This window comes from Mus musculus, chromosome 11 (assembly GCF_000001635.26).
Source record: "Mus musculus strain C57BL/6J chromosome 11, GRCm38.p6 C57BL/6J".
Taxonomy (NCBI): Eukaryota; Metazoa; Chordata; class Mammalia; order Rodentia; family Muridae; genus Mus; species Mus musculus.
In genome coordinates this window covers 14,530,336-14,674,514 of record NC_000077.6, presented here as the reverse complement: position 1 = coordinate 14,674,514, position 144,179 = coordinate 14,530,336, and the positions used below count along the sequence as shown (strand labels likewise).

Genomic DNA, 144,179 nt, shown 5'->3' with positions numbered 1-144,179 from the left:
GATCATCCACTGCCATGGTCAATATTGCCTAATAAAGTCGAATGACCCATCTTAGATGGAGGTAGCTTCAATCTTTTTGCTAAGTCCTTGCTGAATAAAAAGCAAAAACAAACTGAGAACAACTATTTCTTGCTTGCTGCTTCTTGACTATAGATACAAAGGAGAATAGAGCTATACATTCCTGTTCTTTCAAGCAGAATATAAGTACATCCTACCATCCTTAAGATACTTTCTCACAGTGTTTTGACACAGCATCAAAAAACAGTAGCTAATACATATACTATTTCTAATTTCAATTTTAACTTCATGCACTATTAAGAGATATTCTTTTTCAAAAGATCACAGTATATCTCCTATAAGAACATGGATGTATGTTATTTTAATGAAGAAATCAGTAAATTAATGTATATAACAAAGTAAATTAATCTATGCATGCTGAGAAATATAACAACCAAGATACAACATGAAGAAATTGAACTAAATAAAGCAATATGATCACAGAAAGACAATCAGGATCCTGATACAAATATAAATTTAGAGTGATGGTTGAAAATTATTTTTAACACACACACACACATGTAAACACACTTTGAAACATTTGTGGTCCAACCAGAAGATAGAACCAAACAGGACTGGAAAGAATTCAAATATATAATTAGTAATGATATTCTGCTGTACTCATAGGTTGTTGCCTAGCCAAATTGTCATCAGAGAGATGTCATCCAAAAACTGATGGGACAATATACCAAGACCCAAAGTCAAATACAACACAGAAACTTGCAGAAGAGTGGGAAGGACTGTAGGAGCAAGAGTAGATAAGTGAGAACATGGTCAACAAAATCAACTAAGCAAGGTTCATAGGGACTCACAGACACTGAAGTGACAACCATGGATCCGGTATGAATTTGAACTAAGTCTTCTGCATATAACTTATGGTTATAGAGCTGGGTATTGTTGTGGGACTCAACATTGTAAGGGGGGGCATATTTATGTTTCTGACTCTGTCGCCTGCTCTTGGGACACTTTTCCTCCTAATGATTTGCATTATCCAATCTAGATATGAATGTTTTTGTCTAGTCTTATTATAACTTGCTATGTCATGTTTGATTGATCTCCCTGAGAGGTTTATTCATTTCTGAAGGGAAATGGAGGAGGAGGACATCTAAGGAGAGCAGAGGTCAGGGAAGGACTCTGAGGAGTGTAGAAACGGAAAACTGTGACCACGATGTAACATAGGGAAGAATAATAAGAATAAAAATATGTCCCCATAAGATCAGGCTGTAGGCAACTCTATAAGGCATTTTATTTATTAATGATTGATGGAGGAGGGTGCAGCCAATTGTGAGTGTTGCCATCCCTGGACTAATGATTCTTTGTTCTATAAGAAAGCAGGTTAGGCAAGCCAGGAGGAGAGGAGAAAACCAGTATCATCCCTCCTTGATTTTGCACCAATTCCTGCCTCTAGCTTCCTGCCCTGTTTGAGTCCCTGTCCTGACTTTCTTTGACTATGAAATGTGGAGTGGAAGTATAAGCCTGATATGCCTCAGGAAAAAAAAAATTAGCTTGATTACTTTTGTGGTACTACTTTACAATCAGGTAACTGAACAGCTCTACTGAGTCAAGTATGATCACTCTACTTAAAGGTGAGAAAGTAGATGCTATAGGTTTGTGATCTTGTAAGAACCTCCAGCAACTCCCCAGCATGCTTTCCGCTCTATGTAAACAATGATGTAATTTTCCCCAAATATAGGTGCTTGATATGCTAGCACAGCTTGAACTCCACACCAGCACACTCGTGGCATGGTGCCATGGGCAACTTCTGCCCTCCAAACCCAGGTGCTGCTGTTGTGTCAATGAGCACTGAGACCCCAAAAACGACCCATTCAGGCCATAAGGGCCTCTGTTGTGAATATATTCTGCTCCCTAAGGGCTTTTTTATGGAGCTTAGTTTTCTTGGGCTCTAAAATTGTGTATATCAAATATTTTTTGATAGTGTTTGATTTTAAAGAAGGTAAGAAGTTTAAAGAGAGTGGTGCACAGACCAAATGGAAGTAAGACACAATGTGTTTCTGTCACCCATTTCTGTTTTGGGCCTACCACCCAAAACACATTTTTCCCTGCCTAAATGACAGGACAATTAAACTACCACCTGTCAGCTGTTCTATCGAAGCAGCACAAGATGTACTAATGAATTGGCTTAGTTTTGTTTTTGACATTTCAGTCGTGTGAAGGTATGTGTGATGGTTTTCAGAGACTAAAAGAAAAGGGCCTTCACTATCATACATAGAGCTGGTCTCATTAGGGCATACTAAGTAATTTCCGCAAGTCTAGGGAGAGCTAATTTAAAAAGCAACCCCTTGACTCTTTCACACATCAACAGAATCTAATATTGAGTAACAAACTATCCAGGCAACCTTAATATTCCTGTAAGAAACTTTAGAACGTTAAAATGTTTCTATTATTTTTATTAAAAATTTATTCAACTAAGCTTCAGAAATTATTCCTGGTAATAATTTTCCTTTAATATCTGTAACTTTTTGAGGTTTTTTTTTAATTTATAGACCTCAATCTTCCCTCCCATCTTGATACACTTCCTTTCAGTCTCTCATTAGAAAAGAACAGGGTTCACTAACAAACATAACAGAATAAAATATAATAGATAAAACAAAAACCAACATATCAAAGTTGGACAAAGCAACTCAACAAGAGAAAAAGAGTCCCAAGAGCAGGCACAAGCATCGAAGGCCCACTAATTCAAACTCAGGAGACCCATAAAAATAATAAACTGAAAGCAATGCTATATGAATAGAGGACCTGGTACAGACCATTGCAAAACCTGTTTTTGCTGCTTTAGTCTCTGAGATGTCATGAGCTTTGCTTAACTGGTTTAGAGGACCTTGTTTTTCTTGTTTCCTTCATTCCCTCTGGCTCTTATACTCCTTCTGCCTTCTCTTCCATGGGATTTCCTGAGCTCTGAGAAAGGGCATTTGTTGGAGGTTCCCCTTTTAGAGTTGTGTATTCCAAGGTCCCATATGATCTCACTTCAGGGCCACCTGAAAGTCTGAAGGCCACTGACTCTTTAATACTGGTCACTTAAAAAAAGACAAGTAGAGATGCTACTTATAGAATACATGGCAACATAGATCTTTAAGCAAAGAAAGCCTAGTTTATAGCTTTCCATGTATGCCAAATGTTGTGATGAGAATTGGGGGAAACTAAAGGAACTAGAACTGAAGAGAATTTGAGTGATGGAATGAAAACTGAATTCAGTGGAAAGTTTCTAAAATATATGAAGGCAATCCCAATAAGTCTCCAACTAGTGAATGAGAGTGAGAACCAACTGTTCATCACTTGTCACCATATGAAGATTTCAGTACCAGGAGTGAGTTACATCAAGTTGAGTTTTTGCCAAAGGGAATTCCATGGAAACCCCCCCCCCCAAAAAAAAAAAAAAGAAGGCTATTGCCAGGAAAATAGATTGGTCTCCCAAAACAGACATTAAGCTGCCAATGCTGAATAAAACATGAACACAACTCATTGATCATAGAGAAGTTATGTTGGTAACTCCAGCGGCCTTCAGATTTAACCTTGCCCTTGAAGTAATTTTCTGATCCTGTTAAACCTATAGCCCACAAAAAGTATAGCATGTTGCAAAGAGAACTCTCTATTATAACTCATTACCACCAACACAGGGAATCTTAGAAGGAAATTTTCACCTCTGGACATTAGTGTGAATCTGATCTCATTTAAAAAAATCACTTTCGTTTGTAAATCAAGATGCACTAAAGCCATTGTGTCACATTTATTTTAAGGGAGAGGCTTTCTCATTTATTCAGAAATAAAGCTATTTCATTAACATTAAAAAATGAAATAAACATACTAATATTTTCTCTCTCTACTGAATTCAGATGTGTGTAATTAATTCTTATTCCACTGGGCCTTGAGTTAATAAGGCATTAGGGAAAAAATGCTGGAAATTGTGATTCCGTACTTTGTTACCACGTGTGGGTAAGTATTGGGAAACTGCCAGACTTGGCCTATATAGCTCATAGTTCTGAAGCATCCTTGCTAATATACTTTTGTCTACCAAGTTAGCAACAATGGGCCATCACTTCAAAACACATATTTTATCTATATCTCTTACTTAGCAGCATATACTAGAATATATCAATATCTTATTAGAAGTAAAATATAAAATCTTTGTGCCCATGCAAGGACATTTTGGGAAATTTCAGCAAAATTCATATCAAAAATTCTATGACTGTTGTGACCAGCAGCCATACCTCACTGTCACTACATGATTTTGGATAGGAGTCAGCAAGGAATCAGAGGTGTGTGCATCCTGATGACAGGTTTGAATCAGTGTGACAATGAATATTTTAAAATATTCAAGGGAAGCAGAAGAACTGGATAGACATCTGTGGGACAGTTTTTGTCAGTCTTGTCTTCAAAACATTTCCTAATAAAGACAGAGATGAAGAACTTACAGTAAATGTAAAATTCAAATAAACAAGCAAAATAGAATCAGAAATTATTAACTGTCCATGCTAATAATGTTTGTTAGCACATACAATTCTTTCTCTTTAGCTTGTCTAAATGGAAAAAATGTGAAAAGTCTCATTCCACTCATGTGCTTTTAAATTTTATAGTAATAACAGTTTAAAAAGAATGGTAAGGACACCAACCCACCCACAAAACATTTGAACTAAAATTTGTCCAAGAAATTTGATCTAAGAAATGCAGGGATAAAGATGGAGCAGAGACTGAGGGAATGGCCAACTAATAACTGGCTCAACTTGAGGCCCATTCCATGAGAAATCAGCAATCACTGACATTACTAATGATAGTTTGTTATGCTTTTAGACAGGAGCCTAACATGGAGGTCCACTCCAGCAGCTGAATGAAATGGATGTAGATACTAGCATGCAAACATTGGACTGGAGTAGGGGCATCTTATTGTGTAGATGGAGGAAGGATTGAGGTCCCCTATGGAGATAAGAACTATACAGGAAGATATCCCATCTCGCAGGACTCAGTTATTTGTGGGTGTGAGGGGGACCGCAAAACTGGGAGAAAATGGGATGGAAGAGAAAGAAGAGCCGAAGACCAAGCAAAGAGTTGTCAAGGTCTCTGTTTATTTTGCCGGGTTTTAAAGCATACATGGAGGGGAATAGGGAGGGGCCGAGGGGGAATTTAACAAAGAACAAAGAAGTGGGCATCTGCTGACATGAGGGCCAAAGTGAGGATCCATGGGGCGGGCACTCTGCTTCTTATCTCCAGAACATAGATCCTCCATAACAGCCTTGGAGTGTCAGACTGGCTCAGCGCTTAACTCATGTCCTTGGATGTCATGGGAGTTAAGGAAGAGATAAGGAAGGAGACTATAATTCAGCTTTTACAGCCTCAGGTGCCAGGAAGGGAACAGGGAGAAGGGAGTGACAACTGACTCCTAGCACAAGGCTATTTGGCCTGTCAGGTTGGGAGATTGTGAAGAGCTCTCTTTCTCAAGGTATGGTCTCTGACAGGAAGACTAACAGAGTCAACTAACCTGGACCCTGAGTGGTTCTCAGTGACTTTACCACCAGCCAAAGAGCATACACAGGCTAGACCTAGGACTCTGGCCCGTATGCAGCACATGTGTATCTCTGTCTTCATGTGTGTACCCTAAGAACTGGAGCAAGGATGTATTTAAAGCTGTTGCCTTTCTGTGGATTCTAATTGGACTGCCCTCTTTGGCTCTTCCTCAGTAGAAAAGGAGGCACCAAGGTAGGGGGACAGAGAAGGATAGAAGGGATGACAGAGGGACTGTGTGTTGGGGGAACAGAGAGGAAGGGATAGTGGTCAGCTTGTAAAGTGAATAAGTGAATAAATAAATTAAAGGAAAACATTTTAATAAATTTAATGTTATTCCCTAATAGCAACATTTGATTTCATCATTGTTAAATCATGACTTCCTCAAAAATTGAAAAAGTTTTCATCACAGAGTGTACAAGTATTAATAAGTACTTTTGAGTGTGAAATATAAGCTTTGTGTTGCTTAAAACTCAGTGTTTGTCCTTTGTTGTGACTCGCATCTGAAAAGTCTGGTTTTTGTACTTACATGTGAAGATTTTACTTGCTCTAGAATATGTGTGTAGTATTTTAGTGCACTTTTCTACGTAGCATGTTTATGACATTTTGAAAATATTATCAGAATATAAGTTTTCTTTTACTTCTTATACTTATGTGAATGTAGAGGAATAAACATATAATTTAATCATATAAAAAATAAAGTTAATTTTTTTAAGCCTTTTAAGATTCTACCCTATTCTGTTAAGAAGTCCAGATAAATTTTATATTATATACTACATAATTATAAAAAGGAGATTTACATATAGAATTTATATCATATATACATAATTGATTATTATTAACTTACTTATTATCTTATACTTAAAAGAATTAAAATGAAAATTAAACTCATTCATATAGTACACATAGTGCAAAGATTCACTCTACTTACTTCTTTAAGGTACACAGCCCAAAGTTGCCATGACCCTCGCACACTTTCTTTTTTCTCAGTTATTTTTCCTTAAATGAAGAAAAAATTGAGAAAGGTATCATCAATAAATCTGAGAAAAGTAAACATAAAAAAATGGTACATGAGAAAACCATGGCAAAAAGGAAAAAAAAATTATATACTTTACACTAGAAAAACCATATATCACCCAAATTTGGCAAAATTGCAAGCTTCAAATAATTTTGAACAATTTTCAAATGGAAGAAAATATGCCTTTATACATCTGCATGTACTGAGACACTCATAATAGCTCTCAGACCAGATAGCTATATGCTGCCCACCCTCTACACATGTCCATGACTTGCATACATACAGGAAAGCCAATTTTTTGAAGAAGAGAAGATGGCATGATATCATCAGCTAAATGCACCAAACATGATTGAGGCCCTAGCAAGTGCCCATTGCAGTTACCACTGGCACTAACAGGAAAAAGAAATCATATCTGGAATACAAATCCACATAGAACCTGGATGGTCAGCAAACCTCAAATGTACCTAATACTCTCTCACTAGACACCACCTTTCAAAGGTTGCACATGGATTCTTAAAAGTGTCTTTTCCTAATATCTCCCAAAGGAAATTAAGCACCACATGCAAATATTTATCACCCATGTCAATGTGACTATAAATTGTGGTGATGAGGGTAGTCTAGATGTGCATTTTTAATTGCTATTTGTTTTTGCTAATACTTCACATTCACCTTTTTCTATTCCAATGTCCTTGGTTGTGAGAGTATGCCTTGTACAGAGTTGTGAGACTCTCAGGTCTCACTCCATTTTCTCATGCCTTGTTTCTCAAGACCCATGTCCTCTGCTCGCTTCACTAAAGATGCATAAGATTCTTCAAAGGTAAAAAAAGCCACTGGGAAAATGATACCATTTATGTATTAGACTGGTATTTCAGTTAATAGCTAATGAGGCTTCCTAAATACCTCTCAAAAACCTAAAGAGCATATTAGAGAATATACTTTGGTGGCACATGGTGAGAGGAGGTTTATGTAGTAGAAAGAAAAGGCACATGTTGCAAAAGCCCTGTTGTCCTTGTCATAATTCACTTGGGGCTGCAGCAAAAATTGCTTAATATTCCTGGCTAGAGAGGTTGGGTTGCTTCTAGTGCTTCGGTTCATTTGCACATTAAGCTCAGTAATAGCTTTTCTCAGTAAATCCTAGAAATAATGTGAAAATTAAGGAAGAAAAACACTTCAGGAAGCATATTGCCTATCTGTAAAGTCTTCCATGGAGGAATATATTTCTCCGTCTCTCTCTCAGTCTCTTTCTCTGTCTCTCTGTCTCTGTCTCTCTGTCTCTGTCTCTGTCTCTGTCTCTGTCTCTGTCTCTGTCTCTCTCTCTCTCTCTCTCTCTCTCTCTCTCTCTCTGTGTGTGTGTGTGTGTGTGTGTGTGTGTGTGTGTGTGCGTGTGTGTGTGTCTTTGTGTGTGTGTATTTCCTCTCTTTTAAGTTGGGTTTTGGTTTCATTGGCAACACAAAATCTGTCCCACATCAGACAGCCCTTTCTAGAACAAGAATTGATTTAAAAAAAATAAGGTTGATTATCATCTTATAGAAAAAGCTGGTACGGGGTTTCCTGCTGAAGTTTGCTCACAGCCTGTCTACTACGAGCAGCATATGTTTTTGGGAAATTACATTGCCATGAAAACTGTCCTCAAAGCAATGACAATAACACGGTTACTAAACTATAATAATTTAGCTTAGTGTTTTTTCAAAGCAAAACTATCTATAAAATATGTCTTCATAAAACTTCACTAGTGAAGATTAATTTTTTCTCAATTGAACTTTAATTGGACCACGGAGATTACTTAAGTGTTTCCTTTGATTATGTGTTAAGTACCAAGACTTGTTGCCCTGTAGAAACAGAGGAATTGACATTCACTTCCTCTATATTTCTTCAAGCCTTCAGATAACAATAATTTCACTAATTTCTATCTAAAGGATACTTCAGACCTTGGCTCTAGGGTTGTGGAAGTTGTTTTTAATCTATTCATATAGACATATTAAATTATTCACAAATTAAATTATCCACATATTAAATTAATCACAAATTAAATTAATACTTAGGAAAACAATATAAAATCAACACTTTTGACTAGAAAATAATAAATCTCATCGTTTCAATTTAAAAGATTAACATTAAATGTAAAAGAAACTGAAAGTAAGCAAACAACAACATCAAAAATAACAACAAATATCTATAACTAATGGGAGAAAAATAAGCCCTTGCCAACACTGGATACTTTAAGCACTTAGATTGTAGAGTGTATGCTACCTTTTATATTTTGATATTTGTTTCATTATCTGTGTAGTCACTTATTAAATTTTCAGCTCATAAATTAGCTGTTGCACAGTAAAACATCTTGAAGTTCTAGTAATCTTCTAAAATTATCAAACAAAGCAAGTCATATATAATGAGGCTAACATGCTATTGTGCATTAACTGATGAATAATAAAAGGTCTGAAAGCTACCTGTCAAGTTATTCAATCACATTAAACCAAGAAAAGTACTTCCCTGGAATTTGTGACTCCTAAGGGAAAGGTATAAAACTATTGGGTAGGTTTTGTTAGAATCTGACTTAACACTGAATCAGTAACCATTTAATCAATAGACCTCTCTGGGTTGATGTTCATCTTAGAATTTTTGACTGATAGAATTTTAAATATAAAACCTATGTTAAAAACTAAATATATATACACTTGGAAAATATAATCATTATTTTAAGGTTCCAGAAAAACTGACCTTCTTCAGAAATTGTAAGCACATGCTAAATAGAAATTTTTGAGACATATTAATCAGAAGCCATCATAACACATGGGTCATTTGGTTGGGTTCTGGTTTTCAAGTGATTGCAATTCCTTCATTCATTTTCCCTGGAGAAAGACTACGTCCTTTTTTGAGCCTTTGGTTACATTTTCCTTTTACTTGGAAAAATTTATCCTAGATTTTATGGGTGAAATTTTCATGACCTAGCATGTTAGCATATTACCCCTTGATTCAGAAAACTTCGCATGGGGTTGGAGGACAGGGCAAAGGTAAATGCAGTGCTGCCCATGTCACCTGTAGCAGCCTTAGGAATCTTTTCTGGATAAATTTGTGTGGATTCTGAAACTTCACTTGGAAAGGAATGTCCAGATGAGTCAATATGAAAGAGAGTTGGAGTTACTAAAAGAATTTTGAAAGTGGATTTTAAACATGGGAAGCTAACAGAGACCGTTAAACAAAGGGGGAGATGGCTACAGAATTTTTATATAAAATTGGATATTTAAGCTGTTATCTTTAAAGGCTTGTTAAGAATTATAAATGTGATTATTGGTGGTTCCTAAGGTGTGCTTCATAGTTGGATCACATTGAATCAGAAAAGTCCAGACCACAGGGAAGAGTAACTAAGAATATTGTCACTGTAAACAAAAGTTTCCAGTTTAATTCAGAGACTCCCAGAAAATAGCACAGAGAGGAAGGAAAATCTTTCCTTATAAACTTAGTTCTAGAGTTTGGTCTACTGCTGTCTTACAGTTTGTGTTTGAAAATTCTATATAAAACAAAGGTTGCCATTCTGATATCAACCTTTGCAGCAAAAGATAATTGTGCTGGGGTCCTGTTTCATGTGGTAAGAAGTTCTGGAGGACTATTCAGTAAGAAGTTTCTTTTCTTTCAACACCCATTTTCCCAAACCCACTTTCTCCTACCTTACTCACAGAATAACATTTGTTATCTTCCCTTCCATGCTTTAGTTTCAATGACAGCAGGACAGATGTAGCTCTCTCTTGATATCTCCACATTTTTTAACCTAGATTCACTTTTATACACAGTTTTCACAAATAGTGATTTGTCTAAGTGAAGTAGAAGATTTGGGAGAGTCTTTCAAGTACTGTAGCTACTAAGTAAATAATCAAAGAATGAATGAATGAATGAATGAATGAATGAATAGATTTGAAACCAGCACCTGTCAACTAATTGAAAGCACTTCTAAGAGTGACTTACTTCTACATTTTGCTCAAGCCATGATCCCTCATAGAATGGAGCAATAAAATGTCATGGGTTTGATCCTGGGGTGTTTCTAGGACTTGAATAAGGTGGCATAAATGGCTAGTATGAAATTAATAAAAAATTACCATTCTCCCAACTAATGAATTTTTATGTGGATAGGGGATTGCTGCTTCCTCTGAGTTGAAACATTGTTAGCTGGATGGATGAAGAAGAATCCAAAGACTCAGTTAGCTGATGTTGAACTCATAGACCTGAGGAGAGAAACTCAATATTCATTACATCTCTTCATAAAGTTATAAAATTATAGTTAGGGAGAGAAAAACAGCCCATGGAGCTCATACTAAGTTATTCTGAAGCTAGAAGGAATCTGTTATGCACTATGTAGAAGCATTGCCTGTCAATAAAAGTATGACGGCCTATTAGCTAAGGTAGGAAATAAGAGGTGGGAGTTCTGGGAAAAAGAGTGGAGATTCACCCCAATTCTGAGGAAATTGGATTCATGAAACTGAGGAAAGCTAACCAATGATGTGACAGACATAGACTAGAATAAACAGGTTACATAAGTTATGTGCTATTCAGTGAGAGAGCCAAAGTTTATAGCCTAGGCATTATTATTCATCAATAATTAAGTCTCAGACTTGTTATTCTTGGAACAAAGAGGACAGGTAGAAAAGATTGCAGTTATACTAAAGAGCTTTAGGGATATAGTTTTCAGTCTATGAGTCAGCCCCCATGTTATATAATCTCTCTGATGATAAACCTTTCTTTGTGTCACCTATGTCCCTTGCCCATACTACTGTAAGTATCCTCAATAACCTCCCTGGTTCATGATGCTAGACTTTTAAATTTTTTATTGGTAACTGTGGTGGACTGTGGCAGTTAGAATATTCTTAGATCAAAGGAAATGACACTATTAGGAGGTGTGGCTTTGTTGGAGTATGCAGAGGCTTATTGGAGATAGTGAGTCACTGTTGGAGTAGGCTTTAAGGTTCTATTTTCAAAATCTGTCCATTACAGAAGAAAGAGCCTCCCTTTGGCTGCCTTTGGATCAAGATGTAGAACTCTCAGTTCTTCCAGTACTGTGTCTACCTGGATGTTGCCATGCTTTCCACCACGATGATAATGGACTGAACCTCTGAAACTGCAAGCTAGCCCTAATTAAATATGTTCTAAACAGTTGCACTGGTCATGGCATCTCCTCTCAGCAATGAAATCCTGTGGAGGGCCTTTTGGGCACCACTTGTCAGGAGTCTGACATTGGTCAAGGACAAAAAAATGGGCTTCAGGCAGAAGTCTGACATTGGCCATGACAAGGAAGTAAGATCAGGCAAGAATCTGACATTAGGGCATGATAAGGAAGTAAGTTTCAGCAAGAATCTAACTTTACTCTATAATAGAGAAGTAGGGTAAAGCAGGAATTTTAATCTTAGGATGCAACAAAAGAAGTAGGCTTTAGGCAAGATTTGGGCCTTGGACAAGGAAGTGGGCTTAAGTATTTTGGTCATTATGACAAACCCTTTTAAACAACTGTCATGGGAATAACCACGGGACTTTGCTTTCTGCCTTGTTATTCCCTTATTGTACTGCTCACCCTTAATACTTGCATGTAATTAAAATGGTATAAAAAATGGATTGGGACAATTAAACTTGCCTTCAGTCTCAGAATTGACTGCGGTCATGCTACAATGTTGTCTAACTGTCCTTTTTTTCTTTTTAATCCTCACTCCCGTGCTAGAGAACCTGTTGACTGACTTAGCAGGCTTGGTCAAAAACCTTAACTCAGGCACAACCTACCAAGGGTAAATAGTGATTTATTCACATCTCCTCAGTAAGTTGCACAACAAAAGGCCTTAGAAATACATAGACTACATTCTAAGATAGATATAAGCAACCTTAAACCTTTGCATTAATCATGCAAGTTTCCAAAACTCTAAAAGAAACAAATACCCATTTTTCTACGAGATCAGTATATAGGCAAATCTATAGGGCATTTTTTCTTACTTATTGATTGATGGGGGAGGGGGTTATAGCCCATTGTGGGTAATGCCACTCCAAGTCCTGAGTTCTATTTTTAAAAAAACGTAGGCTGAGCTAACCAGTAAGCATTAGCCTTCCATGGCCTCTGCATTTGCTCCTACCTCTAGGTTCCTACCATGTTTTAATTCCTGTTCTGACTTCCTTCAATGATTAACTGTTATATGGAAACAGAAGCCAAGTACACTCTTTTCTCCCTAATTTGCTTTAGTCATGCTGTTTCATTGAAGTAACAGAAAGCATAACTTTATCTGGTTCAATACAGCTAGATATAAATGATACTGAAGTAGTTTTCTTTCTAACATTCCATTCAAACATGGATAATAGATAAGTCCTAGAAAGGAAACATAAGAAGAATGGAAGTATGAAGAGAAAGATGAGGTAATGAAAGAATAAGGATATAAGAGTAAAGGAGAGGGAAGGAAACAATAAGAATAGGTGAGTGACAGAGAAACACTTCTGCCAGGCTTGCAATTGAGAGGAATGTATTGTTTCTTGTTACAGCCAAGAACAACATCTGGCCTAACTATGTTTGGGGTATAGTTGAAGCTTCCTTTCTGTGGCACATAAAGATATCTATAGAGATAGCACTCTACTTGTTAATCCCTAAGGATCTGGTGAGCCCCGTCTTGGCAGAGTTCTTAGTGTTATATCTAAGCACGTGCTTAATTTGCCTCTGAAATGTTTCTTGTTCCAACACAGATCCATGCCAAATTTAGGTTGGCCAGGATCCTTCACATAGGTATATTTTTGTATGTTCCACAACATAGGTGAATTATTTTATGTTCGACAAATATCTTTCAATGTAATTGCTATCGCTCAGTGTCTAGGGATATGGCACAGGGCAAATGCCCTCTTCTCTTGGAATTTGAATCCTCATTGATACACATGTTTTGCACAGATTTTGCCAAAGTTTTTGTGCAGTAGAAGTTGATCAATGTCTGAAATGCTGCCTGAATCATCAAATTTATATTAGACACTAGGTGCAATCTTGAGTTTAGAAAGTAAATCAATATTTTATTCGTAGATTTTTTTTTCCAGCATCTAATGCTAATCCCTTTATAACCTAAGTTATTTAAAACTCAGAGGTACTATTCATTACCTTTCTCATTTTGTACTTAAAGAGATTGATTTTGAGCAGTTCAGAAACTAACTAGAGTTTAAGAACAAGCTTGTGCTTACCCCTCAGTGAGCTATTGATGAAGGAACTGTGAGTCATTCTCCTTTGGTCATTTACTCTCTTATAATTTCTTTTTTTGTCAATCCTTACCTGTATTTGTTGTTGCTGCTTTTAAATAAGTATTTAAATTTTTGTCTTTTCAAATTATTTCTCTAATTGTATTAATTCAAGTAGACATGTTGGATTAGTAGGGCTTCCTAAAAGAAGAGCCAAGAGTCTTTAGGCTAATTCTTAGCTTTTTATTGAGTCTGGGTTCTGGTACCTACATTCTCATTTTCACAGTGTTTCCTTACAAAGATTGGATGGGCTTGGAGATGAGTCCCTGAGAAGAGTGGGTCATCTTCACAGAAATATTTTTAAAAGAATATTTCTGGTTTGGTAATATCTGAAATAATTTTATCAAAGGTGTTACCTGTTGAAAGGCATTTATGAGGTTTTTTCCAGATCATTTAACCAAGTTTATCCCACTCTTTTACACCTCCCAAATAACATAGTTGGAAACACAGACTGTAATGATGCCTATGTTGGGAACAATTGAAATATCATTTTTTCAGGGTATTATTTAAAAGTTTTTTACTTGTAATTTTTTTCATTACTGGAATATTTAACCAATCTAGAACTAATTTTCAATTGACTATAGAGGTTTGACAGAGAAAATACTTTATATAAAAAATTGAGTCCTAGTCCACCAACATGGGACTTTCTTTCTTCAGAGACTTGAAGTTCTTGTAGTATAGATCTTTCACTTGTTTGGTTAGAGTCATACCAGGGTATTTTATATTGTTTGTGATTATAGATAAACTCCTCAAATCTAGTATATCCTAAAGTCAAGTGTCCCCAAAATATTTCTTATTTCAAATAGCTGCTGTTATAAATTGAGTTCTACTGTAAAAATATTCTGATAACCTTAAAAACCATAAAGTCCATTTTATTCTTATTCCAAAAGCTAATATGTATAGGCAGTTAGCTTGCTGAACTCAACAATACCAACCAATCCTTCATTTTCTAATTTTATAGTACATTCCATTGGAGCTCAGCTTTTCCAACTTGCTTGTTCATGTGTGCTAAGCAAGGAGAGCTGTCAGTAAAAAGTTTGATACTTATATCAAATAATTAAATGTAATTTTTAATTCTGCCCTTTTCCCAGTAATTTTTCATGAGTGAATTTTGAAAGTCAGACTCAGGACTTGGGAATAAACTGTAGTACATACTTCTTTATTTAAAGATTTTCATAGAAACCAAAGTATCATGGAAAATAATTCTGAAAATATGAATTCTTACATTTAGTCCATAATGAGAAATTTTGTGATGATTTAGAATTACTGGTAGTTTATTTCAAAGCAAAGATAGAACAACTGAACTTAAAGATATTGTCTTCAGAACAGTTTTTAAAAGTATAATAGAAAACTTATTTTTCTACAAATTTAAATTGCTATATAGATGAATACATTTTTGAAAACACTTAAAAATTGCAAAACTTTTGCCATTGAATGTATTAAAAATGCATCTTCATTTTATAAAGAGATTTGCCTTTTATGCAATTTTGTACATTTCCTTTAAAAGAAATACTGCTTTGATTCAAATAAATTAAAATTCTTGTATAATAATATTCTGTACATAAATAAATAGTATCTGTGTTGAAGGAAATTTTTCATAATTGGAATTTGGGTGATTTTTTTTTTGTGAGGTATCTTTTAGGAAGAATTAAGCTTATCCCTGCTTCTGTACAAAGGGTTGTACAAAGCACTCTCATAGTTTCATGCAGAAAGAGAAGCTTGTACTGAGTGAGCATGTGCTGTATACTACATTGTTGGTCTTGCTTTTGAAAACGGTACACATTGAAATGTTTTGAAAATCTAGTTTTGTAGGTTTATTTATTTATTTAATTTGTGAATTTGAGTGTTTTACTTGGATTATGTCTGTATACCATGTGTGCTCACAGCCTGAGTCAGGAAGAAGAGAGCACTGAATTCCCTAATCTGAAGCAACAGAAAGTTGTGAGCTTCCATGTGTATACTGGGAATTGAGTCCAGTTTATTTGTAGAACAATAAACACTCTTCTGTCCCATGCCCCAGCACCTAAAGATGGTAATGTAATAGGACTCAAAAGAAAACAAAGTAAACAGAAGAAAATAAATGTAGAGTTTTTCTAGAGTTCTGTCTCCAAATCTAGTTCACTATTTAGGACTTACCTTTTAAAAACTCTTCTATTTTTCTTTTATTGGATATTTTCTTTATTTATATTTCAAATGTTTTCCCTTTTCTAGGTCTACCCTTCAGAAACGCCCTATCCCATTCCCCTCCACCTGTCTAAATGAGGATGTTTCCCAACCCACCCACCCATTCCAGCCTTCCAACCCTGGCATTCCACTACACTGGGACATCTAACCCTCTAAGGACTAAGGATCGCTCCTCCCACTGATGTCCAACAAGGCCATCCTATGCCTCCTAGGCAGCCAGAGCCATGGGTTCCTCCATGTGTACTCTTTGGTTGGTGGTCCAGACCCTGGGAGCTCCAGGGAGTTTGACCTGTTGACTCTGTTGCTGAAAATCCGCTCAGCTCCTTCAGTCCCTTCTCCAACTACTCCATCAGCGACTAGGTGCAATTTCAGAATCTGGCTGTGAGCATTCACCTCTGTATTTGTCAGGCTCTAGAAGAGTCTCTCAGGAAACAGTCATATCAGGCCCCATGTCAACAATCACTTCCCATCATCCACAATAATGTCTAGGTTTGGTGACTGTATATGGAATGAAGCCCTAGGTGGGCCTTTCTCTAGATGGCCTTTCCTTCAGTCTCTGCTCCATACTTTGTCTCAATATTTCCCCCTGTGAGTATTTTAGTCTCCCTTCTAAGAAGCACTGAAGCATCCACAATTTGATCTTCCTTTTTCTTGAGCTTCTTATGGTCTGTGAATTTGGACTACTATCCACTTATCAGTGAGTACATACTATGTGTGTTCTTTGGTGACTGTTATCTCTCTCAGGATGATGTTTTCAAGTTCAATCCATTTGTCTAAAAATTTAATGAAGTCTCTGTTTTTTAATAGCTGAGTAGTATTACATTGTGTCAATGTACCACAATATCTGTATCCATTTCTCTGTTGAGGGACATCTGGGTGGTTTCCAGCTTCAGACTATTATAAATATGACTGTTATGAACATAGTGGAGTATATGTTCTTATTACATGTTGGAGCAACTCCTGGGTATATGCCCAGTAGTGGTACAGCTGGGTCCTCAGGTATTACTATGTCCAATTTTCTGTGGATCCACCAGAATGATTTCCAGAGTAGTTGCACCAGCTTGGAATCCCACCAAAAATGGTCAAGTGTCCTTTTTCTCCACATCCTGATCAGCATCTGTTTTCACCAGAGATTTTTGTCTTAGCCATTCTGACAGGTATGAAGTGGAATCTCATGGTTGTTTTCATTTGCCTTTTCCTGATGACAAAGAATGTTGAACATTTCTTTAGGTACTTCTCGGCCATTCAAGATTCCTTAGTTGAGAGTTCTCATTTTAGCTCTGTTCCCCATTTTTAATAGGGTTGTTTGGTTCTCTGTAATCTAACTTCTCCAGTTCTTTGTATATATCAGATTTTAGCCCTTTATCAGAGGGAGGATTGGTAAAGATCTTTTCCCTATCTGTTGGTCACCTCTTTGTCCTATTGACAGTGTTCTTTGCTTTACAGAAACTTTGAAATTTTAGGAGGTCCTATTTGTCAATCTTTATCTTAGAACATAAGCTATTGGTGTTGTGTTCAATAAACCTTCCCCTGTGCCCATATTTTCGAGCATTTCCCCCACTTTTTCTTCTATTAGATTCAGTGTATGTGGTGTCATGTGGAGGTCCTTGATCCACTTGGACTTGAGTTTTGTACAGGTAGATAAGAATGGATCGATTCGCACTCTTCTACATGTTGATCACCAGTTGAACCAGCACCATTTGTTGAAAATACTGTCTTTTTTCCACTGGATGGTGTTAGCTCCTGTGTCAAAATCAAGTGACCATAGGTGTGTGAGTTTATTTCTGGGTCTTCAATTCTATTCCATTGATCTACCTGCTGTCAGTGTACAAATACCATGCTGGTTTGTTTTTGTTTTTTGTTTTTTGTTTTCCACTATTCCTCTGCAGTATAGCTTGAATTGAGGGATGGCGATTTCCCCAGAAATTCTTTTATTGTTGAAAATAGTTTTAGCTATCCAGGGATTTTGGTTATTCTAATTGAATTAGAGAATTGCTCTTTTTAACTCTATCAAGAGTTGATTTTGAATTTTTATGAGGGTTTTCTTGAATCTTTAGATTGCTTTTGGCAAGATGGCCATTTTTAGTATATCAATCATGCCAATCAATGAGCATGGGAGATCTTTTCATATTCTGAGATCCTCCATTTCTTCACAGATTTGAAGTTCTTGCCACACAGACCTTTCACTTTTTGATTAGAGTCACACCAAGGTAATTTATATTATTTTTGACTATTATGAAGGGTGTCGTTTTCTTATTTCTTTCTCAGACTGGTTATCCTTTGAGTATAGGAAGGCTACTGATTTGTTTCAGTTAATTTTATATCAAGCCTCTTTGCTGTAGTTGTTTATCAGGTTTAGGTTTCTCTGGTGACATTTTTGGGGTCACTTAGATATACTATCCTATCTTGTGAAAATAATGATACTTTGACTTCTTTCTTTTCAATTTTTATCCCTTTGACCTCCTTTTGTTGTCTAATTGATCTCACTAGAAGTTCAAGACTATATTGGGTAGATAGAGAGGGAGTGGGCATCCTTGTTTACACCTTTATTTTAGTGGGATTGCTTCAAATTTCTCTCCATTTAGTTTGATGTTGACTACTGGTGTGCTGTATATTGTTTTTTCTATGTTTATGTATGCACCCTGAATTCCTGATCTCTCTAATTCTTTTAACATGAATGTGTGTTGCACTGTAAAATTAGAGAATGAAGGATTCCTTGGAATTGTTGGATTCAGCAAGCTAAAGGCCTACACACATTAGCATTTGGAATAAGAATAAAACGGATTTTTTGGCTTTTAAGGTTTTTATCATAATATTTTTACAGTTACCTTAATTTTAAAAAAAAGCAAATTTGAAATAACAAATGTTTTGGGAATACTTGACTTCAGAATGCACTAGATTTGAGAAGTGTATCTACCTGGCTGGAGTGTTGAGTTCTTTGCCTGCATATCTAAACCCTCAGCTTGCTATTCACTTTCAAGTCTCCTTCTGTTTCTAAAGATGAAAGTGGAGGTATTTACACTGAGCTTATTCCCCAGGTGCTTTCTCTACTTTCTATAAGTGCCAAAAGCACATGAGGACACACACAAACACAAAACCAAAGAAAGCCTAACATAAAGAAACCAATGAAGATCTCAGAAAATTGAGAGATCTCCCAGGCTCATGGATTGGCAAAATTACCATAGCAAAAATGTTCACCCTACCAAAGGCAATCTACAGACTCAATGCAACCTCCATTAAAATCCCCACACATTTCTTCAAAGACATGGAAAGAGCAATTCTCAAATTCATCTAGGATGGCAAAAAAAAAATGTAGAATAGCAAAAACAATACTTAACAGTAGAAGAATGGTTGGGGGAATCACCATCCCTGACCTCAAGCTTTACTACAGAGCAATAGTGACTAAAAACTGCATGGTATTGGTATAGAGATAGACATGTTGATCAATGGAAGAGAACTGAAGACCCAGAAATAAAACCAGACACATAAAGGCACTTGATCTTTGACAAAGAAACCAAAAATATACATTGTAAAACAAGAAAGCATCTTCAAAAGATGGTACTGGACAAACTGGCTGTCTGGATTTAGAAAAATGAAAATAGACCCACATTTGTCACGTAGCACAAAGCTCAAGTCCAAGTGAATCAAGGACCTTAACATAAATCCAGATACTCTGACTCTATTAGAAGAGAAAGTGGGAAAGAGACTTGAACTCATTGGCACAGGGAAAAATTTCCTAAACAAAACTTCAATGGCTCATGCTGTAAGATCAATAATCAATAAATGGGACCTCATGAAAGTTGAAAGCTTCTGTAAGGCAAAAGATATAGCCAATAAAACAAATTGTTAACCTATAGTTTGGGGAAAATCTTTACTAACCCTGCATCCAATAGAGGGCTAATATCCAAAATATATAAGGAACTAAAGAAACTAACCACCAAAAGAAAAACAAACAAACAAACAAACAAACAACAACAACAAAAATACAACCCAATAAAAAAATGGGGTATAGAACTAAACTGAGAATTCACATCAGAGAAATCTTGAATGGTTGAGAAACACCTAAAGAAATGGTAAAAGTCCTTAGTGATCAAAGAAATGCAAATCAAAACGACCCTGGGACTTTACATTATGCCAATCAGAAAGGTCAAGGTAAAAAGCCCAGGTGACAGCACATGTTGGCAAAGGTGTGGAGAAAGAGGAACACTCCTCCATTGAAGGTGGGACTGCAGTCTTGGACAACCATTCTGGAATTCAAATCTGGAGTTTCCTCCGAAAATTGGAATTAGATCTACCTGAAGATCTGCAAGACTCTTGGGGATATATGTAAAAGATCCTCAGCCGTGCCACAGGAGCACATGTTTCACTGTGTTCATAGTGACCTTATTTGTGATAGCCAGAATCTGGGAACAACCTAGATGTTCCACTACAGAAGAATAGATACAGAAAACGTGGTTCGTTTACACAATGAAATACTACTCTGCTATTAGGAATGAGGACATTCTGAGTTTTGTAAGCAAATAGATGGAACTAGAAAATATCATCCTGAATGGGATAACTCAGATCCAAAAGAACATGCATGGTATATACACACTAATAAGTGGATATTAGCCAAAAAAGAAAAAAAAAGTGGTAAATACCCACAGAACTCAAAAAAACGTCAACAAGCTGAAGGGCCAAAGTGAGGTTGCCTCAGTACCACTTGGGAGGGAGAAAAAAGCAACCACAAAGCAGGAAGGAGGGACCTGGAAGGGAAAGGGGATGGAGGGGGAGGGGCACATGATAGGGTATTGGGTGGGGGGAAAAGGACTGAAATCCCTGAGGACCAGCAGAAAGAATGGAAACTTTCAACCTCAGGAGGTAGGGGGTTGGGGGGATCCTCCAGAATGTACCAGAGAAATGGAAGGTTAGATATTCTCAGGACTCAAAAGAGGGACCTTAGATGAAATGCCCTACATTGGGGAGAGGGAAATTGTAGAGTCTACATCCAGCAGAAAGACAGGGCACGAACTGAAGAATGGGGTTGTCATTCCACAGTCAAAATTCTGACACATAATTGTTCCTGTCTGAAAGAAATGCAGGAATGAAAATGGATAAAAGCCGGGGGAAATGAAGGTCAAGTGACAGGCCCAAAGTGGGATCCAGCTCAAGGGGAGTCCCCAAGACCTGACACTATTACTAAAGCTATGGAGCACTCACAAAAAGGGACCAATTATGACTGCCCTCTGAAAGATCCTCCCAGCAGCTGAAAGAGTCAGATGCAGATATTTTACCCAACAAATGGACAGCATCTTCTGACCCCTGTGGTTGAATTAGGGGAAAGCTGGAAGAAGCTGAGTAGGAGGGCAACCCTGGAGGAGGACTAGCAGTCTCCATTGGCAATGGATTAGAGATCCAAGATCTCTCAGATTCTGGAACACCAACCAGGCAGCATATACCATCTGATATGAGGCCCCCAACATATATACAGCAGAGGACTAATGGGTCTGGGTTTAATCAGAGAAGATGAACCTAACTGTCAAGAAACTGGAGGCCCCAGGGACTTTAGAGGTCTGGTGAGGTGGTGGGGGTGGGTGGGGACATCCTCGTGGAGACAGAGGAGTGGGGAGGAGGTATGAGATGTGAATCAGTTGGAGGGTAGACCAGGAGGGGAATAAAATCTGGTAGTTCAAAAGAAAGAAAGAGAGAAAGAAAGAAAGAAAGAAAAAAGAAAGGAAGGAAGGGAAGGAGGGAGGGAGGGAGGGAGGAAGGAAGGAAGGAAGGAAGGAAGGAAGGAAGGAAGGAAGGAAGGAAGGAAGGAAGGAAGGAAGGAAGGAAGGAAGGAAGGATATATTATTTAACAAAGACACCAAACTTCTCAATGAAATTCACATAAACCAAATTGAAGTACACGTTAAGAAGACTATGTGCTATGACCAAATTTATTTTATCTTAGGGATCCAAGATTAGTTCAATATAAACAAATTAGCAAATATAATGCAGCATATGAATAGAGTTAAGAAAATAAATTATATCATGAGTATAAATGATACAGAAAACGCCTGTGATAAATGTCAACATCTCTTTCTAATAAAATCTCTGAATAATCTAGGAGTACAAGTAGACCTCAGGATAAAGGGCTGTAAATGGCAACTTGTAGACAATGTTTACAAAATGTGGGAAAGATGAGGACAGTTTTTAAGTAAAATTTAGATAGCTATACCTGCTTCTCTCCATTCTAATCCAATTTAATGTCTGAAGACTTAGCTAGAAAGATCGTTATTCCTAATTGTATGTCATGATACTGTATTTAAATGACATAAATACTCCAACAGAAAAATTTTAGAACTGACAAACATTTTAAGCAAAATAACATGATTCAAAATCAGATTATAGAGTCAATAGTATTTCTCTGTGCTACTAATATACTTGCTTACAAAATAACCCCTCTTATGATACTATCAAAAAGTATCTATAGATAAACATAACCAAGAAAACAACGTTAGTGTGGAATGAAACTTTAGTATACTGAAGAAATAATTCAAAGAAGACACTAGACAATAAAAAAGTCCCCATCATACATACTTTGGATAGGCAGAACTCGTGTTGCAAATATTGGCTATTACCAAGATTTTCATTCTGATTTAAAATAGGATAAAAATTCCCATTGATGTCCTTTACTGAACTAAAATAAAATAATTCAAAAATTCATGTGCAAATGAAAAACGACACATATATCTAAATTTTTGCTAAGCAGAAAGAGTAATGGTATAGATATCTAAATAATTGGTTTCAATTATATTACAAGACCATTGAAACAAATATATCAAGAAATTGTCACAAAAATAGATGTGTTGACCAGTGGAATAGAATAGAGGACCTAGAAATTAGCTTACACAGTTATAAACATCTACATTTTGGCAAAACAGTCAAAACACATAGTAAAAAAGCTAACCTCTTAAAGAAATGGAACTGGAAAATTGGGGTTGCATTATGTAGAAGAGTGAAACTAGACCTTTATCTCTCACTTTGCAGAAAATAACATTGCACATGAGTTTAGACCTTTATGTAACATCAGAAATTTAGAATTTGTACAGGAAATCCTAGGAGATATGTGCAAGACCAAGAACATTTTATAAAGTCTTCAATGGAAATAAAATCAAAATCTCATGAATGGTATTACATAAAATTAAAAAAAAAATCTGATCAGCAAAGGAAAGAATAACTACTATATAAATATCATAGATAATAGAAAACATTATTGCTAATTAGGTCTGCAGGATTAATATCCTGGATAAATGAAGAACTGCAAAAATTACACACCAAAAAGAAATATAAATGACTAACAATTTAATGAAAATTTGTTCAGTATTTTAAGCCATCAGTAAATGAAAACATTTGGTATTTCATTTTACTTGGGTTAGCATGTCTATTATCAATTTAAAAATGAAAATAAATGTGTGAAATTATGTGAGAAAAGATGCTCAATTATATACAGTTGCTGAGAGTAAGACTGGTGAAGTCACTATTGATTTATATAAGCTTAGGGTTACTCTAGGTTGCTTTCTATTGAATGGTAAGTGTCATGCCAAAAAGATCTTTAGGTAGAAATGATTTTTATCTCTTTTTTTTGTTTGTTTTTTCTTGAATGTCAAAAGATTGTGAAGGGAAATCAGTGTAGAAAAGCAAGGCAGGACCCTGTCAGTAGGAACTGAAACATAGGCCATGGAGGAATGTTTCACAGTGGCTTGTTATCCGGAGGTTTGCTACTGTTATCTGGTACCAGAGGACTCCAACTCAATATATAATGTGTTCAAAGACAGAAGAGAAAACCAGCCTGTTGCATGATAATCTAAAGAACATATGGTAGATATTCACAATGTAATTTTATTCAGCTACAAAGAAAAATATAGTTAGGGATTTTTAAAGAACAGTGTATAGAATAAACAATAATGTCAAATTAAGAATCATAGGTATTTTTTCATTTTTTTATCTTTTTATTGGTTATTTTATTTATTTACATTTCAAATGTTATCTCACTTCCCAATTTCCTCTCCACAAACCCCCTATCACCTTTTCCATTCCCCTGCCTCTATGAGGGTACTCTCCAACCCACCCACCCACTCCTGCCTCAGCAGTCTAGCATTGCCCTATCCTGGGTCATCCAGCCTTCACAGGAAAAAAGGGCTACCAGATATTGCATATATTCTTTTATATGAGCACCCAGATTTGAAATGTATGTGACCATATGTATGTGTATGTGTTTTCATCTCTTTGGGTGTCTGTGTGTATGCATGCCTGTATTTTTCTTTGCATGCTTGTATATGTGATTTAAAAAAAGGATTGTGAGGGAAGAAGAAAATGAAAAAGAAAGATGAAAAATAAGTTAATGGAATATATGTGTTAAGAAAATGGAGGATGATGGGGAAAAAAATAGACCAGCTACAGGGGAGGGCATTGAGTAGTAATACAATATAAGGATATGCCATCATGAAGACATAACTCTATATTGTAAACAAAATCAGTAACAAGGTAAATAATTACCTGGTAATTTAGAAACAATTTGAAGCAATGTGGCATAGCCATGCCATTCTAAATATGTCCTCAATTTCTATATGTAGTTCTGTCTGGTTCTGTAGTTCCCAATATAATTGACTGTGTTTATGTCATTTTTCACGAAATAACCCTTTGGCTCATTGTTTTTCTGGTATACTCAAGCCCTTAGGCATAGTTTCAAAGACTGACTCCTTGTGCACAATCTCTTACAATAATAATTGGCACACGTTTCTGTATAAACACTATGCTTAAGCCTTCGGTTTATAATTTTGATTCTCTCTCTCTCTCTCTCTGTCTCTCTGTCTCTGTCTCTCTCTCTCTCTCTCTCTCTCTCTCTTTCTCTCTCTGTGTGTGTGTGTGTGTGTCTTTGTCTCTATCTTTCTTTGCTATGATTTTTCAGATCACCAGAGATAATCCAGAACAATTTCCATCTCTCAGACTCTCAGATCTTTAACTATATCCAGCCAAGAAAATGCCATTAACTTACATAGTTATATGTGAGCAGATTTGGAGAAATCAGAGTCTTACTCGTTGAAAAAGGAGAAGTATTTGTGTTACCCTGGGGCATACAATGGCTGAAAAATCTTACATAAGTTTTATTTATTTTTATTAGCTATTTTCTTCGTATACATTTCAAATGCTATCCTGAAAGAACATATACTATCAACCCATCATGCTCCCCAGCTCACCCACTCCAACTTCTGGTCTTGGCATTTCCCTATTCTGGGGCATATAATCGTCACGAGACCAAGGACCTATCCTCCCAATGATGGCCTACTAGGCCATCTTCTGCTACATATGCAGCTAGAGACATGAGCTCTGAGGGTACTGGTTAGTTCATATTGTTCCACTTATAGGGTTGCAGACCCCTTCAGCTATATGGATACTTTCTCTAGCTCCTCCATTAGGGACTCTGTGTTCCATGTAATAGATGACTGGAAGCATCTACTTCTCTATTTGCCAGGCACTGTTTAAGCCTCACAAGAGACAGTAATACCAGGGTCCTGTCAGCAAAATATGGCTGGCACATACAATAGTGTGGTTGTATATGGAATGGATCCCTGGGTGAGGCAGTCTCTGGATGGTCCTTCCTTCCATTGTAGCTCCAAACTTTGTCTCTGTAATTCACTCCATGGGTGTTTTGTTCCCCATTCTAAGAAGGAACAAAGTATCCACACTTTGGTCTTCCTTCTTGAGTTTCAAGTATTTTGCAAATTGTATACTGGGTTTTCTGAGTTTCTGGGCTAATATCTACTTATCAGTGAGTGCATATCATGTGTGTTCTTTTTTGATTGGGTTACCTCACTCAGGGTGATATCCTCCAGATACATCCATTTGTCTAAGAATTTCACAAATTTAATTTTTTTTGGTCTCCTATTGTTGTCTAATTGTTCTGGCTACTACATCAAGTACTATATTGAATAGGTGGGGAGAAAGTGGGCAGCCTTTTCTAGTCCCTGATTTTAGCAGCATTACTTCAAGTTTCTATCAAGTTTTTCTTTTCAAGTTCTTAGTTTTATGTTGACTACTGGTTTGCTGTATATTGTTTTTATTATGTTGATAGATTTCCATATATTAAACCATCCTTGCATCCCTGGAATGAAGTTTACTTGATTACAATGGATGATTGTTTTGATGTGTTCATAGATTTGGTTTGCGAAAACTTTATTGAATATATTTGCACCAATATACATAATGGAAATTGGTCTGAAGTTCTATTTCTTTGTGGGTCTTTATGTGGTTTAGGTTTCAGAGTAATTGTGGCTTCATAGTATGAGTTGGGTAGAGTACCTTCTGTTTCTATTTTGTAGAATAGTTTGAGAAGAATTGGAATTGGGTCTACTTTAGAGATATCATAGAACTCTGCGCTAAACCCATCTGTTCCTGGGCTTTTTTTGGTTGCGAGATGATTAATGACCACTTCTACTTCTTTAGGGGAAATGGGACTGTTTAGATCATTAATCTGATCCTAATTTAACTTTGTTACTTGATATCTGTCTAGAAAATTGTCCATTTCACCCAGGTTTTCTTTCTTTCTTTTTTTTTTTTTTTTTGTGTGTGCTTTAGTTTTTTTTTCTCCAATTTTTTTATTAGGTATTTAGCTCATTTACATTTCCAATGCTATACCAAAAGTCCCCCATACCCCCCAATCCCCTACCCACCCATTCACTCCCCTTTTTTGGCCCTGGTGTTCCCCTGTACTGGGGCATATAAAGTTTGCAAGTCCAATGGGCCTCTCTTTCAAGTGATGGCCTATTAGGCCATCTTTTGATACATATGCAGCTAGAGACAAGAGCTCTGGGGTACTTGTTAGTTCATATTGTTGTTCCACCTATAGGGTTGCAGTTCCCTTTAGGTCCTTGGGTGTTTTCTCTAGCTCCTCCATTGGGGGCCCTGTGATCCATTCAATAGCTGACTGTGAGCATCCACTTCTGTGTTTTCTAGGCCCTGGCATAGTCTCACAAGAGACAGCTATATCTGGGTCCTTTCAGCAAAATCTTGCTAATGTATGCAATGCTGTCAGCGTTTGGAAGCTGATCATGGGATGGATCTCTGGATATGGCAATCACTAGATGGTCCATCCTTTCGTCACACTTCCAAATTTTGTCTCTGTAACTCCTTCCATGGGTGTTTTGTTTCCTATTCTAAGAAGGGGCAAAGTGTCCACACTTTGCTCTTCGTTCTCTTGAGTTTAATGTGTTTAGCAAATTGTATCTTATATCTTGGGTATCCTAGGTTTGGGGCTAATATCCACTTATCAGTGAGTACATATTGTGTGAGTTCCTTTGTGAATGTGTTACCTCACTCAGGATGATGCCCTCCAGGTCCATCCATTTGGCTAGGAATTTCATAAATTCATTCTTTTTAATAGCTGAGTAGTACTCCATTGTGTAGATGTACCACATTTTCTGTATCCATTCCTCTGTTGAGAGGCATCTGGGTTCTTTCCAGCTTCTGGCTATTATAAATAAGGCTGCTATGAACATAGTGGAGCATGTGTCCGTCTTACAAGTTGGGGCATCTTCTGGATATATGCCCAGGAGAGGTATTGCTGGATCCTGGTAGTACTATGTCCAATTTTCTGAGGAACCGCCAGACTGATTTCCAGAGTGGTTGTACCAGCTTGCAATCCCATCAACAATGGAGGAGTGTTCCTCTTTCTCTACATCCTCGCCAGCATCTGCTGTCACCTGAATTTTTCATCTTAGCCATTCTGACTAATGTGAGGTGGAATCTCAGGGTTATTTTGATTTGCATTTCCCTGATGATTAAAGATGTTGAACATTTTTTCAGGTGCTTCTCAGCCATTCGGTATTCCTCGGGTGAGAATTTTTTGTTCAGTTCTGAACCCCATTTTTTAATGGAGTTATTTGATTTTATGGAGTCTACCTTCTTGAGTTCTGTATATATATTGGATATTGTCCCCTATCCTATTTGGGATGGGTAAAGATCCTTTCCCAATATGTTGGTGATCTTTTTGTCTTATTGACAGTGTCATTTGCCTTGCAGAAGCCTTGCAATTTTCTGAGGTCCCATTTATCAATTCTCAATCTTACAGCACAAGCCATTGCTGTTCTATTCATGAATTTTTCCCCTCTAACCATATCTTCGAGGCTTTTCCCTACTTTCTCCTCTATAAGTTTCAGTGTCTCTGGTTTTATGTGGAGTTCCTTAATCCACTTAGATTTGACCTTAGTACAAGGAGATAGTAATGGATCAACTCACAATCTTCTACATGATAACAGCCAGTTGTGCCAGCACCATTTTTTGAAAATGCTGTATTTTTTCCACTGGATGGTTTTAGCTCCCTTGTCAAAGATCATGTGACCATAGGTGTGTGGATTCCTGTCTGGGTTTTCAATTCTATTCCATTGGTCTACTTGTCTGTAGCTATGCCAGTACCATGCAGGTTTTATCACAATTGCTCTGTAGTAGCTTTAGGTCTGGCATGGTGATTCCACCAGAGGTTCTTTTATCCTTGAGAAGAGTTTTTGCTATCCTAGATTTTTTGTTATTCCAGATGAATCTGCCGATTGCCCTTTCTAATTCGTTGAACAATTGAGTTGGAATTTTGATGGGTATTGCATTGAATCTGTAGATTGCTTTTGGCAAGATAACCATTTTTTCTATATTGATCCTGCCAATCCATGAGCATGGGAGATCTTTCCATCATCTGAGATCTTCTTTAATTTCTTTCTTCAGAGACATGAAGTTCTTGTCATACAGATCTTTCACTTCCTTAGTTAGAGTCACTCCTAAGTATTTTATATTATTTGTGGCTACTGAGAAGGGTGTTGTTTCCCTAATTTCTTTCTCAACCTGTTTGTCCTTTGTGTAGAGAAAGGCCATTGACTTGTTTGAGTAAATTTTACATCCAGCTACTTCACTGAAGCTGTTTATCAGGCTTAGGAGTTCTCTGGTGGAATTTTTAGAATCACGTGTATATATACTATCATATCATCTGCAAAAAGTGATATTTTGACTTCTTCCTTTCCAATTTGTATCCCCTTGATCTCCTTTTGTTGTCTAATTGCTCTGGCTAGGACTTCAAGTACAATGTTGAATAGGTAGGGAGATAGTGGACAGCCTTGTCTAGTTTCTGATTTTAGTGGGATTGCTTCAAGCTTCTCACCATTTACTTTGATGCTGGCTACTGGTTTGCTGTAGATTGCTTTTATCATGTTTAGGTATGGGCCTTGAATTCCTGATCTTTCCAAGACTTTTATCATTAATGGGTTTGGATTTTGTCAAATGGTTTCTCCTCATCTAAGGAGAAGATCATGTGGTTTTTGTCTTTGAGTTTGTTTATATACTGGATTACGTTGATGGATTTCCGTATATAGAACCATCCCTGCATATCTGGGATGAAACCTACTTGGTCAAGAAGGATGATTGTTTTGATGTGTTTTTGGATTCAATTAGCAAGAACTTTATTGACGATTTTTGCATCAATATTCATAAGGGATATTGGTCTGAAGTTCTCTATCTTTGTGGGGTCTTTTTGTGGTTTGGGTATCAGAGTAATTGTGGCTTCATAGAATGAGTTGGGTAGAGAACCTTCTGTTTCTATTTTGTGGAATAGTTTGTGAAGAACTGGGATTAGATCTTCTTTGAAGGTCTGATAGAACTCTGCACTAAATCCATCTGGTCCTGGGCTTTTTTGGTTGGGAGACTATTAATGACTGCTTCTATTTCTTTGGGGGATATAGGGCTGTTTACATCATTAATCTGGTCTTGATTCAACTTTGGTACCTGGTATCTGTCTAGAAATTTCTCCATTTCATCCAGGTTCTCCAGTTTTGTTGAGTATAGCCTTTTGTAGAAGGATCTGATGGTGTTTTGGATTTCTTCAGGATCTGTTGTTATATCTCCCTTTTCATTTCTGATTTTGTTAATTAGAATGCTTTACCTGTGCCCTCTTGTGAGTCTGGCTAAGGGTTTGTCTATCTTGTTGATTTTCTCAAAGAACCAGTTCCTCGATTGATTGATTCTCTGCATAGTTCTTCTTGTTTCCACTTGGTTGATTTCACCCTGAGTTTGATTATTTCCTGCCGTCTACTCCTCTTGGGTGAATTTGCTTCCTTTTGTTCTAGAGCTTTTAGGTGTGTTGTCAAGCTGCTAATGTGTGCTCTCTCTAGTTTCTTTTTGGAGGCACTCAAAGCTATGAGTTTTTCTCTTAGGAATGCTTTCATTGTGTCCCATAAGTTTGGGTATGTTGTGGCTTCATTTTCATTAAACTCCAAAAAGTCCTTAATTTCTTTCTTTATTCCTTCCTTGACCAAGGTATCATTGAGAAGAGTGTTGTTCAGTTTCCATGTGAATGTTGGCTTTCTATTATTTATTTTGTTATTGAAGATCAGCCTTAGTCAAGGGTGATCTGATAGGATGCATGGGAAAATTTCAATATTTTTGCATATGTTGAGGCTTGTTTTGTGACCAATTATGTGGTCAATTTTGGAGAAGGTACCATGAGGTGCTGAGAAGAAGGTATATCCTTTTGTTTTAGGATAAAATGTTCTGTAGATATCTGTCAGATCCATTTGTTTCATAACTTTTGTTAGTTTCACTGTGTCCCTGTTTAGTTTCTGTTTCCATGATCTGTCCATTGGTGAAAGTGGTATGTTGATGTCTCCCACTATTATTGTGTGAGGTGCAATGTGTGCTTTGAGACTTACTAAAGTTTCTTTAATGAATGTGGCTGCCCTTGCATTTGGGGCATAGATATTCAGAACTGATAGTTTCTCTTGGAGGATTTTACCTAGGATGAGAATGAAGTGCCCCTCCTTGTCTTTTTTGATGACTTTGGGTTGGAAGTCAATCTTATCAGATATTAGGATGGCTACTCCGGCTTGTTTCTTCATACCATTTGCTTGGAAAATTGTTTTCCAGCCTTTCATTCTGAGGTAGTGTCTATATTTTTCTCTGAGATGAGTTTCCTGTAAGCAGCAAAATGTTGGGTCTTTTTTGTGTAGCCAGTTTGTTAGTCTATGTCTTTTTATTGGGGAGTTGAGACCATTGATATTAAGAGATATTAAGGAAAAGTAATTGTTGGTTCCTGTTATTTTTGTTGTTAAAGTTGGCATTCTGTTCTTGTGGCTGTCTTCTTTTAGGTTTGTTGAGGGATTACCTTCTTGTTTTTTCTAGGGCGAGGTTCCCGTCCTTGTACTGTATTTTTTTCTGTTATTATCCTTTGAAGGGCTGGATTCGTGGAAAGGTAATGTGTGAATTTGGTTTTGTAATGGAATACTTTGGTTTCTCTATCTATGGTAATTGAGAGTTTGGCTGGGTATAGTAGTCTGGGCTGGAATTTGTGTTCTCTTAGTGTCTGTATAACATCTGTCCAGGCTCTTCTGGCTTTCATAGTCTCTGGTGAAAAATCTGGTGTAATTCTGATAGGCTTGCCTTTATATGTTACTTGACCTTTTTCCCTTACTGCTTTTAGTATTCTATCTTTATTTAGTGCATTTGTTGTTCTGATTATTATGTGTCGAGAGGAATTTCTTTTCTGGTCCAGTCTATTTGGAGTTCTGTAGGCTTCTTGTATGTTCATGGGCATCTCTTTCTTTAGATTTGGGAAGTTTTCTTCAATAATTTTGTTGAACATATTTGCTGGTCCTTTGAATTGAAAATCTTCATTCTCATCCACTCCTACTATCCGTACGTTTCGTCTTCTCATTGTGTCCTGGATTTCCTGGATGTTTTGAGTTAGGATCTTTTTGCATTTTCCATTTTCTTTGATTGTTGTGCTTATGCTCTCTATGGAATCTTCTGCACCTGAGATTCTCTCTTCCATCTCTTGTATTCTGTTGCTGATGCTCGCATCTATGGTTCCAGATTTTTTTCCTAGGGTTTCTATCTCCAGTGTTGCCTCACTTTGAGTTTTCTTTATTGTGTCTACTTCCCTTTTTAGGTCTAGTATGGTTTTGTTCATTTCCATCACCTGTTTGGATGTGTTTTCCTGTTTTTTTGTAAGGACTTCTACCTGTTTGGTTGTGTTTTCCTGTTTTTCTTTACGGACTTGTAACTCTTTAGCAGTGTTCTCCTGTATTTCTTTAAGTGAGTTATTAAAGTCCTTCTTTATGTCCTCTAAAATCATCATGAGATATGCTTTTAAATCTGGGTCTAGCTTTTCGGGTGTGTTGGGGTGCCCTGGACTGGGCGAAGTGGGAGTGCTGGGTTCTGATGATGGTGAGTGGTCTTGGTTCCTGTTAGTAAGATTCCTATGTTTACCTTTCGCCATCTGATAATCTCTGGAGTTAGTTGTTATAGTTGACTCTTTTTAGAGATTGTTCTTCTGGTGATTCTGTTACTGTCTATCAGCAGACCTGGGAGACTAGCTCTCTCCTCTGAGTTTCATTGGTGAGAGCAGTCTCTGCTGGCAAGCTCTCCTCTCACAGGGAAGGTACACAGATATCTTGCTTTGGAACTCCTCCTGGCCGAAGAAGAATGCCCAAAACAGGACCTTTCCCAGAAGCTGTGTTGCTTTGGCAGGTCCCAGAAGCTGTCAGCTTCTGTGGTGTACACTTTCACCTGTGCAGACTAAGTTCCTAAGTTTGGCGGAGTCCCGGAACCAAGATGGCGCCCGCTGCTCCTGAGGCAGAGGGCTTCTGAGCCATGTGGACACCTGTCTTCTGGCCGGGAGGGTGGCCGGCCGTCTGTGGCCTGAAAAGGGTGCTGCCTCAGTGGCTCTGTGGCTCTAGCCTGTCCCTGAAGCTGTCCGCTTCTGTGGTGCACACTCTCACCTTTACAGACTAAGTTCCTTCACCCAGGTTTTCTAGTTTTGTTGAGTATAGCCTTTTTTAGTAGGATTTGATGATGTTTTGGATTTCCTCAGGTTCTGCTGTTATGTCTCCCATTTCATTTATGGTTTTATTAATTAGGATACTCTCCCTGTGCCCTCTAGTTAGTCTGGCTAAACGTTTATCTAAAGGTTAATCTAAAGGTTGATTTTCTCAAAAAATCATCTCCTGGTTTGGTTGATTCTTTGAAAAGTATTTTTTGTTTCCACTTTGTTTATTTCAGCCCTAAGTTTGATTATGTCCTGCTGTCTACTCCTCTTGGGTGAATTTGCTTCCTTTTGTTCTAGAGCTTTCAGATGTGCTGTCAAGCTGCTAGTGTGTGCTCTCTCTAGTTTCTTTTTGGCAGCTCTCAGTGCTATGAGTTTTCCTCTTAGGGATGTTTTCATTGTGTCCCTTAGTTTAGGTATGCTGTGCCTTCATTATCATTAAACTCTTAAAAAGTCTTTAATCCCTTTCTTTATTTCTTCCTTGACTAAGTTATCATTGAGTAGAGTATTCTAAAGCTGCCACCTGAATGTTGTCTTTCTTTTATTTATGTTGTTATTGAAGATCAGCCTTAGTCTATGTTGATCTGATAGGATTCATGGGATTATTTCAATATTTTTGTATCTTGTGAGGCTTGTTTTGTGACCAATTATTTGGTCAATTACGGAGAAGGTACCATGAGGTGCTGAGAAGAAGGTATATCCTTTTGTTTTAGGATAAAATATTCCCTAGATATCTGCTAAATCCATTTGTTTCATAACTTCTGTTAGTTTTAATGTGTCTCTGTTTAGTTTGTGTTTCCAGGATCTGTCCGTGGTTGATGACAGTGGGGTGTTGAAACCTCCCAGTATTATTGTGTGGGGTGCAATGTGTGCTTTGAGCTTTATTAAAGTTTCCTTAATGAATGTGGATGCTCTTGCATTTGGAGCATAGATATTCAGAATTAAGAGTTCATCTTGTAATATTTTACCTTCATGAGTATGAAGTGCCCCTCCTAGTCTTTTTTGATAAATTTGTGTTGGAAGAAGATTTTATTTCATATTACAATGGCTACTCTAGCTTGTTTCTTTGGATTGTTTCTTTGGAAAATTATTTTCCAGCCTTTTACTCTGAGGTAGTGTCTTTGTCCCTGAGGTGGGTTTCTTGTACGCAGCAAAATGTTGAGTTCTGTTCATGTAGTCAGTATGTTAGTCTATATCTTTTTATTGAGGAATTGAGTCCATTGATATTAAAAGATATTAAGGAAAAGTAATTGTGCTTCTTGTTGTTTTTGTTGTTAGAGTTGGGATTCTGTTCTTCTGGCTATCCTCTTTTAGGTTTTCTTGAAGGATTACTTTCTTGCTTTTTCTAGGGCATAATTTCCATCCTTGTGTTGGAATTGTGTCTTTATTTTCTTTTGAAGGGCTGGATTCATGGGAAGATATTTTGTAATTTTGGTTTTGTCATGGAATACTTTGTTTTCTCCATATATGGTAAATGGGAGTTTTACTGGGTATAGTAGCCTGGGCTGGCATTTGTGTTCTCTTAGGGTCTGTATAACATATGTCCAGGATCTTCTGGCTTTCATAGTCTCTGGTGAGACGTCTGGTGTAATTCTAATAGGTCGTCCTTTATATGTTACTTTACCTTTTTCCCTTACTGCTTTTAATATTTTATCTCTATTTAGTGTGTTTGTTATTCTGATTTTATGTGTCAGGAGGAATTTCTTTTCTGGTCCAGTCTATTTGGAGTTCTGTAGGCTTCTTATATGTTCATAGGCATCTCTTTTTTTAGGTTAGGGAAGTTTTCTTCTATAATATTTTGAAGATATTTATTGTTCTTTTAAATTGAAAATCTTCATTCTCACCTATATTTTTATCCTTAGGTTTGGCTTTCTCATTGTTTCCTGGATTTCCTGGATGTTTTGAGTTAGCATTTTTTTTTTATTTTGCATTTTCTTTGATTGTTGTGTCCATGTTTTCTATGGAATCTTCTGCACATGAGATTCTCTTTTCCATCTCTTGTATTCTGTTCCTGATTCTTGCATCTATGGTTCCTGATTTCTTTCCTAGGATTTCTATCTCCAGAGTTGTCTCACTTTGGGTTTTCTTTATTGTTTTCACTTCCATGTTTAGATCTTAGATGGTTTTGTTCAATTCCATCACCTGTTTGATTGTGTTTTCCTGTAATTCTTTAAGAGATTTGTATATTTCCTCTTTAAGGACTTCTACAGTTTAGCAGTGTTCTCCTTTATTTTTTTAAAGTGATTTATTCATGTTCTTCTTAAAATCCTCTACCAGCCTCATGAAATATGATTTTAAGTCTGAATCTTGCTTTTCGGGTGTGTTGGGGTATCCAGGATTTGCTGTGGTGGGCATACTGTGTTCTGATGATGCTGAGTAATCTTGGTTTCTGTTAGTGAGATTCTTAGGTTTGCTTTTTGCCATCTAATATTTTCTGGTGTTAAATGTTCTGTCTCTCTCTGGCTGGAGCTTGTTCTTCCTGTGATTCTGTTAGCTTCTCTCAGCACTCCTGGGAGTCCAACTCTCTCCTGAGTCCTAGTGGTCAGAGCACTTTCTTCAGGCAAGCTCTCCTCTGACAGGGAAGGTGCCCTGAGGTCTGCTTCTCAGCTCTGCCTCCTGGCTGAGGATAAAGTCCTGAAGAGACCCTATCCATGAAGCTCTGTTGCTTCTGTGGCCCCTGTGTTGTCCTGTTTGGACTGGTCACTGAGAGACACGGGATTCAAGGTGGTGCTCTCACCTGAGTCCCATGGTCAGAGCCCTCTCTGGAGGCAGACTTTCCTTGGTGATCCTAAGATCCTGTGTGTGCTAGGTGCCTGCAGCATGGAGAGTCCTCTGGGGATCTTGGGACTGTCCCTTGAGTTCTCACTCAAAGTGGCTAGGGGATGGTACTGACTGGAAAGAACCCCAGCTGCTGGTTGGGTAGTTTTCCTGTGTCCTTGTTCCTGCTGGCCCAAGCCCCTCTAGGTTGTTTTGGAACAGATGTTGTGTTCCACTCACCAGTGATCCCAAGATCCTGGGTGTGCTAGGGTGCCTGCAGTGTGGAGAGTCCTATGTGGACCTTTGGATTGTCTGCTGAGTTTGCACCAAAGATGGGACAGGGCTAGCATGGACCTACATATTTCTTTTAAGAGGAATACACCCAATCCATTCAAACCTTTGAAAAGTAGAATCCATTTACAGTTCAAAATATCACTTAACCTGCCAAGTTCAAGTGTACCTAGTCTTACTATTTAAATTGTGTAAATCAGTTAATTGGTGGTATCAGGCTGTAATTTGTTCAGTGACAAAAAGGATTTTTGATAAATCTTCAAAATTGAAGAAACATGCAATTAGCTTTCTAGATATTTCAAGGAAAATGTGTAGAATATAAGTTATATGTTTCCTAATTCAAAGTGGGAAGGAATAGTTTTTTTAACTAAAGGTACTAGAGGACCAAGCATGAGAAATCATTAGGAATGGGTGTCCTGGTATCTGTTACTCATCACTCTGGCTGGGTAGCCGGAGGAACCACTCAGGCTTCCTTTTTTTCATGCTTTTTCGTTTTTCTCAGAAATTCTTTCCTCCTTTTTTTTCCCATTCATCTTCCTTTGTTCCTCCCTGTCAAGCTCAGGAGAAACATAACTGGAGTTTGCAGTTCAGTGGTCTTCCTTCTACATTTCCTTCTTTACCCAGTTTGTGTTCTAAAATCTAACAAATCTGACAGTGTAAATTTTTCTCATGGTTGCAAAATGTTTCTTGCTAACATTGCCTCTGCATTAATTTTAGTTATTGCTGTTTAATGCACATTTTGAGTCCCTATTCATTTCTTTTCCATGTAATATACTACTTTCTGTGTCACATCAAATACAGTAACTAGGTTTAGCTAACCTGAATTCATGGTCATGTCACTTCAATTGCATAAAAAATATTTTCCTCTGTATAGCTTTTTTTTTTTTTATGTGACCAATGGTATGTTCATACTTTGTATTTACAATGCATATGATAAAATACATATAGTAAAATAAATATAGATTTATAATTATTTTTATCATTTGCTTTGAGCCACTTTAGTAGCAAATACTATACATATTGTCACATATATGTATGAAATATTTATATTTTCAAATATTTTTTTCTATTTTCTCTTCTACCTAACATTTAAATATGCTATTCTTTTCACTGCTTTACAACATTTCCTAAGGCAAGGGTAAAGGCAGGGCTAACCCAGGGTGTTGTGCTGGGGTAGGTGAAGGCATACCTCTATAGCACTGCATTCAACATCCTCTTATTCATTTACTGTCTTCTTACTTTGCTGTAGCTCTGTCTGTTATATCCTCTTTTGGGGCTTGAATTTTTTGTCATATGTAAGATCCATATTTTAAAATAATTGCTTAGTAAGTAAAGTCTTAGAACTTATCCCAGTGCAAATTCCGTCCACGTATTTAGTTCTCCTTCTGACTCTTTAGCTGACAATTTGGCATTTTGCTGAGTCTTTATATCAAGCTACTTTTATTTTCTAGAACTTAGTGTCTGGATTTTTAATCATCAAATGCTATATTATGTTTGCATGTGACTTTTTAAGCCATTTTATAAGCCCCTCTTCTGTTACATATAATCTTTGAAGATTTTCATGATTACTCTTTTGACACCTACTTATTTGAGTGATGGTAAGTAAAACAACATACAAAAACAAAATATACAAACACACACATACACACACACACATAGAGAGAGAGAGAGAGAGAGAGAGAGAGAGAGAGAGAGAGAGAGAGAGAGAAGACAGAGAGAATTTCTTCTTGTATGAAGAGGTGTGAGAGGATTATAAGAGATTGTGCCTTTTAGGTATGGCAGGGAAGATATTCCCATAAAATCTTAACAGTATGGCAGTCTAAACAAGACTGAAGCAATTCCAAGAGAAGTTGACATCCCAATGTAGATGGGAGAATCTCATGAGGCCCAAACACTAGATGAAGATCTACAGGCAACAGACAACTGATAAGAGAGTAAGAAAGAGAGCATGAAGACAGACTGATTACCTCTAAAACATAAGCACACAGGAAATATTGAATGGATTCAGCAGGAGGTATTTACCTGCTTTTATTTCACATGCATAAGTAATAATAAAAATTGAAGAAGAGACTATGTGAATTTGGGAGGTGTGGCTACATGAGATATAGGAGGGAAAAGAGTAAGGGAAAAAACATAATTAACTTTTAATTATATTTTAACAAAAATATAAGAAAAGGAAATATAAGTATGAACTTTGTTAGTATACAAAATTAATATACATTAATTAAAAATATATAACAGTTTGAGTGATGAGTCAGCAGTTAAGAGCACTGGCTGTTCCTGCAAAGGTGCTGAGCTGAACTCCCAGCACCCATGTGTTAGCTCACTATTGTCTGTAAATATAGTTCAATGGGATTCAGAATAGTCTACTGGTTGTCACAACTGTACGTAGTGACAAAACACACATAAATAAATGAATAACCCATATTCATAAATCAATAAATATTTTTAATAAAGGAGTGAAAGGGCTGAAGGCATAGTTCAGGAGTTAAGAACACTGAATGATTTTTCTAGAAGGCCTAAGATCAATTCTCAGAACTCACAAAGCAGCTCACAACTATCTGTAACTCCAAGATCTGACACTTTCTCATATGCATACATGCAGGCAAAACAAAAATTCATATAAAATAAAAATATTTTTAAAACAAAATATATAAATTGTCATTTGTATAATGCATCAGGTACTTGTCTCATTGCTTCTCAACAGTACCTGACAAAAATCATTTGATGAAGAAGGTACCATCTTGATTGACAGTGGTAGGAAGTATAGATTGTCATGCCAGGAAAGGCACAGTAACAGGAGTCAGAGCCAGCTGGTCAAACAGCATCCACAAGCAAGACATCCACAGTCTGAAAGCAGGAAACATTGAATTATTGTGATTGACTTATTTTCTCATTTTCATTTAGTCAAAGAACCAAGCCCATGCATGATAACATGCACACTGTGGGCAGGTTATCTGATCCCAGATAACCTCATCAAGATAATCTCCCGAAGACAAAGCCAGAGACTTGTTTCCATAGTGACTTTATAATGCATTAAGTTAACAATCAAGATTAATCACTGCAATAATATCTTCAAAGAATTTAAAAGGGAGATATTTCAATGCTGACAAGACACTAAAAATGAATTTTTCAAATTTTATATAACCTGCATTACTTTTATGATCTGTGAACTCTGCTAAAGTACAATGAGTGTTATTAGAAGAACACATTTATCAGAAGCATGAAAAATAATGACACAATGGTATTAATGCCACTGTGAATTATAACTAGTTCAGACTTATTTCGGAACTCTATAAGCATGATGGTTGTAAAAACATGTTTTATATTTCAAGGTCCTCTACTTAGTCTCTGGACCTATAACCATAATCGTGTATAGATACACTAGATTCTCTAACTGCTGATCATCATGATGAATTAGAGATGGAGTGAAAAATGGTAAGAATGAGAATTTGAATTCATTCCACAGGTTTCTATTTATTTATTTATTTTTCAATTTTTATTAGATATTTTCATCATTTACATTTCAAATGCTATCCTGAAAGTCCCCTATATCCTCCCCCTGCCCTGCTTCCCTACCCAGCCACTCCCACTTCTTGGCCCTGGCTTTCCCCTGTACTGGGGCATATAAAGTTTGCAAGATCAAGGGGCCTCTCTTCCCAACGATGGCCAATTAGGCCATCTTCTGCTACATATGCAGCTAGAAATATGAGCTCTAGGGGTACTGGTTAGTTCATAGGCCTCCTGATATGTCAGAGTCATTGTGGCTCAGATCCTGTATTAGAAAAGAGCAGTAGAAAAAGTGTAGCCACTGAGATGCTTGGTTGAGGTATGTGTGACTAAAAGCATTCCGCAGGCTAGGGCATCTGTGAGTCACTTGGTTTCTGATTTCAAAATAGCATAGCATTGTAGCACTGAAGTGGAAGATTTTGGTTATGTCATATGATGCAGAGTTACATGATGTTTTGCTGGGGAAAAGACCCATGAGGGGACCAATCCACAACTGCTTGTCCTATTTACAATCTTTTCTCCCTTACTTTGGAAGGTAGGCAAGAAGAGGGGTTGAAACATTTGAGAACTCTTAGTGAAATGGGTTTTGAAAAATTTAAGTATACAGAAAAGTTTAGAGGAATTCCTGTTTTCAAGAATCTCATGATTTTTCTGGTTGTTGTAGTAGTTCATGAAAATGGCCTTTTCATTAAATTTTCGTTTCTATGCCCACTCTGAGAGATCTGGGCAGTTTGAGAAGTAGCAACTCCCTCTTCTTGTTCTGAGCCAGGTTCCACTACTGTAAGGAAATGCCTCCATAAATTCACTGGCTCAAAATAAAATAAAATAAAATAAAATAAAATAAAAGATGGTGGCTAGACGATAGATAGATGGTGGGTAAAAAGTCATCTATAAAAGATAGATAGATGATAGGTAGGTTGATAGATTGATGGAGAGATAATATATTAATGAGTGTCAGCAAATTGATGGGTGTGAAAATAGCACCTTTCCTCTTGCTATTCTGTTATCACTTCAGCAAGACAGTGTTTATGGCAGACAGTGTTTTCCCTACTACCATTCACTACATTTCTCATACTTCGGTGCTCCACAGTTTGAGAAGCTGTATCTTCATCTCCATCCTGTCCATCAAGATGCTGTTGTCCTTCAAGATTTACATGAGCCACATTGCAAATCAAAATAAACAAGAGTTATTCCTCCTCTTATAGAATTGTAAACAGGAAAAAATGAAATAATATCAAAATTTCTCACACAACCTATATATAATCAATACCAGTTTGTAAAACATCTGACTTTCAAAAATGTTTCTTCTAATAAAAGTACTATTTTTGTTGCTATACAGGCATTATATGGAGTCAGTAACAATGTCTTCTTAGAGGATATTTGTCTGAGTGAACTAGTACAATATTCTACTTGATGAAAAACACTAAGACTTATGACTTTATTTCTAGAATTAATGAGCTGAGTAATGTTCTACATTAGACCAGTTACTATTGACAGCCGAAGTCCTAATGAGCTGTATTTTACTGCTAATTTTTATTTAAAAGTATTTTCAATATTACAGTGGAGACTATAAAGCACTCTTAACAAAAGTAGGCATGCTGATCTTGACACATGATTTGTCAGTAAAAAGTACACAAAGTCCAAAGAAATCAAATGAAATCTCTAGTACCAAATGGCAAAGCATCTAAACTACTGGTCTTCACTACATGACCAAGGACCAGCAAAGCACATTTGCCATTTAATTTCATTTCAGAAATAGAAGTAACACAATTTACAGGTACTGATATTTTGAATGAGATTTTTAAATTCTTAGCAGTTTGAATTGCACAGATCACCTGTGTAGTTAACTATCCTGAACTAAAGGTTGCTTTAAAAAGCCAGCTATATCATAAGTGGTTCCCACAATCCCAAAGAATCTTTAAGCAGATTCCTCACCCAATACTAGCTGTTCAGACTTGACATTTTTTAGTAAAGACACTGAAATATATATTAATATACTCCCTTTCTTTAAATATATACATACATACACACATACACACACACACAAACACACACACACACACACACACACACACACACACACATATATATATATATATATATATATATAGAGAGAGAGAGAGAGAGAGAGAGAGAGAGAAAGAGAGAGAGTTATGTATGGAGATATAGTATATATAGTATATAGGAGTTATAAAGGTTATATTCATCCTAAATATATGTACATAGAAAAATCAAAGGTTATAAAGAAAAAGGAAGTTAAAATGAAATTTCTAAAGCTAAAATTACAGTCAAGAAAGAAAGAGTTACTTTGAACCCTGATCTTGTTCACATATTTCTTCTGATAACTGAAAAGCCAATTGTACTGGCTAGTTTTGTGTCAACTTGACACAGGGTGTGGTTATCACAGGGAAAAGAGCTTCTGTTGGGAAAATGCCTCTACGAGATCCAGCTGTACGGCATTTTCTCATTTAGTGATCAAGGGAGAAAGGCCCCTTGTGGGTAGGACCATCTCTGGGCTGGTAGTCTTGGTTCTATAAGAGAGAAGGCTGAGCAAGCAACGGGAGGGAAGCCAGTAAAGAACATCCCTCCATGGCCTCTGCATCAGCTCCTGCTTCCTGACCTGCTTGAGTTCCATCCTTACTTCCTTGGTGATGAACAGCAGTATGGAAGTGTAAGCTGAATAAACCCTTTCCTCCCCAACTTGCTTCTTGGTCATGATGTTTGTGCAGGAATAAAAACCCTAAGACACCAATCATATTTCTACTTCTTCTGGCCATCATTATCAAAAAGCATAATGTCATAACTTCAGGAAAATCTGGAGAAAGATCAGGAGCAATTCAACATTTTTTGGCCTCAAAGGATCATTCTCATCTGTTGGGGGAAAAAGCACTGTATCTGTCAAATAGAACAGAGAAAATAATTTGCCATTATTTGCATAAACTGATTAATTATTAAAAACATATTATAAAACATTTCCATATCCAGGCCCAACATGCATTTCGTGAGTAGAATCAGCTAAGTACTTTTTATAATTATTAGACTAAGGGTGCACATTTCAATTATTAAGGATAATTAAAGAATGGAGTCATTCATGTTCTGATGGGTACAAGCTCTCTACAGATTTTCTGGGCTCATGGGGATATTAAGCAAAGTAACAAATCTATGAAACCACTTTCCCAGCATTTTCCACTCACCTGGGAAAGCTTCATGTTCACACTATGTACTTAGTACTACAATATATCTTTGAAGTCTTTACCACATTTAGATATAATCAGAGGATGTAAATACGTGAAGCATCTACACATGATTGGCAGAGTATCTGGCAACATTATTGAGCAGTAAAAAATTTATTCATTTGTTTTAAGTGATCAACATGACTGAAATCAATAAAAATTGCAAAAACTCTCTATATGAAGACCAAGATAGGCATCATACTCTCTTTCTCTCTCTCTCTCTCTCTCTCTCTCTCTCTCTCTCTCTCTCTCTCTCTCTCTCTCACACACACACACACACACACATACACACATGCATACACACACTATTTTAAGACATAGAATAAAATATTTTTTAATTCCTAAAGCCTATTGTAATTTTTTGAATTTGCCTAACATTTTCATGTGCTTATCTCAGTAGCCTAATAAAATAACTTTGGAAAACCCTCACCTGCACTGCACAATCATAATTCAGCATTATCTCCACATTTCATGTATGCAAATGAGGTCAGAGGCAGGAAATGTCGATTAGAATGTCAGCTGGGCTACTGATGATATCTTGTGTGATACAACATCTCTGTTAATATTTTAATTAGTTTGAAAAATAAGTCTCTGAAATATGCCAAAGAGCACAAGTGCTCCTCCAATTTTAATATGCATGAAAATTAAGAAGGGAACATGTTGAAGTAGTTTATTTAGACTATACAGTTAGGAAAAGTATAGCAATGAAATTTTGACGTAGGAATTTAGAAACAAAATTAAATTGACCATGTGAATATAACTTCAATGTCTACAAAAATGGCTTGCAAGGTAGTATTTATTTGGTACTAAATAATTTCTTTTCTTTCCCTAACTACTTTTTGTAATGTAATTTTTTATGAACAAAGCATACGGTAAGGCACTAAAGAAATACAAGCAAAAAAGAGTTGACAATCTGGTTCTCTGGGTAAAATCTAGAAGCTGTATACAGGTACATACATACCCTTGGGACTTACATATAAAACTAGTAAAGAAATTCATGTTTCAGAACTTGAAAGAATGGCTATTTCCACTTGACTAAGAAATAACACTTTTCTGGCACCAGGGATCTGATGACAAAGTTTACAAGATGTAAAAAGATTTGTTTTAAAAGAAAATAATGAGAAGAAGAATGTGGAAGTAGAAGCTTCAGGGTAGAAAGCAAGCAGTTATAGTGCTTTATTCCCAAGCTACTTTAGGGTCGTAGACTTATATGTGATTTGTGACAAGAATCCTAAGAAACCTTCAAGAATATAGACATTATAGTACAGGAAATGTGAATCTCAGGTAGCGTATATTTGTTGTTGTTTTGTTTTGTTTACAGTGCACTGGCAAATCAAAGTTGTATTTAGAAGGAACTTTATTACAATTATGTGCATAATATATTGTAAAGCAAGAAGATAGGAGACCTTAGTGGGAAAACATAGACCAAAGCAGAAAAAATGGAAATATGAAAAGATAACATGGGACTGGATTTTGAAGGAGAGAAACAACATTATGTCTGACTAAGCATAAAAAAATGAATATTTGACACTTAACAGATATGCCAGAGTTTCTACCCTATTTTTTACAGAAAAAGTTTGCATGATATTAATATAAGCAAAGTTGCTAGGAGAGGCAAGGTAAGTAATAAAGCTCAGATTTTAAATCTTTCTTTGTGACTGTGTGTCTTCCACAGCAATGCGTGGTTTAAGAACACTGTTACAGACCCAAGCCAGAGCACTGTATGTACATAGACACAAGTTCCATTCTTGTTCTTCTGAAGCACAGGATATATAACAGTGTAGCCAACAGAATAGAAAAGGACATGTGATTGTCCCCACTACAGAATGTACTTGCCATCCATCAAGTGGAGAGCTTCTTATCCATCCCATGCTGTTTGCTTCCTATGTTTTTCAAGACCTATAAATAAAAAGTTAAGTTTATTCCATGTCTCTTCAAAGAAGACTCTTTACATGAGAAAAAGCACAAACTGTTAAATGAACTTTAACTTATAGTTAAAGAACACTGTTCAATTGCTATTCTTGGATTAAGAACATTTGATTTTCTATTACATTGTAGGTTTCTTAGAATGTGTGACTTTGATGTCATGCTCAATGAAGTGCTTTCTGGACCTTGTGATTACAAAAATGTGCCTGCTGTTGAACATGAACCTAAAGATGCTGCTAATTTCATGACAATTATAGTGTAGTTTTGCATACTCAAACAGTGGTAATCAAATCTCTTCCTGGAGAATATAAGGTGATTGTCATGGGAAAACATATCCTATTACTGACAAAATAATTACAGAAGAGCAAAAATGAGATATTTCACCTTCATTTGAAAAAAGGGACTAAGTCATTGTATAGCTATTATGTAGCTATTGATAGATAGCTGATGTAGTTTACCAAATCTTATGCTAAGATATACATTCAATTATATTTTACTTAAATATCACATATTATCATTCAGCTACAATACCCTGGTTAAGTAAATGAGCTTGATACTCCCATCTGCTGTAGAAAATATAGGTCTTATGAGAATACACGAGAAATAATTGATCTTATATGCCAGTGCACACTTCCACAGAATGAAAAAAGCAGGGTGTCAAATATAAAAGTCACAGCAAACTATGTTCTTCCATTATTTTTCTTCCTTCTAAACATCATTAGCCTTTAGCCTCGGAGAAAATGGGCTACGTCTAGTTACTCTCCAAGAAACAATTGAAGGCCACAGAGACAATGAACAACTCTGTGAGTGTAATCGGCCAACATGAAATTGGGACAATACCACAAAATTTATTTTCATACATATTTACAATTAAATCTCATACAAAATAACTGTGTTCAATGTTTGGCTCTAAATTTTAAAGTTTTTATATGATATTTTGAAAATATCCATGATTTAATAGGTAAAAACTTATTTGGGAATTTTTGTACTATATTTGTAAGATTATTGTTCCACATAAAGTGTAGATGTATGGATAAAAACAGGATTGAACAAAGTATGTGAGTCTCAGCCTTTAAAATATAAAAAATATAACTATTTATACAAAATATCTAATCTTGCTGGAAAAATTAGTTTAAAAATTACATGATGGGAATCTTCAGCATGTCTTCATTATGCAAACCCAAATCCTGAGACTCCTAGAACATTGCTTATTTCTCTTCTATAAATAATTTCTTCACCAGCTGTTCTCAATGTTCAGCAGACCACAGAGGACTAGAAAGTTGCTATAGGAAGTTATCACTTATATGTCTTTCCCAAAGAAACATAAGAGCGTATGAAAAAACCCTCAGTAAAGACCTTCATTCTCTTGGTCCTAGAAGTGGGTAATTTTCAAGAAGTAAAAAGAAGCAAGACCTGTTTGAGTCTTGTCCGTACAGTTAAGGAACTGAAATATGAATAATGGTGTAATACTGTCACAGTTATTAACATGGTAAACACTTTACAGATATCTCATCTAGCAGACTCATTAAGGAGAACCCTATGTATGGTCTTAAATGTCTGGTGGAAGACTGTTTGCTACCATCCCTTGTCTTAAGCTCAATATACTGAAGTTTTCTATGTAATTTACAAAGAAGCAATGAGGTATCCAGGAAATCTGTGCTTACATATGGGCCTGCATTATCATATTACACAACTCCATGTGTATCCATCCTTGGTAGGGTATGAATCTCAGACACTTTCCTCAACCTTGACTGTACATTTCTACCCTTGTTTCTCCCATCTCTTCCCTCTGGGTCACTCACCTATTAAAAATGGAATGCCTTTTGTTGTATATTTCCTTGGCAGCAAGATAAACCCTGATTCATAGCATGTTGTGTGATATTCTTCAGGACACCGGAGATCAAGCCATTTGCCATTATCTTCTGTCATAATTCCAGAATGTGGATTCCTGTTGATATATTCTTAGCAGCCATCTGGCCACATGATTTCTCCAGAAGTGACTCCATGCTTATATTGCCCTTCCTGGCTAGTAGCAGAACCTTCACACACAACTCTGGGACTTTGCCACCAGACATTCTCGCAGTTTTAATATGAATGTTGCTGAAAAGTTTCCATTCTCAGAATTGCATGACGGCTCAAGGGAAATCTACTTCTGGTTTTACTGACTGGTTTATGGGCTACCATTTTCACTCATAGACTCAAAGGATTGTCGGAAAGGGCAGAGGCCAATCTCTTTGGCAGACACAGCTGTGCATTTTGAACTACCCTTTTGGCCCATTCCTTTTCTCTAGAATTTATTTATTCTTTTAACATTTTATTCCCAAAAGATAACTTTGACCAAAGGTTCAGAGAAATAATATGTCCAGCAATCTTATAGCTCATTTGGAAGTATCAAAGTTCCAGTTAGGTTCATATATATATATATATATATATATATATATATATATATATATGAAAATAATTTTGGGGAATAACATGGGCCCTTGGTAAGTAACTAATTGAATAATAGTATCTGTTTACAAAGACTCCCATACATGTACTAAGAAAAATGGTTTTTGGTTTTTAGTTGTTTCTTTGATTGTGTTTATGTGTTTGTTTGTTTAAAATTGTAGGCCATGGACACCAGACTTAGGAATATCTTCAGGATATCCTTAGGAACATCCATATCAACTTGATGATTGTCATATCCTTTGTGTATAATGGACTATGGGCTCAAATTTGAAATGAAATCCATTTTATCCATAGCATACTGTTTTCACACAGTTCAAAAGGTAGAAATGAACAGGGTTGTTGATTTCTGTCCCAAAAATAACAGCTTAAAAATGTGTGGACTAGCAGTAAAAACATGTATAAACTAGTAAATATATTTTATGTTCTAAAGATCTTTATAGAAAACTATGAAGAAATGTGCAGCAAAAGGAAGGGACAAAGGCAGAGCTGGGGTCAGCTTCAGGGTACAGCATGTGCTCTGTGTGTTTAAGGTCTCTGACTAATCTTCATCATGACATAGCTCCTGATGAGGAATAGGAAAAAGAGCAGGAGGTAGAAGAAGAAATAAGGAACCTATTTAAAACATCACTGTCATTCCTTCTGGCAATTTAATTACTTAGTCCGAACACAGAAAACTATCAGACAATTTGTATCATTAGCAACTTGTAAAATTAATGAGAATCTATGTCCCTAGAATTTGCTTTTATTTTCCTCATTAGTCTTCTCCTTCGATGAATATGATCCATTTAAACTTGCCATTACAGAAAAAAAAATTTTTGAAGATCTGGAAACATCTGTGCCCTGCTATTCTGAAGGGTGATGAACACATTTAAGCAAAGAGATAACCCTTGCTAGTCTTCAGGGAGTCCTATTGTTAAATAGTTGTAAGTGACATAGTGTTGGATTAGTACAATTTTATATCACTGCCTATATTGTGACAAACATTGTGTTTATTTTCCAACTGTTTACATCTATATGCCTTTTAGTGTTTTACTTTTATTTTTTGCATCAAGGCAATGTTAGAATACTTTCATACAAGTTGTTAAAAATTAGATTTTTTGTTTTCTAAGTTATCTTAATCATTTGGATTTTAATTGGTAAAGAAAAAGATTATTTCTCATTTATCTCTAGATCATGAATACCTAGAGTTAAATCAAATTGTAGATGGTATTAAGATATAAATTAATCTTCATTCTTATCAGCTTCTGGCTATTATAAATGAGGCTGCTATGAACTTAGTGGAGCATGTGTCCTTTTTTTTAAGTTGGAGCATCTTTTGGGTATATGTCCAGGACTGATATAGCTGGGTCTTCAGGTAGCCCTATGTCCTATTTTCTGAGGAACCACCAGACTGATTTCCAGAACAGTTGTACCGTCTTGCAATCCCACCAACAATAGAGGAGTGTTCCTCTATCTCCACACCTTCACCACAGAAATGGATACAGAAAATGTGCTACATTTATATAATGGAATACTACTCAACTATTAAAAACAATGAATTCATGAGATTCTTAGGCAAATGGATGAAATTAGAAAATATCATCCTGAATGAGGTAACCCAATCACAAAAGAACACTTTTCCAGCTGATAAACAACTTCAGCAAAGTGTCCAAATATAAAATTAATTCAAATAAATCAGTAGCCTTCCTTCATACAAATGATAAACAGGCTGAGACAGAAATTAGGAGAACAACTCCCTTCTCTATAGCCATGAATAAGATAAAATATCTTAGGGAAATTCTAATAAAACAAGTGAAAGACCTGTATGGTAATAACTTCAAATCTCTCAAGAAAGAAATTGAAGAACATCTCAGAAAATAGTGATCTCCCATTCTCATGGTTTGGCAGAATTAACATAGTAAAAATGGTCATCCTACCAAAAGCAATCTGCAGATTCAATGTAATCCCCATCAAAATCGCAACAAAATTATTCAAATATACAGAAAGAGAAATTCTCAAATTCATCTGGAAAGGCAAAAAACTCAAAACTGTGCAAACAATATTTAAAAATAAAAGAATGGGTGGGGGAATTACCATCCCTGACCTCAAGCTTTACTTCAGGACAGTAGTGATAAAACTGCATGGTATTGGTACAGGGACAGACACATTGATCAGTGGAATAGAACTGAAGACCCAGAAATAAAACCACATGCTTACAGACACTTGATCTTTGACAAAGAAGCCAAAAATTTACAATGGAAAAAAGAAAATATCTCCAATAAATGGTACTGGTCTATCTGAACGTCCATATGTAAAAAAATGAAAATAGACCCATATTTGTCACCTTGCATAAAGCCCAAGTCCAAGTAAATCAAGGACCTCAACATAAATCCAGTTATACTGAATCTAACAGAAGAGAAAGTGGTAAAGAGCCTTGAGCTCATTGGCACAGGGGAAAATTTCCTAAACAGAACTCCAGTGGTTCATGCTCTAAGATCAAGAATTGATAAATGGGACCTCATGAAACGGGAAAGCTTCTTTAAGGGAAAGTACATAGTCAATAAGACAAATCGGCAACTTACACATTGGGAAAAATTCTTCACTAACCCCACATCTGATAGAGAGATAATATCCAAAATATATAAGCAAGTCAGGAAGCTAACTGTTGCAGGAAATATTAAGAAAACAATGGCAAGTTCCGGTTGAGCCACATGGTACTAGTGAGGTATTCTCATCTTGGCAGACTCAATAGCCTGGAACTCCAGAGTTCCCTTGGTTGGTTGTTGCCAAGACAGTACGATCCAATGACAGACCACCTCACAGATAGATGTCACAATACCCAGTCATCCGGTAAAATCAAAACTCTTAAAGCTTATAATTGACAAGTTAGACTTATATATCAATAAATTCTCAATTCGCAAGATTCCCACACAATAATTTCAGAACCAATAGATAATGATACAAGCTGCCCACCTAAAGATTAGGCGAGTTATCCCAATTATTCTATCCTTTAGGATATTTATGGCTACCTGTGGCTATTTAAACCCATGCAAAATCTGGATCCTCTTCCTCTTGTTCCATCTTTCCTCCTTCCCCTATCTTTCTCCTCTAGCTCTATCTCTGCAACTCTTCATGTTGCATCCCTTTTATCTGTCCAATCACAGGCTTCTTTTTGTATTAATAGTTAAATTAATTGGAAAGTGAAAATCCTGCTACTGCCATCCACTAAAAAACCAAACAACCCAATCAAAAGATGGGATATAGAACTAAACTGAGAATTCACAACAGAGGAATTTCGAATGGTTGAGAAACACCTAAAGATATGATCAAAGTACTTAGTGATCAGAGAAAGCCAAATCAAAACAACTCTGAGATTTCACTTTATACCAATAAGAATGGCTAAGATCAAAACCACAGCTGACAACACATATTAGTGAGGATGTAGAGGAAGAAGAACACTCCTCTATTGCTGGTGGGATTGCCAACAGGTACAACCACTCTGGAAAGCAATCTGGAGGTTTCTCAGAAAAACTGGAAATTGATCTACCTGAAGACCCAGCAATACAATTCTTGGGAATACACCTAGAAGATGTCCCACCATGCCACATGGGCATGTGTTCCACTATGTCCATAGTGGCCTTGTTTGTGATAGCCAGAAGCTGGAAACAACCCAGATGTTCCATGACAGAAGAATGGATACAGAAAATGTGGTTCATTTACATAATGAAATACTACTCCAATATTGAAATGAGGACTTTCTGAGTTTTGCAAGTAAATGGATGGATCTAGAACATATCATTCTAACTGAGGTAACTCAAACTCAAAAGGACATGCATGGTATTTACTCACTAAAAATGGATATTAGAAAAAAAAAAGTACAGACTCTACAGAACTCACAAAGGTCAACAACCAGAAGGGTCCAAGTGGGAACACCTCAGTCCCTCTTGGGAGGGAGAATAAAGCAATCACAAATGGGAAGGGAGGGAGGGACCTGGAAGGAAAAGTGGAGGAGAGGGAGGAGGGGAGAACCAGATCTTGTATAGGGTGAGAAAAAAGGATTGAAATCCCTGAGGGCCAGCAGAAAGAATGGAAACATGGGGACACTCCAGAATGTACCAGGACCTGGGAGGTGAGAGACTCTTGGGACTCAATGAGAGGGACTTTAGATGAAATGCCCTACATTGTGGAAAGAGAACTTGTAGAGCCCACCTCCAGCAGAAAGACAGGGCATCAAGTGAGAGATGGGGTTGCCATTCTGTAGTCAAATCTCTGACCCATAATTGTTCCTTGCCACATCCACTTCAGTGAAGACCCTGTGGCAGGTCCAAAAGCTTGGATGTAGTTCTGAGGCATAAAGTTTCATGGATACTTGTCTCCTGGAAATTTTCTGGTGCCCCATAAACAGATGTATCCTTGCTGTAAACAGATTTGTCCTTGCTATAGTTGATATAGTTATTATAGGTGCCTCCAAGCAATAATTTGTCAAATACCTAAGCAAAATTGAACTTCGGTTCATGGCCTTCACCAATGTGCTAGGCAGTCCCTGAGCCAACCCTGGGCTTGAAATTCAGTAAGAATGTTACCTATTCAGTAACATTCAGAATTACCTCTAGTATTGTATGAGAGATAGTAAAAAAATCAGGAATTACTATCTACTACATAGAGTTAGAAATTTCAGGGAAAGCTTAGCAAAGTAAGTTTAGAATTCTTACTATAGTTATGTATGGTAGACTACATTACTTAATAGAGGAAAGTCCCACCACAAAATCACTTAAAATAATAGCCTAGTCACTCCCATATACAGGAATTTACAATGGTTTAGGAAGAAGGTCAATCGCGCTGTGGTTTAAGAAATAACTAGAATATTGCATTATTCATGAGAAGGTTAGCTAGAGTGGAACTCCCTAATTAAAACTGTGGCTTGGGTGTGAAAACCCTGGGAGTGTAAGGACCTCACACCTGGTTTCTAAGAATGTAGATCACCTTAGATAAAGCTGACTTTGTCTCAGTTGTTTTATTGCCTAGTTCCTGCTAGTCTTTATGTATGCATTCCTCTGTTTTGTGTAAGAGCTATTAAGCATCCAGTAACCTCAATGTACCTTGACTGATGTGTCACCTAACTTTATTATTTCCTCTGTATTAAAAATCTGGTGCTCGCTTTGAGAAATTACATTCAGATTCAGCACTCTTTCTGGTGTCCATGTCTGGTTGTTATCCCCCCTCCCCCGACTCGTTGCTTACCTGATTACTGAAATCCTGGTTGAAGGACCAACTGAGTCCAGTCCGTGGCAGTTCCTGTCTAAAAAAATTGCAGAGATGCAAATGGAAAGGAGCCTGAGGAAGAGAAGATCCAGCAACAGGCCCGAAGTAAGATCCAGCTCAACTGGAGGCCCCAAGGAGGCTATGGAGCACTCACAAAAAGGGATCTAGCATGACTTCCCTCTTGCAACATCCAGTTCAGTAGTGACTCCCATGACAGGCCTGGAAAACTGGAAGCAGTCTTGAGGCAGAGTTTCACCAAAATTTAGCCTCCTGGAACCTTGGCATTCCCATAGAACGAATACCCAAATTCTGTCCTTGTATTAGTCGGATGTATGGATCTGTGTGCTTTCTTGTATTATAGGTACTTCCAAGTAATGATTTTACAAATATTTAAATCAGGTTGAACTTTACTCCCTGGTCTTCACCAATGTTCTAGGCGGTCCTTGAAGCCAACCCTGAGCTTAGAATTCAGTAAGAATGTTATCTATTTAATAACATTCAAATTCATTTCTAGTAGAGACAGTGAAACTAATTAGGCATCACAATTTACTTGAATAGAGCTAGAAAAGCTCAGGGCTAGTCTACATAGTAATTACTTAGGACAATAGCGGAGTCACACCCACACACAGGAATACACAATGGCCTAGGAAGTAGGTGGGTTGTAGTATTACTCATGAAATGGTTAGTAGAATGGAATTCCCCTGGTGCAGGTTTTTCACTAGGCCCAGAAGAATAGCATAATCAGGTAAAGGACCCCTGATGATGGATTTAACAATAGACTAGCATTGTATCAGAGCATTCACCTGGCTCCTGTGTTTAGCTGATCTTAATTAAGATTAAGATTCTCAGTTGTAAACATGACCTAGATCCCGCCATATTTTTATGTATGCATTTTCTTTGTTTTGTGTTAAGAACCAGTGTACCTTGATGGATGTATTTGCCTAGCTTTCTTTTTTTTTTCTTCTGTATTATAAGACTGGTACTCACTTTGAGAGAAAATACATTCAGATACATACTCCTATGTATCTGTATTTGTTTGTCATCCGTGCCAACTCGTTGCTCTCCTGTAACTACCTGAACCCCATTTTCCTGCAGAATAAGGACCTAATTGAGGTTCGTCTGCAGCACCCTCTGAAAGACACAACAAGCATCTGAAAGAATCAAAGGCAGATATTTGCACCCAAACAATGGACAGAAGCAGCTGACCTCTGTGGTTGAATTAGGGGAAAGATGAAAGAAGCTAAGTAGGAGAGAGACACTGTAGGAGAACCAGCAGTCTCAATTAACATGGACCCCCAAGGTCTCTCAGATACTGGAACTCAAACCTGGCAGTATACAACAGCTGATATGAGGCCTGCAACATATATGCATCAGAGGACTGCTGGGTCTGGGTTCAGTCAGAGAAGATGAACCTAACTCTCAAGAGACTGAAGACCCCAGGGAGATTAGCGTTCTGGATGGGGGGGTGGCGACAGGTGGGTACATCCTCATGGAGACTGGGGTTTGGGGAGTAGGTATGGAATGTTAAACACTTGGAGGGTGGAACAGGAGGTGAATAAAATCTGGAGTATAAAATAAGTAAACAAATAAATAAATGATTAAATTTTTAAAAATCAGATGTCTTATCCTGGCAGATTAACATACCTGAAAGCTCCAAAACAAAATTAAGTAAGCAAACTCATGAGTAGGAGATGGCAACATATAATCAAACTGATGGCTAAAATAAATAAATAAACTAGAAAGACCAACAAGAACAATACAAAGAATCAGTGAAATGAAGAGTTGGTTATTTGAGTAAATCAACAAGATAGACAAACCCTTATCCAAATTGACCACATAATCTGTCACAAAGCATGTCTTAACAGATACAAGAAAATTGAAAGAACCCCCTCTATACTATCAGACCAACATAAATTAATACTGCTTTCAAATTCAAAAAGACACAGAGTAAATACACAAATAAGCAAATTCAGAACCAAAAAAAAAAAAAAAAAAAAAAACAGATAAGAACAAGAGATACTCAGGAATTCCAAGGAATCATTAGGTTATACTTTAAAGACCTGTACTCTATAAAATTGCAAAACCTAAAAGAAATGGATGATTTTTTTGGTAGAAACCACTTAAAAAAAGTTAAGTCAAAATGAAATAACAAATTTAAATAGACCTATAACCCCTAATTAATTTGAAGGAAAAACTTGAGGGCCATATTGTTTTCTTGCAGAATTAATAAATACCAATACACCTCAAATTATTCCATAATTTAGGAACAGAAGGAACATTGTCAACTTCATTTTATGATGCTACAGAAACCCTGATATCCCAATCACACAAACAGTCAACAAAGAAAAACAATTACAAACCAATTTCAATTATGAACATAAAGAAAAAAAGAATACACAAATGAATCTAATAATATTTCCTATGGTGTACTTGCAGCCTTAGAGAGTCTTCCCATGGTCCTGTAGATGGTCCTATGTCCACACAAATGCAGGCATCACTAATTAGAATCTGTGAGCTTAGTAAAGAGTCTTTGAATATGGGGGGGGGGGTCAACCAGAACAAAGGTTTATGCTTGTTTTCCTTATTTTTCAGTTTTTCAAACAAAAATATAATCACATAATATCCCTCACCTTTCCTTCTCTACAATCCTTTTCATGACCCATCTTGCTCTCCCTCTAACTCATGGCCTTTTTCCCCTTTATTTTAATGTTACACAAACAAATCCCACCACTAGAAATACACACACATACTTTGCTCAGCCTATTCAGTGTGCCTCATGAGTATTTATTTTCAGGGATGGTCATTTTGTATTGAATAACCAAATAGGGGACTCATCCATGTTGAAGCTTATTTCTCCTGCTGTCTCAAACTTTAGCAGCCTGTAGTTCTTTGTCTAGGGATGGGGTCCCATGTCATTTCCTTCTTCCATATTAGTATGCCTATTGGTGTTGCCTTTATTCAGGTATTTTTTTTTTAAACAGCTATATGGTTGAAACAATTATGGATGAAAATTTCTTGTCAGTTCTAGGAAGAAGTCACAATTTCACAGTATATCAACCCAAACTATATGTTCAAATTAATAAAGTAATTTAAATGTAATGTTACTACAAAGCATTGATCTGTATAAGTTGTTATTATCATTTTAACTGAAAATAACTGCATATAATGATGTTCCAATGGAACACAAAGGGAATTATTGTCAATTACATACAAATTATCATTAATAATCTGGAACTGTTCAAAAAACTTCATGAATAGATTTCATATCCTGCATACCAGTAAAAGTGAATTTTTGTTAACATGAATTTTAATTAATTTTATTGAGAAATAATATCTTGTTTTTTAATATATGTCATTGTTTGAATAGACAATGTCTTCCATAGGCTCATGTTGTGAGTGTTTGATTCCTAGTTTGTGATGCTGTTGTGAAGGTTGCAAAACATTTGTGAGGGAGGAGAGGAGCTGGCTTCTCACTAGAGCATGTCTTTGCAGCTTACCACTTGTACCTGCTTGTACTGCAAATGTTAATTATGTTCCCCCACCCCACCTCACCCCATCTCCCCCCCCCAAAAAAAACTCTTTGCAAGAGAGGGTCTGCATGTACCTTCTGGGAACTGGCCCCCAGTTTGTTCTGATGGATAAATAAAGATGCCAGCAGCTAGTGGCTGTGGAGGACAGAGGTGGGATTTTAGGAGACCTAGGCTTGGGACCAGGATGAGAAGAAAGTGGAAATTTTCCATGATTTAGGAGAATAGAGAGAGAGGAAAGACAGTCTGTTATGGAGTAAAGAAGCAAAGAAATGCCCTGTGCTCTTGGCCAAGAAATCAGGGTGTAGAGGGCTAAACAAAGGGTTAAGAGCATCTAAGATGAAACGTAGAAATTAGAAAGTAGTAATTTAGAATTATAACTGGAGGTAGATTCTGGCAGCACTGATGCTAGACAGTCACCTAGCTTTGCGCTGCTTAAGATATATTAAAATATAAAGGCTGTGTGCATCTTTCATTTGGGAATTTATACTATTGAGACAGGTAGCAAACCTTGTGGTGGGATTAAATAATTAATACTAAAAATACCTATCCATGGTTCTCAGTCAGTCTTTGTTTTTTTTTTTTTTTATCTGTTACCATTCAAACAAGATACCACTATACATGTTTGCCCTCATAGACTGAGCCACTGAGCCACTATACTATCCTCTTTTAAGCTTTTGTTGTCATATATTTCTTTTCCAAAATGATACTAAAAGAATCTAATGCAATATATCAGAATGATATGATTCTTAATATTCAAGAAATTATCTTGAAAATGTCTGCCAGGATGAATTCTGTTCTGTTTTGATATGATAGTTTCATTCTCACAATCATTGAGCAGGATGATACAAATCTCATGTGTCTTGATGTCTACTATATATCTGAAGAAAGTAGAGTCTGAAAGATTCTGAAGGAGAATGTCAGTATTCACAGAGATCTGTGACAACCTGGATTTGATTTCTCAATCCCATGTAAAGTGAAAAAAGAGGCTCTCTCTCTCTCTCTCTCTCTCTCTCTCTCTCTCTCTCTCTCTCTCTCTCTTCTCTCTCTCTCTCTCTCTCTCTCTCTCTCTCTCTCTCTCTCTCTCTCTCTCTCTGTGTGTGTGTGTGTGTGTGTGTGTCCTCAAGTAAAATGAGATGATCCATTATTGAGAACATCATTTCTGATGTACACATTTCTCACATGTCAGAGTCACATAAATACCAAAAGGTTAACATTCATTGTCACAATAGCATGTTCATAGTCAGTAACCTCCTTTGATAATGGCTTGGTTATCACTTTTTGATAAGTCACTTAAATGTAAAAATCAGGAGATTCTTTTGCCCAGACAAAACCAAAAATCTACTGAGATTAAGACTGCTTTACTCTCTCAAGACAATCATGAACTTGAAGATGAAAACATACACGATACACCTAAAAAACTGTAAAAAGTTGTGAGAAATAATGATGTAAAAAGTTGTGAGAAATAATGATCTGTCCAAGACATCTCTGGATTAATGCTATAATGTCACTTATCAAAAGAGTACAAGTTCTCTCCCTCTCTCTCTCTCATCATACTGAAGATAAATATACATCTCTTTTTACTATCCTTTTTGTTAGAGGCAGAATAGAAACATCAGGAAAGTTATGAGAACAAGGGATCCCCAAACCCAATGTCAGATGGAAACATTTCTAAATTAATATTTGTAAAAGACCTTTATTACCTTCCCAGGTGCAATGATAGGAATTTCACTAGAAACCCCATTCACTGCATAGGACATGCCCAAATGTTCTTGGCCACATAAATAAATGCTCAACTATATAATCCATAACTATCATTTCACATAAATGAGTATAGACCTTTTCACATCTGATATTTTAGTAATATGATTGTCCTATTTCTTCTATAACAAAATGTCATATACTAGGTGGTCTAAAACAAGTATTTGCTCCACACTGATGTGAAAGCAGAGAGCTCTATAAAGGGCATTAAGAAGGGTTTTACCTCTCCTAAGCCTTCAAATCTTACAAGACTGGGTCATGATATTAATAACAGACTCCTACTGAAGAAAAACATGCTTGTTTCTTCTGCCTGAGCTTCAGCATACATACTACATCAGACCAAGAGCTGAAGTGTTAATAATAAAATGAATAAGAAGAATTTTAATGAAAAAACAGGCATATAAATCTTGTGATATAACCATAGATTCTACTTTTAAATATTTCTCACACATTTCTTTCAGCATGTCTGACTTACGCATTGCATAAAATTGTGTTTTAAATATTTTTCCACTGGAATATAGAAAGTAAAAGTTATAAAAAGAAGACCATAGTGTGTTTTCAAAATGTGTCCTTTCAATACAAAGGAAGCTCTGCTTCTAGAAAACAAGGTTTTCTGAGATTTCTTAGAGGTTTCAGGCAAGCAATATTTTTCTTTCCAAATGTATACACACATACACACACAACACACGCATACACACATACACACACAACACACGCATACACACACACACACACAAATGCACACACGCATGCCCCATACTAGATACCACCAGTGCACTTCAAAGACTCTTAAAATCCATGGTTCAGCCAATTTGGTCGGTAAACCTATAATTAAGGGTGGGATGTTTACCTATGCCAGATGTAAAATACAATGAGTGTATTGCAATGACCTGTGATATTTCATGGATGGCTGTGTATATTATATCTCAAATGTATTCCAGAATCCAGCACATATTTACCCAGTCTTACTTCTGCCCCAGGGATCATCTGAAGCAGAAGAGACAGATGCTAGGAGTCTGTCACCTTCACAGCTGCTTGCATTTCCTCCAGAACGTGCAGGTTCACTCTTTATGGAATGGGGAGAGAGGGAAAGCATTTCAGGATGTATCATTGCTACCCTTACATAGAAACTTTCATGCTTAGGTCTGACATTTGCCAGAGGAAGGAATCCAGCAAGATGATAACCATGGCCTGATAGTGTTGCACAAGCTTATGCGAGCAAATCATCTGTTACTCTGAAACCTCACTGAGATAGTTGGGAGAATGGGATCTATCACTCTCCAGCCCCCAAGGCACAGGGTGCACACAGTTTTAAATAAGAATCCCAGAAAACTCACATCTAAATGGATATTTATCTTTATCAACTTCTTATTGTCTGAAAATGTTGTTGGAATGTTTTGGTAAGAAACTAATTTCTCCATATAGCTCATTGCATTTATGTTTTCTGTACACTGTAATCCACTTGTAGAAATTATCTTATGTTAGAAAGAGAATTGTTATCTGGATGTTTCTAACAAAAGTGTTGCATAATGGAAGCATTGTTGAAATGTGGAGAGGGAGGTGCTGAATGTCACAAGACTTGCATTTTCCTTTAAGTTTACATGGCTTTTTAAATTGTTGTGCCTCATTAAAGACATATGTTTCATAAGGCTCAGTGTCTATTTTGCTAAACTTATTTACAGTGTGTTGGGCTGATTAGAGAAAGCCTGGGCTGACTGCTTATGAATGGAGTCAGAACAATAAGATCTTCAAAGGAACATTTCTACTTATCTTTTTTTGTTGATATGCTCAGAATCAGAAAAATTTAGACTGATTTTCAAGACATCACAGTGTTTTTATTCAATGATAAAGAGAAAACAGCAAGCTATTTCATTGCTGATATTACCTGTTTGGTTCCTCATAAGTAATATAGTGTTTCCACAAAGACTGGCTGCAGAAGCCCACATAATTCCATAAAAATTAAATGTAATTTCAGGAATAGCAAGGAAACATCAAGATAATTGTTTAATTACCTTTGTGTGATATGAACATGATAGTGAAATTCAAAAGGGGAGAGAGAGAGAGAGAGAGAGAGAGAGAGAGAGAGAGCTTTCTCCCTCTTCGTAGTTAGATACTGTTTATTTTTACTGTTTATTACTGTATATTTAGTTAGATATTGTTTATTTTATTTGTATGAGCAATGGAAATTTAGATTCCAGGAATATATTCTCAGGAAAGATGTTATGTCCAAAAACAGTCAACAACATTCCACTATTGCAAGAGGCAAGTAAATTTTAGGTCAACAAGTTGGTGTATCAATGAATGAAACAACTTTTACCTCAAAGCAATAAAGGATGGTGGATTTTGCAACCAAATGAGATTGCACATGGACCAGGGGCACAGATATGGTTTCCTCCAAATACCATTGTCTAATGCTGTATCAATTTCATGAACGTTTTACAGTAACAGAACAATTGAAACCATAAGATATCTTTCCTTAGTACACTTTATATCCCTAACTCTACCCACCCTCCTAGACTCCCTACATCACACAATCCCTTTTTCTGTCTCTCTTCCTTTCTCCTCTGAGAGGGTGGAGGAATCCCCCAGGTGTCCTGCAACCCTGGCATATCAAGTCTTTGCAGAACTGGACACATCCTCTTCCATTGAGGTCAGACAAGGTAATCCAATAAAGGGACATATTCCAAAACAGACAACAGCTTTAGGAACACTCCCACTATTTGTGATTTGTTCGTATTAACTAGTTTGCATTAACAATTTAGAGATGTTAGGGTTTGGAGTCAAAGCCCCTCCACCTCAATACTTCCTACAAGAGGCCAGGATTTTACTGCATATACTTATATTGCCTCCTGTCCTACCAACATGCAATGTTTGAATAATTTTGGAAAGTCACAGTTGCATAGAGGGCCTCACAAATATCTATATAATGGCTGACCTTCACTGTCAACTTGAAAAGAGTTATCATCACCAAGGAGATTGGTGAAATACACTATGTATCTATGAAGACATGTCTATAAAGGATTACCTAAGGTAGAAAGAACCAACCTTAATATGGATGGCATCAGTGTCTCATATACAATAGAGGGACAGAAGGGCAAATGAAATGATCAACCAGTGTTGTTTGACTCTGACTCAGGGCATGACATGTTAATTGTTCTGCCTGAAGTATAGAATTCTCCTTGGTACTTGGATTGAACCCTCTAAATCTGAGTCACAGTAAAGTTCTTATCCTGCAGCAGATTGATGTAAGTAGATTTCCACATATGAATGCACTCCTTGAATACTTTGCAGAACATACACCATCATATGTAGTTTGCATCTGCCTCAACAGTTTAGCATAGTCATATCCTAATGCATCATCACTTTGATTCTAGATATAATTACCAAAAGTTCTGACAGATATTTATCTAAAACACAAAACATATGTGGTGATTTATGGCTTTTATACTAGTACTTTGGAACCTGGTACAGTGTAATTAAACCCTGGGTTATAACAACAAGTTCTATCAAATCAGAATTGCAGAGAGGGAGAAAAGAGAGAGAGGAGAGAGTGAGAGAGAGACAGAGACAGAAGCAGTGTCTTAAAGGAGATAAAAGTTCAGAGAGGTAGATTATGATAATCCTTAGACTGCTTCTTAGAGCTACTTAGAAAGCAGTTTGTAATTGTGTGCAAACAGAACTGGAAGATACTCAGTGGTGTTCTAATGGACTAGATGGACAAAAGAATACTAGTTACAGCCTCCCTGTGGAGTCGTCTTAATGACTTTGCAACTAGGCTTTTGCTTTCATATTTCTGAAGAGTGGTGATGTTGATAATGACCACTTCTATAAAACCAAAATTGGATTTTTACTTGAAGTATGACCACATCATTCATGACTAAATCTTATCAGAAAACTAAGAATCATAAAAAGTAATGCTAAATAATGTCTTGTAAAATTGATAAAAGCATTACTTTCGCAGAATTTTTATTCTGTATTGACAAAGGAAAATAAAATGTGATAGCACCTTCCATGTATAAGTCAAATATATACACATCTTGATATCTGTGGTGAAGGCCAAAAAGAACAGAAAGGGGGCATACTTAGAAATCAACTTGAAAATGTGTCTTTTGGGAGGAACTGAAAAGGATTAGCGAGAAAGTCACATGGTGCAGAATGAATGAACCTTCCAGACAGCACTTCAAACTGTGAGTCTGTGTACAGGAAAACATTTCTGCTACTTCTTTAACATCTTTTTTTTTTTTGTAAAGTGAATAATTTTTTTTTCCATTTTTTATTAGGTATTTAGCTCATTTACATTTCCAATGCTATACCAAAAGTCCCCCTTACCCACCCACCCCCACTCCCCTACCCACCCACTCCCCCCCTTTGGCCCTGGCGTTCCCCTGTACCGGGGCACACAAAGTCTGCGTGTCCAATGGGCCTCTCTTTCCAGTGATGGCCGACTAGGCCATCTTTTGATACATATGCAGCTAGAGTCAAGAGCTCAGGGGTACTGGTTAGTTCATAATGTTGTTCCACCTATAGGGTTGAAGATCCCTTTAGCTCCTTGGGTACTTTCTCTAGCTCCTCCATTGGGAGCCCTGTGATCCATCCATTAGCTGACTGTGAGCATCCACTTCTGTGTTTGCTAGGCCCCGGCATAGTCTCACAAGAGACAGCTACATCTGGGTCCTTTCAGTAAAATCTTGCTAGTGTATGCAATGGTGTCAGCATTTGGAAGCTGATTATGGGGTGGATCCCTGGATATGGCAGTCTCTACATGGTCCATCCTTTCATCTCAGCTCCATACTTTGTTTCTGTAACTCCTTCCATGGGTGTTTTGTTTAACATCTTAATCAGATTGTACTGGACTGGTTTCCACGTACACAAAAATCCATGCTTCCTGAACATTTCTGGAAAACTGCAAAACACTAAGTGAGAAATCATACTGTATTTGAATATGCATATGAACTTACTCAAGGGAAGCTATGAATAGATATATTTATGTAAGAGTTATTTTTCTTCAACAAAAAGTTAAGCGTACATAAAATTCAGTCATTTTGTTCAGCTAAAGACATACAAATTGCTTACAAACCTCACCTGTAAAACCCAAGGTTTTAGAGCTGTAATGAGTACAGTAAAGAATATATCTTTCCCTTGCTCTGCTACAAACCTACCATACACTTTAAGAAGTAACACTCCAGTGCATCTAAATCATGGTTGAAGTTTATCCGCATCTTCTTAGCATCCTGGCCATTCTGAGTAGAATCACGTGGAATTTCTGAGTGGTTTTAATTTGCATCTCCCTGATGACCAAAAACATTGAATATTTTAAAAATATTTATTGTTTTTGTGTGTATCTTCCTGTAAGAACTAGTTGCTCACTTAAATAGTCCATTTATTAACTGACACAGTTTTATGTTGTTAATAACTTCATATTTCAGCTCATTACATAATCTAAATATCACCTCCTTATTTGAGGTATTTCTATCCAATATTCCCTCCCATTCTGTTTGATCATTCTACTGGTATTTTTCCTTGCCGTGCATAAACATTTTAATTTTATGCAGTGTCATTTGTTGATTTGGGAGATTATTTCCTGTGCTATTAGAATTTGTGTCAAAGAGATTTTGCCTATTTATATAGTTCTAAATCTATTACCTAAGTCTTGCCCAATATTTTTAGCATGTTGGATTTTAGGTTAAGGTCTTTGATTCATTTTTAATTGATTTTTGTGTAGCATTTATGATCATATGTTTCTTGATTTCAACAATCATTGCTGAGGCAAGAATATCCTTTAATATGTTTTTAATCTGTGTTTTTCCTGATAGGTAAGAATGTGAATGCTTAAAAAATATTTTAGTCATTTTTATTTCCCTCTGAGTTGCTGATCAAGGCCGTTCAACAGACCAGCAAAATCACCCAAAATATTGCCACTATTCTTGCTGCTCACCAGTATGTGAGGTAAGTCTTGCTTATTGAAGATGTCAAATACTTTGGTCAAGTCATAAGAAGAAACCAAGGTGGCATTGACTTAAACTCAGGTTTTCTAGAAAGGAAGCAAGTGTTCTTTCCTCCTGAGCCATCTTTCTTGCACCAACTCTTGTAATTTTTAATATTTATTTAGTGTTAATATTTATTTTATGTAGAGGGTATGTGTGTGTGTTTATGTGTGCATGCAAAGTTGTGGGTGTATGTGATGTGTATTGTCTGTGTGTGTGTTTGTGTGTGTGTGTATGTGTGTGTGTGTGTGTGTGTGTGTGTGTGTGTATGTGTGTATGTATGTAATAGGTCAACTTCATAAAATCAGTTATCTTCCTCTAAATTGTGGATTTGGAGGATCAGAATTAGATTATCAAGTTAGGTAGGGGAATCTTTACCGACCAAGCCTTCTTAATAACTATCACTGTGACAGTTGTGAAATGGAACTTCAATGTAGTTTTAGTTGTATTTCTGTGATAACTTATGATATTCATCATTGTTTCTCTATTACTACTATACATTTTCATTTCTTCACACTGAAGAAAAAAAGAAATGAATTATGGGGCTATAATTACCAGCTGTTGAGGACATAGAACATTCTACCCATGCTGATACCTACTAAGTGAGACCTCTTCTCTGACCTCCCTTTTTGCTTGTTTTGGGTCTTCAATAATTCAGGATAAATTCCCTAGTGTGCCTCTGCTGAGTTCTGCCATAGTGATGCTGTTGATGCTGATTCACGTACTTGAGCATACGTGTTCCAAGAATATCAGATTTTCCCTGAAACTAGGGGCAGGAGAGTAGGTCCTTATCCCATAGCGTGGCAAAAGTAAATCTGAATCAACTGAGCAGAAGAAGAGTCTTTTGGGGTATGTTTGCTAGACTTGTCCATCTGACAGAATTACAAAAGCAGGACCCTGCACCTAAGATGGAGAGTTTGTTCAGTATGTGATGCTGATGAAGAGGCCTTGTCACACATCACATTCAGCCCTAGGACACGACTTGATGGTGGAGCTTTTTCTTGTGGTGTAAAGATTTGTCTGGGAAAAGACAGAAGAGATAGAGTAATGTCACACAGTGTTCAGCTCAATGAGCCACAAAATTCTTTTAAATATACACATCCACTACCTATTATAAAGGGTTTATCCTTTGTAGATATAATTAAAGATATTTTTTTCATCGCCTCAGTATATTTCTGCTGATACTTTGCAGTGTGCTCTTATTCCTTCCAACACGTTCTAACCAAATGGTAAGATTCCTGTATCTCCATAGGTTTGCCTTTCCCTGGAGTTCTTTCTCAGACTAGGCCATTGACCATGTAGCCTTTGGGAAAAGGCAGGCAGCTTCTTTCAGTTTGCATAACATTCATGTGGGCTTGTTTGGGGAGGGGGGGTTCTATAAACTCCGTTACAAAATGAAGGCTTGGTCCCCTACTATTAGTAATACTTTGAGACATTCTATGCATGTTAGGAGATAGGACTTTGCCTGAGCAAACTGGGCATTGAATAGGTGTCCTTGGGTGCCTGTATCTGACTTTATGGATTCCATAAAGTTAACAGCTCTGTTCTTCATTATTTACTCACCATGATGAACTAATATACCAGGGTAAAACAAACACACTAACAAAAAACCAAGCAAACAACCCAGAGCCATGTACTGAAACTATGAAACAAGAAAGCATTCATACTGTTATGTTGTTGTTACACATTTCTGTTGTAGTGACAAAGAGCAGCAACATCAATGAAGATTGATACCAGAAAAGTAGGGCTATTGTCATAAGTAAAGCTTACCATAGGGTCTTTAAGCATTTGAAAATGGGTTGGAAGGGAAAATTGGAAAAAAATTTAAGACCAATTCCAAAGAAATTCTAGAGAGTGATAAGAAGTGATAGAATAATGGATTCTAGTGGGAGCTGGGAGCAGATAAAGCAGATGTTTGATGCTGGAGAGATAATAGATGGAAGCCAATTCTCTACTTGGAGTTGAACCAAATACCATTACATGTGGCAAAGAGCTTGTCTGCAATTTGTCTCTGTGCTGGGATTTTGATGAAATGTGGATTTAAAGATGATTGATTACTTAATGTTGTAGCGACAATAAGAAGCCATATAATATTCAAGTTGCAACATGTTTATTACTCTATGTTTATCCAACCTTATATTGAAAATTTGGATACAAAATCAGAGGAGCAATAGTTGAAGAGCTTGGAACAGAAAAGGAGCATGTTTGCTGTTGCAGTAACAGGTTGAAAGGTTAGAAATGTTTCACTCCATTCACTGCGATTGAGATATTCAGAGACTACTGCAGCCCTGGTCCAACGACTGACAACCACTGCCTAATTTTGCAGCAGACCTAGGCATCCGCTACATGAACTTCGTTTTACAGTTTACAAGAAAGCAAAATATAAAAAAATATGAAGCTGTAGAGGCTTCCACTCACATTCCAAAGGAAAGCCAGACAGACCTGGGAATACATGACAGAGTCGGGACCCCTAAAGCCCATTCATGGGACTGTCATACACGACTCTTTGAGTGTGGAGTTAAAATACACAGACAAGCCAGGCAGTGGTGGCACTTGCGTTTAATCCTAGTACTTGGGAGGCAGAGGCAGGCGGATTTCTGAGTTCAAGGCTAGCCTGGTCTACAGAGTGAGTTCCAGGACAGCCAGGGCTGCACAGAGAAACCCTGCCTCAAAAATCCAAAACAAAACAAAACAATACAATACACAGACAATTCTAGGGTGTGGGAAAATAGAATTGTGAAATTTCTGCTGAAGAAAGCTACACGCAGCAAATAGAGCTTACCCAGGAAAGAGGCCTTGTGTCTGTAAATGTCAAGACCTGGGTTCTGGCTACCCATGTTCTTTGGAGTGCATGTTTATGCCAGAACATGTTTAGAATGCCACATGTAGATATAGTGTATCGTATTTATTGATTTCAGTTTTGCTTTGGCCACAATCTCTCTTTTTTGAGATGGGAGTATTTATTCTATTCATAATATCTTAATATAATGAAAAAATATTTTACAATGGCTCATATTAATACTTTCATTGAATCTAGGAGGAAACTTTGAACTCAGACATTAAATCAAGACTGGAATATTTGCTGTGTACATTCATCAATTTCTCAGTTTTAAAATAAAAAAAAATTTAATTTTAAATGTTTTTAACTAAAATCAGCATAAGTATAACCTTCTTATTACTAAGTTAAACAATTTAGAGTTAAACTAGCATTTTTCAGGCTGAGCATGAAGAACTACAGCAGGTCTCCTATATTAATATTTAATACAGTAATTTTATTTTTCTATCATCTATTAATAACAACATTTATTTTTCTTTTACCATGTTTTAATTTTTCAGTTGACATAGAATTTAGATATTTCAACAATTTCTTTGCATTTGTAAATATGTCATTTTGCATGTATGTTTGTGTATATGTGAGTTCTTCTATGTATATATGTATATTTGTGGTAGATATGGTATGAAGGCCAAAATGGTCTTTAAATATTTTTCTCAATTATCCTCTGCCTTATTTTTGGGATAGAGTCTCTCAGTGAACTTGGACCTCTCCATTTAGTGAGACTTGCTGACCAGAAGGCTCTACGGGTCTTTCTTTTAATTTCCAATTTTGTGAGTATAGGTATGTGAGGCTGTGCATGAAGTCTATTCGGGTATAGAGAATCAGAACTCACGCCCTCATGCTTCCATAGTAAGTGTGGTACCACCAAAACAATCTCCCCATCACTAGAATGTCAATTCCGTTCTATGGTTTGTCTCTATCTCTGAGTTGAAGTGGTATCACCTATTTCTTTCCTTCTCACAGTTTGCTAAGAATGTTGCTATTGGAAATACCTTCCTTTAATTTCAACTCTCTAGGTTTATGCAAAATAAAGCACTGCTCCTATCCTTGTTGAAAGAAAGTTTTAGGGTAAATTGAATTCTTATCTTTATTTATGTAATGTAACTCCATTTACTAAAGGACTGTTTGGAAGTACAAAGAAAAACATGCAACCACAGGAAAATGTTATACAGAAAACCACAAGAGACTGTGAAATCAGAAAACCTTTGTGCGTAGGGAAGAAATATGAAAACTTTGTTTTGCTTTTCTGTATCCAAAATTTCTTGAATACACAGATGCAACTATTGATGAAAATTTTCACATGAGTGAAAACTTAATATTCAAACAGAAACTGGAATTTTTGTACATTTTGGAGGGGGTGGTGCTTCTTTGATTTGTGTTTTCGTGTGCAGTCAAGATTTTCTGTGATTTTCATGCTGCTTTGTCATGAGGGAATGAGTCTGGTGCCTAGAAACAGGAACATTCAGACAACAGTTTCTACATGACTGACTTCAGGATTATATAAGAGGATATAGGTTGAAATTCTCATGACACCTCATTAGAAGAACACAGTCCACTTTGGTACTAGTCCTTCTGTCCTGAACCTGTCAGCAGTGAGATCTAAGTAAGAGGAACATATATGGAAAACCCTGCAGTAATGACCAAGTTTGTTTTCAAAGTGGAAGTAACACATTTGTGGGATTAAGCAAATTATTCTTTTTCTTTCTTTCTTTTCTTTTTTGTTTGTTTGTTTTTTGGTTTTGATGTTGTTGTTTAATTAGATATTTCCTTATTTTACATTTCAAATGCTATCCCAAAACTCCCTCATACCCTCCTCCCCCACTCCCCTACCCACCCACTTCCACTTCTTGACCATGGTGTTCCCCTGTACTAAGACATATAAAGTTTGCAAGACCAAGGGGCCTCTCTTCCCAATGATGGCTAACTAGGCCATCTTCTGATACACATGCAGCTGGAGAAACAAGCTCTGGGGGTACTGGTTAGTTCATATTGTTGTTCCACCAATAGGATTGCAGACCCCTTTAGCTTCTTGGGTACTTTCCCTAGCTCCTCCACTGGGGGCCCTGTGTTCCATCCAATAGCTGACTGTGAGCATCCACTTCTGTGTTTGCCAGGCACCTGTATAGCCTTACAAGAGACAGCTATATCAGGGTCCTTTCAGTAAAATCTTGTTGGCATATGCAACGGTGTATGTGTTTGGAGGCTGATTATGGGATGGATCCCCGGGTGTGGCAGTCTCTAGATGGTCCATTCTTTTGTCTCAGCTCCAAACTCTGTCTCTGTAACTCCATCCATGGGTGTTTTGTTCTCAATTCTGTGTTTGTTTGTTTGGTTGGTTGGGTTTTTGTTTTTGTTTTTTGTTTGTTTGTTTGTTTGTTTGTTTGTTTGTTTGAGACAGGGCTTCTCTGTATAGCCCTGGCTGTCCTGGAACTCACTTTGTAGACCAGGCTGGCCTCGAACTCAGAAATCCATCTGCATCTGCCTCCCAAGTGCTGGGATTAAAGGTGTGTGCCACCATGCCCAGCTTGTTCCCAATTCTAAGAAGGGGCAAAGTGACCACACTTTGGTTTTCGTTCTTCTTGAGTTTCATGTATTTAGCAAATTGTATCTTATATCTTGGGTATTCTAAGTTTCTGGGCTAATATCCTCCACTTATCAATGAGTACATACCATGTGAGCTCTTTTGTGATTGGGTTACCTCAGTAAGGATGATACCCTCCAGGTCCATCCATTTGCCTAGGAATTTCATAAATTCATTCTTTCTAATAGCTGGGTAGTACTCCATTGTGTAAATGTACCACATTTTCTGTATCCATTCCTCTGTTGAGGGGCATCTGGGTTCTTTCCAGCTTCTGGCTATTATACATAAGGCTGCTATGAACATAGTGGAGCATGTGTCCTTATTACCAGTTGGAATACCGGTAGTACTATATCCAATTTTCTGAGGAACTGCAAGACTGATTTCCAGAGTGGTTGTACCAACTTGCAATCCCATCAACAATGGAAGGGTGTTCCTCTTTCTCCACATCCTCGCTAGCATCTGCTGTCACCTGAATTTTTCATCTTAGCCACTCTGACTAGAGTGAGGTGGAGTCTCAGGGTTTTTTGTTTTGTTTTGTTTTGTTTTGTTTTGTTTTGTTTTGTTTTTTATTTACCTAATGATTAAGGATGCTAAACATTAACTTGACATTGTGGTATATACTAAGGATTGAACTGAGAACCTTTTACATACTAAGTACATGTTGCATGGCCAAATGACAATCCACTTACACTCCCCAGAGACAAACAATTAGCCTTACAAAGCACAATTCCTATCACAATCATAGCTAGTGAACTTCATACTAAGGGGAGAAGTGGACTTCTATTTATTTCTGTAGGTGTGTGTTCTTGTGTTATTATTTTTGATATGTACTCTCCTATGCTTAATCTCCTGCCCCTTTTTTAAAATCTACAACTCCATGTTTGTGGCCTATGGATCTATTTAGACTAAATTATCTACTTCTTCCTTTTTGACTATTCTTTGAAAAGAAAATATATATACTACTTAGTCCCATTGTTAATTTCATTTGAGAAATCCAGGATATTCTTTTTACAGCTCATTAAGCACGCTATCACTAGCTTTCCTGACAAGAGGCACTAATCCTGTTATTAAGACCCAGGCTACAGAAGTTGTGGAAGGCCAGGTATACAAGTGCACCATAATGTTAGGCAGACCTTTTACTCCTCATGAATGAAGAAGGTGATCTACTTACAGGCCCATATTATCACCCATTCTATTGCTGCCTACAAAAAACAAAACAAAACTATAGCCTGCCCAACACTTAACTGGTGAGAATCAAAACTTCTGTTAATTCCTAGTAAAATTTTGGTTAGCTTGTGAAATAATATTTCCCAAAAGACAAGTTTTTTTCAAGGAATCTGTTCAGAGACTACAGCAATGAGAATTAGATATGTCTGCATTAGTGCATCAGTAACTATACAATTATTAAGAATCATATTGGAGAATCTGAGAACACTATGAGTTAGTAATAGATGGCTTGTTAACTGAATGAGAATTAGAGAAATACTTGCCCATGTCCAACTCTGTGTATTTAGTTAATGTATGTTCCTTGACATATACTCTTCCTTCAATAGGCTTATACCAACCTTACAATGTATATCATACCACTGTGGATGTTGACTTAGAATGAATAATTATACAAAGTCTCATGAGAGCTTTAGCTTACTCACACAAACTAAAGGGACTAAAAGAACCATATTGTTCCTACTAAATTAAGCCAGTAACTAGTTTAAAGTGCATATTACAGTCTTAAGTGCATGCATAAAGTTTTTCATAGAGAGAAGTGTTCTGAATAAAAAATGATACCTAGTGGCCTACATAAAACATGCTGGACAGAGGCTTTGAATGTTATTAAACTGGTCCATGCTCTCTTTCTTACCCTAACAAACCCAGTAATTTATATATACCCCAACTTCCAAAACTATATAGGCCCTTCTCCTTCACCGGTTTTCATTCATGTCTTTATTTTTTATAATTAATTTCAAATTATCTTGTAAAATTTATTTTTCAAATTATCTATAGAACAACATTTTCTAACACTTTTATAGTTCATGAGGAAAAAAAAAAACGTGTTCTTGCTTTATAACCCAATTTGTTAATCTGAATTAAATCTTCTTCCTCTAACTTCCTACAGTCCTTCAGTTCCCTTGATTTGACAGTTGCCATTGTCTTATCCCTGGAGCTCAGTATCAGACCAGGCATGAATACACTAGCAGTGTCAAGATGCTGACACTGATTCCAATGCTATACCATCCTTTTATTTAGTATGCTAACTTCACTTTTAAAGTCTTTAATTTTTTTAAATAGTAAATTCTTTTACGTTGTGAAAAACACCTGACAAATGCAATTAAAGGGTTTGTTTGTCAGAGAAGTAAAGGCAACTGGAATGTGAAGTCACTGATCACTTCGTAAGCACTTTTAGGGAGCAAACGGGGTCCAGCACTGATGCACAGCTAATCTTTTTTTTTATTCAGTCTAGAACCCCAAGTCATGTAATGATGCCAATTGTATTGAGCCTTCCAACCTCATTTAACCCACTGTCTGGTCTTCCTCACACACATGCCCACAATTTTGTCCCTTAGGTGATTCTAGGGCCTGCTGATTGACAGGCAAAATTAACAATCACACAGTGTGAATTTAACATCAAATCATTATTAGTCTATATATCTAGGGAAAATGAAAAATATCTGTTCATGCTCAGTATAGGCATAATTGTAATTGTTAATCTGTGGTGACTGAATCCATACCTTTCCATCACAACTATAGCCATATTGTTGTTAAATGGCTAGATATTACCCTCCTTCAGTTTATTCTTTCAGTAGCTCTCTTGCTTAGATCTTAAAGCATCTCCAAAATGAAGTATTTTGCATAACATTTATTACTGAATCTAGATAAACCATCCAGCTGACCTTTAATTTGACTAACATGCCCTGAAACACTGTATATATATATATATATATATATATATGATGGATTGAAGACTTCCATCCAGGTTGTGAAAGCAATCAGGTTATTTCACTCTGCCCAGTGCCCTGTGAATATAACACAATGTCACTGAAACTCATATATTGCTAGAAAATTTCCCACAGCTCTCACTCCCCTGTCCTTTGGAGCATAGCTGTGTCACCCCCTTGGCATGCCATGATCTTTGTGGTTTAGACACTTTAGTGAATATTTCATTGCTCTAGCAAGTTATGACTACTATTATTTGTTCTTTCAAAAACAACAACTAAAAACAACAAAAAGTCTTTACATTACGTTGAAGTGATAATGCCAAATGATTTATGCTGATTCTAACTATTAGTGCCACAATGTGCTATAGCTCTTCTCTCACTGACAATCTGATTTGATGCACAACCTTGACATCATTCTTTCCTTATCAGGGACGTAATGCATATGACTTTTAATGTAAGCCCCTGCCCAGAATTTTTGTCCAATGTTTCATACTATTTGTACACATTTTACATTTAAAAACTGCATGTACCTGTATTTGCCCAAAAGATATATTTTGAAATGTGATGCATTGTGGAATGGCTAAGTCAGTGAATGAATTCCCTAATATACTTACAATGGTTTGGTAACGATCTAACACATCGCATAACCAACTCTTAAATTTTATCACAATGCACATTAGTTTCACTGAATGCCCTTTTTCCAACTTCGTAACTTTGCCACACATTCCCTAACACTACCAAGTTTCTTGTACTACTAAGGTTTCACTATGATTTATACTTCGATGACTACATGATTTTAGCCTCTATATACGTGAGTGATATTTTTTCTGCACATGACTTACCAGACATAAGCCTCCTTTATCTATATTTTTGCAAGTGACAGAATTTCTTCCACTTTTGAATGTGAGTAGTGTCCTATTTTGTATATACACTACATAGTCTTCATACACCAGTGGATGCTGAGGTTGGATCTGCATCTTTTTGTGTATATGAATAATGCTAAAATGAAGATGAGATTGCTCAATTTCTTCCATGTAATGATATTACTTCTTTAGATATGTACCTACTGTGGGATTATGTGGGTCTGTTGATAATTCTTTATGGACTTCTGTAGTTTAGAAAAATTAATCTATTAATTTTCCCTTTCTACCTGCAGTGTTCAAGAGCTTCCTTTTTCTCTACCTCCTAACACTTAATTTTTGTCTTTTTGACAATATTTGTTAAATTTTTTTTTTATCGCCCAGCTTTGATTCCATGATCAAAGTTAACATTATTCCTTTAGAAAATCTAATCCCAATTGGGCAAAGTAACATTCAGAGTCTTTATTGAGGTCTTGTTTCTGTGTGTGTCTCCAGATGAGCTCAACCAGTACAATGAAGTGGCTATCCTTTTTCATGGGAAGGCCTAGAGAATGAGAATTGTGTAAGAATTTTGTCTTGGTGCTGAGGACACTGGCTTATTTGCATGAAACATGTTTCACAATTGATTGAGAAATGAATTCTGGGATGTTCTTCAGTGCCCACTGCTACTCCATGCCCTTTCACTCCAGTGACTGTATTTCTCAGGCTTTTCTTACTTTCCTTCTTTTGGTTTCATAATGTTAGAGCACCTCAGACTCCTTGTCTCATCCCTTCCCTGTACACATTGCACTGTTCTTCTCTCGAGCGTATTTGGCTTTAATTCTTTGTTATACATGAATTTATATGGTCGTGGATCCTGGAGTAATTATCTGGCTGCAGACTATCTAACAGTTCCAGGCTCATTTATTCAGTTGCACAGTTGAAAAATCTACCAGATCAAGAAGATCATCACTCTCAGAAACATGACTGAAAAGCCTGTTTCTTCAAATATGTTTTCTCCTGCTGGTATTTTTCTATGTCAGTAAGCGACACAGAATCTACTTCAGTATCATGAAAAATAAAACAAAAATTACCCAATCCTTCACGTTCCCAGTGATATCAGAGAGTGCACCAGCAGCAACTCATCTGCCTCCTGGACACATGTATGACCTTGCATGGTTCTCCATTCAACCCAGAAATTCTCAGATCTTGAATGACACACTCAGTTGAACTTCTGTTGTTACTACATCAGTTGCTGCTGCCAAGTAACCCACTGTGCAACAAGAATCACCTTTCTAAATCTAGGGACCAGATCCTAGATGTTTTATTGAATGCTAGTTTCTTAGATTAGAACCCACACTTTTCACTATGATTCAAGATTCAATTCTCTCTCACTACTCTCTAGCTAAACTGAGCTAATGATTGGGATCTCAAATAAATAAAGAAGTCTGGGATTAGCTCTTGTCCTGCTGGAAAAATTTTTCATGAAAATCACTTCTCATTGATAATACTGTTTTAATAAGTGTTTCAAGATACAAACTGGGCAAATAAGAAGCAACAACAAATTCCAAGATGTTGATTTGGGCTTAGAGGCAGAGTATTCTGATAGGCATGAGAGATGACTTGGGCTTTGCAGACCAGGTCATAGGTAGGTGAAGCAAGTATTGCAACCCAAACTGGGCTAGAATGTGTGGCCAGGGGGTGAAAGTCTACTGGAGTCTCCAAAGGGGATGACAGAGCTCAGACAAGAATGGAAATCCCCACCTGCCAAGGAGACTCCACAGGCTCCAGTCTTGGGCCCAGGGGGTCGACAGGGGTCACAGGAGGCCTGGGTCTTCTTAGAGCTTTCCATGTGGGGCTCTAACACAGCATGCATGTCTGTGTGGATACAGGGATGGGGGTCAGTTTCCTTCTTGAAGACATTGAAGCTCATGTAGTCGATGCTTTTGTTCAGAGGCCCAGGCTTGGGAACAAAAGAAACAGCCACTCCATTTTTTATCCAGGGTTTAAAGGCTGAAGAACGCTTAGGTTCTGGGTTCTGTCTTCTATTTTTCACCTCTGGGACTTCAAACCACAGAGGTCCATCAAATCGTCTAGTCCCCTTCTTGCACTGGCTGAGAGCTCTCAGCACTGTCTCCTTGGCACAAGGGTCTGGAAGCTCCTCTGGATGCTCTGCAATGCGTGCTCCCTGTTCTAGAGAAGCCAGGGGACTACCTCTGCCCTCAGGAGGGGCAATCTTGACTGTCACCGGGCTGCAGGTCCACCCAGGGTTCCGTACACTCCAAATCCATCGTTTCATATAGGTGTCCCAGGCACTGGAGAGATCCAGGCCCAGGGTGACACCTGTGGGAGGTCTGATGGCAGAGCGCCTCCAGGTTCCCACCACTCTCTGGGGCGTGCGGAGGTGAGCAGGAACGTTGGGTCCATGGCTGTGCGGAACCCACTCAGGCCAAGGCCTAGACCTTCGGTGCCTGGGGGCAGACAGCGATCTCTGAGGTGAGCCCAGGGAGCTGCCCATGTTCACAGCTTCCGGGAACCAAGGACCTGCCACGGGCAGGACCGACCGTTGGCTGTGAGCACGAGCCTGAGAGAGAATTCTGGGAACCCAAACATATTCTGCTGCTTCAAGACATGAGGAACACAGTTCCCACGGGCCTCTCCTTAAGGTGATATGCATATGTTATTCATTCTTACTTGTACCTGAGCGTTATAATCTCTACAAATCTTACATGTTTATGAATACATGTATCCTGTCACCCAGAAATTCGTTCCTAGATATTTTTGCTCCATAGTACTGAGCCTCCTGGAATTCTTTTGTGACCTTCAATAGGAACGGTATTCTGTGTGGAACAGCCTTATGTATCTGCTTCTTTTTCTTTAGCATTGTGACTATAACAACCTTTCCTTTTGTGGAATGCACCTAATTTCCCTTTATACCCTAATTCATTCCATTGCAAGGATAAAGGCATTGGCTCATCACTTACACCAGGTGCACCATGTCTATTAGGGACAATCCTGCATCGGGTACTCAATATACAGTGGTTTGTGTGAACAAACTAGGCTTGGTGAGTCATGGTAATCCCTGCTTTGTCTGTTTAAGAGACAACGGTATTATTTTGTTCCATTATGCGCCATGTAACACCTGACCAGCAACCTCATTCTAATTTTTTCCTTGCCATTTTGAGAAAGAAGGTATAATGATTTTTGGAATTCACAGAAATTTCATACAGGCTATTCACAGAAATGTATTTTCTTTCACTGTCGGAAAAATGAGCACTGTTCATTTGAATGTTCTTAAGAAAAAATAACTAGCTTCCATTTCAGTAAGTGGGGTGCATTTCTATTCGTGCACAATAGTTGTCAAGGTTCACTATTTATCATCTATGGAAATTGTGATGGTAGTCCATAGTTTATGTTTTACTAATGATGCTCATTTCATGTAGACTCCTGTAATATTACCTTCCAAGGCTTCATATATAGCTGTCCTTATTTTTGACCACTGTTTTGCTCTCCCTCTCTGTCTCCTTCCATTTTCTCCATTTTTCAGCTCTCTGTCTCTTTCTTTATGTCTTATTCTCTGTTTTGTACTGAAAGTATATATTTTATAGTTTGGAGACCAAGTTTGCACCACGCACCCCCCCATTTGTTATAGCAAGAGATCCTTGGTACACTAGGAGTGTGCCCTCAAAGGAATTCAGGAATTCCTCATGGGACCCTGGAATAGCTCTCTCAAGAGTTCTGACAGAAACAAGTTAGCCATTTCTTGATGTCTGTGGCTTCATGTGCAAGTTTCACCTACCCTTTTTCCTTATGACACTTCTGTCAATGTGGCACTATCCACACTAGACTTCAACAGAGCCCATTTGATGCAGAACCTCTGATGCCTGTGAGCCTCTATAACAGTAAACAAAACAAACCTTTTTTATTTTGTATGGTAGCCCACCCAATTTATTTCATCATAACAGTAAAGGATAGTCACTGTGTGCACAAAGTAACAAGAAAGATTCTCTAGTCCTACACAACAAAAGTGTTGCTAAGTGATTATAATAATTACATTTGAAAGACTAGTATAGGCTGTGTGAAATATACTACTCTTAAGCATCTTTCATAGATACATGTAAATAGAATACCACGGAATGGGCCACAATGCTAAAGGACAGCATTAAGAAACAAACTAGTTTCTATTTCAGTAAGCATAGTACGTTTTTTATTCTTCTAGAATAGTTGTTAATATTATTCTTCACCATTTATCTTCTATGGGAATTGTGCAGAGACGCACATCAGAAACAAATCCAAGAACAACACAGGTTCTTCCAAGTTTGAAGAAAGGCATGTGGTGGACCCCAATAGAGTTTGTTAAAAATGTCCATGTTGTCAGAAGCTCATAGAGAAAACCACAGTACTGACAAAAGAAAATTTCCGCTCACTGACTAGTTAACTTTCATTTCTCTAAGGTCCTTTTGTAACATTCTACAGAATACAGCTTTGAAAGCAAAAAATAATTCTAGATTATAACATATTTGTCAATCATACAATTCTTTATAATGTCAAGAATTTAGAAGCTTGGTAATCTTCTCAGGAAGTATGATCAATGTAGCAAAAAGGTAATGCCTTTGGGTACAGATTTTCTTTATAGATGTACTTTATTCTCCTCGATGATATAATGTTAATTTCCTATAGCCAACTGTAATAAACAAAATGAATATTGTGTTATTGTGCCTGTCCCAGTTAGAATTAACTGCCAACTTGAAACCCAAGGAGTGGGTCTTAAGTAATTGACTTTATTTGGTTGGCCTGTGTGTAAGTCAATGAACGGTTTTCTTCATTGCTGATTGATGTAGGAGGATCAGTCCCATAGTGTAAAGCACAGTTTTGCTGATGATCCAAGATTGGGTAAAAAAGTTAGCTAAGGTGAAAGATTTATGCGATCTGAAGAGAAACTCATCAATTAAAGGAAAAAAAAAAAAAAAACACCTCAACCTTCATAACTTCCCAACAACTCGCCCCACCCCCACCCGCACCCTCCAGTCCTATGCTGTTGCTAATGACAATACGATGGCTTACTTTGCTACTTGAGAACTATTTTTATGTAATTAATGTATGCCTTCTTGTTTATAAATGCAAAAAAAAGGAAACAAAGAAAATCCTTGGCATATTTATCTATTTCTCTGTGTACCTGTTAGTCCTTTTTCCCTCTCCCCTCCCCACCCCCCCAGAAACAGATGACATGGTACAATAAAGGACTTTTCGAGTAAAAAAAAATTAACTAAATATGAGCTAGCAACTGAGACAGCAAGCCATGTTCCTTCATGTTTGAGATCCTGACCTGACTTCCCTCAATGAAATAATATTGCCTGTAGTAAAGAATAAATCTACCCCCCACAAGTTTCTAAGTTGTCTTTAATAAAATGTTAAATCAAAGAGCAGAAATCAAACTAGAACATTGTCTAAATCCTAAAGTTTATACTGTAAATAGAGCTCAAATAGAGAACATTCACACAACCTGCAAAAGACCAAGTCAAATAAAACCCCTGCAGGTGGAAGAGATAAAGTCATTCCGAGTTGTATAGTTCTTGGCAATGAATGTCTCTTAGATGAGGAAGAGTCAGTTTTCTTCAAGGTATTCCTTGAGCTGCCACTCATGCTACTGCAAAAGACTCTGTACTTACACACATATAGGCAGCATTAAACAAACTTGGGGTCTTAAATAAAACAGATTATGAAATTTGATTAGTAAAGCTTTGATAGGAAATAGTATAACGGAAGTAAACAGAATACAAGTGTATTGTATTTAGCTATGAAGTCCTCAAACCAAAATAATAAAATAAAATAAAAGCAAATAACATTTTGAAAAGAAAATACAGTATGAATACATCACTTGTTACATTTCTTCTCATGGAAACATTATCTTTATATAATGTCCCATTTCTTGTCTAAATTACTCATTCCCTAAGCAATACTACATATGTATTTGTTATTCTGGACTCTATATTATCTGAGCAGATAAGTGTTTGTGCTCTCTCATTTTGTCAAGGTGAATCTTTGTTCGAGAGCTTAGGGACACATTTTGCTTATAATTTTCATTACTTCTCTTAAATTTTACCTTGAAAGTATTCTTAAGTAAATGTTTAAAAACATCTCAATATATAATTGAAATAGCACACAACTTGGCCATTTGCAATTCAAGATTCATTAGCTTTTGTTATCTTCCCAGAGAGGATCACCCATTACAACAGTAAGTTTCAATGATTCCCTCATTTTACAAAGAAAGATGTACCTGAATCTCTTACCAACTTTTACCTAAACTTCTCTCAGCCATCAACAACTACTCATCTATGTTGTATCTCCACAGACTACACGTTCAAAGACACCCTTTTTGTGGAGTTGTACGACATGTGGTCCTTCCTGACTGGCTTCTTTTACATTGTTCTGATTGAATCATGTATGCCTATAATGTTCCTGACATGAAATAAATTCCTATGTGTATGTATGTGTATATTTGTGATATATCACACATGTATACACACACATGTACACACACATATACACACATGTACACACTAGAATTATTTCATGACAGGAACAGCATATATATATATTATATATATATGATATATATAATATATATATATATATATGAGATATATATGGAATATCACACACATATCTATATCGATATATATATCTATATCTATTTATATAGGTAGATATCATGTATCCTTTTATTAGTACATGGATATTTAATTTATCTGTGCATTTATATTATGAATAACACAGCTTTAAACATTCATAGTTAAACATGTTTTAATCAAATATTTTCAAGTTTCAAAACAACAAAATTTAGGGGCCATTCAGTAATGGTACATTGAAAGATGGAAGAAACTGCCAAAATGTTTTCCAAACTGGCAGGAATATTTAAGTCTGTCCAGCAGAGCATAAGAGTTCAGGTCCTCATCCTGCTAATTACCTGGCTTTTGATTCTTGTCTGTATTTAGTGCGTTTCAGCAGAGCCTGTCTGCGTGCACTCAATGCATGATGTGGAAAATCTCATGTGCTTTATTTTCACTAGCATTTCTTTGTTTAAGCAAAACAGATTCACAGTCATTTTTGTTTAGTTAGGCTGTGTGTTCATTTTACATTTTATGTTCTCTCTTTCTCTCTCTCTCTCTCTCTCTCTCTCTCTCTCTCTCTCTCTCTCTCTCTCTCTCTCCCCACCCCTGTATGTGTGTGTGTGTGTGTGTGTGTGTGTGTGTGTATCTGTGGGTGTGTGTGTGTTCACTTAAAATTTCTAGTGTGTTTATTCATTGTTCCTTATACGCTATTCCCTAAAGAGGTGTCCATACACATACTTAGAGTGTGCTGAGCATATCATACCCACATCTAACTCTCTCCTTGGATTTCTCACTTTTCTTCTTCATACTAATACTCTTTCATCTCCAGAACAGTTTCTACTTTTCTCTCATGTGCACAAACTTGATTTTATGTATTTATAAAAAAATTGAAGAGACACATGTAAGGAAATAATATATTAATTCCTTCTGAGACTAGTTTTATTATTTGATATGATTATCTCCATAGCATTAATTTTCTTGAGATAAACACAAAATTTTTGAGAGGTTGGAGAAGCAAGGAAAAATAGAAGATTGTTCCTACATTTCTCTGTTATTAGACATTTAGGTTAATTTCATAACCTGGCTATTTTACATAGTGCTACAATAAGCATTTATGTACAAGAATGGCTGTAATATTTTAATTTAGAGATCTTGGGGTAAATACATGAGTGCATATGCACAGACACATAGACACACACACAGACACAGACACACAGACACACAGACACACACACAGACACACACACACATGCTTAAAGAAACAACCATTAAATACCCTCCTGTGGATGAAGTCATAAATCTAATAAGGAATCAATTAGTTTACTTTGATTGACTTTAAAATTAATTTTACTACACCTGGGATCAAAAACTATCTGTTGGACACTGATATGAAAGATTTTCACAATCAGTTCGTTTCAAGTGAGAAGACCCACCATCAATGTAGGTGACACCCCAATAACAACCTAGGCAAGAAAGGAGAAAGAATGTTGAACACTCTTTAGGTGCTTCTTGGCCATTCGATATTCCTCAGTTGAGAATTCTTTGATTAGCTCTGTAGCCCACTTTAATAGGGTTATTTGGTTCTTTGGAATCTAACTTTGTGAGTTCTTTGTATATTTTGGATATTAGCCCTCTATTAGATGTAGAATTGGTAACGATCTTTTGCCAATCTGTTGGTTGCTGTTTTTTCTTATTGACAGTGTACTTTGCCTTACAGAAGCTTTGCAATTGTAAGAAGTCCCATTTGCCTACTTTCGATCTTAGAGCATAAGCCATTGGTGTCCTGTTAGGAAAATTTTCCCCTATGCCCATGTATTTCCCCAATTTCTCTTCTACTTGTTTCAGTATATCTTGTTTTATGTGGAGGCCCTTGATCTACTTGGACTTGAGCTTTGTACAAGGAAATAAGAATGGATTGGAGTGCATTCTTGTACATGCTGACTGCCAGTTGAACCAGCCACATTTGTTGAAAATGCAGGTTTTTTTTTCTACTCCATAATTTTAGATCCTTTGTTAAAGATCAAGTGACCATAGGTGTGTGGGTACACTTCTGGGTCTAAATTTCTATTCCATTTATCTACCTGCCTGTCTCTGCACCAATAACATATAGTTTTTATCACTACAGTTTTGCTCTGTAAGACAACTTGAGGTAAGGGATGGTGATTTCTCCAGAAGTTCATTTATTGTTGAGAACAGTTTTCACTATCATGGGTTTTTTTTATTCTAGATAAATTTGCAAATTGCTCTTTCTAAGTCTATGAAGAATTGAGTTGGAATTTTAATGGGGATCACATTGAATCTGTAGATTGCTTTTGGCAAGATAGCCATTTTTAATATATTAAACATACCAAACCATGATCATGGGAGATCTTTCTATCTTCTGAGATCTTCTTCAATTTCTTACTTCAAATACTTGAAGTTCTTATCATACAGATCTTTCACTTGCTTGATTAGAGTCATACCAAAGCATTTTATTATTATTATTATTATTATTATTATTATTATTATTATTATTATTATTTGTGACTATTATGAGAGGTATCACTTCCCTAATGTCTTTCTCAGCCTGTTTATCCTTTGAGTGGAGGCAGACCACTAATTTGTTTGAGTTAATTTTATATCCAGCTACTTTGCTGAAGTTGATGATCAAATTTAGTAGTTCTCTGTTGGAATTTTTGGGGTCACTTAAGTATACAATCATATCATCTGAAAATAGTGATATTTTGACTTCTTCCTTTCTGATTTGTATCCCTTTGACCTCCTTTTATTGTCTAATTGCTGTGACTAGGACTTTGAGTATTATATTGAATAGGTAGGGGGAGAGTGGGAAGCCTTGTCTAGTCCTGGATTTTAGTGAGGGTGCTTCAAATTTGCCCCACTATGTTGGCTACTGGTTTGGTGTATATTGCTTTTACCATGTTTAAGTATGAGCCTTGAGTTCCTGATCTTCCCAAGACTTTTATGATGAAGGGTTGTTGAATTTTTTTAAATGCTTTTCAGCATCTAATGTGATGGTCATGTGCTTTTTTTTTCCTTTGAGTTTGTTTTTATAGTGGATTATATTGATGGATTTCCATATATTGAACCATCCCTGAGTCCCTAAGTCATCAGGGAAATGAAAATCAACACAACCCTGAGATTCTACCTCAGACCAGTCAGAATGGCTAAGAACAAAATCTAAGGTGACAGCAGAAGCTGGTGGAGAAAGTAGAACACTCCTCCATTGTTGGTGGACCTGCAAGCTTGTACAACCACTCTGGAAATTAGTCTGGTGGTTCCTCAGAACACTGGAGATAGCATTTCATGAGAACCCAGCTATACCACTCCTGGGCATATACCCAATAGATGTGCCAAGATATAATAACAATACACTCTCTACTATGTTCATAGCAGCCTTATTTATAATAGCTGGAAGATGAAAAGAACCAGATGTCCTTCAACAGAGGCAAGGATACAGGAAATGTGGTACATTTACACAATGGAGTACTACTCAACTATTAAAAACAATGAATTTATGAAATTCTTAGGCAAATGGATGGAACTAGAAAATATCATCCTGAGTGTTATAACCCAGTCACAAAAGAACACACATGGTATTTACTTACTGATAAGTTGAAATTAGCCCAAGAGCTCAGAATACCCAAAGGAGAACTCACAGACCACATGAACCTCAGGAAGAAGGTAGACCAAAGTGTGATTGCTTTGGTCCTTGATAGAAGGGGGAACAAAATACTCAGCGGAGGAAATATGGAAACAAAGTATAGAGTAGAGACTAAAGGAAAGGCCATCCAGATACTGCCCCACCTGCAGATCCATCGTACACGCAGTCACCAAATCCAGACCCTATTGTGGATGCCACTCTTAAATCTCTTAAATATGAAGTCATTCTACAGGTTCATGGTGAGAGATCCCATTCCTTTACTGTGATTTTTATTCACAACATAGGCCATGCCCAAATACCAAATACCAACTCTATATATGGGGACTCTCTAGTTTGTGTCTTCTAGTAAGTAAATAAAATAAATCTCAAAGTATTTTTTTGCTAAAACAGACTAATTCTCCATGGATCTTAATAGTTTATCTTTCAAACAGCTTTCCAGGTAACATTGATTGTGCAAATGGGCATAATACATAGAAAAAACTTACTATAAACTTCTGTATTATTAATATTTTATGATTTGCTTCTATTTAAGCCATCTGGAATTGCATAAAAGAAAGTTCTAAATTTAGTAGTTATTCAGGTTGTTTTAGAATGTTGTTAAGATGTTAATTAAGATTCAGTAGATATTGTACTTGCTTTTACATTCTAAAATTCTAACAGGTAAATCTGTGTAGAGGCACCAACAATCTTGTGTAACCATAATGGGGCACATGGGAAATAAGAAAGCATACACACACGTGCACACACAGGCACATATAAACATAAACACACACACATACACACACACACACGGAGCAGGTGCTAGTTCATATTAGAATGTCTTGTACAATTCCACATCTTTCTTTTTTTCTTACTAATGAATATAAATTTCTGAAAATTGTCCAAAGTCCATTTTAAATCTGTCCAGTAAATGCAGTTTTCAGGCTCCCAGAAAAACCCTGAACAAATTGATTGTCTGTGGTACCTGAGATCCTATTGTTGGCCAATATTGATGAGATGACACACTTCAGTACACAAGTCCAGCGTTGCATCCTGTTTCCTCCTCATTGTTCCAAAGCTTTATTAGAGTATTATGTCCATTCATAAGAGCCCACACCTTTGATCAGAATAATAACATTTTTCTCTTCTCCTGACATAAAAAGTAATTAAATGTCAACAGTAAAAGAAAAAAAAAACAGTAAAAAAGTCAGTTGTAGCCAAGCCTGCTGACTTGAGTTTAATCCCCTGTACCCACAATTGCTTCAAGTTTTCCTTTGACTTTTCCTGCACTTTATAGCGCACATTTTAAATACAAAAATAATCCGATGTAATGATAATGAATATGACGGTAAAATGTAAGAAAGTTAAATATTGTGCCATTTGACCATGCGACAAACGCTGTGCATGGAGGTAGTATATGGCACTTCGTAACAACTTATTGACAGACCTTTTTCTACAATCTGGATTTCAAATTTTATCCTACATTCATGAATTTAGCTTCATTGAAGAAAAATAGGCATCTATATTTAATGTAGTAGAAAAATGTCATCAATACACCTGTTTTGTTGTTGCTTTTTAAATCTTGAGAAAATGAACCAGCCATATACTTCTTGTTGGCCTTAAACACACAATCCCCTACCTGTGACCCACAGTGCTGAGATTTGTATATCTGCCATCATGCCCTTCTATGGTCTTTCTTATTTCAGCATATATACATCCCTTCACAGCATCAAGATCCTTGTTATAAGAAAATGGAGAAATGTGGTTTTATGTTTTTTTTTTAATCCAGTTAAAGTGAAATTTGAGAATAGACCCTTCACTTCATAGAATGAATGAACCAGTGATGTTCTGTGTAGCACTCTTTCTTCCCTAAGATGAAATTGTTAAGGGCAAAGATCATGCCTTTGTTCAATACTGAATACTATTCCTTCCCTATTTTAAATGTTTAGCACTTGGAAAAATAGGCATTCATGCTAAGGATCTATAAGTTAACATTTTAATCAACAACAAGAAAGTAAAGATTGAGTTTATACTGTAGCACAGGATACCTGAAAATCAGAGATTGGAAGACATAGAGGACTTACCTAGAGCAAGTTATGTTCTTGCAACTCTTCTAGAGTCATAATTCAAAGTCTCACAGCTTGTTAAAATTATTCAGACACAAAACAGTAATTACCAAGGCATAATGAATGGATGGTTTCCCAAGAAGCTTTCTGGTGCATTGGATATCACAGTAGGAGACATATTTCTCTAGCTTTTAAGAAAGATGAGCTCCACAGGTACTGCATTGAGTAGATGCTCTCTGCAAGCCAGACCTTCTACTAGAATAATTGTAAATAATTTTCAGTTAAAATGAAATGAGAAAGCTATTCTAACCCATATTAAAACTACGTAAATCATGAAAACATCTATTATAAAGCATGAATGATTGTTGATTTTCTGGGGACCAATGCATATTATATTGATGGGCTCATTTAATAAGACGCCAACCCTCATAAGAAGCCAGCATGACCTTGGTTTTGCTCACATCTTTAGTAGATACCAATAAGGCAATATCTACTGAAGAGCCAGTCAAATTATATATTTAAGTCATTTCCAGTAACTAGAGACATGTGATATATTGTTTCATGCAGGTCATGAAGCAAGATACACAGTAAAGTGATGACTGCAAAAGTTTAGGACTCTCCATTATAGGTCAACAGTGGATGAGTGTATATTCATTGGTATACTTACAGTTCTGGAATCTATGCTGAACAGCAGCACATACCATACAAGATTTTCTGCTGAGAGAAATGTGTGCATCAGTGTTAGGAGAGAGTTATTTTCTCAAAGCTGGTTGATTGAGCTTTGTAGATGAAGCCCATTTCCCAAAAAGGTTTCTCTTTAACCCATGACAAAAATCATAAAATCACTCTGGATCTGAATTATTGGATGTAGCCACCTGCAGCTACAGGAACCAGGTTCCTGAAAGGGAGGCTGGGGCTTTATGGGAGAAATTGTTAGAGACAATTCAAAGTTTTCTGATAAAGGACAATGTTTACTTAAAACTCTGAGCTTATAAAGCGGGTAGGGGATCCCTTCCTCCACCACACCAGGATCTTGTCAGGATAGTGTCAGGAGAACAGGTTCAACCTCTCAGAAGGTCGTGGTCTCTTGGAGAAAACCACAGATGTGGCAGAACAATAGACCTAATATAGGTCAGAAGACTCCACTCTAGGTGGGCTAGCTGAGAGTGGCAGAACAGGTCTAAGCCAGCATGCTCAAGGCTGGGAGAGGCTACAATTGGAAAGTATATGAGATTTTCTGAATTATAACAATGTGTTTTCACCAAAATCCTATAATATGATCACAATCAATGAAAATGAATTTTTCAAGATAAACAATCTATCAATGGTTATGAATTAACACACTTTATACATTAGCATACTGACTTACACATTTTAAACCAAACACTAAATTTGAGTTTGTCCTATAAATATTACTTCACTAATCATGTTATTGGTCACTTCAGACTGGAACTTTCAGAAATTCTGCAAAATGTGAGCAACATCTAAAGCATTAGGAAATGTAGCTCTAATTTTCAGAAAATTAAAAAAAAAGGTCTGTGCTGTAAACTGTAGATGGCTGAATTTAATTTGTTAACTGTGTCAGTAAAATAAACAAATAAATAAAAACATTTAACTATTGTAAACATAAGCATTTACCTGTAGTTTCTAATCAGAAAAATAATGACATTCACCACTAAATATCATATTTGCTTTATAGGTAAAACTAATCACACTTTGATTGCTGCAGATGTATAGGTTCATATTTCTGTGGAACATAGTGACCCTCTATTTTCTCCACATATCTACTTACCTTTCCTACATTGAGTGTTAACTCTAACCTCCACCAATGATATTTTTCTCACAGAATCTTTTTTAAAACTTTTATTTAATCTTATTTTTACAGACCAGACTTATCCTATACCTCCTCTTCTCATAGTGCACCCCCCACCCCTGCCTCCATGAGGATGTCCCCACTCACCACCCACAACCCACCTCTACCTCACAAGACCTCCCCTCTCCCTACGGCTTCCAGTCTCCTGAGGATTAGATGAATCTTCTCTGACTGAGTCCAGACCAAGCAGTCCTCTGCTGTATATGTGTTCGGGCCCTCATATCACCTGATGTATGCTGCCTGGTTGGTGGCTCAGTGTCTGAGAGATCTCGGGAGCCCAGGTCAGTTGAGACTGCTGGTCTTTTTATAGGGTCTCCCTCCTCTGCACCTTCTTCCCGTGTTTCTCTACTTCAACCACAGGGGTCAGAATCTTCTGTCCATTGGCTTGGCACAAATATCTGTATCTGCTTGTTGGGTCTTTCCAAGAACAGTCATTATAGGCTCCTTTGTGTGAGAACACCATAGAATCAGTAATGGTGTCAGGCCTTGGGTCCTCCCCTTGAGCTGGAAACTGATTTGGGCCTGTCCCTTTCCTTTTTTCCTTTTCCTTTTCCCTTTCCTTTTCCTTTTCCATTTCCTTTTCCTTTTCCCTTTCCTTTTTTCCCTTTCCCTTTTCCTTTTTTCCCTTTCCCTTTCCCTTTTCCTTTTCCCTCCCCTCCCCTCCCCTCCCCTCCCCTCCCCTCCCCTCCCCTCCCCTCCCCTCCCCTCCCCTCTCCTCTCCTCTCCTCTCCTTTCCTTTCCTCTCCTTCACTCTCTTCTCTCTCTACCTCCATCCCCACTGTGATTTCTTTCTTCTCCCTCACAAGTGGGTTGGAAGCACCTTCATTTGGGCTATTAGACTTATTAATCATGTGCTCCATATGTACATAGCAGCCTGATTCTTGATATCCGGAAGCTCTAAACAACCCAGATGTCCCACAACAGAAGAATGGATATAGAAAAATGTGGTTCATTTACCTAATGAAATATTACTCAGCTATTAAGAACGAAAGCATCATGGGCTTTGCAGGCAAATGGATGGAACTAGAAAATATCATCCTGACTGAGGTAACGCAGATCCATAGGGACATGCATGATTCGTGCTCACTAATAAGTGGATATTAGTCAAAAACGATACAGAATACTCAGGTTACAATCCACAGAACTCAAAAAGGTTAACAAGCTGAAGGGCCCAAGTGAGAACATCTCAATCCCACTTAGAAGAAAGAAGAATGCAATTATAGGAGTGGGTATGGAAGGAGGGACCTGAGTAGAAAAGGGGACAGGGAGGGAAAGAGGGGAACATGATCAGGTATTGGGTGGGGGGAACAGGACTTAAGCCCCGAGGGCCAGCAGAAAGAATGGAAACAGGCAACCACGGGAGTTAGGAGGTGAGGGGACCCTCTAGAATGTACCAGAGACTTGGGAGGTGAGTAACACTCTGGACTCAAAGAGAGGGATTCTACATGAAGTACACTACAATGGGAGAAGGATCTTGTAGAGCCCACTGCCAGTAGAAAGAAGGGGCATCAAGGGAGGGAAATATCTGGCTTGGGGAGGGAAGGGGGAGGAGAAAGGGGGAACATGATCAGGTGTTGGGGTGGGGATCAAGCATGCAACCCTGATCACAAGCAGAAAGAATGAAAACAGGCAACCTCATGAAGTAGAAGTTACGGGAAGGGGTGGGGTTGCAATCCCACAGCCAAAACTCTGACCCAGAATTATTCTTGTCTTTGGGAGTTTGGCTTTGAAATTCTTGCTTGAAAAGAAATCTTTCTTATTGTGATTTGATGATTCCTGCCCACTTCTGCATTTTACCATATACAATTTCAAAGTACGAAGACCTTATCAAAATAATTAAGAATAAAAATAAAAAAAAGAGGTAGAGAAATGCCTAGGGCCCTTTATAGCAACTTAGCAAACCTACTATGAACTCAGAGAAACTGAAGCAGTTAACACAGACCAATACACGGGTCTACGTCCTCTGAATATATCTGATAGCTTTGAGTTTAGCACTATTATGGATCTCCTGAATGTGTGAGCAATGAAAGGGTCTTTGATCTCATGACTGCTCTTGTAGCTCTTACTGTCTTTTGGCTTGGCTTGTTCAACTTCAATATGATAGTTTTGTTTTATCTTACCGTATTACATTTTGTTTTATTTTGTTATCTCTTGAAAGCTTGCTTTTTTTTTTTTTTCCTAGTGAGTGATGGAAAAAGAGTAGATATGGATGGGAGGGACATTCGGGAGGAATGGGGAGGAGTAAAGGGAGGAAAAACTGTATTCAGATTATACTGTATGAGGAAATAATCTATGGTTAATAAAATGGGAAAATTTTGTTTTTTGTTGAGTTTTCCTGAGACATGTGGATTCATGGTTAAATTACCACAGAAAACTAAGCCAGAGTGTTTGCTATACTTAATCTTTGTGACTAGCTGAAAGATTAGCTCTGACAAATATCTGTAATATAGGGGATTTAGTGGAAATGTTAAGACTGTGTAAAGACAGGTATGTTTCATAATTCTTACTGGATAATTTGTGAATAATTTGTATATTTTTAAAGATTTTCTGTTTATCATTCATTTCAAACTTGATCATTTGTTTCTTTTAACTTTAACATTTTCCTTAGTTTTCTTTGTGTTGTTCGATTGCTTCCTGTGACCTTCTTCCCTACATTTTAAAAGTAGATATTAGTTATGGGTTTTTTAATATGGGGTTTAGGACATAAAAATGGAAATATACATTGTGTTCCCACAGACTTTTTTTTCCTTAAATTAGGTTGTAATCCTACCAATTGGAAAAAACAGGCTGTAGGAGTGGAAGTTTAAGCCCAGCATAAGCTACTGACTGAATCCAAAGTCAGATTAGATCCGTACAGTGAGACTCTGTTTCTCTAAGTAAAAAGTAAACAGAGGATTCGATTCAAGTTCTCAAAACATTGTATTCCCAAACATTATATATTTCCTTTCTGGCTTAATTGATGCTGTATTATGGTTTTACATTGCTGCTTAAGAGTTTCCAGTGTGAGACACTGTTTTAACCATGACCTTTATTTGTTTGCTCCTTTTAGCTGAAGTGTCTCCTTACATCTTTTGTACATTCATAAATTTTGGATACAGCTCTTTGTCAAGGTTTATGGTCAGTATTACATCTCTAGCTCTTACTTTTCATCTCAGTCTCTAGAAAATTCCTGCCTTTTAACACAGGTCTCTTATTTTAATTTCACCTTGAATATTTACTCTATTCCTTTATTCATGTGGTTACAGAGATTAAACTGAGGGTCTCATTTTGTATTTCCATTTAAAAAAATTCTCTTATTTATTTACATTCCAAATGTTGCCCCCTTCCCAGTCCCCAAGCCAAGAATTCTTCACCCTATACCCTGTCTCCTTGTCCTATGAGAGGGTGCTTCCCCTACCCTTCCATTCACATACCCCCTCACCCTTGCACCCACTACCACCTCATCCTACCTCCTTCATTCCCCTTTCCTGGGCCATCATGTCTTTACAGGGTAAGGTACATACACTCCCATTGATACCAGACAGGATAATCCTATGCTACAAATGTACCACAGGCCTCCAATGAGCCCATGTATGTTCTTTGGTTGGTGGCTTAGTCTCTGGGAGAACACAGGTTTCCCATATTAGTGGATACTATTGGTCTTCCTATGGGGTTGCCACCCTTTCAGCTCCTTTAGTCCTTCCCCTAATTCTGCCATAGGGGTTCCCTATTTCAGTCCAATGGCTGGCTGTAAGTATCTGAATCTGTCTCAGTCAGCTGATGGTAGAGCTTCTCAGATGACAGCCATCATAGGCTCCTGTCTGCAAGTACAACATGGCATTAGTAATAGTGCAAGTGTTTGGTACCTGACCATGGGATGGATCCCAAATTGGGCCAGTCACTGGATGACCTATCCTTCAATCTCTGCTCCATTTTTGTCCCTGAATTTCTTTTATTCAGAAACAATTCTGTGTAAAAATTTGGAAGGTAGGTTGGTGACCCCCTTCCCTTCACTGAGGGCTGTCTATCTACTGGATGTGGTATCTCCATATTCTATCTCTAAAGGGTTGGGCATTCTGGTTAACATTTCCATCTGGAGTTATTGGGTTTTGTTATGCTTAGCTATGTAAATGCAAATAAAGAAAATATCCAATTTTTTAAACAAAAAAGAAAGAAAAACTTAATTCTGAGAGAAAAGGGAAAGAAATATTTATTCCCAGAGTTGTTTAGAAATAATTTACGAGGAGATGTTCAGACCCAGGTCATCCAAGTATTTAACAGGATAGTTTACATATGTAAGAAAATTTGATTTACTAAATAACAAATCTTCGCATATTTATACAATGTATTTTGTAGTTTTTATGGTCGAATACTTGATAATGATTCTTTGATTTGATTTTCATGATCTTCTAGATGCATTTGTTAAAATTTAAACTGTTATGTCTGTTTACTTTCAATGGGTCTTGATATATAATTAGATATAATTTCAGTTGTGGATTTGCCTCTCATTAGTTGCATTTTAAAGTATATTTGCAAAGAATAGAACTGAAGTGATTGTTATTAGATCAAATCAGAAAGAAAGTTGCCTTAGGTCTTTTGCTCAGTTTCATGTAGATTATTATAATTACAAAAAAGCTTTGGGCAAAATAGGATAAAATTGATTTATTTTGACCCTAATGTGTTTCTCTATCTTTTTTTTTTTTACTTCTTGTATATTTTAGTATTTAAACATATTTATAAGGATGTCCTTATATTCTCGACAGGAGTTTATTGAACATGTCAACCTTACATCCTGTTCTTTATTTTGCCAGACTAAATATTTGTCTACCTCCCTGTTTTGTTGGATGGATGTTTCTTGTACACATTTGATCATATAGCTTTACTTATTCTTTACCTTTGCTTTGTGATGTTCATACTGTCCCAAGTAGGTTTTATTCCTTACTAATATGAGCCAGAAATACTTAGGATAAATTATTGATATGAAATAAGTAAAGACTATTTGGAATGTCTGTGAAGAGATGAGTTTTAATAAGACAATTGGAATTGGGCAAAGTGTTGTAAAGTGCCCCCTCCCCCAAGAACTGGTAAAATGGACTAACACACACAGTGACCCTAGAACATCCTAAATCTGAGAAAATTAAGATTCTGCTCAATTACTCTCTATGACATACCTGATAGGTATGAGGGCATGGAGTATCAAAAGCATTAACATAGGAAACAATTTATATTACTGAACTAATATGTGAATGAATAAACAAAAATATTCTTGTATGAGTTCAGAACACACAGAGGGCACAGTCTGAAGAGATGGTTGTCAATGAGACCAGAATGAAATAAAAGGAAGGGAAAATTGAAAGCCATATAGATATTATCAGAATCTTATTGTTCAAAACACTCAGAAATGGATGACTTCTGATGTATTAAAGCTATTAATAAACTAAGAATACAGGCAAGAGTATAAAGTCTAAGGAACTGAGAGATTTCTAGGTAAACTCAGAACTGAGAACTTAAGACCAATCAATCTTCATCATGTCACATATTACAAGACAATAGTGACAAGTGTTCTTTGCTTTTCATTTTAAATCAGACAGGTCTTGAGTAACAGTGCAATGAATTTAAATTAAACTCAGGATAAACTCATTCTGTTAAAATATAGGAATGATTCCTTAATATAGTAACTAAGATAATTTGGATAACAGTTCAAGTCTGATACTTTGAAAATCCTAAGAAAATCACAGAAGCATAAATTAATTCAAAGTATGAGAAAGATTCTCTCTTTTCTTTTCAATGTATTTTGATTTGTGGTATACACTACTTGTCAGTATTTGCATCCTTGAAACCTTCATAGAACAATGTGCATGGACAGTTTTCCATGAAACCTGTAAATTGGCCTTCCAGCATTAACACCATTATTGACATTCCAATCAGTATTTGTAAATTGAATCATTAGTTCTAGAATTTAGCTGAAGGAGGTTAAATTTTAATTTACTTTTGTCTCTTCCTACTTTGTAAACATTGATAAGTAATGTTAACTTTATTTTTGACTCCCTATATAAGTGCAGTTATACAATAAGGTAAGGAAATGTAAATTATAAATATTAAAATATTTCATGAATTAAGATTATTAAACACATTTACTAGAATTACTTTTGTGAGATTCAGGCTGTTAAGTAAACTGTTCTTAGGTTTTGAGGCTTTTATTTCTATGTGAAAGCACATTGTGTCACACCAGTAATTTCTAACACAAACATTTTTCCAGTTTTAATCATATCACAATTTATCACTTCTTTTTTGCCTAACAAAACACAGGCACATACACAAGCATATACAATGTGATATATATATATCCACTTTACTCATAGTGTCTATGTATGTATGTATGTGTGTGAGTTGTGTTCCATGACATATACGGATAATTTCTGGACTCAGTTTTCTCCACCACTCCCTGAATATTTTCATGGGACCCAGGGTCTTCAGTCTTGTGAAACTTGTTAAACCATTGTCAGTCCATTATAGTGATTTTTGAAATAGAATCTCATACTGTATCCCAGGCTCTCCTGGGACTCATACTGTATGCGGCCCATTTTATATTTAAACTCTTATAGTTCTTCTGCCTCAGCTTTCTGAGTTTTGGGATTACAGATTGAAATAACCATCTCTGGCTGAACTGAATTTTTAATTAGTTGCTATAAAATATTTCAGCAATAAACTCTGAGAATATGTACTGTAATTTCTAAAATTCTGAGTGAGATTAACTATAAAGTACTTTTTATTTCCACAAGTATCTGCCTTTTCAAAATAAATGAGTAAACTCTCTAGACTTTCAAAAAAACTTCTGAAATTCATAAGTTATTAGTAGTTTTCTCTTTTAAATTGTCTTTCGTACTGAACAACAGCAGGAGAAAAATTCTATGTATCTTATTTTTGATATATATTTGGGTAGCTTCCTAAGACTTTAAATAATGTATTTTCCTATTCTCTCGTAAAATACACTGGAAAAATATATTTCAAAAATTCTTAAGTTCAATAATCAAGTAATTAGTACATGCAAAAAATTGTGGGTCTCTTATAAACTAAGGAGAGAAGCAATCTATAGGCTTTAATGTATGTATAGTAAATTGAAGACTGAAAATAAATACGTAAAATTTTACCTATGGAAATAGAAAAGAAAAGCAAAGTAGAAGTGGTATTAATTAAGTAAGTTATAATGCATGAATACAATTTAGAATTGAATTACCCTATATTAAGGGATCAATGCTCCCACAAGATACTGTACACTAGCATATAAAATGCTCAGTGCCAGGAATGGACTATTTCTTTTAGCGTTCTTCACCGGTAAGGTCATAAAGATCCACAAACATTATAAACTATTTTCATTGCTCTTTCTTATCCATTAGGATTTGAATGTGAGATGAGATTGCTGAATAGAACACATCCCTATGCCACAGAACATAGAAAATTCAAGCTAGAGCTGAATTAGAAGCCTTTATTAACTAGCTTTCATAAAAAACTATCAGATAAGAGAAATTGCCCTCAGTGTTATCCATATGTGAAATATCTGAGCTACATATGAGCCTCTTGAGTCTCTTGAGTTGCTAAGGTATATATGTTATGTGCCTTACTTTAAAATTGGTTATGTAATGTGAACTAACCAGTAACCCCAGAGCTCGTGTCTCTAGCTGCATATGTAGAAGAATAAAATAAAACTGGTTACGTTAGCTAGAGGAAGATACCTATGAGTTTATGAAACTGAAATGGAGTTGAGACTGGAGGGTGTTATGATAAATTGGGGGTGAGGAGTGAGCAATTGATATGATCAAGATATATGAATGACAATCTAAGAATACATTAAAATTTTTAAAATTTTAGGTAGCATGAAATATTAGAAGTAGAAGTAATCAAATTCAAAGTGATATCTAAGTGAAAAATTACTAGAATGGAGATATTCATATTTGCATATACTCAGAGATGATAATTGCTATGAGATAGATGATGCATTACACTGTAAACTTGCCAGCATTTCTTTCATCCACAAATGATATATTTTCCCATCTACCCTTTAAGTTGGTTTCTAAGGTTAGGCAAATTCTACCATCTATTTAGATTTCTTATTTTCTCCTTGGATTCCAGTTTTGTTTCATTGTCTCATTGACATAACACCTTTTTTTTAGTGCTATATAACACTAGTCCTCTTTAAGTTGTGTATGTTTCTAAGAGAATTCAACTTTAAAAACTTTGATACTGAGATATTTAAGTGTTTCTGTAGTGGGAGGCTTATAATGTTGTATCAGTGTTTAGATACTGTTCCTGCATGAATATGTCCTCACTACTTTCTTTTAGAGGTATATACCAAAGATATGACCTTCCATTGTTAGTGTTAAATTTGTCATTGATGTGTTGTAGTTTTTGTAGAATTCTCCATTAAATATATTCTACCCCATTTGTTATAGACTATATCAGTATCCTAGTTATGCTGGTCTGTCATATTCTTCTACATTTATAAGTGATATTATTTGCCATATTTAAAAAAATAAGATGATTTAATCACTCTCCCACTCTAGTGTCCATCTTGTGATTATATAACTTTAAATATTTTCTTTAGAATTGCACATTAAGAATATATTTTGTTCTAAGAGCATTGGAACAAAATCATAGAAAATGAACTAGGGGAAGGACTGAAGGATCTGAAGGGGGTAGCTACCCCTTAGGAAGACTGGCAATATCAACTAGACCACCCAGAGCTCCAAGGTACTAAGCCATCAAAAAAGAACATAAATGAGTTCGTCCATGGTCCACAATGTACATGTAGCAAAGGACTGCCTTGTCTGACCTCAGTTGGATGTTATATGCTTAGTCCTGTGGAGGATTGATGCCACAGAGAAGGCAGATGCTAGAGGAGAGAGGTGGAAGTGGGTTGGTGGGTGGGACAGCAACCTCTTAGAGGCAAAATGAAGTGAAGAGAGGATAGGGGTTCATGAAAGAGGGACCATGAAGGAGGGCAGCATTTGAACTGCAAATAAATAAAATAATTAATAAAAAACAAAGTATTCTTTCCCTGACAAAATAGATTATTTTCTACTATAGTCTATTTCTGAGGTCAGATTTTTAATCTTTTTTTATTGTTCTTCCTTTTTCACCATAACTATATGAGTATAAATTGCATGTTCCTTTGTATTTTTCCCATAGAAATATTGTTTGAATATTTAGTTACAATTATTTAAGCTTTGATAACTCATTTGCAATCTCTGAATAATATTAGTTTATGCAATAGCATAATTCCCTATCTATGTAAAACTTACGGAACATCTTGTTTGCTTTCAGGTTTTAGTAATCATAAAACCATTCCAAATGCTGGCCAAGTGCAGCTAATTTCGGTGGTGGAATTTCTGAGAATGACAGCCATTGTCTAAGCATTCATCAAAGCATGTTACAGGTGAGAATGTGTGCTATTAGTGGTTTACAACACTCCTGAGTTTAATTGATATTGGGTGTTGACAAGATTTATGAAAATAAATAAGCTTATGGAGAAAGATAATGCTTCCACTGGAAGCTCAAAAGAATACAGAATATCTGGGACATGGCATGGTGATTTTAGTTTGCTGGCTGCTCTTCCAGGGAACCTGGATTCAATTCCTAGCACCCACATGGAGGTTCATGAACACCTATAACTCCAGTTCCAAGAGATCCAATATTCTTTTCTGGCCTCTGAAACATTCACACAAGGTAAGCAGATATGTGTAGGGGTAAAACCCATATTCATAGATATAAAATATTTTTAAAAGAAAATATAAAATATAAAACAATTACAAAATTTTATGTGTGGTATTTGGTCTGGAGTAAGTGTTGAAATCCATTTGATAAGTACCTGGTAGCTTGGTTACTAGGTTGTACCATCTTTGTGTTAAAAGCAAAAGTGTGACCTTGCACCCAAACTCAGAGGACAGTCCCATGGTCTCCAGAAGACTCTCCACCCCACAGGTGCCCTAGCATGCCCAGGATCTTAGGATCAATGGTAAGTGGAACACAACATCTGTTCCAAAAGAACTGGGGGTGCCTGGGGCCAGCTGGAACGCAGGCACAGGAAATGTGCCAGACCAATTGTTCAGATACCTTCCTGTCAACAAAGGTCTACTTTAGTTTTAAACTCAGTGGACAGCCCCACAGTCCTTAAAGGAGAAACCACTTTCAGGCACTCTAAGGCATCCAGGATCTTAGGATACCAGGATCCCAGAAACATGCTCAAACCAGGATCTCAGAGTCTCATAAGAAGCTTTACTCCCAAGAACTCTGAAACACACAGAATCTCAATCATAGAATCCCAGAATCACAAAGAAAGCTGGACTCTGAGAAGTTTTGACTCAAATGGGATTACAGGAAGGACAGGCTCCAATCAGATATGCCAGGGGCTGGAAGCACTTGAGATAATGCTGTGGCAGGAGGCAAGCTTAAGAACAGAAGGAACAGAAACCAGGGTTACTTACCATCATCAGAATCCAACTCTCCCACCATAGCAAGTCCTGGATTCACCAGCACACCAGAAAAGCAAGATATATATCTAAACTTACTAAGCATAATAATGATTGAGGACTATAAGAAGGATATAAATAACTCCCTTAAAGAAATACAGGAGAACATATCCAAACAGGTGAAAGAATTGAACAAAATCATCCAGGATCTAAAAGTGGAAGTAGAAACAATAAAGCAAACACAAAGGATGGCAATTCTGGAAATAGAAAACCTAGGAAAGAAGACAGGAGCCATAAATGCAAGCATAACAAACAGAATACAAGAGATAGAAGAAAGAATCTCAGGTGCAGAAGATACCATAGGAAACATTGACACAACAATCAAAGAAAATGCAAAATGCAAAAAGATTCTAACCCCAAACATCCAGGAAATCCAGGACATAATGAGAAGACCAAACCTAAGGATAATAGGTATAGACAAGAAGGAAGATTTCCAACATAAAAGGCCAGTAAATACCTTCAACAAAATTATAGAAGAAGACTTCCCCAATGTAAAGTAAAAGATGCCCGTGAACATATAAGAAGACTACAGAAGGAGAAAGGGAAAAAAGCTAAAGTAACATATGAAGGCAGACCTATCAGAATTACACCTGAATTCTCCCCAGAGACTATGAAAGCCAGAAGATCCTGTGCAGATGTCATACAGACCTAAGATAGCACAAATGCCAGCCCAGGCTACTATACCCAGCAAAACTCCCAATAACCATAGATTGACAGACCAAGGTATTCCATGACAAAACCAACTTTACATAAAATCTTTCCACAAATCCAATCCTTCGAAGGATAATAAAGGAGGAACTCCAACACAAAGAGGGAAACTATGCTGTACAAAAATCAAGAAAGTAATCCTTCAACAAACCTAAAAGAAGATAGCCAGATAAACTAAATTCCAACTCTAACATCAAAAATAACAGGAAGCAACAATGAGTTTTCTTTAATAACTCTTAATATCAATGGACTCAATTCCCCAATAAAAAGATATAGACTAACAGACTGGTTACATAAACAAGACCCAACATTTTGCTGCATACAGGAAACCCACCTCAGTGAAAAAGACAGACACTACCTCAGAGTAAAAGGTTGGAAAACAATGTCCCAAGCAAATGGTCCCAAGAAACAAGCGGGAGGAACCATTCTAATATGGAGTAAAATGACTTTCAACCTAAAGTTACCTAAAAAGACAAGGAGGAGCATTTCATACTCATCAAAGGTAAAATCTTTCAAGATGAACTCTCAATTCTGAATATCTAAGCTCCAAATGCAAGGGCAACCACATTCATTAAGGAAACTTTAGTAAAGCTCAAAGTACACATTGCATCTGACACAATAATAGTGGGAGACTTCATCACCCCACTCTCATCACTGGACAGATCCTGGAAACAGAAACTAAACAGAGACACAGTGAAACTTACAGAAGTGACTAAACAAATTATTTTAACAGATATCTATAGAATATTTTATCCTAAAACAAAAGGACATACCTTTTTCTCAGCACCATATGGTACCTTCTCCAAAATTAACAATATAATTGGTCGCAAAACAGGCCTCAGCAGATACAAAAATATTGAAATTACCCCATGCATCCTATCAGATAACCATGGATTAATAACAACGTAAATAAAAGAAAGACAATATACAAATGGTAGCTGAACAACACCCTACTCAATGATAACTTGATCAAGGCAGAAATAAAGAAAGAAATTAAAGACATTTTTAGAGTTTAACATAAATGAAGCCACAAAATATCTAAATTTATGGTACACAATGAAAGAAGTCCTAAGAGGAAAACTCATAGTTCAGAGTGCTTCCAAAAAGAATCTGGAGAGAGCACAGACAAGCAGCTTGACAGCACACATAAATGGTCTAAAACAAAAGAAAGCAAAACCACCCAAGAGGAGCAGAGGGCAGGAAATAATCAAACTCAGCGCTAAAATCAACCAAATAGAAACAAAATTAACTACACAAAGAATCATCCAAACCAGGAGCTGGTCCTTTGAAAAAATCGGTAAGATATATAAACCCTTAACCAGAAGACCTAGAGGGCACAAGGCAGTATCCTAATTAACAAAATTAGAAATGAAAATGGAGACAACAACAGAACATGAGGAAATCGAAAGAATCACCAGATCCTACTACAAAAGCCTATAGTCAACACACCTGGAAAAACTAGATGCAATGGACAGTTTTCTAGACAGACACCAGGTACCAAAATTAAATCAGGATAAGATTAATGATCTAATCAGTCCCATATCTCCTAAAAAAAATAGAAATAGTCATTAATAATCTCCCAACCAAAAAAAGCCCAGAACCAGATTGGTTTAGTGCAGTGTTCTATCAGAACTTCAAAGAAGACCTAATTCAAATATACCTCAAACCATTGCACAAAATAGAAACAGAAATTACTCTACCCAGTTCATTCTAGAAGCCACAGTTACTCTGATTCCTAAACCACACAAAGACACAACAAAGAAAGAGAACTCCATACCAATTTCCCTTATGGATATCAATGCAAAATTACTCAATAAAATTCCTGCAAACTGAATCCAACAACACATCAAAATGATCATCCATCATGATCAAGTAGGCTTCATCCCAGGGATGCAGTGATGGTTTAATATATAGAAATCCACCAATGTAACCTGCTTTATAAACAAACTCAAAGACAAAATCCACATGGTTATCTCATTAGATGCTGAGAAAGCATTTAACAAAATCCAACATCCATTCATGATAAAAGTCTTGGAGAGATCAGGAATTCAAGGACAATATCTACAGATAATAAAAGCAATATACAGGAAACCAGTAGCAAACATCAAAATAAATAGAGAGAAACTTCATACCCTCTAAAACTTCAAACACACTAAAATCAGAAACTATACAAGACAGTCTACTCTATCCCTACCTAATCAATATAGTACTTGGTGTCCTAGCCAGAGTAATTAGAAAGCAAAAGGAGATCAAAGGAATACAAATTGGAAAGGAAGAAGTCAAAATATTACTACTTGCACATGATAAGATAGTATATATACGTGACCCCAAAAATTCTACCAGAACTCTTAAACCTGATAAAACAACTCAGTGGAGTAGCTGGGTATAAAATTAACTCAAGCAAATCAGTGGTCTTTCTCTATGCAAAGGATATACAGACTGAGAAAGAAATTAAGGGAACAACACCCTTAAAAATTGTCACAAATAATATAAAACACCTTGGTGTGACTCTTAGTAAGAAAGTGAAATATCTATATGATAAGAACTTCAAGTCTCTGAAGAAAGAAATCAAAGATCATCTCAGATGTTGGAAAGATCTCCCATGCTCATGGATTGGCAGGATTAATATAGTAAAAATGGCTATCTTGCTGAAAGCAATCTACAGATTCAATGCATTCCCCATCAAAATTCCAACTCAATTCTTCACATTGTTAGAAAGGGCAATTTGTGAACTAATCCAGAATAAACAAAAAAAAAAAAAAACAAAAAAACAAAAAACTAGAATAGCAAAAATTATTCTCAACAATAAAGATCTTCTAGGGGAATCACAATAAAGGACCTCAAGCTGTACTACAAAGCAATGGTGATAAAAAGTACATGGTACTTGTACAGTGACAGACAGGTAGATCAATGGAATACAAGTGAAGACTGAGAAATGAACGCACACACCTATGATCACTTAAACTTTGACAATGGAGCTAAAACCATCCAGTCGAAAAAATACACCATTTCCATGCCAACTGGTGGTTAGCATGTAGAAGAATGTGATTTGGTCTATTCTTATCTCCTTTTACAAAGCTCAAATCTAAGTGGATCAAGAAACTCCACATAATACCAGAGACATTGAAACTTATATAAGGAGAAAGTGGGGAAAAGCCTCGAAGACATGGGCACAGAGGAAAAATTCCTGAACACATCAGCAATGGCCTGTGCTTTAATATCAAAAATCAACAAATGGGACCTCATAAATTTGCAGAGCTTCTATAAGGCAAAGGACACTGTTAATAAGACAAAATGGCAGCCAACACATTGGGAAATGATCTTTACGAATCCTATATCTGATATGGAGCTAATCTCTAATATATATAAACACTCAAGAAGTTGGGCTCTAGAAAACCAAAAAGCCCTATCAAAAATGAGGCACAGAGCTAAAAAAAAGAATTTTCAGCTGAGGAATACCGAATGGCTGAGAAGCACTTAAAAAATATTCAACATCTTTAGTCATCAAGGAAATACAAATCAAAACAGCCCTGAGATTTTACCTCACACCTGTCAGAATGGCTAAGATCAAAAACTCAGGTGACAGCAAGTGCTGACAAGGATGTGGAGAAAGAGGTACATTCCTCCATTGATGGTGGGATTGCAAGCTGGTAAAACCACTCTGAAAATCAGTTTGGCAGTTCCTCACAAATTGGTCATCGTTTTACCGGAAGATCCAGCAATACCACTCCTGAGCATATACCCAGAAGATGCTCCAACTTTTAATACGGGTACATGCTCAACTATGATCATAGAAGCCTTATTTACAATAGCAAGAAATTGGAAAGAACCCAGATGTCCCTCAACAGAAGAACAGATACAGAAAATGTGATACATTTACACAATGGAGTACTACTCAGCTATTAAAAACAATGAATTCATGAAATCCCTAGGCAATGGATAGATCTGGAAGATATTATCCTAAGAGGGGTAACCGAATAACTAAAGAACACACATGGTATGCACTCACTGATAAGTGGATATTAGCCCCAAAGCTCAGAATTCCCAAGATACAATTTGCAAAACACCTGAAACTCAGGAAGAAGGAAGACCAAAGTGTGGATACTTTGTTCCTTCTTAGAATGGGGAACAAAATACCCATGGGAGGAGTTACAGAGACAAAGTGTGGAGCAGAGACTGAAGGAAAGGCCATTCAGAGACTACCCACCTGGGGATCCGTCCCATATACAGTTACCAAACCCAGACACTATTGTGGATGTCAACAAGTGCTTGCTGATGGGAGCCTGATATATCTGTCTCCTGAGAGGCTCTGCCAGTGCCTGACTAATACAGAATTTGACGCTCACAGTCATCCTGTAGATGGAACACAAGGTCGCCAATGAAGGAGCTAGAGAAAGTACCCAAGGAGCTGAAGGGTTATGCAGCCCCACATGTGGAACAACAATATGAACTAACGAGTACCCCCAGAGTTCCCTGGGACTAAACCAACAATCAAAGAAAACACATGGAGGGACTTGTGGCTCTAGCTGCATATGTAGCATAGGATGGCCTAGTCAGTCTTCAATGGGTGGAGAGGCCCTTGGTCCTGTGAAGGTTCTATGTCCCAGTATAGGGGGATGCCTTGGCCTGGAATCGAGAGTGGGTGGGTTGGGGAGCAGAGGGAGAAAGGAGAGGATAGGGGAGTTTTGGAGGGGAAACTAGGAAAGGGGATAACATTTGAAATGTAAATAAAGAAAATGAGAGAGAGAGAGAAAGGGAGGGAGGAAGGAAGGGAGGGAGGAAAGAAGGAAGGAAGGAAGGAAGGAAGGAAGGAAGGAAGGAAGGAAGGAAGAAAGGAAGGAAGGAAGGAAGGAAGAAGTTAAGTGTTATTAGACGCGTTCTCACGACCGGCCAGGAAAGACGCAACAAACCAGAATCTTCTGCGGCAAAGCTTTATTGCTTACATCTTCAGGAGCCAGAGTGCAAGAGAGCAAGCCCGCAAGAAGCAAGAGAGCAAGCCCGCAAATGGCGAAACCCCATCCCTTTTTAAGGAGAATTATCCTCCACCTAGGATGTATTACTCCCTGATTGGCTGCAGCCCATCGGCCCAGTTGTCATCACGGGAAAGGCAGAACACATGGTGGGAAAACTGCCCCTGCATGTGTGCAGACTATGTTTACCACTTAGAACACAGCTGTCAGTGCCATCTTATAATGGCAAATGTGAGGGCGGCTCCTCACAGATCCCCCTTTTCCTTTAATAAGAGCAATAGGCCACCCATATTAATGAGAGTGGAGATAGAGGTCAAATCCCCAGTGTGCAGGTAAAGGAGCCGTACACATAACCTCCTCCCAGGCTCATCACCCAGAGAGGTCTTGGCCAGCTCCCGTGTCGTTTTTCCTGAGGGAAGGGAACTAGGACACTGAACCTTCATGCAATCAGACGTGCCTTCCACAGGATGCCAACAGCAAGCTATCCTCTGTGCAGTGCTTAGCCTCGCACCCCACGGCATAACGCAGCATAATTTCTTTTAGAGCGGCAAACCGAATCTGAGGAGATTGTCCCGCCTCCACTGCAGCAAAAGCCTATGCTACCATGGCGAAAGTGCGGGCCTGCACACTCTGCACCTAACACATGTGCCAAACACAAAACACACACACACTATAACAAGCATACATCCCAGGGCTCTCATCCCCACTCATCTTCCCTGAAGCAAGGGATAGATGGCCAGAGGGGCTATATCTTTAAGGGGAATTCAGGGATCAAAAAGCGTGGAAAAATTTGAATGTCATGTCGAGCTGGTATCGGCTTCTGGAACACCGAAAGGATCTCCCATCTCGGCTCCATCCTTTGTGCTTGTGGGATCATCCACCACATCCACAGGGGCAACTGGATCAGGAGCCTCATTCTTGTAGCGTCTCACCAATCTCTCCGGCACCCAAAGAGGTTCTGTCTGGTCCTGTGGAAACACAAACAGACCCTCTCGCCCACGTCAACACCTGATCTGGTCGATCCCCAGGGGAGATGGACACAATACCTCGTGGTAATGAGACCATAACCTCAATCACCTGTGTGTCCATCTGGGGAGTCAATACGAGAGTCAAGTTTTCACTGCTGAGGAGGCATAGGGAGGAGGCACAGAAGCTAATTCGCCTTCCTCCTCCGCCTCGGCTCTTTTATTTTGTCCTTTCTGTCCACCTGATAACACTGTGTCTCCTTTCTTTTTCCTTTTTCTTTTTAAGCCCTTCTCCTCTTCCGACATACTTTCTTGTTGCTCTGTAAGGATTTTCTGACCTGTCTTGACTGCCTCTACACACAAACAGTAACAGAATCCATATATCAGAACAAACAAGACCAAAACTATCAGACCTACCCACAAAGGGTCAATGGAAGAAAAAAGCATAACTACACAGTGAGGATCTATTGATCACTACACTGAGGTTATCATAGTTCCTTAACTTGTCCCCAAACCGGGAACCTTAACTTGTCCCAAAGCCGGGAACCTTTTGTTACCTTGTGCCTGCTTCCTGGCAACTTTATGCTCGCCTCTATTTTATCCGAGGTCCTTCCCAAACTCCTGGGGTCGCAAATTTCACTCACCGTGAACTTACCCTGCCGGCAACCACTGACTGCTGAAAGTTCTGAACTCTGTGGGGGAGTCGGTTCCCCGTACGGGCCACCAATTGTCACATCCGCTCTAGACCAGCAAGAACGACGCGACCACCAGTCCTTCTAACAGCAGTTTATTCAGTCTTCATCTTTCTTCTTTCTCTTCATCAGTACCGTTCCCCAGCTGAAGAGTTCTGAATCCACGCCAGATCCTTCTCAACAGTCTGTTTTACGGGAACACTTTATTAACCCCTTCTTCCCCGTTATGCAGTTCTGAATCCTCCCTGTAGCAGGGGCTCTTCGCTTGTGCCTGAAGATGTTTCTTTTCCCGGGTTTTCAGCACCACTTCTTGCCTGCGTTCAACAGGCCAGGAAGAACGACGCTGCTACAGGATCCTTCTGCACACATTTATTCAGTCCTGTTTCTTCTTTCTCCATATATCTCCCTTGTTTATATCTCCCTTGTTTTTATCTCCCTTGTTTTTATATCTCCCTTGTTTATATATCTCCCCCGAACCCTGGGCCTCTCACTCCTTTTATACTCTCTCTCATCCACGCACTGCAGGCCATGCCCCCTCGCCAGTCATGAGGCTTCAGCTAATCAGGGCAGCAGGGGCAAATCTCCACCAAATTGGATTCACCTGTATCCTGGTACACCTGCGCAGCACTCAAGATGTTTGTGTCTTATATGAGGAAGTCAGGTGCAAGTCATATGACTTAGCTGCAGTCCCTGGCGCCTTTGGGACTGCCGCCACACCCGCTCCCCACAGTTAAGAAAGGAATTAAGAAATAAATTAAGAAAGAAAGGAGAGAGAGAGACAGAGACAGACAGAGAGAGAGAGAGAGAGAGAGAGAGAGAGAGAGAGAGAGAAATTAAGAAAAGAAAGAAAGAAAAAGTATGTTTCAACTTGGCTGCAACATTTTCTGGGCTCATCTAAAGAATCAGGCATCTAATTTCTCTGCAACTTTCCTAGAACTTGATGGTCAGCTTCCAGAATTCAGTCATTATTAAATTTCACAGCAGTATTTCATTGTTTTTTTTTTTTTAATTTCTGAGTGGTAACCAGTTAGGTCCAAATTTTAGGCTTATTTATATGACCTCTGTTCTTTTTCTTTCTTTATCTACTGTGATTCTGTGATCTGTGATTCAAATTGTTAATATCTGATATATCTTTGCAATTTTTGAAATAAAAATTGATTACATTTTTTATACTTACTGTGAAGTGAGTGAGCAAGCAAGCAGGTATGTGTGTGTGGACAAATGTGTATTTGTAAACATGAGTGTATTGGAGCTATCATAACACCCAGGTGACTGTCAAAGAACAATTTATTTGTCTTAGTTCTCTGTTGCCACCATGTGGGTTTCAGAAATTGCTTTCATGTCGACATGGCAACTTTGGAGCCAGTTACTGTTTAGTCATTTCATTGGCCCATCTCTAGACGTGTTATCAGAAGTTCTTTCTGAGATACATATTTTGGAAATCATTTTTACCAGCTTATATAGCTCTTGCCCTCTCTTACCCCTCCCCCACTCTGCTCTCTCTCAAATTCCAGGGTGTCTTTTATTTCTTTGTTTATTTCTTCCCTGACCGAGTTATCAGTGAACAGAGAGTTGTTCAGTTTCTACATATATGTGGTCTTTCTGTTGTTTTTGCTGTTATTGAAGGCCAACCTTAGGCCATGGTGATCTGATTGGATGCATGAGATTATTTCAATCTTCTTGTTTCAATTGAGGGTTGTTTTGTGACCAATTATATGATTGATTTTGGAGAAGGTTTCATGAAATGCTGAGAAGAAGGTGTATTCTTTTGTTTTAGGTGAAATGTCCTAAATATATCTGTTAAATTAATTTAGTTCATAACCTCTATTAGTTTCACCATGTCTCTGTTTAATTCCTGTTTCAATGACTTGTCCATTGATAAGAGTGGGTGTTGAAGTCTCCCAATATTGTTGTGGGGGATTCAATGTGTGTTTTGAGCATTAGTAAAGTTTCTTTTATGAATGTAGGTGATCTTGCATTTGGGGCATAGATGTTCAGAATTGAGACGTTCTCTTGGTGGATTTTCCCCTTGATGAATATAAAGTGTCCTTCTTCATCACACTTGATAACTTTTGGTTGAAGGTCTATTTTTTGGGGTATTAGAATGACAACTTCAGCTTGTTTCCTGGGACCATTTGCTTGGAAGACCTCTTTCTATCCTTTTACTCTGAGATAGTGCCTGCCTTTGCTATTGATGTATGTTTCTTGTGTGCAGCAAAATGCTGGATCTTGTTTGCATATCCAGTCTGTTAGCTAATGTCTTTTTATAGGTGAGTTGAGTTCATTACTGTTGAGAGATATTAATGAGAGATGACTGTTTGTTCCTGATATGTTTTTTTTCTGTAGGTGGCTTTATGTGCTTGTATTTCTTTCCTTTTGGCTTTGTTGTGAGATACGTAATATCTTTTCCTTTCTTTGGTGCAGGTTCCTTCCATCTGTTGGAGATTTCCTTCTAGGATCTTCTATATGGAAGGACTGGTCAATAGATACTCTTTCAATTTGATTTTTTCATGGAATATTTTGTTTTCTCCATCTATGTTGACTGAGAGTTTTGTTAGGTATAGTAGCCTGCACTGACATTTGTATTCTCTTGAGTCTGTATGACCTCTGACCAGGCTCTTCTACTTTCATAAGCTTTGTTGGGAAGTCTGGTGTATTTCTGATAGATCTACCTTTGTATGTTACTTGGTCATTTTCCCTTGCAGCTTTTAATATTCTTTATTTGTTCTGTGCATTTAGTATTTTGATTAATATGTGATGAGAGGATTTTCTTTTCTGGTCTCATTTATTTGGTGTTATACAAGTATACCGGCTAGTTTTGTGTCAATGTGACACAAGCTGGAGCTATCACAGAGAAAGGAGCTTCAGTTGGGGAAATGCCTCCCTGAGATCCAGTTGTAAGGCATTTTCTCAATAAGTGATCATGGTGGGAGGTTCCCTTGTGGGCGGTGCCATCTCTGGGCTGGTAGTCTTGGTTCTATAAGAGAGCAGGCTGAGCAAGCCAGGGAAGCAAGCCAGTAAAGAACATCTCTCCGTGGCCTCTGCATCAGCTCCTGCTTTTTGACCTGCTTGGGTTCCAGTCCTGACTTCCTTTGGTGATGAATAACAGTATGAAAATATAAGCTGAATAAACCCTTTCCTCCTCATCTTGCTTCTTGGTCATGATGTTTGTGCAGGAATAGAAACCCTGATTAAGACAATAGGCTTCTTGTATTTTCATGGCCATCTCTGTCTTTAAGTTGGGAAAATTTTCTTCTGTGATTTTGTAGAACACATTTTCAGGTCCTTTGAGCTGGGAATCTTTGTTCTTCTCTATACCAATTATTCTTAGATTTGGTTTTTCATCGAGTCCTGAATTTCCTTGATGTTTTGGGTTCAAAGTTTTTACATGTTGAATTTTCTTTGACAGTTATGTCAATCTCTTCTACTGTATCTTCTACACCTGAGGTTCTCTCTTCTATCTCTTGTATTCTGTTTGTGATACTTACATCTATAATTCCTGACCTCTTTCTTAGGTTCTCCATTTCCAGGTATGCCTTCATTTCTGTTTTCTTTATTGTTTCTACTTCCACTTTTGGTTCTTGGATGGCATTATTCAATTCCTTCACCTGATTACCTGTGTTTTTCTGTATTTCTTTTAGTAAGTTATTGATATCCTCCTTAAAGGATCCTGTTATCTTCATGAGATAGGATTTTAGGAAAGATTCCTGATTTTCAGGTTTGTTGGTATATTCAGGGCCTGCTGTGATGGGAGAACTGGGTTCTGATGATGCCCATATATACTGACTTCTATTGTTTATGGTCTTGAACTTGACTGTGGGCTCTTCAGTGGGGCAGAGAAGTTGCTGATCTGTTGTTGCCCTGGCTGTGGAAGATCTCCTGGGAGGCCGTCAGACTGTTAGGTCTTCATTGGAGCAGTCAAGATGTTGTCCTGTGTGAAGATGTTCTCCAGAAGGGCCTATGCATCAGGATATGGAGTCTTCATGGGAGCAGATCAGCTAGGAGTCTGCCCCTTCAGAAAGGACTGGGTGGAAGGGGCAGAAGGGGAGTGGTTTGAGGGATGACTAGGGATTTTGCTGGGTGTTGGGTCCCAAGTCTACTAGGTTCCAAGTGTGAGTCTGGGACTTTGGGGGTTGGGGTTGGAGGTTCTTACCAACTGCTCTGAGTTCAGTGTATCCTCTAGGATGGGTCAGGATATAATGTCTTCATGGGGACAGAACAGCCAGGAGTCTTCTCCAGCAGAAAGGACCAGGCAGATGTTTTCTCTAATATTGGGATGAATGTTCAGCCACTGAGCCACTTCAGCCCATTTGAACTTGAATTTGAGACAGAACTTAGATTTCCAAGCTACATCTTGAATTTACTATTTTCATGTGTTTTAGATATAGTTACATATATAGTCTTACATATAGCTAGATATAGCTAAATGTATTATATATAATTTTAGTTAAATATAAAATAATATGATTTATTGAGTAATCCACCATCCTTGGTACTACCTGTCTTTCTTCATTCGATACCTTCTTCAGTGACCTTCATTCCCATCCCTAACTAAGAGTGCTTTACTCTTTCTTTCTTTCTTTCTTTCTTTCTTTCTTTCTTTCTTTCTTTCTTTTTTTTTTTTATTCATGTACATCAGTTTTGGAAATTCCTATTGCTGTGTTCAGAGACACTAAGTCTTTCCTCAGCCATAGCCATTCTGACAATTATTTTATTTTGCTTTCTTCATTGCCATTTTCATTCCAGTGTGCTGGACTCTTTAGTTTCTCAGTCTGTTCACCTATTATTATGTGTTCTTGCATGCAATTTATGTTTTTATCAGGCCTTCTGCTATAGTAATAACAGTCCTTTTGAAATCCTAATCTGACATTTTCAGTTTCATTGCTCTATCTGATTCTTCTGGTAAAAACAGTTTTATCTCTTCACACAATTCTTTCTCCCTCCACATTACAAGCCTTTTAGCAAGTCTTGCAGTTTCATACTGAAGACAGAAGAAAAATATCATCTAATTATCAACTAAGTTAATTAGGCTTTTATCAAAATATCTTATGATAATTGACCTAGAAGCTAGACCACGTTGAATCTTTGCTGTAACAGCAAATTCCAGAGATTTCATTTTCTTCTTCTCCCCCTACCCCCTCCTTTACACAAGAAATCACAGAGGATGTTGGAATTGTCTAATTGGCATTTTTCTGGGTTAGTGAAGGCTCTGGTGAAATGGTCCCCCTTTACATTGTAGGCCTTTGCTGTGGACAATGCTCCAAGCTGTTTCTTACAACGGTTCATTCACACAGGTCAAAGAACAGATGGATTTTTTTCTAGGTTTTATCATGACAGCTTTATACAATCCTATTGAGAAAAGGCCCCATAGCATGGCCCCGCAAGATTATTGTATCTTCTGCTGATCCAATTTTTTCATCTAAATTGACACTTAAATCTTATCACTCATCGATTTTAGTCTATTTTCTCTCCTTTCTGCTGATAACTAATCTTCACTGTATTTCTGTTTTTATCTGTCTTCCTAGATACTGAAGAGGCACTATGTCTAATGAATTTGATTTCTGTGGCATTTCTAAAATAGTATTGATTTCTAATTCATTCTGTTCCTTCCATGTTTGATTGAAAGCTGATTCCGTCTGAACATCTTAGGTGCAGCAAATAGCTTAAAGTTTTCTCATTTAACAGAATAATTTAATTGAATTAGCTCTATGTTAACAATTTTAACATTTGATGCTTTAAATATATTCCTTTGATGACTTCTAACTTCAAGATTTGCATATGAAAGCTGGTTTCACAGATATTCTTGCATTTTGGCCTCTTATTTGTTTTTCTGCTTCCTCAAATTGTCCCTTTCCTTTGTATTTTTACAGTGTTGATATGGGTGTATTAATTGCATAATAAAATCATAAGACAGTCCCTGCTGTAATTATTTTCAAAAGTTATTTATCTCTTTTGAAAATATGCTGTTTAGTATGCATTAAAAACACTTCAATCCACATTTCTCTGATGCTGCTGTCATTCCCTGTCTTGGCTTTGGGGTTCCTTACATCATCCATTTGAAAGTGAAAGATTTAGTAGCATGATGACACTCTCCTTTCTCATCTTTATCCTCTACTCCTTTGATGGGCCTACACCTCCAAACCTTGAGTATCCTCCAAGTTTCTGCGGCAATGTGTCCAACTCCCACACCCCCTCTATCTTGGGTCAGGTTGCTGAATTTTTAGGCCAGTTTGGCTGGAGTCTCCACAGATAAATTACTTTGAAGCAAGTGCATTACTTTGGAGAACAAACTGTTATGAGGAACAAGTAGGGCATAGTTCATTATGTATACTATTACCTTCACCTGGCTTCATCAGAGCCAGGAAATATGCTGAGAGATTTATTGGGAGATATATAAGAAAAAAAAGTCTGGATATTAATGTCATAAAGGTGTAAGGCACTCCTGATATAGTCATACAGTTCCTTGATCCCTCTAATCCAAATATACTGTTCAGATATTTCAAATTCCTCATTTAGGTCCCCAGAAGGCTGCGGTTCTGGATGTTTCAGTTAAGCAGGCCTAAACCCTCACTTTCCAAATTTAATTCTACTCCAGATCCTGCAAGTTCAATTTGCTATCTATCCATTGATAGGCCTGAGAGTATCTGTTGATTTGGTGTTTATTTACAATTATTTATTGCCTTTTCATTTATCGCTGTAGGTTCAATTAGCACTATTATCAGTGCTCCAAGGAAGACAGGAGCAGTAGGAACAAAAATGTGCTGCTGGATTAGATGTTTAGACAGGCTGGAAGATATCTAAGAAAGAAGATAGAGAAGAGAACACATGAGCAGAGTAGGCATATCTGAGAATAGATTCTGATAGCCTTTCAGTGTTCATTAGCTTCTGCATGCAGAAGTATTGATCAGTCCTTTCTATGCTGATAAATGTCTGTAGTCACACTATAGGCACAGCTGGAACTCTACTTAGGATCCACAAGCTGGTGTAATCTCAGTGTCACAGTGAAAGCACTTTCTGCATTGTTGCAACTATAATCTTCCTTTTGTTTGTTTTTGTGTATCACTGCCATCCTGAGGACAAGCATGCTACCCTGTCTTTATCTGTCAAAGTCAAAGTTACATGCTGATCATGCTCAGTATGAAAGATAATGGTTTATTTGTATCATTAGGTTTTATAAAAACGAATAATCCTTTTATCTTTGTCCTTAACTTAATTTCTATAAAATTAATGATACATATTTCATCTTTGTCTCTGTGACAAACTTCTGCCCCTAATGGCAGACCTCGTAATTTTATTTTTCACATATATTTTTATATATTTGTCTGCTCAACATTGTCTTTAGTAAAGCATTACGTTTTCTCCAAGTTACAGGTGCCTTTACTTCATCAAAAATCAATTTGCAGTTTTAATGTAGGCACATTTCCCCCATAGCAACAGATTCTTATTGTGAAGCCAAAATCGAAAAAAAAAAAAAAAAAGGTTTACATGCAGTTAAGGCCTCAAATTCTGAATCTAATTATTTGTGTGCAGAACTCTGCTTTATGAACTGTTACTCCAAGTTTTATGGTGTAATTTAGGGTGGAGTGGGCTTGGCAAATGGTTTCTTAATTTAATGGACTTAAATATTTTCCCAGCAGCTGCCAAATAATTTGAGAAAAAGCATTATCATTTGGTGCATGTGCCCTAGGAGAGGAACAAAAGTAAAAAGCTGTTTATTAAGTATGTGGCAGAGAAAAGAAAACATTGTCTCCTAAAATGCAATTGTGTAAGATCACCTCTTGTGTAGGGATTAATTAGCACAGAGATATCATAATTATTTATGTTTGAATTGGAAAAGTTTCCAATTAATGTACAGTTTATGCATAATTGCTTAGCAATGATGTGATATTTCTTCCAAATTCACAAAAGGCAATGATGTCTATACAATCACTATGCAAAGCTCTGTATTCTTAAATATCCATAACTCAGCAGATTATAGCCGAAGAACCACTAAGCATTCATACTTACACATGAATTGAGAGATAAACTGCTCTTTTAAACTAGAAATAAAGCTTAAGGCCCTGGTGACTTGCTTTGTTTGCCCCTTGCCCCTAGGTTACATCTGTAGTTCCCATAAAATAAGAAACTCAGCAGTCTGTAAGCTAGAAGTATTTTTCTCCCTTCCCAACCCCACTTATCACCTAGTGATGTGCTGGGCCTGGCCCAGGGACCTGTGAGAGAGCTAATGAGGAATTCTTCAGAAGGTGGGGAGGAAATTGTAGGAGTCAGAGGAGATGAAGGACACCAGGAGAACATGGCCCACTGGGTAAACTAAATAGGTCTTATATTGGCTCACAGAGGCAGAAAAGAGAAGCACAGGACCTACAATGGTCTATTCTAGGTTCTCTGTGTATGTGTCATGTGTCTTAGCTTGGGGTCTTTGTGTATCTTTTAAGAATGGAAGAGGGGCTATATCTTTATACTTTGTTGCCTCTCCCTAAGACTCTTTGTCTCCTGTTGGGGTGCAATGTCCAGCCTTGATATTAGGATTTTTACCTTTTCTTTTTGTATCTTGTTTTATCATGATTGGCTGTTGTGTCTTGGAGACCCATTCTTTTCTGAGACAACTAAAAGGGAAGTGGATCTGAGGCAGGGGAGTAGCTTGGAGGACAGATTGGAAAAGAAACTGTGGTTGGAATGTATCGTATGACAGAAGACTCAAATTTCAATTAAAAAATACATTTAAAATGACTCTTAGTATTTTCAATAATATCCTATATTCAATAAAATATATACCTGTGGATAAGCAGAGAAAAATAATGTGAAATATTTCTGATCATCACAAACTGTTGAGACAGCTTTTCAGTTCTATTCTATCATGTGCATTTAGAAAATTTGTAATATGAAAAAGATAGTTTTACTCAACTAAGGCCTTAAAAGTAACTAGAATAAAAAACAAGCAAGCAAATGAACAAAAAATGAAACCAACCTATTGGAGCTCTTCAAGACTTGGGTGGCTAGCTTACGGGGAGATTCCTTTTATGAAGTTTGGGAAGTTCATATACTCCATTTACTGGGAGAAATGACTTGTTCTTTGATTTAGAAAACTATAGATCAATGTAAATGTAATTTTTTACATTCCTATTTTAGATCTGATTGTTGCCTTGAGCTTTGACTGTTTATATTCCTATTATTGTGCTTATAGATCAAATGCCCTGTACAGCATGAATGCAGACCTTAAGAGGAAGTGGGATCAGAAACAATGAAGAGTTCAATATCAAAGGTCACAAGAGGTTCTGGGAAATGGAATTCCAGGATTATCAGTGTGTGGTGTTTCAGAACAGTCACATACGTCTACAACTTGCTGTGCAATCTCAGCTTTTTAAATGACATTGACATTGTTTTCTGATTCAGAATTCCAGACAATCTCAGGGAAGACATTAAAAAATTAAAACAAAACAAAACATCATCTCCAATTGCATCTTCTCTGACTATATAGAAAAGCATTTGCTTTTCACAGCATGGAGAAATGTCAACATATATGTGGGTTAAAGGGTGTCTCGTGTGCACTCAGTACTAGGGCCGCGCATTGGAGGCAGGATGTGGAAGTTTTGACTGAGCTTTCCCCATGCAGGCGCTAGTCGGTCATTAGGTTATTAGAAGCCACGTGAACCCCTTCTGGGGGTTGGGGGATCCCAGTCTGAAGTCTCCCTGGACTGCTGGAGTTGGCTCTGGGGGCCCCGACCTGCAAAGAGGCCAGGGACTTCTGGTTCTCAGACTCTTGGGCACCTCAGATGCTGCAGGATGTCTTGGAAGAGCAGAGAAAGGATCCCCACCCCACCCCCACCCCTGGTCTGGATCTAGCCTGAGGCCGAAGGGGAAAAGAAGGGAGAACTAGCTGGGTCCTTGGCTTGGTGGAGACCATGGCTCGAAGCTCTGAGAGGCTTTCTGAGGGAGCCTAGGAGGCAGGCTCTTTAGACAAAGACCTGCCCCATTACTCCCCACAGTCCATGACTTTAAGACATTTATTGTCATGATGGGAAGTTAATTAGTAAAACCATACCCCACTTTCTCAGGGTGGGCTTTTTGTAGGGAGGAGTGTCTGGGAAGGGGAGCCTAATTGGCTAAGCCCTTCAGGCCTTTAGATACCTCATTAAAATGGAGATCTGGTGACCTGTGATCATGTTTTCAACCTGTGAAGGGGCTCCGGGCATTGCCCTTGTGTGAATGATGGCCAGACCTATGGAGACTGCTGCCTCCTGTCAGGGGCCTGGTATACAGGAGCATGGAAAAATGTCTACCGACCCTTGCAGGATCACCAGCAGCGTCACTGAGGTTTCAAAACAAGCTCAACCAGAAACCAGACTGCCTTTCACAGTCCCACACATATACATTATTGCTCAGATATTAACCTGACCAACTGGCTTGGCAAACCTCATCTATTTTAAGATAAAGAGAATTCCCAAGATTGGCTTTAAAATAAGATGTATTATACAGAGTGACCAGAAACTAGGATTGGCCATTGGAACCCAGTGAACTTACTGATGGTTACACACCTCGACACAATGTCCCCTCCATCCACATGCCTTGTTCTTGAGTCCACCAGCTAGAAGCTCAACAGGAAGAAGTAGGGTCCTCTATCCATGACAGATGGTAGGTAGGGTGTCTTGTGAAGATCTAATGAAAGTAACCACAGTTGCTGCTAGTTCTTACGCACAGTGGCAAAGTTCTGCCCAGCAAATGGGCATCCACTAGAATTCTCCCTATTTTCTCACTCATAATTTTATTTCAGTCCATTCTGCATTATTTCCTAAGATTTGTAAGGGGGTAGTGTTAATGAGTTATTTAAGGCAAGTCCTCATCTGCTATTTATTCGTAACATTTTGGGCAGTGATGAGTCTCCATATTACTGTTGATCACTGGAAAGACAGTCTCTTCTTATTAGGGTTAAGAACAACACTTGTAGGAAAGAAAATTGGCTACACAGCTGAATATCAAGAGCAGTTTTCTGAATGAGGCCCATGACATGGCTCTTGCCTAGGCCTGACACAGCAAGCTTGGGTTCTTATCTGTGGAACAGCCCTCAAATCTAATTAGAGATGGTCAGTTTTCCCTTATTATTATTTTGCCACTACAGTTCACATGGGTCTATCTTGTCTTATAGGTTCCTATTATAGTTTGTTGAGTACAATACAATTCATACTTTTTCTACCCAGCAGTTTGCATAGCACACTGTGGCACTTTGAAAACTAACCAGCAGGGAGACATTTTCCTGTTAAATTTCAGCTTGATTTGGTGTAAGAATGCCTGTTAGTGGCTTTTTGATGCTGTGATAAAATAGCATGACCAAGGCAAGTTATAGAAGGAAAAGATTATTTAGATTTCCAGTTCCAGAAAGAGCATTCCTTATGGGAGAATAGGCATGAATCCAGGTACCTGGAGCAGGAAACTGAGAAGTCATATCTGCATTCACATCCATGAAGCTGAGAGAATGAACCACATATGGAATGAGGCTAAAAACTCTCCAAGTTCTTTCCAAGGATTTTACTCTCTCCTGAAAGTTCTATAACTTCCCTGAAACAGTGATTAAGTATAAAGTGCTAAAATATAATAACCTATTAGGAAATAACCATTTCCATTCAAACCAGTACAGTGTGCTTGTACTGTATAAAGGTGTGTGTGTGAGTGTGCCTGTGTGTGTTCATTATTTATTCTTTTCCCAAATAAATTATTTTAAATTTCAGTTTTTCTTGGAAATAGTTATTTGGTCATATAGAATGTATCTTCAAATTCAAGGAATCATGAGGGGCTGGCAAGATAGCTGAGCACATTGTAACACCTGCTTTCAATCCTAAAGACCTGACTTCAATACCCAGGACCAAGTGGTGGAAGGTGATAACTCTGTCAGCTTAATATGTGTACTAGATCATCTGGAAACACACACATGTTCACAAATAAAAATACAATAAGAATTATGGCCTCAAACCAGTAATTTTGAAATGCATTACATTTAAATAAGTACTGCATTGGCTTTACTGTGCTGTTTGCTTTTATATGGTTGGTATCCCACGGATACTCATTTGCAAAGAGTTCAGAACCCCAATACTGTACAAATTACTAATAGATATGATGCATAATCCAGCTAATTTTGCATATCAAAAAATTCTAAAATGGAAACTTGGTATTCAAAGAAGGTAATTGGCAATAAAAAGTGAACCAGAAGACTATTTAAAGATGAAAGTGTCCCTCTTCTCCCTGGTATGTTGAGCAGCACTTTTAATTCCAGAGTTCAGTGAGGCAGCAAGATCATGTTGTCAAGAGCAAACTGAGTTACATGTGAAGATTTTATGTCAAAAAATAAAATAATATGCCAACTGGAGACAGAATTATTTTCAAGAAAGTCTTCCTCAATGAATGTTGATGTTACATGGAAAGCACAGAAATAAGGCTCGGATCCCAACAGCAACTCTCATAGTTGAACCATGTGTTTTCTTCGGGCTACATCTCTAGGCTATGCCATTTTCTTAAAACATTTAATAAAAATGCTGGGGACAGCATAAAATGACAGGGACTGCTGGCAGTTGACCAGGATGGAGACATCTCAGAAGCTCTCAACAGCTACTTGTGAAAAAGTCTGGCATCTGGGACCCTGAGAAGCAGGAGACACATCCCTCCAGGGGACCCACCATCTGAAATAAGAGACTACCTGCAGTAGGCTTGGAGACATCTTAGAAGCCTGCAGCAGCTCCTTGTAACAAACAGTTTTTCCCATGACTCCTAACATTAGCCCTTGACAAGAGTTGTATAGATTTCATTTGTGCGTGATTGCTTTTCAGTTGGTCTGGGTGTGTATATTTATTCCCTCATATCTGACTTTCTTACTTGTTTCTCCTTCTTCTCTGGTGCATTCTGTGAAACTAGATGTCCCTTGATGTAATGATTCTTAACAATTAAAAATTGAGTCTAGGGTTACAGCACAACACAGTCCTGATGGCCCAGGTGCATGCTGTGTGTTCTCATCTTGGAAACAATGTAATAACTGCGCAATAGTAGTTCCTGATTAATGCTTGACTTGAAATTTTGAAGAAATTATTAGAAAATAAATTAGAGCCAACATTGGGACCCAGAGAAAGGAAAAAAACTATTGAAATTATGAAATAAGTTTTGCACAATATTTAAGAGTGGTTCCTAGATAAGCAAATACAGAATATGTAAAATCTTATACTAGTAAAACTAACTCAAAACCCTGGGACTTTCAGGAGAGTCATTGTGCGCAATGTACAGAAGCAGAAAGCTAGCAGAACTACTGAGTTAAGGGTTAACTTCTTGATTCTTTCTGGCCAGTGCCTGGCAGCTTTGCCCATGGCATTTATCATTAGAGGTTCACAAGAAATGCAAGTAGCTGACCTAGGAGCTCTGAGCTCTGAACTATAATAAGTCAAAAGCTAAAGTTCCAATAACGGTAGGTTTTCAATTATTATTATTTTGGCTACAGACCAGGAAATAGGGAAACTTTGGGGAATAATTGTAATTCTTAATTATTTGTGTGATGCGGTTATTCTTTTGAGTTTGATTTGGCAATGATTATACAATGCCTTTTTATTTTTCTACCTGCTTTTGCAGTACCAATAAAAGACTGGGGCAAGAAAAAGGAGAGAGAGCATGTGAGTGAGAGGACATATAGAGATCATGAGAAGAGCATGTGAAGAGTGAGTGAGGAGACAATGTGAAGAGTGAGTGAAGAGAGAATATTAGGTATGTATGGAGAATGTGTGTGTGAGTGAAAGGAGAGTACATGTGGTGTGTGTGAGATGTGTGTGAAGAGAGTATTGAGAGTAAAAGGGGAACAGAGGTAGGAGTGTGGGAGTTCTAGAAAAGAAAAGCACACAGGAGAAAAGCAGAGTACACAGGAGAATGCAGAGTGTATGCAGCCTCAAGTTGTGTGTATGTGTGTGTGTGTGTGTGTGTGTGTGTGTGTGTGTGTGTGTGTGTGTGAGAGAGAGAGAGAGAGAGAGAGAGACAGAGACAGAGACAGAGAGACAGAGAGAGAGACAGAGAATAAGAGAGAAGAGAGAAACGCTAAACCTTGAAATATTGCCTGTCAGCTTGTATCCAAAAAATAGTCTGTGTGTATTTATTATGCACCTTCCAGATAGCCCTACTTCCAGTTGGGAACTCCGATCCTTTGTGGAGGCTGTACCCCAACATAAAATTACGTTAAAGACTAGTGAATATTTTATAGTGTAATTCATGCCAACATTCTCTCCCAGAATTCTACTTTTATTTTCAAGGCATTCTAATGCAAGTACAATTTCACATGCATTCACTGAATTGATAAAAAATTGAACAAGTCAACATATATTCCACATATTTTGTGTCAGTGTTTCTTTCTAAATTCCTAGAGCAGACAACATTCCTATAGAAAAGATTCACCCAGAATCCCTGGATGTTCTGTTGTTTTTATTTCTGGCATTCTCGGAATCTTATGAGCCACACAAGGTCAAGAATCATATGTTGTTTTGTTTTACATTTCACATGCTGTCACAATCTATCTAAAATCTGTTGACCATGCTTAAATTTATTTCTTTTTGTCTCTTCACATTTTTGTTTTGGCTGACTTATTGTTCAGAATATAACATCTATTTGTTTTACATCTGCTCTTCTCCTAAAATTCTGTAGCTGTATCTATTATAGGTATACTTTCATGTATACACATTATTTGTGTTTTAGAAATCCACTCAGAAATGCTTGCTATAAGTAGAATTGTGTGTTATATACATGCACACACATGTATATATTCAAATATCAGGTATGAAACTCCTTACCAGTGGGCAGAAAATTCACTTATCTTTTGTAAACAATAAAAATAGAAAGAAAACAGATTTATTTGTTAAAATTGAGAGTGTAAATGGTAGATTAAAAAAGACCACAACCTGCAGCTTAAAGACTGTGTTGTCTTCTTCTTGGAGACATACTTATTTGTTATAGCAAGTTACTTTGTGTAACTTGCAGTATGGATGGGGGCATCTGTAAAGAAGCAGTGCTCAGTGTTGAGTCAAGCACAGTGCCTGTCCCTCATTTTTCAGTACATAGTCTGCACTGTCTGCTTGTGTGACTGTAATTCACAGCTTGATTATATGAAAGGATTTTCTGTTTTTCACTTTAGAAGCAAGCTTGTGAAAATTAGCATTGTACTAAAAACGTATAAGAAAATACCTATATGTGTGAAGGTGGTGTATGATGTGTGCGTGTGGTTTGTGTGTGTGTGTGTGTGTGTGTGTGTGTGTGTGTGTGTGTGTGTGTGTGTGTGTGTTATGAATGATTGTCTTCCCTTACCATCTGGACATGTAGTGTTGAACTGTATTACGATTTCATAAACAGTGTGTTTGCTTGACTCCAGTTTATAAACTGTACCTGTGTCATAAATCATGTCTATTAAATTGTCACTTTGATCTCACATAATTTGAAGCATTTTTTTTTAGACAAGCCCTCACTGTGTAGCTTTTGATGGCCTCAGGTCTATAATCTGTTTATTTTTGTCTTCCACATGCAGGTTTCGGGAGAGAAGCATCACGCCTGGTGCAGTGCATCTTTTTTATGGCTCAATCCCTGTTTAACCCAGGGTTTCAAAAGTTGCTTCTTTATCATGGACATAACGTATTCTTAGTACAAAAACAATAAATAACTCACTAGGTGTGGTTCCATGCTATCAGCGTCCTTTAGCAGCAGGAAGATTGTTTAAATTCAGTAGTTTGAGCTAAAAAATCAAACAAGAAAATTGTAAAAAAAGAAAAAAGATTATAAGTATTTTAAGGATTTTCACATGATTATAGCCTATATTTTTAAAAGAAGGAGGAAGATGATAATTAGCAATAGAAGGACAAATCTGGAAAGAAAGAAAGGATATAAATTTTCAAATAATAAAACAACACGTAAAATTACAGGGATAATAGCCATTTACAATGGATTATCATCATTCTAGATATAGTTACAAAAACATAAGAGGTTTGGATATGGCATGAATTGAATTATTTTTAATTTTAAAAGAAAAAATATACATTGTCAAATATAACCAGCTTTGCATGTGAGTGTGTGTATGTATGTATCTGTATTTGTTATATAAGGAGGAATGTTTCCTTTGTTTCTTATATCAAGGCAAAATTGCTGACCAAATATAATTTATCAAAATGCATATCCTTTCTCTGTTGCCATAATGGAGGTGAGCAAGCAAGTGTAATGCTCTGTCTGGATACTCCACGGGAGTTGCTTGAGTCAATTTGCTGTTCTGTGTCAGCATCACACTTTTAAAATTGCTTTGGGACTTTGTCTCACAAAAACAACAGAAGATCCAAGTTGGTAGATGAAATGCAGGCTTGGTTTGCTAACTCTAGGGAATAACTTGAAGAAAAATAAATAATAGTCAGAAGAGATAGATTGTCTAGGATTGATATCTAAGTAAAATAGGGCACTCTGAAAAGCAGAAAAGGAAAATTACAGTGTCCATCCAGGAGAAATTCGTATGGTCTGGTGAGTTTTCCCCTCCCATAAGAAAGAAAGCCCTGGAAAATTGAGAGCACAGTACTCTCAGTAACAGACACTTGAAAGAAAAAGACAATGTAAAGTAAGGAGAAACATAAGTTGTCTTTGACAGTAGTAGAGAAAGAAGAAATGCTGGCAAAATCTCTCCTCTTTTCATTGAAAAGGAACAGTGGTTTGATACCATTTTACAAAAATTCTCAGTGTGTTACAGTCTCAAATTCATCAGAGGAAGTAACTATAAGCCAAAGCCTATAAAACAGACAGTATTTCTGAATCCTGCTTAATCATGTAAATGACAGAATGACATGGTTCTCATACCTGGAATGGGAGTCAGGGAAGCATGGCCTCCAGGAACGTTGAAGGTTGTTGTGGGCCCAAGGCTTGCATGTATAATAATGTGCATATTTTCAAGTTACTCCTTTGAGGAATGTTCTCTCTGCCAAGGTGAATGACTCTGTTATGGTTTTTATATACTCAGCCCAGGATGTAGCACTATTAGAAGGTGTGGCCCTATTGGAGTAGGTGTGGCCTTGTTTGAGTAGGTGTGTCACTATGGGTGTTGGCTTTAAGACCCTCAACTTAGTTGTCAGTTTCCACTAACAGCCTTCAGATGAAGATGTAGAACTCTCAGCTCTGCCTGCACCATGCCTACCTAGATGCTGCCATGCTCCCACCTTGATGATAATGGACTGAACCTCTGAACCTGTAAGCCAGCCACAATTAAATGTTACCATTTATAAGACTTGCCTTGATTATGGTGTCTGTTCACAACAGGAAAACTCCAAATAAGAGAGATTCCTTGATAATCAATGAAAACAGAGTCCACTCCCAGAGGTTAAGGTGTGTCTAATGTCTCAGAAAAATGGTAGGATACTGTCACATTCCCTTAAGGCTGTGGGAAAGAACTCTGAAAACATGACTACAAAAATATACAATTTCACAACTGTACAAAATTATAAGGATGGAATATGAATTGTATAAGAAGCTTCACAGAGCCAAAGAAACAGAGGCAGCTGCACTGTGAGCCAGCTTGTCAAAAGATACTAAGGAAGGAGATAAAGCGACATAGGATGTGGCAAGGTCCCAACCAGCTAAGTTTTAAAAAGGCAGGCTGATCTCTGAGTTCTTTTACAAGGTTAAAAAAAAATGTATTTGCTATCTTTTTCCAAAGAGTCAAGGGGCTAAGGTTGTAGAATGCTGATTAGTGTGGGCTAGTCAAGAGGGAACCCGGAATAAATGAATGAATTGATATGTAAATAAAAGACTGGGCATTTTGCTCTGCATGAGCCAACAGAGAGTGATTATTTAGAATTATTTTCTAGCAAGAGCTGAGCTTTCTGGAGAGCTCTGGAGAACAAATATAATAATTCTTTAAGCCATTTTTCTAACAGGATTTCTGATTTTGGTTGGAAATTCCATGGAGAAGGAACACAATGCTTACAATTCTTCATAGCTCTTCTAGAAACTTTTCTAACAGGATTTCTGACCTTGGTTGGAAATCCCAAGGATTACTTAGTAAGTTTCAGAATGTTTTCTAGCAGCTATCCAGAGAAGGCTATCTGAAGAACTAACACAGCTCTTTTAGAATTTTTTTCTGGCTTTCTGATTATGATTAAACACACACACACACACACACACACACAAAATTACTTTTAGAAAAATTTTAACAGGATTTGTAACTGGGTCAGAAAATCCAAGAATTTTTTTATATCAGCTTTTCTGACTTTATTTCATGTAAAGCTCATGAGCTATCTAGAGATCTTTTAGATTTTCTTTTTTAAGAATGGAAGTGCTCTCTCAAGCAGAGAGCTATCTGTAGCAAAAAGCTATCTTGAACAGACTACAGAGCCAAGAGCTATCTACAAAGAGCTGTCTAAGGACCCATCTTGAGCAGAACATAGACCATCAGTTTGTAACAAACAATTTGTTTTGTTGGCTTTTTTAAAACAGTATCAATCTTTTATTTTATTTTATTTTATTTTTTGATTTACAATGTTTATTATAAATAACAAAAATAAAAAATGTACAAGCATACAGGATGACTTAGGCATAAATTATTTCAATAAATCAATAAAAATGCTACTATAGAAAAATGCACAAAATAATTAGTAAGATATTTCATAAGAATGTAAGTAATAAAGTAAATAAAGAGATACTTTTCCATTTAAAAATGAAAGTCATAATAACAAGCAGCATTTGAACATATAGTGACAAAACTCTAAAACGTTTGATGTTAACCAGTATTTGTGAAAATATAGATATAAATCATAAGTTTATGTTGACTTCTGATAGTGTATACTCCCTCCAGTTTATTTTTTTAATTTTTTATTAGATTTTTTTTATTTACATTTCAAATGCTATCCCAAATGTCCCCTATACCTTCCCCCCACCCTGCTCCCCCACCCACCCACTCCCACTTCTTGGCCCTGGGGTTCCCCTGTACTGGAGCATATAAAGTTTCAAAACCAAAGGTCCTCTCTTCCCAATGATGGCCGACTAGGCCATCCTTTGCTACATATGCAACTAGAGACATGACCTCTGGGGGTACTGGTTAGTCCATGTTGTTGTTCTACCTATAGGGTTGCAGACCCCTTCAGCTCCTTGGTAACCCACAATTTGAATTCAAGTGCTTTGTTTCACCAAGCCCAAATACTCTTTATTCAGTACCCCTCTCCACATTGAGGCTGGTCCTTGGCACTATATCTAAATTATATGGAAGAAACTAAATTAAAATTATGACTAAATGGAAATGTAGAGAAGAGCAAAGTCTTTTGAGGTACGATGAACCTGTTTCAACTTTTGCTTGCTTTGGAGAGATGGCTCATGGACAGGGCTAGCACTCCCAACTGGATTTTTGAGAGTAACAGCACCTGAGATCTGAAGCATACAGGAATACCTGCTAACAGGATGATCTATGACCTGACCTCATAAAATACCAACAAGCTTGTAGCAAGCATCATGGGGCCTGGGAGGAAATGCCAAGAGAGCTGAGGCAATAAGCAGCAATTGAAAAAAAAATGCCTTCAAATTCTGTAAATCCATCAGACCCTCTTCTCTTTATGCTTATTGTACCTATGCTTATATTTCTTCAATATCCGATGTAAATTCAGTTGGCCAACGCTGTCCTTTTTCATTCTTGCTTTCTCTTGATTTTATTTTCATACCATTTCATTTTTATTTTTCTTTTGTGGGGTTTTGAAAAGTGTGTGCTAGTCAAGTATTTACGGTCTTAGTGTCGCACATTCCTGCGACTCCCAATATTCATAGTACTGGTTGGGTTCCCATCCCTCCTTGTTTTGATTCTACCTTTACCCATAGCTGTTCCTTTGACTCACCCATGTTCTTGTTGTTCCCTTATTCATTTTGCTTCTCCTTCTTCATTTTCTCAGTTAATCAAACACTAATTACCTGTGTTACTCGCTTTGCTTTCTTCCTCCAAATTTTATACAGAGTAATGAATATCATAGAGCACATCATATGGTCAGTGTTGCCTTTGTAGAACTATTGACTTTTTAAGGAATGATGTGTTATTTAGCAATTACAGTGTATTTGTAGTCAGCCTATAAATTGATAGAGACTATATTTTAGACAGTTTTTCACACTTCAAAGAGTACTTCAATGTACCCTTGTGCTTTGAATATCAGTCCAATAGAGAACAATGACATCTCAACTCTTCTACAACAGAGTCCTCCTAACCATTGTAAACACTTCCACTATGGGGAAAAGGTGAATATTAAGCTCAAAATACTGATTTAGTCACAAAGGCACAAGTTGTGATGACAAAAATAGATAGATAGATAGATAGATAGATAGATAGATAGATAGATAGATAGATACCAAAGAAATAGAATTACTTCAAAATGTCTAATCTTATAGTAATGGCTTCTGATGTGAGGGACAAAGAATTTAAAAGGAAAATTATTTATGTTATTTTAAAGAAACGAAAGAGACCATATGCAATTTCCTGAATGAATTCTAAGAGAATACAACCACCTAAATTAAATAAGAAAGTCAACACAGTATATGAAGGTAGTACTCATACTCACTGATAAGTGGATATTAGCCCAGAAACTTAGGATACCCAAGATATAAGATACAACTTGCCAAATGCATGAAATTCAAGAAGAACGAAGACCAAAGTGTGGACACTTTACCCTTTCTTAGAAACGGGAACAAAACACCCATGGAAGGAGTTACAGAGACAAAATTTGGAGCTGTGACGAAAGGATAGACCATCTAGTGATTGCCATATGCAGGGATCCATCCCATAATCAGCTTCCAAATGCTGACACCATTGCATACACTAGCAAGATTTTGCTGAAAGGACCCAGATATAGCTCTCTCTTGTGAGACTATGCCAGGGCCTAGCAAACACAGAAGTGGATGATCACAGTCAGCTATTGGATGGGTCACACGGCCCCCAATGGAGGCGCTAGAGAGATTACTCAAGGAGCTAAAGGGAACTGCAACCCTATAGGTGGAACAACAATATGAACTAACCAGTACCCGGGAGCTCTTGTCTTTAGCTGCATATGTATCAAAAGATGGCCTAGTCGGCCATCACTGCAAAGAGAGGCCCATTGGACTTGCAAACTTTATATGCCCCAGTACAGGGGAACGCCAGGGCCAAAAAGGGGGAGTGGGGGGGGGGGGTAGAGGATTGGGGGGGATGGGTATGAGGGACCTTTGGGATAGCATTGAAAATGTAAACGAGGAAAATACCTAATAATAAAAAAAAAGGAAAAAAAAAGAAGGTAATACTCAATAAGGAAACAAAAAATTGAAAAAAAAAGCAAAACATAAATACTTGAAACAAATTTTCTCTATGTCAAATAAGAAGTACCAAGAAAATTCTCACCAATAGTACTATTCAGGGGGAGAAAAACTTTGAAATTTGAAGGCAAAGTTGTTTTAAAACAAGTCAACATGGCAGACAAATTAATAAGCTATATCTTTATGAATTAATTATTTTATTTATATACTTCCCAAATGATGCCCCCTCCTTGTCCCCTCTTGCAGAGTTCTGCCTCTCATAGGAGAGGGTGACACCCCTGCATTTCCATCCAAACTGGGGCATCAAGTCTCTAAAGGATTAGGCACATCTGCCACTGATGACAGAGAAGGTAGCCCTTGGGCTAAATATGTACCAGGGTCCTAGGGCCATGCTATGTATGTTTTTTGGTGGGTGGCTCAGTCTCTGTGAGTTCTCAAGGGTCATGATTGGCATGTTTTCCTGTAGAGATGGCATCCTCTTCTATTTCTTCAACCCTTCCCGTAACTCTTCAGCAGGGGCTCTTGATCACCAACCAATGCTTGGCTTTGGGTATCTGCATCTATCTCAGTCAGTTAATGGGTAGAGCCTCTCAGAAGATAGCCATGCTAGGCCTCTGTCATACATTTCCTTTTGGGTTTGAGTTACCTCCCTCAGAAAGATATACTAATGTTTCATCCATTTGCCTGTAAAATTCATGTCTTTGCTTTTAATAGCTGAATAGTATTCACATTTTCTTTATCCATTTTTTTGGTTGAGTGACACCTAGGTTGTTTCTAGTTTCTAGTTATTATGAAGAAAGTTGCTATGAACATAATTGAACAGGTATCTTTGTGGGATGGTGGAGTATATTTTAGGTATATACCTGGGCATTCACAGTTTTCTGAGAAAACTTCCACTAAAGTGGGTATACAAGTTTGCACTCATACCTCGAATGGTGTAATACTTATAGGTCTGCATTTAAGTTACTTAGACTTTTTTCACTGAAGCTTTTAATATTCTTTCTTTGTTCTTTATATTTAGTGGTTTGCTTACTATATGGCATTAGGATTTTATTTTCTGGTACATTCTATTGGGCATTCTCTAGACTTCTTGTACATTTATGGCAATCTTTATCTTTAGGTTAGGGAAATTTTCTTCTATGATTTTTTTGAAGATGCTTTCTTTCCTTTAGAAATAGTAATCTTCACCTTTTTCTATTTCTATTATTCTTAGGTTTTTGTCTTTTCACTGCATTCCAAATTTTCTGGATGTTCCATGTTAAGAAATTTTTTTTATTTAGCATTTTCTTTGACCATTGTGTCAATTTGTTCTATGATATCTTCTATGCCCGAAATTCTCTCTTCTCTCTCTTGTATTATGTTGATGATATTTGCATCTGTAGTTACAGTTCTCATTTCTAGGTTTTCCATCCCCCAGGTGTGTTTTCTTTATTGCTTTTATTTCCATTTTTAGTTCTTGAACAATTTTGTTCATCTCCTTTAACTGTTTGCATTTTCCTGTATTTCTTTAAGGAATTTATTTGTTTCCTCTTTAATGAATTCTATCTGTTTTGCTCTGTTTTCTTATACTTATTTAAAGAGAATTATTTATATCCTCTTTAAAAGCCTCTATCATCTTCATGAGATGAGATTTATGGTCAGAATTTTATTCTTCAGGTGTGTTAGGATATCCATGGCTTGCTATAGTAGGTGAGGTGGGTTCTTATGGTGCCAGATTACACTGGCTTCTGTTAATTATGTTCTTGTGCTTGCCTTTCACCAACTTGTTGTCTCTGCTGTTAACTGGCCTGTGTGTCCCAATTGGAACATGTCTCTTATGATTCAGATAGAGCTCTGTTCTGGGTTAGAACAGAACTGGGAGGTGGCAGAGCTCTTTCTCCAGTTAAATCAGGCCTCCTGGGAAATATATGAGTGTAGGTAATGACTTCTTAAAAAAGAGTTCTAGTCATGAAATCAATATCATGATACAGGAAAGGAAATGTTTATCTATATGAGCAGACAAGGTGAAAAATGAGAGAAGTATTTTCTTTATCTCTGACAGAGGATTAATAGTCAGAGTATACAACAGAACTCTGAATGACAAATAAATCAAATATCTAAATTGATAAATAAGTTCATGAAGGGAAAAAACAGTTCTCAAAATACAAGTCACAAATAGTTAATATAACCAGTCTAAGGCTACCTTGACTAGAGATGGCAGTACCCACGGTGACTTATACCCTTCTAAATATAATATTAGTCAAGAAAATAACACATAGTCATATCCAAAAACCAATTCAAAACAAAAACCAAAGCAAAACAAAACAACAACAAAAAAAAACAAAAAACAATCTAATGTGCATAACACTTTTAGCGCATTTGTGTTTCAGAAATGTGTCCAGATGACAATCACAGCTAGCAATCATAACATTTAACATATTTTTCACACACATGTGAATACTAGATTTAATTAGTTATATACCATGCTGTTCATAGAAAGTTCATAAAAATGAAACTACCTAAGAGAACAAAGATGCCTAGTGTGGTTAAGTGATGTGGGAAAGATGAGACAAATTGTTATTGAGATAGAAACATGCTTAATATACAATATACTTTAGTGTAAAAGTGCCCCCATATAGCATAAAGCCATATACTACAAATATATCCTAATGATAATTAAAATAAATAGATAAATGTTATAGAAAGGTAAGATTTGTAAGAGTAAACGTAGAATGATGAAAGTTAGACACAATTTTCAGTGGTACCTAACCCATCATTGTTCTAAAGTGCAAGACACTGAAAAGAGATTTCACTGAAACCCAGGGTACTTTTGGACTTTTGCAGTTCTGCCCATGGTCACATTCCTGCTTCTGCGTTTTGCTAAGGTGTTTCCTGCTTGCTGCTAAGCTTGTTAGTCATGGCCTCCTGGTGTGTATGGTCTATTGATCAGGATGATCTATGTGTTCCATCTTGCTGATAGTCACGAAAAGTCAGCCTCAAAGGTGTTGCAAATTAACTAATACAGTGCATGAACATATAGCTCTATATTTTAGATTTGTTTATATGAATCCCTTTAAGTTCATTTTAAAGGAGGATTTGATTCATTTTTTCTGAGAAACATGTACTGCTGTTTCAGCTCCATTTTTAATTAATACAATTGTTATCTGTTTAATTGCCTTCACTACTTTTTGAAATATTTGTAGGACATATTCCCATGGGTCTACTTCTCAGATGTCTATTATGTTCCATTTATTAGATGGCCCTTGGTATCAATCTGTCGGGATCATCAAAGCTTTATAGTAAAACGTGAAGGTGCATGATGCTATACAATGTCCCTCTTCTGATTCTACAATATGTGAGCTATTCTGAGTCTTTTCTTATAAACTTTAGGATCCATTCATCTTTAATCATAAAATGACTTAATATAATTTTATTAAACCTATAGACAAAATTAACCAAAGCTGCATTTAGCAGTATTAAATGTCCCTACCCATGAACATGAAATATTCCTTCATTTATTTACTTAGATTTTCTGCCTGTAATTTTTGTCGATTTTGCCATGAAAATCTTGAACATGTTTTATTTGGGTTCTATATTACATGTTTTATGTTTTGTATTAATGTAACTGATTTTGGTTTTTAATTTCAATTTCACTTGTTTTTGCTTCTGTATATAAAAGCAATCAACTTGAGCAGATTATATTAACTTGTTTTCTGTAACCTTCCTATAATTGCTTATTAGTTCCAGGAGGTGGTTTGTTGATTCATAGTCTGTGCATACACAATTATGCCCTCTACTAACAATATAGTTTTAGTTATTTCTTTCAAACTTAAACACTTGTTCTTAGTTCTCTTTCCTACTGAATTAAGTATAATTTCAATACTACATAGGAAACTAGAGACAAGACAGCACCATTTTTCATGCTCCTTATTCATCATTGGAAACCCTAAAACCTTAGTTCTTCAAGTGTGTTTGATGTAGATTTTTCATAGCTTTTTGAACTATTGTGAAGAAATTCTACTTCACTGCAGAATTGATAATAAAGCAAAACACCTCCTTAAATATCCTAGTGATGTTTTTGTTTGTTTTTGCTCACAGAGAAAATTTATGTTGTTCCCTAGAGAATTATATAAGCTGTTTGGTTCATAATAAGGACTCTTCATCAGATTTAGAAGTTGTTTTATGATCGTTTTACTAATAGTTCTTCTTTAAATCTCTTATTGAAATTTATGAAAAATATTTTGCTTCATTAGAAATTACCATATTTTCTGCTTTTGGCTAGTTATTAAACTATGTTAATTTCCTTTTAAATATTAAACTATTCTTGTAATTCTGCTTTATTTTTCATTATTTTTAACAGCATATTTTATTTAAGCATTGCGGCATCCAAATTTTAAGTTTGTATATTTCGTTCTTTATTGTAATACTCTCACTAGATTTTGCTGAAAACCAAATGACTGCCCAATTAAATGAGTTGTAGAACATTGTTTAATTATATAAATATTTTGTAGTATATATTATTTACCTTCTAAACTTTTAGATGAGCATATCAAGGAGTTTAGTTTTAAAAGATCTTTAAGGGATTCGGTTTCTGAATTTTAATACTTTCTTTTACCTTTGATTAAGTTGTGTTTTAAAAAGAAATTCATCAATCTAATCCTCTCTGTGAATTCATTCAATATAACCTTCTAGTCTTTAATTATCAGCCTTGTAGCTTTTATAATTACAGATAGTAACATCACAATGTACTCTCCTTTGATTCATGCACAGTATTTAGAGTTTCCTTAAAAGAAAACAAAATTGTATTCATTGGCATATATGCTAATAGTTGATATCTCAGTTTAGCATCATATTTAAAAGGTTTTAAATTTTAAGGTTTCATAAAATAGTACTGTATTTACATAATTTCCCTAACTCTTTCTTCCTTTCAATAATTTAGTATTGTTATCATACATACATATACATTTGTAGATATCTTCTGAGATCATTCGTCTTGCTCAGATGCATGTTTCTAAGGTTTACTACTTGAGATGGGGATATTTAAGATTGTTTTTTCTCTGTCTATTAATTGCCTATATCTCATCTATTCTTGGAACTTAGTAATACTTCTTCCCTCTCTTTTGGGTTGTCAAATCAGTGTTATTCTCTGTCTTGCCCTATGCAAGAAACCATACATTTTAGTGAGCTGACTTGCCAGTCTTCTGGCTGTTTGGATCTTTTAGCATCACCCTTTCTGTTATATAGTGAGAAATCCATTTAAGGATTCTATTGTAGATATGTAAGCCCTTCTTGGGCACCCCACCATCCATTGCCTACATTTTGACCAGTTATATCTTTCTGTAACAACCTCCATCTGAAAAAAAAAAGGAAATAATTTTGATGAAGGGTGAGAGCTATGTTTATCTGGGGTATGAGGAAAAGTGTATAGAATATAGTTACAAAGTTAGAATGTTTTAGAAAAAATTTAAATGTTTTCATTTAAATTTTATTGACATTTCTTTGTTATTCATTGTGCAAATGAGACCAGTATGGTTGTTTTATGAGAATAGTACTTTGCTTCTCCATCATGTTTTTCATTTAATTCTAGAAACATACCCAAGAGGACAAATTTCTTTCAAAGATATGGAATTATCCCTCATTAACATGAATATTCAACTTCAAAGGAAATTTAGATTTAAATATAAAGTTTCCTTGGAATCAGTAGTAAAACTGAGGTAAAATAGATTTTTAAAATGAGAACACACCTCATATTAATTCTCAAAATTAATTTATATGACTTTTTCTTGATGACAGCAATTGAACAAATGATTTAAACTGATAAGCTAACAAACATTCAGCACATCCAATCAAACTTATACCCTTAATGTCTACACTTTATATTTTCTTTCTAATTCTGTCCAGGTTTTACTTTTCTGGTTCTTATTACTGTCATTTTACGTTCTCCTTTGAACCAAATGATCCTTATTTATTTATTTTTATTTATTTATTTTTTTGGTTTTAATTGAATGAGCTTCCACTGTTTAAAAGTACCATATATTTATTTTCTGTTCACCAGTTGATCCATATATCTGCTGTTTTTGTACCCTGGCTAGTGTGACATGAATGAACTTGTATCTATGTAGTGAAAAATATAGTCCTATGGGTATATGTCTAGAAATGGTATAGCTAGATCTATTTCTTGCAAAATGCACAGTATCTTCACTAATTTTACTCCAACTAATAGTGCATGAGCATTCTCTTTTCTCAAAATCCTTGTCAGCATTTTTTGAGTTTTGTTTTCTTAATCCTAGCCTCTTTGTCTGTGACATGATAAAAATCTCAAATCAGTTTAAATTTGCATTTCCCTAGTGATAAATGCAGCCATAGATTTCTTCTTTTAATAATTACTGATTTAGTTCTGTAGTCTAATGTTTCACTTGGTGATTGATTTCTTGGTGGTTTTTGTTTGTTTGCTTGCTTGTTTGTTTAATTATTTTTATAATCTGGACACCAATACACTATCATATGTCTTACTGGCCATTTTCCCCATTTTGTCTCTCTCCAGGTTAAGTAATAGTTTCCTTTGAAGTTCAGATGCTTTTTACTATTCAGTTTTATTTTATCCTAATTATCCAACCTATTACTGGTTTATTGGATTGCTGGTCATAAAACGCTTATCTGGGATTATTTATTTTTCTACTACTACTTTCAGAGTTTCTTATCTAACATTGGTACCTGTGATCCAACTATATGGCATCTTTTTTGTTTCCATGCAAATTTTAAAATAATAAAAAAAATCTGTAAAGAATTGTGTTGGAATTTTGTGGGGCCTTCATTGAATCTATAGATTGCTTTTAATATAGTGGTCATTTTTACATGAATTATACTAATCTATATGTGTGGGATGTCTTTTCATCTTCATCTTTTCTGCAAATACTTTCATTGGTGTTTTAAGTATTTTATTGCAACAAATAAATGAAACTTGAAATTTGAATTTAAGTGAAGAAAAACAGGAAAACATACAGAGTGAGGTAATCCTGACTAAGAAAGACAAATGTTGAGTGTTAACACTCATATATAGATTTTAGCATCAATATGTGGGGCATTGAGCTATTCATAGACAGGCTGGTATCCAGTCGAGCTGAGGTCGGATCAGAGAAACCCAATGGTGATAATTCGCCTACATGGGATGGTAGGTGTTCCCTCATGTCACCTGGACTCAAGGCTCCTGGCAAAGTTACTGCCTTCCACAGCCCCCACAGGAAAAGCTGTGGCTAGTAGTCACATAGACAAAGACCCAAGCTTCTGACCTTCAGGCTACACTCCTCCCAGTTACCTAGCAACAGTAAGATAACAAACAGCCCACCATAAGAGGGGCTGCTTGGCCCCACCTCACTCTCCTCTCCTCCTCCTCATTCTCTTACTTTCTCTCCTCACTCTCTCTCTCTCTAACCTCTCTCTCTCTCTCTCTCTCTCTCTCTCTCTCTCTCTCTCTCTCTCTCCCTTCTCTCCTTTCTCCCTGCCTTTCTACCATAAAGTTCAAAAACCATAGATTGTCTCTGTTTATCAAGGCCCACTATGCTTGGACAATGGGTTAGGCTTTCTTTTAATGAGCTGTTTCTAATCTCCCAATGGAAGGCCTTCTTGTGCTTCAGTCAAAGCCCAGACTAAGGACTCTCGCCTGTGTGGGAACCTCTCTCTCTCTCTCTCTCTCTCTCTCTCTCTCTCTCTCTCTCTCTCTCTCTCTCTCTCTCTCTCTCTCCAATATCCCAGGGACTGAGGGTGTCACCCTGGGGTCTCTGGTATTGGGGGCTGCCCCTTGTCAACCCCCCATCAAGTGGGTTAGTGGCTTAGATGCCCACCCAGGCCTCGGTGGAAAGCATCTGGCAGTCCTCCCATGTCTACTTGCCCAGAGCATAGGAGGAACTCTGGCCAGTCATGGGCTGTCTTCCCCCACACCTTCCCCCACACCCCCTAGTTCCCACTTGGGATACCTACAGAATCCAGCAATCTAGAGAGAGATGATTGGTGAGGAAAGAAAAGGAAGGTATTATTGCATTCCAAATAGTAAAATACAAGTGATATGAAGGGGGATAATGGAGAGGGAAGTCTAAGAAGGGAGATAAATGGGGTAGGACAGAGTACAGGTGTGAGAGGAATAAAAGCAAAACTAACACCAAGGATGTTTGAGATTTACAGCCTGTGTGCTCTCTCTCTCTCACACACACACACACACACACACACACACACACACACACACATAATCACATAAACACATAAGCACATTCATGCACATGTGTGAACATAACTGAAGTTGCCATGTAGAGGGGAAATTATTTCAGAAGCCACATATTTGAAAATACATAAATCAGTCAGTGGCAGACATACAAAAACTCCTTTTGGGTGTCTCAGATGCCCACCATGAAACAAAACAGCGTTGCCATAGCTCTTGGATGTCCTTCAGTTCTTGGTGTTAAGGCTTTACTTCTGAAGACAGCACACACTTTACACCTGGAGAAATAAGTTGGCACCGACCAGGAATCTTCCTTTCTGCTGGCTAGCTTTCATCATCCTAGGAGGTACTTACTATACATCAAAAGTTTAAGCACTGATCTCCAGCAGTGAAGTTGAGCTACAATGATGACCTGTTTGGGTAGGAATAACCACTGACACAATAAGAGCACAAATATTCTGTTTTCTGATTTGATTAAAGCTACACAGAAGGAAATGTATTCCTAGGGCTGTAAATTTGTTCAAGAACCTGTTTTGAGGGAGCCTAATACTATTATTCTATTAAGTGAATGTAGTATGAAATACTCTCATCATTCATATCATTGTACTTCTAGATTAGTGGCAGCTTTCAGGCCACTTCAGAGATGTTTCATTGTGCAGTAGATAGTGGTTAATAAAGAAACCCACAACTGGACATCGTGTAGAAAGTGTGCATGGAGTATTTAGCCATACATGGAAAATTCTTATTGGACACCTTTACCACACAATGTTCAAAAACTGTAAACGAGGGGCTAAAATGTTTGCATGAAGCAGTGGCCGGGGTAGAATGGAGAAAAGCTTTATATTAAGGACCTTGCAGGACAGCTGTTCTTATAAATTCACTTGATTGGGGATGACTGCAGAAGACCTGCAGAAGCTCTCCACAAGATCAAAGATTAAACCAGTCAACATTCTAGTCTAGCATGGCAATTTTGACTTTTGACAACACACATCCTGAGGATCTATTGGGAAATAATCATTTCTAATGAAAAAATAATCATATTATTTAAATGTATGTCCCTTAGTAGATCAAACACACTCCAGTGAATGACCTCACATCTTTGAGTGTATGAGAAGAACAAATTGGACAAAGGAAGTTATTACAAAAAGGAAGGACATTAATTTCGAAGGAAGTTGGAATGTGATAGAGTGTTAGCAAGAGGTAGGAGTAATGAGGAGGAAATACAATCTAAATGAGTTATATAAAAATATCAATGAGTTGATACAGTAAGTTAATGTTTGTATTGATACTTGACAACTTTTTGTGAATATATTCAGTTGATACTTATTTACTAAATGTTACGATAATATCTAGAAAGAATCAAATCTTTTCTTGCCTCAATCTTTATGCTGCTGGTCTGTAGATGCAGTTTCCCATGAACTATAGTTACCAGCCACCCCTTCTTTTACTCTAATTACTTACTTTACTTCTGCTTATCTATCCTCATCCAGTTGGAAGTTTTGACTGTTTCTTTGAATAACTTTTCTGCACATTTGTAACATAGTTGAAATAATATATTATGTACTTTTTAATCTATTGTCTCTTCAACATGCATTAAGATTAGTAACAGTTGCATATACATATACATATTATAAACCCAGAGTATCAGAATTGATAGGAACATAATATGTTTTATTTAAAGCATGAGTATAAAACTCTGTATTTAACATTGGAATGTATCACACAGGACACAGATTCTTCACAAAAAGTGTTTAACACTTTAGTTCGTAATTTCTGGGACAAATGTTAACATGCTTTATTAAAAGAATACTTTTAGTTTTCAAGTTAATTAAAATTACACATTGAAGTTCACTGGAATTAGTGAAGCTATTAACATCAGTGGAGAATTATTAAACTTACGGTCAACACCTGAGAGGTCCTGAAGCCACCAGCTTGGGCTGCTTTTCTAATTGAACTAGTTATTTAATGCATAATTTTCCAAAGAAGTATCTGTTGACTTTAAAAATCGCAAAGCTGAGATTATTATGCTTCTACAATTCTTCTTGAGGTCATCAAAGAGGAGAGTCCTTGAGGTTCTAAGGAAAAGAATGCCATAGAAATTCAAAGTAATACAGTTTCATTATGAGCCAAATGCCAATGTCATTAATCACTGAGAATGAAATAATCATACTGACAGAGTATTTTTTGAATCAAAGATCTTTTATTATCCAAACTACTCCAGTGCTACATTTTAATGAATCCAGTGCTCACAGATATTGTTTTTTATGAAAAGTAGCATATTATATTAACAATGAAAGTAAGAAATCAGTGTATTAAAACCTGCTTATAGAAAATATATGAACTGTTTGTTTTATTTTTCCTGTGACAGGGTTTCTCTGTGTTCCCCTGGCTGTCCTGGAACTCACTCTGTAGACCAGGCTGGCCTCGAACTCAGAAATTTGCCTGTCTCTGCCTAACAAGTCCTGGGATTAAAGGCATGAGCCACCACACCTGGCTCTGTTTACTATTTTAATTAACTCATTATTTCTACTTACAATTCACAAAGCAATTTACTTCTTTAAAGGAAGAGAAGCCCCGAACACTGTTCTAATATTTCAATATATTTTGTATTTTTATTAGTCATGAATAAGAAAACATCATTATTTCTTCTGAGACATTTTCAAATGACCTCATGAGTATAGTAATACATAAATTTAAATTTTATTATATTTTTGTGCTTATTCGAAATATTAGAAAAGTTTTAAAATCAAAACACATATAATCACTATGCAGTGAAAAGTTCTGGACGATGTTCTGTTCCCTCCATCACAACCCTAAGAGGACAACTCTCAGTATATGACTAGCTGAAGTCCGGAGACCAACCATACTAAACCTGATGGAGTCACCCCTGGAGAGTATGTTGGCCTTCTTCCAATGTGACCCTGAAGTCATCAAACACAATTCTGGGAATAACTCTTGAGTCTTCTTTCAGCTACCATTATGATGTCATTACATTTCTCACCAATTCCTAAATGGCCATAGAGCCATGTTAAAAGTACCATTTCTTATTCACTTGAGCTGGTCATTAAAATATCATTTACTTTTCATCACAGGAAATAAGGTGGTACTGGTAAAATTCTTTAGGAGTCTCTGGGATGCAGGACACATATAAAATCTGTGACACTTCACCAGATGATTTCTACAGAGTAAAATTACAAATACATCTGAAATACATTAATAATTATATTCATTCTCATATATTTCTCATATCTGTGTCTTGATGTTTCTAAACACAGAATGATAAATAATAAGCCTTAGAACAATATGATGTCTATGACCTGGTGTGGTGGCGCACACCTTTAATCCTAGCACACGGGAGGCAGAGGCAGGCGGATTTCTGAGTTTGACGCCAGCCTGGTCTACAAAGTGAGTTCCAGGACAGCCAGGGCTATACAGAGAAACCTGTCTCAAAAAACCAAAACCAAAGAAACAAAACAAAACAATATGCTGTCTTGAATGGGAACTCTTTTCATGCCTCAAAATTTGCTTGGCTATAGTCCAAAGAAAGAAAAATCGAGAAAATTTGGAAATCTGAGCCAGAGCTTCTTGAATTGCTTTCAAATAATTCAGTGTTATTTTATTTCATGTCTTTAAATGTTTTGTCTGTAAGTATGCTGGTGCATTGCATGTGTGGCTGGTGCCCATGGAAGCCAAAACAGGGTATTAGTTTCCATGAAACTGGCATTATGTATGACTATGAGTCACCATGTGAGTGCTGAGAAATGAACACCATGTCCTGTGGAAAAGAAGCCAGTGTTTGTATTCACTTAACCATTTGTCCAGTCCCTAAAAACATTTTAAAATAATTTTGTTCATAATAATGAACTTACATAATATCCTCCATTCTTTTTTGATCTAACACCTAAGGGTTTCACCACATTTCCCTCTTAAAATGATGCTCTTTTCTTCTCTAATGATTTCATAAAATTATATTCCTCATATATGAAGAGTGTGCCTGTGTAATCACTACAAAACTTACTTATTCTGATTTATATGTGGCTGACTACTTGGTCATGAGTACCTCATCAAGTTATATATCCATGAAGAAATCTAATATTTCTTTCCTCAATGACCAATGACATCCTATGGTTATTCAACTAGGGAAATTATCTTGTGGTCCCTTTTACCTCCCACCCTACTGGAATACTGACTTTTGTGGTCTTGGCCAGTCATACTGGAAAATCTGTGTATACATAAAATTCCTCATAAGCCTTGCTTATTCTAGAATCTGGAGAGCTGCCGAGGAAGCTAGGCAACAGCTTTATGTTCAATTGGTTGTTTACCGTTTGTCCATACTAATACCATATTTTTGTGCTCCAGACATGCTCATGTATGGTCTCCAAAATAAGCTTTGATCAGGGAGACTTAATGTTGTCAGAAATCAAATATGCTTGTGCAGCCAAGTGTTTTTTGTTTTGTTTTGTTTTGTTTTTTTCTAACTTCCTTCTTTCCTGGCTCAATGGCAAGTATGTGTGGCAAAGGCTAAGCTAAAAAATGAACAGATTCTTCCTAAAGCCAAAGCTAAATTCTGACTTATCTTTAACCAGACATTTGATAGGAATGCAACTACTTGTCTCTAAAGAAAGGAGAGAAAAGGCAATGTCTACACACAAAGAAGACAATCAGCCAAAAACATTAGGACAACCCATCCATGAGGACATTCATATGGAGTCTCTAGGCTCTAAAACACACAAAACACGATTAAAATCTCTGTTTTTAAATCACCTCAGCAACACTTTGGAATGGAAGCTATAGTACAAAATGTACAAAAATGACTGTGTGTATCAGGAGTTGGGTGTGGACAAAAGAGTCTCAGATTAAAGCAGGAGGCAGAATAGCAGACATATTTCTATAAATGGTTTTGTAAAATCTCACACAAGAATATTTTTAATAGAAGACACTGCTGATTCTTTGTTTGCTGATTTTTAAAATTCATTTTCTTCTCTTAAGACAGTTTCAACATCTAGCCTCACTGACCAGCTTTCTCCTTAAGCTCTCAATGGAACAAGGTGTTGATTTTCCTCAGACTAAATGTTCAACAAATTACTGTCTACTTTTCATATTTACAAAACAATCACTTAGTTGTATATCAATCTATTTTTTACACTAGCATAATTTACATCTGAACCTTGATTCCTTATATACTTGAACATCCATTGTAACTGTAAGATGTACACATTTCTACAGAGGCATTTTTGTGCTTTTTCATTGCCTACTCTTTGCTCCCTAGTTAGCCTCAAACAATGGACCACTGAGCAACCTTGCTCGATTTTTTCTAAAAGGTATCTTCTATTCTATGTTTTAAAAAACTATCTTTATTGTACAAATAAAGTGAACAGTAAAGATAAGTATATGTATTGAAATAACTTTAAGTCATGTGAGGGCTGGGGAGATACCTCAGTGGGTGAATTGCCTTTCACACAAGCATGACTGAGTGCATATCCCTGTACACACAGGAAAAAAAAAAAAACACTTGCAATATTGCACATCTGTAGCTCCAGTCAATAATGGAGGACACACTGGTCAACCCATATATCCAAAATTATGAGAACCAGGTTCAATGAAACACTCTGTTTCTAGAAATAAGAAGAAGATGGATTAAAGAAAGTACTTTATATTAAGCTTAGCTTCAACATACCTGCAGACTTGCACACATTAACATAAAATGTATCTTCAATCCCCTTATACACATACAAATCTTAAAATATTTTAAGATAAAAATAACCAAAAACACATAAATGAACTTGAACATTTTTTGTTTGTTTGTTTGTTTGTTTGTTTGGGGTTTTTTGTTGTTGTTTTTTGTTTTTTCGAGACAGGGTTTCTTTGTATAGCCCTGGTTGTCCTGGAACTCATTTTGTAGACCAGGCTGGCCTCAGAAATCCACCTGTCTCTGCCTCCCGAGTGCTGGGATTAAAGGCGTGCGCCACCACACCCAGCATAAAGGAACTTTTAAAAATTGAAATAGTACTATATTACTTAGCCCCTTTTTTTTTCCTTCTCTCCTGTAATACCATAAGCTACCCTCCCATGAACCCCTCATCTGTGTCCCCCTCTTATATTGATAGTTTCTTTGTCTTAAAACCATGTACACACAGTAAAACACACTCAGCATATGTGTGTATGTGCATATACAAACTCATATACATATACATTTAATATGCTACAACAGTAATCACTGAATTAGCATCTTATAAATGTTTTTACTGGTAGAGAAAAAATGCATTTGGAAATCCAGTTTTTTAAATCATAGATGATAATTATATGACTATTAAAAGTATTTTCTTTGTAAATAACTTATGAACCAAACAGGTTAATCTCTCATAAGCAACCCGAAGTTTTAAAGTAAGAATTTATGATCGAGTGAAAAATAATAAACAAACATTATTTTTACTTTTGCCAACTCTATAGTGAAATTCTTTTGTTTTCTGTGAGATTGCATTATAAGTTCATCATCTTCAATGGCAAAATATTCCTAATATTTTTGACAGAATTGTAGAGTTTAAAAAGTTACTTTTGGCCAGGCATGGTGGCGCACACCTTTAATCCCAGCACTCAGGAGGCAGAGACAGACAGATTTCTGAGTTTGAGGCCAGCCCTGGTCTACAAAGTGAGTTCCAGGACAGCCAGGGTTATACAGAGAAACCCTGTCTCGAAAAACAAAAACAAAAACAAAACAAAACAAAACAAAACAAAACAAAACAAAACAAAACAAAACAAAAGTACTTTCTGCTGCTAGGAGCATGTGAAAAGTCCGATGTGCTACCTACAGCATTCTAATCATTCATTATTCAGGATCGAAACTGTGTATTACTATGTAAACATAATTATACACAGCTTTGTTATGGTGTGAGAGGAAGAAGGAAAGAAATAGACAGTAGGAATTCGTGGACTCCAGCAATAATAACAATATATAGCAGAAATCAGGTGATAAAATTTTCTTTCCTCATCATGGCTAGGGTCACAGCAAAAACAGATTGACACACATCTACAAATTTATCTGGTGCAAGTTTTAGATGATATGGAAAAATTTAGAGGGAAAGATTTAAAGATGTAGGTATGACTGTGTATATTCAAGACAAGGTTTAATAAGAACCAGGCTAAAATTCGTGCTTATCATATTCCCTGGCCTACATTCTTATCTGAAGGTCAGCTCCATGATCATGATGCCCTTAAATCTTTCTGCTGCACAAGATGTCCTATTTTAATCCTAGGTCCTGACAGTGGGGAACATGAGCACCGTTGAACAAACAATGTTTAGAGTATTAGCCTTAACTGTTCTTAATTTGGCTTAGGCTAAGAACAATTCCTAGTTATTAAAATCCATACTGTTTTTAAAACAATTCTCCTCATTCTTCTTGTTCCCCTTGTAAAGGAAAGAATATTGATACTGGAACTGATAATAATATCTCATGATTCTCCTTATACATATACTAGATATGACTTCCAATGTGAAAAAGAAGGGGTTTGGGGTGGCCAGAAAGGAGAAAGCACTTCATGGAACTTTTATTCTCACCTTAACAGCATCCATTATTTCTCATGACTCCTTCTTGTGGAGGAGAAGATCTATGAATCTAACAGGGCATCTTATCTCATTCCTTTCAACTTAGACAAGACAATTTGTCATAGCTGCAGAAACAGTAGGACCTGGGAGGGTAGGGGCAGAGTTAAGTTCATGTGAGTAAAGTTCTCATGAGTTCAAGCTATATACAATCACGAGGACAAGCCAAATGACATATATGGCAAAAACATATATTATTTTCCATAGAGGCATAAAAAGAATAGTTTAAACATTTAAATAAGTAACAACTAGCAATAATGAACAAGCTGAAGTAAACTTACTCCTATCTGCTATCACTGGGAGGAGACCAAACCATGTGTCAAGAACAATACAAAGTATTAAGGAAACTGAGGTCACAAGACTCAGATGTTCACACACACACACACAGAGAGAGAGAGAGAGAGAGAGAGAGAGAGAGAGAGAGAGAGAGAGAGAGAGAGAGAGAGAGAGAGAAAGAGAGAGAGAGAGAGAGAGAAAGAGAAAGAGAGTATTCTCCCAACTTTAAGCCTGGATTGTGCTATGATAATAGGTAATGTTTCAGTTTACGTGGACGTTGTCTCAAATCCAGTTTCCTTTCAGGAGAGAAAAGAAAGTATACAGATGCAACGGCTCCTAAACAATATGCAGTAGGTTTAAATGTCTGATAAAAGTGTTGGGAAGAATCTTTATCTCTTCTGTCATTAAAACTCCTGTTCCTGAGTGGAGGCGCATGGTCTGATTAAAGACTCACTTTTGTAACATTTAAGAGCCCATTTAGGAGTACTTTCCACAGATTAGGGGAAAAAAAATCTTAAAAGAGCCATCACTGGGTCCATGGAGTGTGTCATAGGGGGTGCCTGCAGAGAACAATAAAGTAGAGTACTTAGCATAGGAGCTGGCTGCCTCCCACTGCACATTCTGCTTCTGGATATCCTGTCTCTTTCCTGCAGTAATAAGCTGCAGTCTGAATTCTCATAGTTTATGGGATTTATTTTCCTTGACTCTGAAAGAATAATCTAGGTTAGAGACAATGCAATTGCTCTCAATGCTCCCAAGTTTTTAGCAAGAAGAAATTCCTTTTAAGCTAAAACCATCCAATGGGAAGAAGACAGCATCTTCAACAAATGGTGCTGGCACAACTGGCAGTTATCATGTAGAAGCATGTGAATCAAGCCATTCTTATCTCCTTGTACAAAGCTCAAGTCTAAGTGGATCAAAGAACTCCACATAAAACCAGATACTGAAATTTACAGAGGAGAAAGTGGGGAAAACCCTCAAAGATATGGGCACAGGGGAAAAATTCCTAAACAGAACAGCAATGGCCTGTGCTGTAAGATCAAGAATTGACAAATGGGATCTCATAAAATTGCAAAGCTTCTGTAGGGCAAAAGATACTGTCAATAAGACCAAAAGGCCACCAACAGATTGGTAAAGAATTTTTACCAATCCTAAATCTGACAGGGGACTCATATCCAATATATACAAAGAGCTCAAGAAGCTGAACTCCAGAAATTCAAATAACCCCATTAATAATGGGGTACAGAGCTAAACAAAGAATTGTCAGCCAAGGAATACTGAAGGGCTGAGAAGCACTTAGAAAAATATTCAACATCCTTAATCATAAGGGAAATGCAAATCAACACAACCCTGAGATTCCACCTCACACCAGTCAGAATGGCTAGGATCAAAAATTGAGGTGAGAGCAGACGCTGGTGAGGATGTGGAGAAAGAGGAACACTCCTCCATTTCTGGTGGGATTCCAAGCTTGTACAACCACTCTGGAAATCAGTCTGGCAGTTCTTCAGAAAACTGGACATAGTACAACAGGTAGATCCAGCAACACCTCTCCTGGGCATATACCCAGATGTTCCAACTGGTAATAAGGACACATGCTCCACTATTTTCATAGCAGCCCTATTTATAATAGCCAGAGGCTGAAAAGAACCCAGATGCCCCTCAACAGAGGAACGAATACAAAAAAATGTGGTACAATTACACAATGGAGTATTACTCAGCTATTAAAAACAATGAATTTATGAAATTCTTGGACAAATGGTATCTGGAGGATATCATCCTGAGTGAGGTAACCCAGTCACAAAAGAACTCACTTGATATGCACTCACTGATAAGTGGATATTAGCCCAGAAACCTAGAATACCCAAGATACAACTTCCAAAACACAAGAAAATCAAGAAGGAAGACCAATTCGTGGATACTTCATTCCTCCCTAGAATAGGGAATAAAATATCTATGGAAGGAGTTGCAGAGACAAATTTTGGAGCTAAGATGAAAGGATGGACCATCCAAAGACTGCCCCACCTGGGGGGTCCATCCCATAATCAGCCACCAAACACACACTATTGCATATGCCAGCAAGGTTTTGCTGA

At 37.0% G+C, this 144,179-nt stretch overlaps 1 protein-coding gene and 1 long non-coding RNA gene across 2 annotated transcripts; one reads left to right on the top strand and one right to left on the bottom strand.

Annotated features, from left to right (window-relative positions):
• Positions 1-74,198: 74,198 nt before the first annotated feature.
• On the bottom strand, positions 74,199-75,275 carry Pom121l12 (POM121 membrane glycoprotein-like 12). The gene has a single exon (NM_001164166.1). The coding sequence runs from the start codon at positions 75,217-75,219 to the stop codon at positions 74,383-74,385; it is 837 nt and encodes a 278-aa protein (NP_001157638.1). The 5' UTR covers positions 75,220-75,275; the 3' UTR covers positions 74,199-74,382.
• Positions 75,276-75,289: 14 nt separating this feature from the next.
• On the top strand, positions 75,290-114,179 carry 1700046C09Rik (RIKEN cDNA 1700046C09 gene). The gene is made up of 4 exons (NR_045918.1): positions 75,290-75,367; positions 96,192-96,303; positions 96,486-96,593; positions 113,916-114,179. It is a non-coding gene; the product is annotated as an RIKEN cDNA 1700046C09 gene (long non-coding RNA).
• The last annotated feature ends 30,000 nt before the right edge of the window (positions 114,180-144,179 follow it).

Coding starts and splice junctions, on each gene's coding strand:
- Pom121l12 (NM_001164166.1), bottom strand. CDS start 75,219: ATGGGCAGCTCCCTGGGCTCACCTCAGAGATCGCTGTCTGCCCCCAGG.